Source organism: Carassius auratus, chromosome 9 (genome assembly GCF_003368295.1).
Source record: "Carassius auratus strain Wakin chromosome 9, ASM336829v1, whole genome shotgun sequence".
Classification (NCBI taxonomy): Eukaryota; Metazoa; Chordata; class Actinopteri; order Cypriniformes; family Cyprinidae; genus Carassius; species Carassius auratus.
Genome location: NC_039251.1, coordinates 15,742,869 through 15,887,047, shown reverse-complemented (window position 1 = coordinate 15,887,047; position 144,179 = coordinate 15,742,869). Strand labels below are relative to the sequence as shown.

At 37.7% G+C, this 144,179-nt stretch overlaps 7 protein-coding genes and 1 pseudogene across 10 annotated transcripts in view; 3 read left to right on the top strand and 5 right to left on the bottom strand.

Moving 5' to 3' along the window:
* LOC113108503 (sterol 26-hydroxylase, mitochondrial-like) overlaps positions 1-2,155 on the bottom strand; it is a 9,355-nt gene extending 7,200 nt beyond the window's left edge. Inside the window, exons 1-2 of the mRNA XM_026271677.1 lie at positions 1,694-2,155; positions 820-1,010 (exon numbers count right to left, since the gene is read on the bottom strand). Of these exons, the coding sequence (XP_026127462.1) occupies positions 820-1,010; positions 1,694-1,915 (413 nt within the window). The 5' untranslated portion in view covers positions 1,916-2,155. The remainder of the gene's footprint in view (positions 1-819; positions 1,011-1,693) is intronic.
* Positions 2,156-3,576: 1,421 nt separating this feature from the next.
* Positions 3,577-6,686, bottom strand: LOC113108502 (ELL-associated factor 2-like). Its single transcript, XM_026271676.1, has 6 exons — positions 6,530-6,686; positions 5,783-5,877; positions 5,540-5,676; positions 5,269-5,432; positions 4,601-4,816; positions 3,577-4,514 (listed from the first exon to the last, which is right to left on the bottom strand). Exons 1-6 carry the CDS (start codon positions 6,630-6,632, stop codon positions 4,465-4,467), a joined length of 765 nt encoding a protein of 254 aa, XP_026127461.1. The 5' UTR covers positions 6,633-6,686; the 3' UTR covers positions 3,577-4,464.
* A 19,074-nt stretch (positions 6,687-25,760) lies between these two features.
* Positions 25,761-41,491, top strand: LOC113108501 (uncharacterized; annotated as a pseudogene).
* A 2,035-nt stretch (positions 41,492-43,526) lies between these two features.
* Positions 43,527-46,634, bottom strand: LOC113108500 (translin-like). Its single transcript, XM_026271674.1, has 6 exons — positions 46,436-46,634; positions 46,056-46,149; positions 45,889-45,985; positions 45,663-45,778; positions 45,495-45,574; positions 43,527-44,203 (listed from the first exon to the last, which is right to left on the bottom strand). The coding sequence occupies exons 1-6, from the start codon at positions 46,499-46,501 to the stop codon at positions 43,973-43,975; spliced, it is 684 nt and encodes a 227-aa protein (XP_026127459.1). The 5' UTR covers positions 46,502-46,634; the 3' UTR covers positions 43,527-43,972.
* Positions 46,635-48,084: 1,450 nt separating this feature from the next.
* LOC113108499 (ADP-ribosylation factor-like protein 5A) lies at positions 48,085-55,109 on the top strand. Its single transcript, XM_026271673.1, has 6 exons — positions 48,085-48,436; positions 52,552-52,612; positions 53,017-53,164; positions 53,242-53,325; positions 53,451-53,602; positions 54,571-55,109. Exons 1-6 carry the CDS (start codon positions 48,391-48,393, stop codon positions 54,617-54,619), a joined length of 540 nt encoding a protein of 179 aa, XP_026127458.1. The 5' UTR covers positions 48,085-48,390; the 3' UTR covers positions 54,620-55,109.
* A 5,691-nt stretch (positions 55,110-60,800) lies between these two features.
* LOC113108497 (nebulin-like) lies at positions 60,801-118,332 on the top strand. Its single transcript, XM_026271672.1, is given in 135 exon segments — positions 60,801-60,957; positions 61,259-61,321; positions 63,910-63,972; positions 64,875-64,991; positions 66,570-66,677; positions 66,866-66,970; positions 67,078-67,182; positions 67,278-67,382; positions 67,489-67,593; positions 67,806-67,910; positions 68,075-68,182; positions 70,001-70,117; positions 70,611-70,712; positions 70,792-70,899; positions 71,030-71,134; positions 71,242-71,340; positions 71,820-71,924; positions 72,011-72,118; positions 72,220-72,333; positions 72,437-72,634; positions 73,265-73,372; positions 73,461-73,559; positions 73,653-73,757; positions 73,850-73,957; positions 74,061-74,372; positions 74,756-74,962; positions 75,075-75,179; positions 75,275-75,382; positions 75,472-75,783; positions 75,876-76,082; positions 76,417-76,521; positions 76,775-76,882; positions 77,021-77,332; positions 77,427-77,633; positions 77,722-77,826; positions 77,940-78,047; positions 78,151-78,462; positions 78,573-78,779; positions 78,929-79,033; positions 79,394-79,501; positions 79,591-79,902; positions 80,009-80,215; positions 80,382-80,486; positions 80,570-80,677; positions 80,763-81,062; positions 81,064-81,075; positions 81,177-81,380; positions 81,477-81,581; positions 81,775-81,882; positions 81,970-82,281; positions 82,496-82,699; positions 82,798-82,902; positions 83,024-83,131; positions 83,221-83,532; positions 83,665-83,868; positions 83,973-84,077; positions 84,168-84,275; positions 84,395-84,706; positions 84,794-84,997; positions 85,092-85,196; positions 85,292-85,399; positions 85,482-85,793; positions 85,902-86,105; positions 86,302-86,406; positions 86,562-86,669; positions 86,881-87,192; positions 87,295-87,498; positions 87,646-87,750; positions 87,844-87,951; positions 88,043-88,354; positions 88,454-88,657; positions 88,985-89,089; positions 89,202-89,309; positions 89,455-89,766; positions 89,866-89,970; positions 90,086-90,184; positions 92,547-92,648; positions 92,744-92,851; positions 92,940-93,251; positions 93,388-93,492; positions 93,584-93,688; positions 93,783-93,887; positions 93,983-94,090; positions 94,210-94,320; positions 94,419-94,616; positions 94,695-94,799; positions 94,893-94,997; positions 95,115-95,219; positions 95,306-95,413; positions 95,510-95,623; positions 95,707-95,904; positions 96,059-96,163; positions 96,254-96,358; positions 96,449-96,556; positions 96,643-96,750; positions 96,834-96,941; positions 97,032-97,136; positions 97,224-97,328; positions 97,449-97,547; positions 97,647-97,751; positions 97,852-97,956; positions 98,302-98,406; positions 98,487-98,591; positions 98,685-98,789; positions 98,871-98,975; positions 99,087-99,191; positions 99,294-99,398; positions 99,763-99,864; positions 101,409-101,510; positions 101,640-101,747; positions 101,838-101,942; positions 102,039-102,143; positions 102,233-102,337; positions 102,431-102,535; positions 102,618-102,728; positions 102,825-102,935; positions 103,020-103,121; positions 104,063-104,167; positions 104,608-104,697; positions 106,037-106,150; positions 106,256-106,360; positions 108,351-108,455; positions 108,865-108,975; positions 109,970-110,080; positions 110,504-110,617; positions 110,733-110,837; positions 111,214-111,318; positions 111,623-111,727; positions 114,378-114,470; positions 114,847-114,954; positions 115,145-115,331; positions 115,487-115,579; positions 116,333-116,476; positions 117,260-117,363; positions 117,498-118,332. Coding segments are annotated over 134 exon segments (18,519 nt in total). The 5' UTR covers positions 60,801-60,957; positions 61,259-61,279; the 3' UTR covers positions 117,672-118,332.
* Positions 118,333-119,538: 1,206 nt separating this feature from the next.
* On the bottom strand, positions 119,539-137,158 carry LOC113108495 (telomere-associated protein RIF1-like). Of its 4 annotated transcripts, none has more exons than XM_026271667.1 (36): positions 136,949-137,157; positions 135,869-135,993; positions 135,291-135,369; positions 134,486-134,582; positions 134,264-134,394; positions 134,077-134,168; positions 133,786-133,975; positions 133,610-133,702; positions 133,365-133,503; positions 133,044-133,195; positions 132,473-132,587; positions 131,923-132,099; positions 130,389-130,499; positions 130,144-130,206; positions 129,952-130,052; positions 129,431-129,517; positions 129,223-129,296; positions 128,892-129,072; positions 128,685-128,792; positions 128,450-128,599; positions 128,253-128,352; positions 127,903-128,170; positions 127,776-127,815; positions 127,180-127,379; positions 126,937-127,030; positions 126,667-126,798; positions 126,428-126,570; positions 126,141-126,230; positions 125,156-125,216; positions 122,101-125,070; positions 121,890-122,012; positions 121,716-121,802; positions 121,074-121,189; positions 120,300-120,453; positions 120,104-120,224; positions 119,539-120,019 (listed from the first exon to the last, which is right to left on the bottom strand). In XM_026271667.1, the coding sequence occupies exons 2-36, from the start codon at positions 135,979-135,981 to the stop codon at positions 119,784-119,786; spliced, it is 7,188 nt and encodes a 2,395-aa protein (XP_026127452.1). In that variant the 5' UTR covers positions 135,982-135,993; positions 136,949-137,157; the 3' UTR covers positions 119,539-119,783. The 4 variants fall into 4 exon arrangements, with proteins under 4 accessions (XP_026127452.1, XP_026127453.1, XP_026127454.1 ...); XM_026271668.1 differs by having other exon boundaries at positions 122,101-125,055; XM_026271669.1 differs by having other exon boundaries at positions 122,101-125,052.
* Positions 137,159-137,869: 711 nt separating this feature from the next.
* On the bottom strand, positions 137,870-143,961 carry LOC113108496 (tumor necrosis factor-inducible gene 6 protein-like). The gene is made up of 6 exons (XM_026271671.1): positions 143,777-143,961; positions 142,223-142,360; positions 141,448-141,609; positions 138,729-138,957; positions 138,562-138,602; positions 137,870-138,436 (listed from the first exon to the last, which is right to left on the bottom strand). Exons 1-6 carry the CDS (start codon positions 143,898-143,900, stop codon positions 138,315-138,317), a joined length of 816 nt encoding a protein of 271 aa, XP_026127456.1. The 5' UTR covers positions 143,901-143,961; the 3' UTR covers positions 137,870-138,314.
* Between the last annotated feature and the right edge of the window lie 218 nt (positions 143,962-144,179).

Genomic DNA, 144,179 nt, shown 5'->3' with positions numbered 1-144,179 from the left:
TCCTACTATGGTGTTGGGCCTATTTATCGCATACCAGGGATCATGGATCAGTTTGCATATGTTAAAATACTTGAAGAGGTCATGTTGCCCTATGCTGAAGAGGACATGCCCTTGAAATGGTTGTTTCAACAAGACAATGACCCAAAACACACTAGTAAACGGGCAAAGTCTTGGTTCCAAACCAACAAAATTAATGTTATGGAGTGGCCAGCCCAATCTCCAGACCTTAATCCAATTGAGAACTTGTGGGGTGATATCAAAAATGCTGTTTCTGAAGCAAAACCAAGAAATGTGAATGAATTGTGGAATGTTGTTAAAGAATCATGGAGTGGAATAACAGCTGAGAGGTGCCACAAGTTGGTTGACTCCATGCCACACAGATGTCAAGCAGTTTTAAAAAACTGTGGTCATACAACTAAATATTAGTTTAGTGATTCACAGGATTGCTAAATCCCAGAAAAAAAAAATGTTTGTACAAAATAGTTTTGAGTTTGTACAGTCAAAGGTAGACACTGCTATTTTTTTGAACACACCCCTTTCAACTAATTGCCCAATTGCACAGCCTTAAGAGCGTGCATATCATGAATGCTGGGTCTCATTTGTTTTCTGACAATCTACTGAACCTACTGGTAACTTGTTTGCCACGTAGCAATAAAAAATATACTAAAAACCTTGATTATTCTGGTTAGTCACATTGTACTGCTATTATTTTGAACAAGACTGTATACTTATGCAGCAGCGCAATATGAGTGCAATCAATGCATTTAAATAACAGAGGAATGGTTTGCCAATAATACTGGGGTCTCCAGTGTTACTCACTCTGTGAGGGGTCCATAAGCATGATTCCGGAGTTTTCGGTAGCCTCTCCAGTGGGGCATGTCAGTACGGATGGGATGGCGACCCTCTTGCCGTAGAACCTGTTCTATGAGGTCTGCATTGGCCACATTAACAACAACCAGTGGTCCATATTTGGACTTCCAAAGGGGGCCGTAGATTTTGCTGTGCTCTATCTGCATTAATTACACATTTGAGTATAAATAAAGATTAATGTTACATATCATCATAATTAACTGCCCTTTAGGGTGTTGTTTAATATAGAAAACACACACACACACACACACACACCACACACACACACACACACACACACACACACTATATCTATATGTATATCTATCTATCTATATATGAAGAGTTCAGACGCAAAAGCCTTTAAATGCCATCTAAAATTTTCATCTTAAATTTTGATTTTTATCAGGCTCCTATATTTATGTTCAGTTATTTCACTAATAGTCTGGCAAAGGACCTGCACATTGCCATTAAAGTAAAATGACTCAACCTAAGCAGGAGCTTGATAAAAATCCAAAGTTTAGATGCAAACTTCAGATTGCATTTAGAGGCTTTTGCATCTGAACTCTTCATATATATATATATATTTATATATATTTATATATATTTATAGATATATACATATATATATATATATATATATATATATATATACACATATATATATATATATATATACATATATACATATATATATATATATATATATATATATATATATATATATATATATATATATATAAATCAACGATATAAAAACCAAACATAACTTTCCCGGCAGGAATGTATACAATCATTTGGAGATTAAAAGTGTTCTTAACTGAACCTTCTTATGAATCTTTACCTGCATTTGATGTGTCGTTTGAAAATAACCTTTCCCAAAGAGCCAGTATAATGATGTCAGGAAGCTAGGACCATCCAAGTCGTCCATGGTTTGTTGTTTATCACCACCAGTTATTAATGTGCTGGTCGTCCGAGTGCAGAATACCGATGTCAGGCATTTTATTCCTCCGTACTCCTGCTTGCATAAAAATAACGCAGATCTCAGCATTGAATTGAAAAGCATGTCTATTCTCGCAGTGCACAGTTCAGTCTGTACAATAGTCCTGTTAGAGCAGTGTGCTTCCTTGTAATGGCAGGGCGACTCTTAGCTCCTCTGCATATGAACTTATATAGCCACACTGCAAATGAACTTGAGTGAACTCGCTTGTTATCGAGGGTAACTGTAGCCTGTTCCTGTTTAATGTCCACAACAAACATTTACTTTCACGACAACCATTGTTTCTTCCAAAATACAACTATTACTACTATAAAATCGTAATAATCAACAATTTAAGAATAAGCACATTACAGGCGTATTACAGTAATTTTAAGTGAATGCACACTACCGATCAAAAAAAGTATCTCATGCTCATCAAGGCTGCATTTATTTATTTGACGTCTTCAGTGTCACATGATCCTTTCGAGATCGTTCCAATATGCAGATTTAGAATAGAATGTTCAAAATAATAGTATTTGTTTGAAATAGAAATATATATTTTGCAACAATAGGCTAATATGTAAAAGACTTAACTATCACTTCTGATCAATTAAATGCGGCAAAGAATCTGTTGAAGGCATTGGCCTTTTTCGGTGTTGCTACAGAAAGACCTTTTGAAATAAGTTAAATTATCTGAAATGTGTAAAGATTTTACCTGTTTTTTTTTTTATTATTATTACTTTTTGTAATGGTGTTAAAGGGTTAGTTCACCCAAAAATCTAAATTATGACATTATTAACTCACCCTGATGTCATTCCAAACCCGTGAGACCTCCGTTTATCTTCGGAACACAGTTTAAGATATTTTAGATTTAGTCTGAAAGAGTATCCCGGAGTAATGCATTTACTCAAACAATAGTACACTGACTGAACTGCTGTGAAGAGAGAACTGAAGATGAACACCGAGCCGAGCCAGATAATGAACGAAAGATTTACTCGTTCACGAGTCAAGAACCAGTTTCATCGGTTTTCACTCAGAGGGAGTGTCAGCCATGTTAAAAAAAGTTAACAGCTTAAGTCATTTGCTATTTTTGGACCAAAATGTATTTTCGATGCTTCAAAAAATTCTAACTGACCCTCTGATGTCACATGGACTACTTTGATGATGTTTTTCTTACCTTTCTGGACATGGACAGTAGACGTACACACAGTTTCAATGGAGGGACCTAGAGCTCTCGGACTAAATCTAAAATATCTTAAACTGTGTTCTGAAGATAAACGGAGGTCTCACAGGTTTGGAACGACATGAGGGTGCGTTATTAATGACATCATTTAGATTTTTGGGTGAACTAACCCTTTAAAAATCAACAACTTCATGTCCCCATGCATTGCACAATAGAGATACTGTTACAGGCAAGTACACACACACACACACACACACACACACACAAAATTTGCATACACACTTGCTCAGGGCCATAGTAACTTTGCTTCAGAAACAACCTAATGCTTGTCAAACAGTTTCTTTAGTCTCGACAGAAAAGATGCATGTCTTATAAACCACTGCATAATGTTGAAAAAGATTTCAATATAATTAGAGCAATAATTCCTATCTCACAAATACTCAGTCAGACTTGAACAAGTTAATTCTGCCATAACTTGAAGGTCAATTAACATACTTACTTTGCAGCTCAGATGCTGCTATATGATGATGTGCTGCTATATTGAGACAATAAAATGATCAACAAATAAACACCACAAAACAAATCTTTATTAGTCTACACACAATTTTAATGATCAAACCTCTCACAGAACTACATTTAACCACATCAGTCAACCCTGCTATAATAATGGCACATCATATTTTGCAATTAGTGCTCAAGAAAGGTTGGCTAAGGACATCCTTTAAGAGTTTGAGTGTTGCTTTTGGGCCTTCCAGAGGCAGATAGTAAGACATACACAACACAGAGACTTCTACCTCTAAATAGAGATCATATTTTAGGGAACCCAAGCAGGAATAAAAAATAAATGGGTTTACTTCAATGTAAGAGAATGGGATGGATAGTCAAAATACACCTTATATACAAGGCACAGTTTGTCATGAACAAATGTCTCTGAATCAACAAAAGAGACAAATTCAAGTATTGCAGGTCGGCTAAATATCTGAGATTGAGCTTGGCATCTTAATGCACTAGGGCTCATTAAGACTCCTTATAAAATGCTGCTAAATCACTTGTGCTTGAGTATGTTAAGCCTCAAAAAATATAGAGATGAAAAGAAGACCATGGTGATCTTTCTAAACAGCTATTTCACAAACAGATATAATACTATAACCTCTGGATAAGTAATTATAGCACATTCCTATAAAACTAACATCTATGCAGTAGCATTCTCAACAAAATAAATACTTTTTCTTAATTTACTAATACAGCAAACCCCCCCAGCTATGTGTCCATTGGCACAGCTTGTGCTGATGCAAGTATTACTAAGAAACTGGGGGAAAGAAAAAAAAGAAGAAGTCGTAACTGAGAAGTTGACAGGGATTTGGTTTCAGGTATCACAAAGTTTTAACTAGTAAATGTACTTCCTGAGCACCTGACCCTCTTTCAGCATCAGGTGTCCCACACATCATTGCGGTTAGTCATCGTCACTTTCACTCCCAGACTCACTCAACTGGAGATCATTTTCTGAAATAAATCGAAACATTGGTATATTAGACACATAAAACAGAGTGGCAGACCATCCAAGATCACCCAGAAGCCCTGAAACTCACTGAGTGTGTTCATGAAATGCTCGCTGCTTTCCTCCACACGGCTTTGAGAGGTGCTCTGGTGGGGAGCTGGGGCCACATTATGCGGGGGGCGATCCTCATCCTCGGAGTCACTGCTGCTGGAGCTGTCCCCGCTACTGGAGGAGGAGGAACTGTGGGAATCTGAGGAGCTGTCTCCGCTGCTCATCTGATCCATGACACGCGCCTCGGCCATCAGCTCTACACAAACACACAAAACTGAATTATCAGCAGTCATAACTGCAGTCTTCGTGATCCATCAGAAATCATTCTAATATGCTGATTTGTTGCTCAATTGTTTAAAAAAACACCCACAATGTTAAAAAATAGTTGTGCTGCTTAATATTTTTGTAGAATCAACTTTTTTATGATTCTTTTATGAATTAATGTTTTTTTTTTTAAGTCTTTACTGTCATATTTGATCAATTTAATATATTCTTGCAAAATAAAAGTATTTATTTAAAAATAAAAATTATTTTTAAATATACTGACCCTAAACTTTTGAACAGTAATGTACTTTTGTCTGTTTTACCATTTCCACACATGCTTTTGGATTACGGCTCTGTAATCAAGCTGGTGTCTTGCTGATTATACTGACTGAACTGATTAAAACCCTAATTTCAGTGTTTCCAGATACTGTCAAGACATAGTACCTCGCTCAATATCATCCATGGGGGGTGATGGAGACATTTTCTCCTTGGGAGGAGAGCTCTTGGTGCTGGATGGAGGCTTGTTTCCACTGCCGGTCTTCATCTGCTGACTCAGCCTGCTGGTTTGTTGCTCCAGCCGTGACTGAATTTTACTGCTTCCTTCAGCCCTGTAAGGAAATGCAAATACGACAATTTGTTTACTTTAATGCTTTAACGGAGTATAAAATGAAATAAATGATAAATCAATATGATTTGGAACACAAAAGCAGTATACCTGGTCTTCTTGACTGCAATGTTGCTGCTGAGTTTCTCCAGACGATACTCTCCTGTGTCATGGTTAACGATGAGAACACATTCTTTCATATAAGGCCTTTTGGAACCTTTAAATACGGTGACAGGTGCCGTGGATCCCTGTAGAGATTGATGGGAAAGAAGATTCAGATTTATCATCAATGTTACTGTACATAGAAGGTTTTTTTTGTTGTTGTTTTTGTGGAAGTAAGGTTACTGAACCTACCTCTAAGTTTGGTAGTGTGACTGTAACTTGCTCTCCTTTGCCCACTTCCAGCTCGCCCTCACATGTTGTGTCTATGGAGGCTGGTTTGAAATCATCTATGATCAGGAAGAAAACATTCATATTTCATAATAACTATGTGTGCAATTGCTGACATCAGAAGTAGTGTAGTGCCAATGCAGAACCTACAGAGGGCGCGTGTTTCCTATTGTGAAGGAAAGTCAATACTTTCTCATGAATTAATTTTAAACCACAGCTTTTCAGAGTAAAGAAAATGGTTTTCGTTTGGGTAGGATTCCATTATAAGCGCAAATGCTTTTTTTATTATTGCCAAATAACATTAAAAAATGAGTTAACCAGATGCCATACAGCAAAAACTACTGGGCATGCGCACATCAATACGGCGTAATTTTTCCTCACACTGTACAACAATTACTATTTTTGCTGAATTATAAGAGGTAGGTTTAGGGTTGGGGTAGGTGTAGACGTTAATAAAACACAATTTAATATGTAGAAAAATAAATTTATTGTTAGCTTCTGGTTTTTGCTCTATCCCTTCTAACGTTATCCACAACCGCAAGGTGGAAAAGCACATAGCTGCCTTCTCATATGCCTGTGCACGTTGTTTGAAAACAACTTATGGTTTCAGTATCAACGTAAAAAAACAGACCCTTTTTTCAAAATATAATTTATTTTTATGTGTTTATATAAATATGCTAATAAAGAGATAATGTAAAAGATGACACTTACATCGTACCGTGTGGAATGCACTTTTAGGTTGTTTCTCAAAGGTTTCGCCTAGTTTGAGCACGTGTTCTTGATTGTCAAAGTTTGAATATGCTGTTCCATTCATTCTAGTCACAATTTTGTAATCATATGTTAACAGTTTTTAACTTTATGCTTGGTTCGATACCAACTACGGCAGAAATAGACACCTCACTTCTGGAGTATGGACCCGTTGCTTGCGCTTGCTACGCTGTGATTGGCTGTGTTTGCGGAGTTAGTCACGCTTCATTTGAGCATTTCTCCACTGTAATTGGCTAAGAACACTGTCAGTCAACGCTGACGCAACGTCAGACGGAAGTGTCCATTTTTTAACCCCAACCCACGGGGGCCCTCTAGTGCTCTTTAAGAAAATGGAACTTTTTAAATAACAAATTCTAGTCGCTTTTCAGTAGCACTAGCAGCAACACAAAAAATATTGCCCCGTAGTTTAAGTCCAGAAATATATATTTAAGGTATGTTCAAAGCTGGTAATTTAACATATAATAAATTAATAATAAAATTAATAATTATTTTACATCGTATTTAACAAATTATACTTCCATATCAGCGGAATAATTTCACATTTTGACTATAGAGTAGCACAAACGTGCAATTTTATGCCATTTACGTACTTTGAAAAAACAGTGTAGGCTACTCTGATTTCCATTCACACAGACAGATTACGGGGTAGTAGGCAGCTTTCTCGGGGGTCGTCGCCAGCCGGTTCATTCACAAACATCACGTGTGTCCCGCCTGTAACCGGCAGAATCGTGTTTGGATGAAACCGTCACGCCGTCCTCTCTAGGAAACCAGTGACTGTAAGTATGAGCATGTACCAAACAGTCATTGGACCTGTATCTAGATTTGAATGAGTCGGTTGTGATGAATGTGATTCACGGCGTTTAGTTCATTAACAGCGCAGACTAAATGAATGGACTGTCGAGTTTTCATTTATTATTTGTAAGTGAGGTTTTCCATCCTGCAAGCGTCTTTCAGTTTACTCCTAAGCTTCGGCTTTGATTTCTTCATAGGAGGATACCCTAATTAAAGCAACAGCTTTATTTGTGGATGTCATTCATAAGCAAATACAGAAGTGCAGGATCTCTGAATACTAAATTCTTATCTCTACATATTATCATTAAAAGTCAATAGAAACTGAGATGGGGGCAGCAGACGCATGTGATTGGAGGGAATTAGCAGGTTGCTGGGTGACTGTCTTCACTCTTAAGACCAATTATGGGGTGAAGATGACTGGAAATCTGCCATTATTTGTCCATTACAGATGGAGACCAGCTGACATTCTTAGATAGACGTTCTGCATTTGATCCCAATAACAAATCTAATCATATATATATATATATATATATATATATATATATATATATATATATATATATATATGTATGTATATTGAAAATGGACATTATACCTGTAACTGCACAACATATTCTTTTAAATATATATTTTAAAGATTAAAACCACATTGAAAATCTTTTTATCATGTAATCATCATAACATTGATCTTGCACCTTAGAGGTCATGCAATCTCAAGAAATTCCTAACTCGTAATGAAAGAAAACTATTAGAATAAAGTGGCATTGGCATATGTTGCACACAGGCACGGTGGACTCAGAAATGGTGGAGAGAGGATGATTGTTCTCCATTAAATGATTGGCTGAGATCAGGACTCCTGCGCACACAGACTGCATTATCTAAGTAATGGTCATCAGGGGAGGCATTACAGGATTGCTGTTCTTTCCTCAGTTGCTTACTGGACAAATAAAGTTGCAGTTAAATTTAATGAGAGCCGACAGCTGTTCTCGATCAGAACGATTTTGCCTCAAACTTTTGCAGGTTAGTAGTGATGCAAAAAAATCATAATTATTATTATTATTTTTTTCAGAAACACAATTTTTTTTTTTATTATAATTATTATTATTGTAATTTTTTTATATATATATTTCTGCCACAGACCTTGCTACAATTAAGCAAGGTTAAAAAGATGATTTGGTTGTGTGCATAATGCAACATGGCATTAAAAAAAAATGAAGGTAGTGAGATAAATAAGATCTAAAGTGAAAAGTAAATCTAGTGCCTATTTCAGTGTTGTGTAGACTACTATACATCAAAATTGTATTTAGCTATAGATTAGATAAACTAAAAACACAGTAAATGACATTGACATGCATCATGGTCACTAGCTGGAGACTTGACAGGAGAGCTGCAAGGACAGATGAGCTCAGAACTGCTCAGTATGAGTCACTCGCAGCACATTTGCTTATCTCCTGCAGATTACATGTAGTATGTCACCTACTTTAAATGTGTTTTATTTAAACAAACTCTTAATGTTCCATAATTGAACTTAGCCAAGATGCAAATGACGTTATATAGCTACTGTTTGTTTTGCCTAGTCAAGTGTGAATGTTCTTTGGAAGGTCTACCACAAGAACAACATCATATCAGTCTGGCCTTGCCCATGATACAAGGCATATGCCACATTTATTTTGAGAGAGAAAAATCCAAAACTAGAATAACACATTACATTATCATATTATGAAGTTGATTTTAGAATGAATAAATTACCACAGAATGATGACTAAAGAGGGCGAGATATGTGTATATATGTATATGCAGCAACATTTGACACAGTTCTTGTTCAGCCCATATAGCTCTGATATAACACGTCTCATGATGAATGTCCTCCCTGCTGTGTTTGTATTGTTTTGTTCTTAAATAAAGTCTAGGTCACCTTGTCAGTAGAAAGGACCAATATGTGTTGGGTTGTTAGAAATGTGCACAATGTCAGAAAGGTTGTAATAGGCGTTATTCACTGTTGAGTGTTTATTAAAATGCATTATCTTATTTAGGTGTCTGCAGAACCGCTGTGTGTAGAATGTTATTTTCTATAAAATGATGACATGAGCACTCAACGTTCAAAGGCCTCCTGTTTTTACTGTACATTGCTGATGCATAGCTTAAAGTTGCAATGAAACGGAAGTAGTGACAGAAAAAAATGTAGGGTGGGGACTTGGTTCAATGTTGTTACATTGTTGTTACATTCAGAAATGAAGACAGATGATTTTAATCTTGTAGTGTCAGGGTATAAGATGACTACATGATTGGAGAAATACTGCATACATTACATAAGATAATTCAGTTGTTTCACTGTAAGATTATTTTATATGAAAAAAATCCAAGTTCAGTTAAAAAAATAATTTAACAAAGACCGATGAACTGTTCAATATAATCAGTAATATGCATTTAGAAAACCGATAAGGTGAATTTTCATTTCATGCAGATTTTTCATTTATGCCCCCCCCCCCCCTTTATGCCCCCCCCTTTTTTTGACTACACCAAACCAGCAAGTAAATCTCATGATATTCAATTATGAGTGAACATATGAGAGCCCAAATGTAGCATATTCCCCTTCTGTAGTACAGTAGGAGTCATTTTCATTTGAACACTTTCATATAAACAGTCTAATGTTTAAGTAGGTATTGTAGTTCAGCTGAATCAGCAGATCTGTGCAGTCATGCTCCTTGATAAAAACAGGTTTGTTTCCAAAGCAAAAGGCCTGACTGAAATAATCATGTTCTCCCTCTCTAGCCAGAAAAACAAATTTAGGAAACAGCAGGGGCCCCGATTAAATGAACAGTTTTCATTTATATACTTATTTGTGTCTAAAATACAATATAATGAAGTCAGTCCCTTTCCCTATAGCTTTAGCAGTATCTACAATAGACCCTTTCATATTTTGTATCATGTATTATGAAGAGTTTACCGCTACTATATCAGCGGAGGCATCAATGCAGTAAACTTCATTTAGACATGCAGTGCTTTTTTGGCTCCTTGTTTTACATTCTCACTTGGATTTTTCTGAATGACTGGAGGACTGTTTTTTCATAGTTGTTTTGATGAACTACAGGCCATCAAGGGGTTACTGATTCATTCAGTGTGAAGCATAATATTCGGTCTACATCAAGGCTGGTGAAAAAAAACCTAAATTTTCAGAGATGAAATGGCCACATTGTTGGTCGCAAAATCATCCCTGGCTGTTACCGGGGCTCATCTGCATAGCGTTCAGCATCAAATGCATTGAATATTCTGCATCACAATAGTACCGTGCTTGATGTCTGCTAAAAGGGCTTGATAAGACCCCTTTTGTTGTGTAAATACTGATGCCATCAGGAGTTTAGCTCTTCCTTCTGTTTTACATAAAGTTGACTTAGAATCAGCACTCTATTCATTCAATTTAATCAATTAATATGTACCCTTTTGACCAAATATGGGCCATTTCCTGATACCACTCACTTCCTGAGGCTGGTTGAAACCATTTACAAACGGCAATTGTATACAGATGATTATAAGACATTAAATTGCTATTGAAGAACTTGACTCTCTTGCCCCAAGCAAGGCAATCATATAAAAGGTTTTAAAGGGACTTTGATATCAAGACTTAACATCTACAGATTTTAAACTATACAATCTAAATAAATATTAAAACAATTTTGTTCTGTGCAAACTGCAATGTGAATAACCTATGGTGCCCGGGAGAGGACATGTTCGGTTCACATAATTTTGTATTTGCCACGACATATTATGTGATATTATGTCGTGGCCACAAGATAATTTTGTCGAGGTAACGACATCCTACTGTTGTGGCCTCGAGATGTTATGTTGAGGGAATGACATCCATTTCTCGTGGTCATGAGTTTAATGCGTAAACAAACCTGCGTGACCATAGCAACCCGGGATTATCAGAGATGGATTCATCAATATTTTATTTTGAATTAAGAAATTATTATATTATACAATGTTACTTCCCTGGGCACCGTAATAAACAACACTGCAAATGAGTTTACCTCATTGTACACTGCCGTGGAGGACAAGCAACCACATATTAGAAGGACAAAACACTGTTTATGCTGTGCAAAATTAATGTGCAGTGATGTTTTGTATGGACTGAAAACAGGGATATTGTGTGTAGAGCATAAAAGGCTAATTCTAATTGATTGTTTAAGGTATACACTTAAAATGTAAAAAAGAAAAATATAGTAAATGAAATTTAGTGGAATGTGCAGATTACTTTTTATTTATTTATGTTTTGGTACTCTGTGGTTATTCTGCATCATTTAAATGATGAGGCCACATCAAACTTTCAAAATGAAAGTTCTTTGAGGGCTTGTTTAGACCTGCTAACCCTGAGTATGTGAAGCAAATGTAAGGTTACAAAGTTGTGTTTTGAAGGCAAACATTGTATGGTATGATCTTGTGGGCAAATATGAATTTATAGTGTCATTAGAAGACACCTAGACTGATAGATGTCCATCTTGGGAATTAAAGGGATAGTCCAAAAACAAAAATTCTGTCATTAATTACTCACCTTAATGGTGTTCCAAACCAGTAAGACCTTTGCTCATCTTCAGAACACAAATTGAGATTTTTTTGATGAAATCCAAGGGTTTTCCGACCCTCTATAGACAGCAAGGATACTACCACAGTCAAGCCCCAGAAACATAGTAAGGACATCGTTAAAATAGTCCATGTGACATCAGTGGTTCAACCGTAATTTTATGAAGCTATGAGAATAATTTTTGTGTGCCAAGAAAACAAAAATAACCTTTTTCAACAATTTCTCCAGGCTTCTTCTTCATTGTTGAATAAAGTAATTATTTTTGTTTTACGGTTTGGTGACTAGGGTTGCAAAGGGGTGAAAAGTTTCTGGTACATTTCCGGAAACTTTGCAGAAATCCCTGAAAGGTTCCAAAACAATCCTGGAAAGTTTCCAAAATTTCTGGAATGTTTCTGAAAATTTTCCACCTTTTTGCAACCCTACTTCTGACACTATTTAGGTCAGAAAGCTCAAAGATTTCCTCAAAAATATTCTAATTTGTGTTCTGAAGATGAACGAAGTCCTTACGGGTTTGGAACGACATGAGGGTGAGTAATTAATGACAGAATGAACATTTTTGGGTGAGCTATGCCTTTAATTATAATTTTTTCTTCTCATTGTGTAGGGCATTTAATAAGAGACCCATTAACCAACAGAGAGACCGATCATTCAGAACCTGCCTGTAAGAATTGACATGCCTTTAGATTGTCTGGCCCATTAATGGACTAAACTTTCCATTCACACACAGCACCCATATGTCATTGGTAAATAGCAGCTTCATTGAAAAGAGGAGTTGAGACAATACCTTGTAGTCTCACTGACATTGTCCTATGCACGAATGACAATGCATTCCTGCTGTACATGTTTGCATCCCCAGTCGTGACTCGTCTGAGGAATGTGGGACAGTTCCCATGCTGTTTCCTAGGCTCAGAGTAGCACAGGAAGTGATGCCAGCACCAGCCACCACTTCAGTACGGCACATTAAACATATGCATCTATATGAGCAATGTACCGCACGCACACTGACCCACATCTGGCACATTATATATGCATATCCCATCAGTTTCTTTGCTCCGCTTATAGAGTTGATAGAGATGCTCATGCACCATCAGTATGTGTGTCAGTGTGTTAAACCCAGCTGCCCTCTCCCTTTATTTGTGTCAGCGTGTATTGTGAGCCCTTTTCTCAGGGTACAATTGATCGTCTCTCATCCGTCCACCAATATTGTCTCCCATAATGGTGCCAAATATAGAATATAGCGCCCTAGAGCTAAACTAATACATTTTAATGACATCCTACGCGAATATTCAGTTCAGTTAGGCCTAGTTTTTAGCCACTAAATAGCATTATGTGTCAGTGCATTCTTAGTGAACTCATTGTGGTGTTTTTTTTTATTATCACAATAAAAGGATAACAAATAGTTACAGTTTTGTAGGTTTGACCAACCGTTTCATCAGTGAATCATTTTTTTTAACTTGGTTTTGAATCATAATGCATCAGAATTTTTGCAGTAACCCCTTATATATTAACAGCTGTTTGCTTAGTTTGACCGTTTTGTGAATGCCGTTTCAGCTTTTTGGTCTTGCTGCAATTTCTGTGTCAGAGTACCAGATATAGTCTCACTGCTGCCGAAATAAAGAATTTCATAATGGAGAGGCAAATCTTGTCGAAAGAGAATGGTGCTTATTTATTAATTCTTTTTCTTTGGTCCTGTGTGAAAGGCAGTCTGTGCTCCAGTGATCACTGTGTGGAGCTGGGTGTATGAATTATTGAGGCTTGGTAGAGCCCTCATAAATTAGGAATGGCGAGTCTTTGGGCAGAGTGACGGCCGCTGCTCTGTGGCCGCTCTGTTTTTTGAGTGTCATGGCCACCAGCTTGAGACTCTCTCTCTCTCTCTCTCTCAGCCCTGAGGCCCATCATTCACTTTAATGCTTCCCTTCTCCCAGACACACCAACTACCACTGTGTATTCAAGATCTGGATCCATTTTGTGCATTTGTCAGTTTTAAAATGCTTTAGTCACTGCACTCTGAATTGATGTTTCTTCAACTGAAGGCACTTTTGTGTTCAATGGCTCGATTTGTATTAAAACTGTGTGGTCACAGTAAAACTTTGAACCTTGGTAGGTCATGGGAAAGTTTAAACGATTTTCTTATAGATACACTTGTACCATTCATTCTTGCGATCAGTAATTATTGTTAAATAAATAAATATTTTTGTTTGTTACAAAATCTACTTCATACAATGTCCAACTCATTTGACTTGCTAAAGCTAATCTAGTGTTTAGAATTTACAGTAATCCATATTATATTTTAGATGGATTTGTTGTTGTTTTACTCTTGTTCCAGACAAAGAATTCCATCATAAAATATGAATTATTACGTATGTTTAACATATAATATATTACTTTTGAACAGAATATTTTTAATAATTTTTAATAAAACGTAAAAAAAATTAGGATGTTTTAAGATGTATATAATGCTAGCTGTGAGATTAGCTTTGGACAGTTTGTTCCCCAAAAATTTATAAATATAATTTCCATTATCATTTCCATTGAAGAATATTATTAAACAAGAAACAAAACTTGAATGGTGGTAGAAATAATGCCGTACTGAAATATTCATGATACTTCAGCAAAAGTGAAAAGAGTGTGAAAAGTGTGTATTAAGTGACTTTATTTTCTAAATGTCCAATGGGCCAGAATTGTCAATAGTTGAAGAAACGCTCAAATTTTAAAACTAAAATTCATGGATTTTAGATGGTACTTCATGGTACCTTTAACAATAGTGTAGACCTGCTGCTAAATACCCCCCCATAAAAAAAAAAAATTATGTCTGTGTATGTAATTGAAGCTATACAAAAAATTTTAGTGTTTCAATGTGAATCAGATGATATGTTTCACTGACCATATAGTGTCTGTTATTTCACTGTGTTACTGCTCATAAATAGACTATATACTGTAAATCCAGCCCTCTGGAGAAGCATTCAAGCTAATGGATGAAGCTTTACTGGCTGTAGTGTATTAAACCATCCCCAACTGAACCACAGGGACCTGGGATTTTATTTTGATCCCACCACAAGCGCGGTTAGCTATTAAAGTGCTGAACAGATACATATCATAAAAAAACTGTTAAAAGTGTCACTGCGGCTAATGAAAGGCTAGAAGCCATGAAACAAAAGCTAATAGTAAATTTGAGTGTCTCCAGGTTGCTCGATATTAAATGCTGATAATGCATTGATCGCCGACCTCCTGCTCTTGATCCCAATACATCACTGAGGTATGACAGAGGCAAAGAGGAAATCCCTTCCTTAACCCGCTGCAGCCCTGAGCCCCAGAGATCCAGTTTCAGGGTTACAGCAGACTGACGGGGCTTGACAGGCTCAGCTGATGTCTGAAGGCTGGAGGAGCTGAGAAGCATGTGCTAACACGGAGGATTAGTTCTCTCCATATGCCCCAGTCATGACAGCCCCACGCAACATACTGTAATTACACAGCACAGCCAATATGCTTTGAAAGCCCTCTCATGGGAATACAGAACAATCCTGCACTGCATTCCAGTAGAGATTACTCGAACTGAGTTATTTAGATTTTAAAATATTTACTTTATTTATTTAATAATTAAAACCCCAGATAAAGTAGCATATTTATTTAGATTTGTATAATTTATTTTTAAATAGGTATTTATTTATTTATTATTTCACATTAATGTATGTATTTATTTAAATTATTTAAATTCAGAACTTTTAAATTAAATATATATGTTATATTTTAATACAACTATTATTATAATTATATTATTATAATATTGCTAATTTAAATAAAACTTTTATTCATTTTTTGGATATTTGTTTTTCAGACTAGCTTTATAGATTTAGATTTGCATTTATTTATTTTCTAGATAAATATTTATAGACATTTGTATTATCAAAATAATACAAATCAAAAACTAGGTAGTTTTAAATGTATTTATTTAATATTTATTTAATATAATTATATATATATTATTTTTAAATGTGTCTTATCCAGTTTATTGTTATTTATTTTATTATTTTATTAAATATAAAGATTATAGATATATAATTTTTATACATCTATTTAACAATAGATAAACATAACATTAACACCTAAACAAACTTGTTAACCTTGCTAATTCACTAATTGGTTTTTGGACACTCCTTTTGTCAAATAAATTTTTCAATCAGTTTAAATTAAACTGAATTTAATTGTATCAAACTGAAGACAGAAGACAATGTCTGAGAAAATGATGTCAGAGCTACAGTTACGACTGCCTTATTTAGCTCCGTTAACTTCATGAGTGGATGTTTTACATCAGTTTATTCTCATCTGTAAAGCTTTGCTGTGGTTCACAGGGTTACAGACACAAATACAAGGAAAACCCCCTCAAGAGGACAGGTGGGAGAACGAGAGAGTGAATATCAGGGAGGTCCTTTTAAGTGAGGTCTGTGCTTGAGTGGTTCCCATGCCAACGGTGAGTGGATGGGTGTTTGGAGCATGCTCAGTGCGGAGCTGGCGGCTGTAACAATAGCTGAGAGAGCTAAAGCAGCTCACATGCTGCTATCACATCAGAGTGGAATAGACTGCTGCGTGCGCACTGCTGATTCTGCTGACACGCTCTGCCTTCTCGTCCCCTTCCTGATGTTTCTGCATGAGAAAGAGGTATGGAACTTTAGAAGGAGACTGGGCAGGATTTTCACTTGTAATATAATCATTTTGCCACTGGCTTATGCTTTAAAAAGCTCTTATTTTGTGCCTGTTGAATGGGATGATTTGTGGAGAAATTAATGAACATTTGTTTTCTGCCAGGATACAATTTAGATCCGTGGATACACTAGAGTGCATCTTTTTCTTATTAGTGTTTTAATAAAAACTAAAATATGCAGTTTATTTATTATGTATGGATTGGGTTTTGAGTGAAATCCCACCTGAGGAAATTTCCAGTTTGGAATATGCAGAGCAGCCATCGGTGAACAGTACAAGGGAACACTGTGAATATCATTTGCATAGTTCTGCTCCTGACATTGGACAGATCTGAAGCGGAGGATAGACCTCTGGAGGGAGGGAGGGAGGGAGAGAAGTGCTGAATACATTTATACTCGCTGCGCTGTCACACGATCCTTCTGTTGTGTGGTTGTCATGCCTCACTGACCTCTTGACGTGTCGTCGTGATGAAGGGAGTAAGGGGTCAGGCTGTTTGGTTGTGACAACACCGGCGTTCTAGCTTTCAGTCTGACCTGGTCCGCCGCTGTGCACCTTTACAATACACAGGGCACCGGCTCGCTGAAGATGTAGCCGTCTGCTCTAATGAAATGCTTCATTGATTTATTGTGTGTTGTTGTGGGGCCACAGAGCACTACAGAACTTGAGCCGGATGTTCAAGACGATCGCCTCAGTGTCTGGCGCACATGGGGTAAAATAGGGCCAGTTTGCTGCTCTGCAGAAAAAGCCCTCAATATTTCATCTAGTCGGACAGTAGAGAGATAGAAAGAGAGAGGGTATCTCAGCGGACAGGAAATTGGAAAATAAATTGATGTGACACCTGCAGGTTTGCAAAGTATTCATCAGAGGATAACATCATCTCTGTAGAGCAGAACGCTTGAGTGGGAATCTGATGATCTTTTTCCTGAAGTAGGCGTGTCATTTAAAGAAATAAAATAAAACTGTCCTCATTTACTCAAAATAAGTTGTTTATGGCAGTGACCTTAGCTGTCTGATTACCATCCACTGTCATTGTATGGAAAAGAGCAACTTGGGCATTCTGTGACATTTTCCTTTTTGTATTTTATGGAAGAAAGTCTACATTTGTGCAAAAAATGTTTTAGGTGTACAACAGTTCTTTTCAATAAGTAATTACCTCACAACTGTTCAGAAATGATGTTCTGTATAGTAGGATTGTGTGTAGTATAAAACTAATCCAGAAGTGCTACATTTGTTATGTTGGCACCAGTGTCGGTTGCTTCACTTCACTGCCAAACATAACTCATATCCCATGGCCTCATGGGATTGTAAAGTGACTATCAGATGGAGGTCAGTACCCCTAAAGGTTCATATTAGTACTTTAAGGGTGCACATAATACTACTCTAACATAATACTACTATAATACTACGGTAGCACTTTATTTTACAGTCCTGTTCCTCTTGTATATACTATGTACTTATTATAGTAATTACAATAACTATGTAATAACTTGGTACTAACCCTGAACCTACCCCTAAACCTAACCCTACCCCATGTACCTTTAATTACCTTGTATTACCAGATCTTTCTTATATAAATACACTGTAAGTACACTATAAGTACATGTGATGATACTGACTCAGTGACAAGCTGTTGGTCCTAAAGTTAAAATTTTAACTTTTTTCTGACAATGCAGATGAAGAATAAGCATGCGTTATTAATGACGGTGGAGAGAAATATCCAATAAAAATGAATCTGTTTCAATCATTGTCTTGTTCTATAGGACATAATTTGCCTCAGACTATCTAAACCTAAATAGTTTGAGGCAAGGTTCACATTTATGTCACTGCAGATCACTAAGCATCGGTCTGGTATGTGAGCTGCCAGAATATGGTTTTATTATCAGCAGGAGGAGACAGTTATGTTGCAAAGTATGTGGGGCATTGGCATTGAACTGCCGTTGTTCATGCGTGATGAATGTTTGGAATAATTATACTGAATAGCTCAAGGGAACGGCAGTAAAACAGGATTTCATTTGCAACGATCTCATTATAGGTTGAAAAATCTGATATGAGGTTTACATTGTGGTTTTGATTGAGAACTCATTAATGTCATCACTACATTTTATGTATTCCATGCTGGGTTTTCTTAATGGAGGATTTTGTTGAAAGTTCTTGTATCCTGTTGCTGGAACTGTGGGCTGCGGTCTCATTCAAATGGTTCCACTTTGAAATGGAGATGAATGTACCCAGTGTGCATCTTACCCAGATGGATCGGACATTTTCCTGTGAAAGGTATATCAGCGTACAGTAAGCGGAGATGTCACCTGATCAATTGCTGCCCCCCTTGTGTTCCTAATTCCTTATTCCCCTTTCTCCCCCCATCTGTCCTATCATACTCTCACCTCATCACCCCCCGATGAAATCCCATTACCGTCCAAGTGGTTCTGACGGAGGTAGGGGCACCTTCACGTAGAGATCCTCTGCTTTGATCCCTTCTTCATTCACAAAGAACTACAAAGGAGCTGATGTGTGTGTGTGTGTGTGTGTGTTTGTGTGGAAGGGAGCCTTAGGACAAGAGTTGTGTGGGTCTTATGATGTTCTCCAAATGGATGGTTATTAGGGTTTGTTTGGAGCTGTTGAAATATAACAGCCACAGGGATCTCTTGAGGACATCCAGCAGTCTTGCTCTACTGGAGGAGGAGCATGATGCTGTTAATATCTAACATCTATTTAATGCCACAGCCCATGATGTAGTTTAGATTGCTGTATTGACTGTGCAGTGCATGGTTGCGCTGTTGACAACCACGTTAATCTTATAAAAGATTTATATATTTTTTAAATGCTGTTCTTAGAGTCCATAAAAATATATGGCAGCACCACTGTTTTGAACACTGATAATAATGATAAATGTTTCTTGAACACCAAATCAGCATATAAGAATAATTTCTTGGATCTGAAGACTGAAGTAAAAATAAAAAATAAAAACCTATTGACCCCAAAATCTTTGAAAGGTAGGATACAAATGTAAATTTGTTAATAGCAAGAACTGAACCCGAAATAAAAATTAGCTTGTGTTTTACTAACCCTCAAAGCATCCTAGGTGTATGTGACTTTATTCTTTCAGACAAATCCAATTGGAGTTATATTAATTGTCCTGGTCCCTCCAAGCCTTTCAATGGGGGTAAGCGGGTGTTGGTTGTCAACAAATAAAGTGTGCACATACATAATAAAACATCCCTCACATTACTCCGGGGGGTGAATAAAGGCCTCCTGTAGTGAATCCATGGGTTTTGGTAAAGAAAAATGTGAGAAGATTTTGATATAGGCCAAGAGAAGACTGGTTTTCCTTTGCTAAAGTAAGGAAACTTTGTTCCCTTTGCTCCTGCATTTCTCAGAGGCGCACGCACAACGCATACGTCCTACATCATCTGCCTGAACATCTTCTGCGTGCAACAGTCAGTGGAAGTGAGAAAAAGGTATTTATTTCATTTGAAATATGGATATCGATCTTACAAAAATGAATGGATTTTATTCACCCCTCGGAGCAGTTTGAGGGATGTTTTATTACAGATGCGCACACTTTATTTCACGTCTTCTGATCTGTTGACAACCAACACCTGCCTACCCCCATCCATTGAAAGGCTTGGAGGGACCAGAACAGCTTTTATTTTAACTCCGATTAAATTTGTCTTAAAAAAATTAAGTCACAAACACCTAGGACGTTTTGAGTATGAGTAAAACACAGGCTTATTTTCATTTTTGGGCGAACTAACCCTTTAAAATAAAGTGTGACAAAATATTTCAATGCAGTTTAATGCTCTTGTAGTGTTGTGTTGCAAGTGTTGTTTTCTTTGCTTTTTATTTCTATTTTCTCAAGGTAAAATGAATAGGATAAAAGTTGTGATGTCCAGGACAGTGTAGTGCAGACAGCAGTGAGAGAAATGAGAGCTTTCAGTGATTCCATGATATTATCATTTTCTGTTTAGCCCATATCTCTGTCTCTCTCTGCTAAAGGGCCATCTGCTTCTTACAGCAGTATTCTCTGTCTCTCCACCTCTCTCTCATGTTTGCTCTCCTCCCTCTACCACTCATCTCTCATCGCTCGTGTCTCCTCTCCACACCTAAACCTTTTATCAGGCTTTCTGCTCTCACCTATCAATCACTCCTTCCTGTCCTGTCCTGTCCTGTCCGGTCCTATCCCATCCCTCTCTGTCCTTGGCACAGTTTTCTCTTGTTATCTTCACAGTATTTCACACTGGATCCATAGCACTCTCTCCTTCCCTCAGGAGGTTAATAAGTGTGAAGTCGGCAGGTTCGTAGGTTGGTTTTGTTATTGTTACTGTTGCCAGAGATTATGGTGGCATTATCCAATGAAAACACAAACAAGAGTCGCACTTAGGAGTAATGAAGATGAAGAGCCCTTGGCTGACTACATGACAACCAATAGTCTATCTGCTTTTAAAAACCATCTCTACACGTTTACTAAAATGTTTCTTGAGCTTCAAATCAGCATATTAGAAAGATTTTTTTGAAGTATTGTGACACTAAAGACTGGAGTAATGACTGCAGAAAATTCAGATTTGAAACCACATGATTAAATTACAATTTAAAATATATTTGAATAGAAAACAGTTATTTTATATTTCACAATATTAATGTTTTTTACTGTATTTTTATTCAAATGAAAAACTTTCATTTTTTGAGGACACATTTGATGTCAACTTTATACCTTTAACATCAGTTATAGTAATTGATAACCATATTCATGCATTATGTTATTTAAATTATACTAAATCCAGAATTCATTGTAATTTTTGTTACTGAAATAAAAACCTTTTTTTTGATGAAAAAGTTTTTCTTCATCAAAGGAGTTTATGTATCACACTGTGATATACAGTAAACCATGTTTCCAATACTCATCCAGTTTGCACGATTTCTCAGCAATAGATAATTATTTCTCCCTGACTGACACACACAGTTTCTAAAGGCAGTACCGACAACTGTTGACACTTTATCCATAACTACAGACTTTATCTTTCAGAGCTGCGGTATCATGTTCATGTGACTTATCTATATCAGGAAGAGGGGGGGGGGGATCCTTGTGAGGAGCTGCAGAGCATTGATTCATCAGTCTGAAAGACAGTTATCATCTTGCTTCATTTCCCTCTGCTTCTCAAGGCAAAAATCAACAAACAGCAGGGTTACATCACACAGAGCGTCAATGCATCATGGAAGAGGATCCTTATCCTGGTCTGTGGCTCACTATGAATTATGTAAGCAGTGGCCTTATCTTATTAGAATGGGGATATTTGTATGATAAACATATTTGCCCTCATATGAAGCATTTAAAGCTTAGGAAGCGAATTTACTGATGAATTGGGTTAAGTGGCACTTCAATTAATATGATTTCTATCATACTTCAATTTACAGGATGAAACCATGCACTAATGATATTGTATGTGGCAGCTTGGTCATTAATTAAACACATCCACCAACGAGATGACCGGCAGACATTGATCCATTGCCATATTGATGTGTGCTTCTCTTGGAAATGCAAGCTCTGTAAATGGCCTTTGTGTTGTTGCTGGCTAGAATGACATGATCTGTGCTAGTTATTTGAGACAATGTCTATAGTTGGCCAGATATATAATGATTTACAAGCAAGATCATGACATCTCTGTGCACCAATTACTGATAGCAATGACTTCAGTACAGCTTTATAATATGAACCAGTTACTAGCATGTCAAGCCTGCAATCATTATTACCAAAGAGCAGCTCATTTAAGAACAGTATGTACACTAATGTGTTTATGGAAAAACTAACAATCTACCGAATGCATTATTCATGAGCTCAGTTAACACTACGCAAGCATAAAATATTCACTAAACAATCTTGAGCTACAGGAAAAGACAAACCCTCTATAATATAACTGTCAAGGTTTTTCTTTTTCTTTTTTATCTGCATGATTTACGGTATTCACCTTGGGCACCCTGCATACATGTGATTACTGTATGTAACAAACTATTGCTTTTTATATAGCTCAGATATTGCAGATGTGGTAGACAGTATATTTTGTTTGAATGCAATGAAGTCATGGCAGAGTTGAAGCATAATTAACTGAGATATGCTGGTACTTGAGTCTTCACCTCTCCTGAGCCTCACTCTAACGTGTTTTGATGCCGTCTCTTCTTACTTTGAAGAGCCGTAACCCAGCTCTGTCTCGGCTGTTCTTGTCAGAATGAGTGCGGTGCTCTGCTGACAGGTAATAGAGAAGATCTTCGGTTCTGCTTCTGATTATACAGCACTCACTTCTACTGTAACTACATCACCTGCATGACTACTTCACCCGTCTCAGATACAGAAGACAGAACAATGCTATGAAGCATCATTCAGGCTTTAGAGTGACCAGAAAAGTGTTTGGGCTCAAAAGACACTTAAGTGTATTAATGCCATTCCACTAGCTAAATAAATTGACAAAGAATAGTATTCAAACATCCTGTGTTCAAAATAATAATAATAATAAAAAAATTAAACATTTAAAAGAATTATATAAAATTTAAGATTCTGTGTTCAAAAATGTATGTATAATGTGTGTCCCTCAACTCATGATATGATTCACTATACTGATTTCATGATACCTTTTTATTTTTTACCATACCACAATTATTATTATTATTTATTTTTTGACCATAATAAGATTTAAAATTATAGTATAAATGGAAAGGTGTCCGTTTATTATTGCTTGGACAAAATGATGCACAATTCTTTGTGAAATTATAATATAACAAACCACAAATCAATACAATAAATACATCATTTAAATTAAAGAAATATCTTTATATAAACAAAACTAAGAATTTGCCTTTGCTCTTTCATTTAAAATTAGAAGCAACCACTGTATTTCAATCACAATCCAAGCATGCAGCATGAACAGTTTTCTATCTAAATTAAACTATATTTTCAAAATTGACAGCAAAACCAGAATGAGAAATGAAATATCATTCTCTGACAGCAGGTGGCGCTTAAGGAACAGCAGCAATATAGTGTTTCCTTGGTTGCCACTGTAAACAAAGCAGTGCTGCTACATAAATATACATCATGGAAGCAAGATTAAAAGTCCAGATAGACTTTTCTAAAGACCCATTCAACTCACACCCCCAACTGTATCTCGATTCATTTAACAACCCAACGATTTGAATCATCACATATCTGTATCGATCATCACATCCCTATAAATCATACATTACAAGTTCATTCACATTTAGGATTTACAACATAAATCCTAATATGGATAATGTGACTGTAAATATAGCCTTTAGTCGACTTACTGCAAGATACTGGAGATAAGCAGCTAATGATCGATAGCTATTGGACCTTCCTGAGCTTTCCCGCATATCAGCTTTCCACAGGATCAGATGGATTAGGCAAAATCGCCAACAGGTACTAATCCGAGCACATCCCGTGGCGTAAACCATCTCCATTTCAACTAAAGCTTACTGTATATTCATCTCAAACATGCAGATTTAACCTGTGTACTTATATGACCCCCTCTTTCACTGAAATTTCTCCTGGAAGCAGCTTGGAAATCCTTTTCGTGGAAGCACAAATCCAGTGTTTAGAAATAGGTTGATATCTGCCACTGTGGCCATTGTGACCTCAGATGAAATAGATCAATCTCAACAGCCAATCATGAGGTCAGTCTTCTGCAAAATAATCATACTGTGAATCTCCATCTGAGCTCCATGTCTTTCTCCTCCCTAAACCTAGAAAAACCCCTGCTGTGCTATCACACAAACCTGCAGATATGATCAATATATGACCTTTTAGTCTTTGATTCCCTATGGAGCCGGCTTCATAGATCAATGTGCAGCCTTACTACAGCAGCGGCTCAGTGGAAAATAATACAAACTCCACATTTGCAGGTGTAGGAAGTGTAAGAAGCACCTGCAGTGAATAGATGTGGATACAGTTCTTTAGTTTTTTTCTTTATCAAGGGATTGAACTGGGTGGAACTGACAAAATGAGGTGATAATGAGGCATTGCCACTTCTTTATACAAAGGTGTTTAGTGTGTATTTGTGTGTTGGCTTTCATCTATCTATTAGCGAATTTATTCAGAGAAGAATTTGAACGATTCATTAAAAGAACCGCTCATAAGAGTCATTTAGTTATAAATCATACTAAAGTGACTGCGTGGAATGTTTGTGCATGCATAAGACAAGTACAACTCTAAAGGTGCCTCTTCTTATTTGGCTGTCCCGCTGTAATCCTCAGTGTTTTGTTACTCTGAGACGTGTTAGTGAGCAGCTGGACCACATACTGACAGACATTCGTCAAACACCAAGGGCTCTTGCGATTAGTATGATGGAGTAAAGGAGAAGAGAAACTGAACGTGTTTATTGACTGAAGCCTGACTCCGTCCTGGTGGAGGTCGAGCTGTGTCTTCCTCAGTAATGAGAAATCACTGAAACTGCATTCCCTGACATGCCACTATCACAACTGGAACTATTTCCAGAAGGTCTCCGGCTGATATTGAGGCGAGGGGAGATAAAACTGGAAAGCCAACAAGTCTTGAATCACAGGAGGTCGAAGTACATGCAATTTGGAATATTTTGAGTTTGTTGCGTTAATACTCGTTTATAAATATTATAAACTATCATTTTTATTGTTATTATAATTGATTTCTTCACGAAAATATTTAGACCTTTCTTAGAAAGCTAGAAAATTATTACGTTTTTATAATATTTATAATAATCTCTATATAATTTTTGTTTTTAATATTTTTGTTTGTGTGTGTGTGTGTATATAGAGGAAACCCCAATGATGACTGTTTTATTCAGTGTTTATCTTCTTAACAAAATTTCCTCAGTCAAAGCGAGTGCATTTTTTCTCAGAGAAAACAGAAAGACAAAATCCTTAGAAATACTACAGGATCCTTTGCTTGTTCCAGAAATTGATTTGTATTATTTTTGGACATCTGTATTGATGTTTTTCTCTTCTTTTGTAGCTGCCTGTGCTTGAGGTCTCAGCAGTCTGGCGTTGTGGATGGTTTGTCTACCTCTAATCCAAACCAAAAGAGATTCTGTTGGCTCAGAGCCTGTGAACGAGAGCCTAAAGCAAGCAGAGTAAAGGTGCACGCACAGAGTTGAATAAAATGGGGTAAGTTTTTATGACTAACACAACAAAAGACTATCATTGCACATACACAATTTCTAACAGGGACCTGCAGATATAAGTATAGCCATATAGTCCAGATATATAAAGTACATAATGTAAAATCAATCGGGGAACCTGATTAGTTTGCCATGAATCCTCAAGTTTGAGTGTCATTGAATCTCTAGTATTTTGGCTTGATATGAAGCTCTTGCCTCAGTGAAGGACTGTCTGCTCTTGCTTTCTTGAGTCTGTAATAATTGTGCTCAAGGAAACGGAGCATCTGCCTGTCTGTCACACACAGAGAGGACATAGTGGGCCCGGCGTGAGCTGATCCTGTGCCACATGCTCATTAAACAAGCTCCTTATGCTAATTGACTGTTTATTCACACGTCAGCAGTTTTCAAGCGCAAGCGAAAGAAAACACTGGCAGAGCTATTGAGACAGTGAGTCTAGTCGAGATAAATCCTCTCGAGCGCTCCACTGTACAATTCACCAAAAAACAAGGGGGCTTTCAATCTTCTTATCTCCTAAATGGAGCGTTGAAATTAGCTTGATAATACCAGAGGGGTTTCAATAGCTCCATTTTAATTAAATTGCTCCAAACGTTAATTGAACACCTGAACGTGCTGGGCTTCCCCCACCTAAAATCGCTGGTTTCCCGCCTTTTTCAATCTAATCGCAATGCCATTGTTGTTCTCTGACAGGCAATGTGAAGAAGATGAATATTCATCTAGATGGATTTGTCCTGACTCTGCTGCCCGGAATTATTGTGACATGTTCTTTTGTAACTCCTGGCTTGACCCTGATTTCTGTTGTAGATTATGGCTGGATATTAATACAGCCCAAAGCAAGGCAATTTGTACTAATTACTGAAAGAGAAGCGCTCTCCTTGCTAATCCACGGTTCTCATCTGATTAGTGGAATAAGAGCCCCGGGCGAGTGTTGTGGCTCTCTTCATTACTGTCCCTTCTGATTTTCCTCCCTCTCTGTTTAATGTATTTAATTCCCGACATAACCCCCCACCACCACACCATTTGATTTGTATAAAAGAACAAGCTATTTTTAGAATATGAATTTGATTATATAAGTCATAGGGACTATGCATGATGAGTATTACAATTACTGTAGTGGTTATCGAACTGTGATACTTAGTTTTAGCTTAGTTTTGTCTTTGGAAGGGTCATTTGATGTGATTTAGATAGTATGCAAAAGCAACATCAAGAGGAATATTGGTAGCTTTGTACAGTTTTTAAATATATGAGAAATGTACACTCTAAAAATTCTGGGTTAAATACAACACAGTGCTGGGTAAAATATGGACAAACTCAGCGATTGGGTTACTAGCCAGAAGGTTGTGTTTAATATTTAACCCAACCGTGGGCTGAAAACAACCTAAATGCTGGGTTTGTCCATATTTAACCCAGTATTTTTTTAAAGTGTAGTTGGTGAATTTCATTTTTGCACCATTTTAGTGCACTTTTATTGGGTTAGTGAAGTCTGTCTGTGGGGTTGCTGCTTATACAAGTGAGCAACTGAATCCCTTACATACAAGCCATTAGCATAACAAGCAAATGTTACATACGGTCAATGTTTCAAGGAAGTAATTTTGCATTCTCGGAATCATGTGCACTAATCCTCGGAAGCACATCCTCATGATTAATTTTGAGCCTGAGGTAATTTTAGATTTTATCTGGTATTTTAAAATCCTCAGTTGCTTACATATGCCCAAGGATTATCAGTGGAATATATTTCTTACATATTTTGATTATTTATTTATTTATTTATATATTTTTTGGCCAAAACATGAAGAAACAGTATGCCAGTTTAATTAGTTTTTTATATATTTTTTTTTATCACAGCAGTCAATTATAAACAATAAAGACCCATTTATGCTGTGTAAGAAAAGTTAAATAACATCTTTCAAAATGCTAAACTATAATTTTTAAATGCGATTGTACTAAAGCCAAAAAAATTTAAATGTTTAAAAGCCAAAAGAAATTAAAGAATTTAAAAGCCAAAAATGTTTACTTTACAGGTGTGACGAGACACTTATCCCACAAGACGAGATTTTAAAACTTTTTTAAAGAAATCCTCAATGATGAAATATATAAGGGAAAATTGTCTTTTATTCAACTGAAAAATGCCAAAAAATGTAGGTGCATTTTGAAATCAAATGCAAACATCTATTTTAATACATTTTATGCAGGTATAAACAACATATAAACACTGCAAAAGGTTTTGTCACAAACTCAACTGACAGACAAGTAATTGCACAAAATTATAAATAGTATAAATAAAAATTAACAACACAAATATCCTTTTAAAGTGGAAGTGAAGCAGTCAGTCAAGTTTATTATTTAGCAAACTGATTTCCACTTTAATAATAAAAATAATAATAAAAAAGAAAAAGAAAAAAATTATATATATAAACACAATTAATGTATTCATTTAAACAAATAAAGCAGTGGTTCCCAAACTGGGGGACGCGGCAAGGCTGAGGGCTACGAAATCTATTTTTTCCCCCTAAATTTCTTTTTTTTTCAAATTCCTTTCTTTTTTCGTTTAAATTTTTCTGGATTGTTTTTTTTTCTGTTTAAATTTTTCTCAACTCCTTTTTAGTAGTCAAGTCTAATTAATTAAAATGATGAAACTTATACATTTTCAAATCAATTTATTAAGCGTTTAACAAAAATCACGTTTAGGGCCCTGTGAAATTTTATTATATTATTCATATTCTTTATTGTTACTAAATTCTGTTTTAGCATGTCTAACTATTTTAATGCATAAAACAACTTAATTTATTAATTTTATGGTTTCTTAAAGTAGCCTTATGATTTTTTTTTTCCTCAGGAATTCTGTGTTGTGTATTTACATTTTTCTGGTTATTAAATGATGGCATAAAACATTCATTTCATCATTTATCTTGTACTTATTGAAAATTAAGCAAAAATTTTTTTTTTTGCCAAATAAATGGGGATTTACTACTACAATTAAACATGGAAGAAATCTTGTGTGATTAAAAAAAAGATTACGTTTGTTTAAATTTAGTAGTAGTTATAGTAGTATACATCACGCGTGCTTCAGTGTGTGCGTAGCAAATGAAACTGTTCGTCTGCGCCCTTCATTAACAGAGACCGGCTGAATATGCATGATTCATATTTTAATCAACTTTTGCAGCTTTATATTTACAGATACTAGTCCATATCTTTATTTGATGTAATGGCCTACTTTTGATTAATTAATTCAAAATGTGACAAATCCCGTGACATTCCGTGTTAAATTGTGAATTCTGTTTTTATGACTGGATAAAGACTACAGTGCGTAATTTTCCCACCTTTCATGCGGCCACTTTCCTAATGTGAACATAATATCTTATATAATACCACTGTTGAAAGGGCCAGTGTAATGTAAAATAGATCTAAAAGGTCTGCATGAGGATATCATCACCTTCTCGCCTCGTGAGACACATAGGATCACACCCCTAGTAATAATGTATATTTTTCTAATTAGAATGTTGGGTCACACTTTATTTAAGGTCTAAATCTAGCTATTAACCATTAACTATTAACCATTAAATATTAACCATTCTTTGCTATTTACCATTAACTATGACTTTTGCCTCAATAATCTCTTAATGTGCTGCTTACTAATAGGATTAGGGATGTAGAATATGGTCAAGCAGAATAAATACTTTGCAAGAATTAATGAAAAACCAATATGTTAATAGTAGGCATGTTAATAAGCAAATAGTTAATAGTGAGAATTGGTCCCTACTCCCTATACTAAAGTGTTACCAAATATTGTTAGAATTACTGATGTTCAAACATATAAAATTGTTCTGCCGACATTATTTCAAAGCCTTGTCTGTGCATTTCTGCAGGGCTGTGATCCCAATGCGCCTTTCTGGAATATGGCAGTGTTTTCTGTGGCCATGCCGGATGTGAAAGCCCCACAATGTGATTACTCCCCAGCAGGCTCTCCTGCAGGCTGCAGCATGGACCTGTCTGTTCTCAGCTCCCCGCTGTCTGCTTACCCTCATCATGGCGTGCCCCCCTTCCCAGCCCAGGATGTAGCTCCGGGCCACTGCAACAACAACAATGGCCTGCTCAGCAACCTGGGGGTCTACTGCTCCACCAGCAGTATGCATCCCCTTAAACAGCCTGATGGCCAGTCTGGCTACGGGCCGATGCGCTTTCCACAGGGCTGCATGAACACTGGTGGCACCCGGCTTTACCGCAGTCTGGAAAACCTGCACTGGGCTGCCGTGTCAGATCCCAGTGCGTATCCTTACAGAATTGTGGACAGTGAGTTAATACTTCACTGCACTTCAAGCAGCCACTGGTACGACGGACCTCCTCAGGAACCACAGGTTTACGGCTTAATGCCTTCCCATGACGGCATGGCAATCTATGGCCGCCGAGGAGTGGTGAGGAAGGATATACCGCTCTTCCCACAATGGCTTTTACCTGCGGTTGAGGACTGGAGCATGAACGGAAATGCTCGGAAGGGTCTTCGAGACAAGCTGCGGCTCCAGAGCACACGTGTGATGGAGCCTCACAAGCCCTTGCGTCCTGTGCTTGGTAATGCACCTTCTCCGCTGTATCCATGTGATCAGGATGTAGCGGTTCGGCCATCATTGCACAGGCATGGACAGCAGGAGTTAAGTGCCCGTCGCAATCACCAGTCCCGAGGAGATCAAACAGGAAGCACTCCGACGGCTGCAGCTCCGAAGGCAACGAAGCACCCCTAACTTGGCACTGAACTCTAGACAGGAGTCTAGTACCATGAGTAAAGCTCATACGGCAGATCCCATCTGCACTAACTCCGCCCAGTCAACCCCTGAAAGGAAAAGACCCCCGATAGGCCGCTTGCACATACCTACATTTGAGGAGTTTAAGAGAATGAGACAAAAGGAGGCCATTAAAAACCACAGGTCCTCTGAAATGGAGAGTAACGACAAGCATAGAGAGGAAAGAATACAGACAGAGGAAACGCAAAGTGCTGAAAGGAGAGACATTGACATCAACACAGCTCTGGATTCGAACCACTGCGAAGCGGATATGTCTGAGCCCAGTTCCACCGCAGAGGTCCCAGGAGGACCCATCTGCACAGGCCCAGTGGCTCGCTCTCCATTACACCCTCAAGCTGCTACAGGAAGAGGCAAGGAGACAAAGGGCCCAGCAGGCCCTGGGGCCACAGATGTAGCTGTTCTCCCCTTCCCGCCCCGCAGGGAGAGTGGTGATGGCCCATCCAGCTGCTGCCCGGCAATCCTTCTGGACGGAACAGACCTTTCCAGCTATGGAGCCAAAATCTACAAAATGAGGGATGGCTTACTGGGATCTGCCCTGGACCTTATTAAAAAAAGGTGAGTTGATGGGCATAGTACCTATGGAAGTAGTGAGAGAATAAGGTGAATTTAAATCCGGGTCTCCCATGATATTAAAATTGGGCTGACAACCGACGAATGTTGGACATCAAAATTCATTTGTATTTTTATAATTAATTATAAATAAAAGAAAAATGTAAATCAATATTTTTAAGTGGTTTAAGGTACCACAATATTAAAATGTAACAAACAAAATAAAAAAAGTAAATTAATATGCTAAAGATTTAACATTGCGGTGTTCTTAAAGTATTTGTGTTTTTAAAGATTAACTGAGTGTCAGTGGATAATGGAAAAGGGAATTTAAATGTAAAAATAGAAAAATATATTAAATATAAATCAGTATATATCCGATATTAACCATTACCAATTAATAAAAGAATCTCTATAAGCCAATATTTTGATACCACATTGTTATTGTGCATCCCAATCATTCAGCGGTTGAATGGGGAAAATGGACATCATCTGGATCAGTGTATCTCATGGTAATCAGGTTTGCTTGTTAACTGTGAAAATAAATCCCACAGCAGCTCAAGCATCGTTTGCATCAGTATTTGTGTTATTGATTTATTCCAGAATCTCTGCACAGCTTGTATACAGAGAAACAGAGTGAATGTACTATCATTGATGTGACTCTTAATGTCTTCATTTATGCCAAGTACACAGTAGCAGATGTGATATTTGCATATAGTGACATATTATATGGTGATTAGCAGTTTAGCTATATTAAGAATGGAAAACATGGTTCACACCTTTCCACCAACAGCAAGTTTTGAACACACAAATTTCACACAAGCCTAAAATATGCGAACTGGACAGGAATTTGAATAACATAACAGCACATAACTCTGGCCCTGACAGTCTTCTCAAATTTAGCATGGATGCATAAATCTGTATAGATTTTCCTTCAGGCGCTTTTGCTCCAGACATGGTAGAGAGCTTAACTGCTGGTGCGTCAGAAGCTTTTCGACATTACAGAGCCTTTCTCTACTGTTATGTTCCTCCAGGACAGGAGTTCAATCCAGGCTGTGAAGCATCTAAATATAACATCCAATATCCCAGCTGTCCCGTAGTGCCTCAAGTGAGGGTATTCCTTTACTACAGAGCAGCCCGAGGCTTCCAGGTCTTTTTTATGAAACTTATATGTAGTTATTTTCTTTTATTGTCTGCTTGATAGAAGAAAAAAGAACAAGTCACAAAGCAATGTTCTTATTTAAGCTTACAGTCACTTTATTGTATTGCCTTGAATGGATGAGCACATTTCAGGAGAGCTTATTGTCCTGATATGATTTTTTTTTTTTTGATGAGGAGTTGAGTTAGTATACACTGTAAAAAATTTCTTGTTGTTTTTACAAAAACTTTTTGGCAGCTGTGGTTGCCAGAATAATTTTGTAAAAATACAGAAAACTGTAAACACATTTACGTCAAAAACTGTTAATTTTACAATATAAAGCTGTAATTTACAAACAAGAAAATGTGAATATAAACCAGTAAATTCAACAACACACAAAATTAAATCTGTTTTGTACCTTGAAAATACTGACAACCACCATAATAATAAAGATGGTACTGTATAAGAGAAAGCCACATGAAGTATCAAAGCTCATCACAAGTAGCTTCACCACAAGCAGAAGTATATATTTACATATAGAAGGTGCACATTTATGGAAACACAAAACACCATCATGGTAACACATGTGATACTTAAATAATGCAAAAAACTTTCATTAAGCAACAGAAGATGTAACATAAAGCTCAAATGTACATAACTGATAACAAGAACTATTTAAAAACATGATTATTTAAACAAAATACTTTCAAACGTGGAGTGTCACGCAGGGAATTCTGGGAATATCAGTTTACAGTTTTAGACTGTAAATTATACATTGATTTGTTCTTTTTTTACTTCTAAAAGCTGTATAATTAACAGAATTTTACTGTAAATTTACATTAAATGCTTTGTTAGATCTTTTACAGTTTTTCCCTGTATATAGTACGGGAACTTACTGTTAACCTATTATCAGTTTTTTTTCGTAGCGTTTTTACAAAATTTTACAGTTAAAATTACACTTATTTTTTACAGTGTAGGTGGACAAGACCTTTAAATAAATAATAGAACATCATCCTAAAAGTGCTATTATAAAAACCTGTCAGTACATTGGAATACAAGTTTTTATACACCTTTATTTATCTTAATAAACCAAAAATCCAATTAATGGCCACAGACAGGACTCCTGAAATGACACATAATATATCTGCATTGCTTTAATGACAGTTTCTTTCACGTGTGAAAGACATTGGTTTTATTGCCACTTTAAGTGCGTTGTATTAATTACTGGCAGTTCACGGCTACAGGTTTGTGAATGAACTCTTGCACATTTTATTGTTGAAATGAAAAATGCTATTTGATGTGCACAAGCTATTGACATCAGCGTTTTGTGATTCTCCTTTTCCTAGTGAGATGTCATGGCTTCTTTGTCTTTGTGTTTTCTTTTGAATGCATCAGAGCTCATGGCTGTGCTGTCAGCAATATTCTCAGATGGCGTCTATGACAGTGATGAGCGAAGCTTTCAGATTCTGAGGAACTAAAGCATCAAAGGACATGGAAATGATGTGGAAGAGGCAATTAAGACCTTATAACAGATCATAAAAAAAAAAAAAACTTTTTTAGTCCCAGCATTTATTTGAAACTGCAATTTTCTGTAACATTATAAATGTCACTTTTATCAATTTAATGCATCCTTGCTAAATACAAGTAATAATTTCTTTCAAAACTAAAAATGTACTTACCCCAAACTGTTACATTTACCTTTAAAGCAAAATAATATAAGATTTTTTTTACCCCATTTGTTAATCTAGTAGCATATTGAGTGCACACTGAGAATGACAAGAAGAAGAAAAAAAACAATACAAAATATGTAAGCTTAAAACAACAAAAACTACACCAAAGTTTGCCTGTCTGTTATGTGCTGTTATTTACTCATCCATGGATACATAAGCTCCTTTTCTACTTGACACACACACAAAGAAATCTAAAAGATTGATTTAGCTTGTTTCCGATTCGGAGCCTTGCAGTGAAGAGTTCAGGTTTTAATGTGAATTGATGTGTCTAATTGCTGTCCTCCGTGAGCCCCTCTGGTCTGGGGGGCACCAGTCCTCTCTAGGGGGATGGGGGTTTACAGCACGGCACGTGAAGGAGCAGAGAATCAGGACTTGTAATTCCAATTTAACACTCCTAGTTTCCTCCCTTTGTGTTCTCTCTCCCTCGCTGCTCCAGCTGCAGTGCAGAGATTGCAGCCGAGACTTCCGTGCGATTGTCGCGTGAGCAGAATGACGTCACTGACATCACCGCTCCCCAGCCCAGCCATCAGTCTGCCCACGTTGCCATGACAACATCGGCCTGCGGAGAGGAGGCTTGCACCGAGCCCGTGGGACAACGGGGCAAAGCGGCAACAGAATGCGTAAGGAATGCTGCTGTCTCATGCACACCTCTGGTTATTATCACCTCTGAATGAGGACAGCGGCGGCTGTCGTGCATATACGGGAATGTGATCAGGGTGCATGGGAAGATGAGGTTGCAGAGGAATCTGCACGGTAGAGGCGACTGCAGACATGCAGCGGAGCGCACAGAGCTGCAGCTAAGAGCAACACGCAGGGAGGATTAGAGCCAGGTTTCATGTTGGTAACTGCTTTACATTTCTTATTTTCTCTATGTCAGGTTGTGTGTTGATGCTCTCTGCTGCTTGAGATGCCGGCCAGCTCTTCATTGCGCCACATTCATTCACGCCATACGACTGGCTGTATGTTTTTTAAGGTTAAGGGTGAAATCGAGGAATGCTGGCATTCATGCGTAATGTTCCTATGATTCATTGGTCAGCTGTTGTGCACAGATGCTTCTTCCGCTTCTGCATTTCTCTGTCTTTAATTAAGATAACAGCTGCCTTATTAATAATTCTGTACGTCACCTGAAGCCACCGTGTCTTGTTTCTTGTGCATCGCTAACACTTGAGAACCTAATGTTGTTGAGCGACCTTTTGAGAGTTTTAGGCCATAGATGTGTTTATAGCAGATGCATTTGAAACACAATATTACTGACTTAGAAATGCCGTTTTGGAATTGCAGATGTTTAAAAGGTGAAAGGTTATCAGTTGTGTCAGTTGAGGCAGATGTAGTCAGTCTGAGTGCCTTTAAAGTCAACACATTTGATATCGACAATGTGACGGAGTTAAGAGTGAAATAAATTGGATCACAAAAAAATCTTAGTTATTTGCAGGGATCATTCAAATAGATCTTGGTGATTTTAGCCAAAAATGACAGTTGTGTGAGGAGTGTAGCTATTTCTTTTTGTAGTTTCTCTCTGTAGTTAATAGTTGTTCCAAGGTTGTTGTTTTTTTGTTTGTTTTTTTTTTATGAAATATTATTTACAAAGACAAATTTTGGTCAGACTTTGATAAAGGGCCTTAACTACTATGTACTTACGTCAAAAATAACCACAATGTACTTATTGTGCTCATATTGTACTGCAAAACACTTCTGCTGCTATTGAGGTGGGATATGAGGGACAGATGATATGAGTGCATTTAAGGGTGTGTCAACAGCATAATTATAAATGTAATTACAGAAATTAATTACTGATTTAATTAAATGCAGGTGTGCAGGTGTTATTTTTGAAATATAAGTACAGTGTATGTACAGAATAAGTGCACTGTTCCAAATGATTAATTTAAATGTAAGTACATAGCACTTAAGGACACTTATTATAAAGTGGGACCCAATTTTTTTATTTGAAATAGCATCTGTAGGCATGTTATTAACAATAAGATTAGGAAGGGTTAGGAAAATGAGGTCTGACTTTGTTCTGCGTAACATGAAAGATATTTCGAGGAATGTTGGTAACTAAACTGTTTTGTTTACCATTGACTACCATTTTATGGACAAAAAACACTGAGACTTTTCTCAAAATGTCATATTTTATATTCCACAGAAAAGTAAGTCATACAGGTTTGGGAGCAACATGGGGTTGAGTGAATGATTACCAATTTCCAATTATGTATGAACCGTACTATTAATAGTGACTTTAAACCATCTGACAGGCCAGTTTTAAAAGAAAGCTGGGTTTCCGAATTATTTCTATTGAGAAAAGAGATGAATTTGATGTCTTTGGAGTCTGTCAGTAGACTTTTTAATAAACCGTAAATGGGCATGAAAAGCCACAGCGAAGAATTTTCCACTTACCACCACAATATATTAAAAGCTTTGGTAATGTTACACCCTCTGGATGTACGGTAATGCAGTGACTCTGATCGATGTCTGAAACAGTTAGTGGTTCCATATTCTCATATGTGCTTAGGGATCAAATCTGCCTTCATTGAGGTTTTACACAGTTAAACTCTCCCCTCACACACACACACACACACACACACATTTCAGACCAGTGCTCTGCCATGTGCACTGTTGATTGACAGATCTCCATCCTATCAGCAGGTTTCTGGGGCGGGCTGCAGACGCTCCAGCTCGGACGCGGCCTATGAGCTGGCTGAGTCAGTGAGGGCCCAGCGTGAGTGTCGTCTGAGGCCCCACTACAGCGACCCCATGCCTGCAGACGCCACCAAGCGTAAGCAGCTGGAGATGAAGATCGCTGCTGCGGCACGCTTGCACATTCACCGCAGAGACAGGGACAGTGGTAAGACTCTTTCAGCTGCACTAAGCTTTGCTCACAGTTCTTGCTGTAAGTAAACTTCACTCGTGTCCTAGATTTGAACTGACAATACTTCATTTAAAAAACCCTTTTTAGGCCTGCTTGTCTATAACCCAAGGGTATCACTTTAGTTGTTATTACTAGACTCTGCTTTTTTTTTTTTTTTTTACTAAAACCTGGCCTTACTGGTGGCTCTTACTGTAGGTTCGTCACATGCATGACCTCTACCCTGAGGACTGCTTTTATGTTTCTGCACCACAGCGGTTTTTAGATGTAAAGGCATGTACATCTCTAGTATCAAATAAGGGGTGCACAGTATACTGTATCAGCACCATATTGGATATTTTTCATTATTTGTTGTTTTTAAATGTATTGGTATTACAAAATATTACAATATTTAACTGTTTCTGTCTATTTTAGGATTTCGATAATCATGTAGAACTAAAGAAATAGTGATAGATTACAGTCCTTATTATTTTGAGCAGTTATATTATTCTATTTCAAACAAGATAATTTGTTATAGAAGTTTAAAAAGGAACTTTCTTACATTTTCATTCTTAAGTATAGATTTAAAAAAGTATTGATTTATCATCATATATGTAATTTTTGTTATTATAGCTTGATCATTTGGCAGTTTCTATTTACCATTTCTCAGGTGTTTTACCTGTTAGTGTAAACAAGAGGCTATTTACGCTACTCTTCAAATGTTTTGGGTCATTCTTTTTTTTTTAAGAAAGAAAGTAATATTTTTACTCTGCATGGATACATTAAATTAACGACAAAGCCAGTAAAGACATTTTTACTAAATAATTCAAAATAAATGCTGTTCACTTGAACAGCAACAAATGTATCTCGGTTTCCACAGAAATACTAAGCAGCACAAATGTTTTCAACAATGATGATAAAAATAAGAAATGTTTGAGCAGCAAAAAAACATATTAAAATGTTTTCTCAAGGTTCATGTGACACTGAAGACTGGAGTAAGGGCTGCTGAAAATGAATTTTTTTCATAGGAATAAATTAATTTTTTTAACAAAATGTATTAAAATAAAATAGCATTTTAAACTGTAATAATGTTTTACAGTTTTTTATCAAATAAACTGCTGTATCACTTCATTAAAAGATCTTACTGAACCCAAACTTTCGAATGGTAGTGTATACTAAGAGTATTTAAAAAAAAATTTTTACTCTGTGTAAATCTACCTCTGCCATGGTAAATTCATGGGAATGTTTTAAAGTTCAGAACACCTCAAATGTATTGTCTTAAATATTAAAATATTTAAGTAAATTTTTCTGGTCTCTTTTTGTTTTACCTCTACTCTCCCAATGCAAGTCATTTTAAAACTAACATTTAATTATTTTTTTTACAGTTTTATTAGACTTTTTGGATTATCTGTATGTTATTAATGTAACTAGTGTTGTTAAATTCTGCGAGCTGACCCTGTTTGTTGTTTGTCATCAGTGCCAGGCTCAGCCAGGGGCCGCTCAGAGCCCAGAGGTGAGGAGAGGAGCAGGGGCCTGGGTGTGAGGCGCTCAGCACAGCACCGCTGGAGTACCATCAGCAGCCTGAGCGCAGACAGTGGTGTCGTAGGCTTGAATGATGAGCGTGAAGATGAGGAAGAGCCCCGTCGCATCCGCCACAGTGCCGGAGCCGAGGTAGAACGTGTGGACAGCGGCATCGGCCCTGGATTGGCTCGGGGCTGGAGGAGACCCTTGCCGTCCCTCAGGGCCTGGGACGCTCAGCAGCCCTGTCCCGACTGTGGACACAAAGAGGGGGCCCGCGAGGAAGGCATGTGTGAACGCTGCTCCAAGCTACGCACAGAGCGCAAAGAGGCCATCCTAGAGTTTCTCAACACTGAGTCGAGTTATGGAGAGGACCTGCGCATCATCAAGGAAGAGTTTTACTGCCCCATGCAGAGTGCAGGTCTGCTCACTGCAGAGCAGCTGGCCGTGGTCTTCAGCAATGTTCAAGAGCTCATTGATGTCAACGACAAGTTCACAGAGCACCTGCAGGACAGCATCGATCAGGCTTTTGATCAGGTACTGAGCGCTAGTGATGGACTGACTTTTTGCCAGGCCAGTATGTGGCCATTTCAACATTAACATGACAAAAGTGTCAGTTCCAGAATCTACTGATTACTAAAATTCTGGGGAATTTTCGGAAATCATTAGACCTATGGTTCTCAACTGTTTTGGGCATGGGGCCCAATTTTCCCATTGTCATAATTTTTTTTAGGATATGTATATATATATATATATAAATGCGATGTTATTCATTTAATATTCCTGTAATCCTGAAAAAAAAAACTGTTTTCAACACTGATAATAAGAAATGATTCTTGAGCACCAGATCAGCATTTTAGAATGATTTCTGAGTGATTATGCATCACTGAAGACTGGAGTAATGCCTGCTCAAAAAACGTAATGGCAATGGTAAACCTAAACTGTGACTGTCTCCCCACAGGGCGATGAGGACCTGCAGAGTGTGTGCATTGGGGAAATCTTCTTGGAGTTTGTCAACATGCTTCCAGCGTTTCAGACCTACTGCCTGCAGCAGTCCACATCTGTGAACATGCTCAACACACTGGAGAAAGAAAAAGAGCTTCTTAGGTACACATAATATATCATAAACTGCTCATTCAGTGTTACAAATAAAGGTAGTTAAGCATCAGTTAGTAGGTCTTTTCAAATATAATCTTTCAGGATTGTACATGCACTATGCACTTAATATTTCACTAGCTTCACCATTAAGAACCATGGCTGGTTTTGTTCGTTGGTGATTGGTTCATGCGTTATATCCCGTCACTTGTTTCGTGTGCCTTCGCAAATCAGTTTGAATGAACAATATAATGGCAATAATGGGAAGGCTAATTTTTTAAAAGTTGCTGTTTGTTATGATCTGTGGGTTGTAATTAGTAAAGTGCTCTTTTTTTGTTGCCAAAATCAAGTTTTTATTTCGCAATAACTAGAAATTATTATTAAGCCATAATTTCATAAACTAGCTAGTTAACTTTATGACATACTTAAATCAGCACCAAAAATGTATACTCACAATGTTCAATACAATATGTGACTCAAGTTGAAAGTATATGAAAGTTTACTCCTTTACATCCCTCAGGATATTCCTCGACGTGTCCCAGAATGACAACACAGCACTCAGACGCATGAACCTGCGCTCTTTCCTCATGGCGCCACTTCAGCGTGTGACCAAGTACCCATTACTGTTAAGTCGCATTAGCAAGGTCACCAACGAATGTCACCCAGACTACTCCCGCTTAAAAGAGGCCAAGAGCCGCGTGGAGTCCCATCTAGAGCACATCAACATGAAGACCAAACAGGAGGGAACCGCCACATGGTCCTTGCGCTCTTTCCGACGCGACAGTCGCAAGAACCGAGAAGTCATTAACATTGAGATGAGAGAGCTATCGATGAAGACGGTGGGCTGGACACGAGAGAGCACACGCTTCATCATGGAGGGGCCACTTCAACTGGCGCAGCCCGCCGATGGACAGTGGCTTAAGAAGGGGAGCAAATCCCTCAAATTCCAGAACATTCAGAGTTTACTCATGGTACGCACCCTGCGCAATACAGACACGGTGACTGAAGGGAGTCTGGAGACCTTAGAGACGGTGCAGGACGGTGTACTGGTGCTCATCAAGGACAAGAGCAGCGGGAAGTTCACTGTGTTACGGGAGCCAATCCATCTGGCAAACTGTGTGGTATCCGCCGACACCGACTGTGAAGACACCTTCGAGGTGCTGGACATCCGACGCGAGGCCTTAGTTTTCCGTGCCTCCGACAAACCTCGCACTCAGCAATGGTTTCGTCAGATCAAGAGATACGCTTGTGATTTGGGATCCTGGAGAAAGAGACGCAACGCACTCCCTAATATCATGATTAACACGACCCAGAGCCGGTCTTGAGACTGAGCCCTCAGCGACACATCCCTTCCCAGTATAACTTTGATGTAAATAATAACTGGGAAAAAAAAATCAATATTTTGTTGAGCAAACAGTATTTGTGTGGAGGAACCGTATCTAAGTAGATACTTAGGTTCTCCACCAATGGACTTTTAAATTGCAAGGTTTTACTGTGATTTGACTGGAAATTAATATAGACTGCAGGAGGGCACTTTGTATGAGTGGAAAGCAAGTAAATGACATTTGGGAAGAGGAAAAACCCACTGTCAAGCAAAAAGTAATGCCCTTTGGCATACCAAAATGAGGGCCTTGTTAGGCGCCTCACTGCTGCACTTGTAAAACACTGATTGTACAACCAGTTTTCTACTGAGAAGAAAAGTGGTATTTGTGATAAGCACGAAGGAACATGTTTGTTATTGGATGGACTTTATGTGGACTTTTTAGTATGCACAACAGAAACCTATGGAAACCTGTGTTTAGTGTGAAGACTGAGGTAAAGCTGTTTTGTTTTCAGATCATTGTAATTCCCTTTTCCCCTCTCTCTCTCTTCCGTTAGCATCTATTCCCACTGCCAATCAGGAGCAGTTCTCATTTTTGTATCACTGTGCTGGTTTACAAAACAGCAATAATCTTTATTGTATTATGTAGCAGCAGTCAAGCTGTTTTTATTCACAGGTAGCCATATTCTTGTGATCAGTGATGTAAGCAAAATGTTTTGGTATGTTTTCTCCACAGTCTAATGAGGGTGTAGCACCATGTATTATCATTGCCACATTAAAGGTTGTGCTGAAACCATCTGTGGCAATACGTACTTTAAATTGAAAACTGTCAGTTGGATGTTTCCCCCCAAAATTCTGAAGCATATAATTAAAATTTTTGTTTTCTTTGTGATCTCTGAGGGGGAGGAAATATGTGCCTTTGTTTCTTTGATACTGAATGAGTCCTAAGTACTATTTTCTTCAAGTTTTTCCTCTACTTTTACCTACGAATCAGGCCTTCTGTCAAATTGAGAAACAGATGTATCATTTTTCAGTAGCTGCTATTATATTCTGGCTTCCCATTGATATACAGACTGTGCTTTATGAAAACTCATTAAATGTTAACTGTTTTTGTTTGATGCACTTTAACACGATAGTCCTAAAACTGGAGCGAGGACATTGTTCTGCAGTTTACAAAGCTTTACTGTACTTTGTTTTAAAGCTTGTTTTAGCTTTAAGAGAAAAAGAACCACAGTTGACTTCAGCAATAGCAATCAATCACATTCATTCTGGTCTCTCTGTATGTATAAACTCAATAGTGATGGGTACAAATTGTCACGGTCACTGGATTTAGGTGTTTAGGTTTCAACATGAATATTTACCATTTATTCCAATGGCACTGATACTGTTAAATATATCATACTGTAGCTTCCACATTACACAATGAAAAGAATTGAACCTGCCAGAGCTGAGACCAATCCAGAGACTGAGACCAATCCAGCTGTTAAATACTTTTTTCCATTCTTAAAAATCCTAATTTAATATTGTTTTTGTGTGTGTGTGTGTGTGTAAAATATTGTGAATTACAATTAAAAATGAAAGTATCCTTCTCTCTCAACTGATTCCATATTTTCTGAGAACATTATTCCCAGTGTGAATCTTTATTATATAACATTAGTGAACAAGCAAATGGTTTTCCAGTGGAAAGTTGAACCACCACATGAACATAGGCATTTCAACTTCAAATACTCAGAAAAGATAAGAAATCTCTCTCTGAGAAATCTGTCTTTGGGGAGAAACAAAGAATACAAAGCATTATTGCAGAGAATTTCTTTTTTACCATTTTAAGTAAAAGCCCCCAAAAAACACTGAAAGAGCAGATAAAACATGCACCCACAAAAAAGCCACAACAAGAAGAGCAATAAAAAACGTAAATGCACTAAGAATCCACAAACTAAATAGGGAGAAACATAAAGGTTGCCATAAACCTTTACAAAGGAATACAAATGCGTTGTCAGTTTGTCCTTTGAAAACATCTGTTCAGAAGGTTTTAGTGTTATCTTTCCATAGCTCTTCCCAAAACGACACAATCTGCAGATTTAGCATGCATAACAACATAAGAGCCAGAACAAAAGGAAAGAAACATATGAACCGAAAAGCAGAAGTGATAAACCAGTGGTCAAATTTGCACTAATAAATCACTTTGATCTCAAGTAATAATCAAACAATTAGCATTCTATCATTATTTACTCTTCCTCACGTAGTTCCAAACCTAAAGTTCTACTGTGCATCACATAAGAGATATTGAAGATGTTTACAGTCATTTTTTCCACATAACTAAAGTCAATGGGGTTGACTTTGTATGGACAAAAAAAATATTGTTCCCAAGAAGAAAATAAGTCGGACAGGTTTGGAGTGACATTGAGGTTGAGTAAATGATAATTACTGGATGAACTAAAATACATGAAAGTATAAATATGTACACACAGCAAACCAGTGGTTAAAGGAAACCACTAGATGATTTAAAGATTGAATATGTTTTTACGGCATTGAACTAAACAGTTTGACACATGTACACCTTGGCAAGATATGGTATGGTATAATGTGATTTGAACTGTTACATTCCAGAAAAGTGCTTGGTTATGAAACCCAATCTAACAAATCAATGAGCATAGGTGTGTGTCAAATGTAATACTTATAGTTTAACATCAAGAAAATGTCTTGATGTCTCAACTGGACAAAAAGCCACAAAACAGGCACAGAACTTTGTTTTTAACAGCATTTTTTAAGTATCTTCCACCCAAAAATGTTTTTATTCCTTCTTGTTTAACTGCACAATGATTCACAAGAGACATGGCCAAGACAAAAACATCAATAATAGTAAAAAGCATCCAACTCCCCCACCCCCCACACACAAAAAAAAAAACAGGCAAAAAATGCATCTGTACATAAGCATCTCTCAACAAAAGTGAGAAAGAGAAGATCTCCTCACTAAAACCTGAACTAATCTCGGTCTTTGAGGACAGGTGGCTTAAAAAAAAAAAAAAAAAAGATATCGCCCAAGGCTGCTGGGGCTTCAAGACCTCCATTCCCTCCGCTCTTCCTCAGATCACCTGCTCGCAGACAGGTTTAACCACTCTTCCAGTCGTGGAGAATCCCAGCAAGGGTAGTGCCCCGCAGCCGCTTGCATTCCCACACCTCCTCTACTTATCTCCTCCGGACTCCTGCTCCTTGGCAAGGCCTCGGATAGAGAGATCGTACACCACCTCCTCGATCTTCTTCACATCATACTTGAGGCCGTCATAGCGCTTGCGAAGAGGGTCGTTTTTTAAGTTAAGCAACCGAAATCCAGAGTCAAGTTCATTGATAAAGTTTGAGATCCTAAGCGGACGTCCATAGTCACCTGCGGTCACGCTGTTCACTGCCAGCCTCGACTAAATGGAAAAAAAAACAGGTACATTGTGCTTTTAATTGCATTCACATTCCTTCCGCTCTTGCCAAAGTTTATTTCACATCAAGAAGGCAAAAACCAAAATAATGCCCCGAAATATCATAAATGCACATCTGCATGCTCAAGTTAATAGAACTGCACCTCGAAAACTTAATTTTTCCATTCTGCTGCTCACATCTGAAGTTGCTTTTAACACATCATCAAATGTGAATGACCCTTAATTCTGGTTGCCACTTGTCATAAAATTCTACCTGAACCTGAAAAGTTTGTTCACCAGTGTTTAGATTCTGAAAAAAATTAGACACCCAGTCTGCATTATAAGCAGATCAACGGTATGCTCTATTGGATAACTTTATACAATTATAATTACATACTTGCTCAGTATGACTTCCTACACTTACATAAGTGTGATTTATTGCCCAAAAAAGTGAAAACAAAAAATATAGTTAAAGATGAATACCACTGATAGCGTTATTTTTTCACTAGTGTAAATGGGGCCTTGGGACAATTACTGTTTCTATAGCAACCTGAGATTTTAACGGCAGCTGCAGTGATGCAATGATTTCATGAATTGGCAAATGGCTCTTTTACAGAAAAGGCAGGACTATTCCACTATATTGTGTGTTGCACTTTCTCCAATTCGTAAATAATATGAGTGCACCATCTTTGGAAATACATTGTCACACCACAGGCCCCGCCCATCAGCAGTCATTCGCTTAATGGCTGACATTTGTCTACACTGAATGAGAGCGTGGTGTCAAAACCCATTATAATCATTGACCCTTTCTACACTGGACACAGTATAAAGGAACTTGTTCCATTTCTGATGTACTCGACACATTTGAGTCTGCTGACAACAGGACAAATGGAAGAGTAAAGCATGTTCATTGTCATGCATTTATGTCTCTGTACAGCCGTCAAAAGGATCCCAGCGTCAGAAACAAGTGGATGGTTTTATTTTAATGCCACCTACTTGCATACAATAGTGAGGGGACGGTGATATTGTTTCCTATGCAATGATGTTAGCCAATAAAAACAGTGGCTGTTTACTGAGAAGCCTTAAAGGACACAGCCCTTAAAAAAAACTTTTTATTTTATTTTAATGTAAATGAACTTAAAGGAACATATTTAAATAAATAAAAAATCCATGTCTTGATACCTTTAATGTAAAGTTAATGTAAGCATGTGTGTTTAAATATAGTAGCAGGTACATCAATGCTACTAAAGAGGATTCGTTTGGTAGTTTTAATGAATTTGAGGGAAAAAACACTTACCAGCTCACTGGCCAAAATAAGAACTCCTGCAAGATAGTCTTCCACATCCAAATGAAACCCTTTTTCTCTGTCGACTTCAACTGCGTAAGTGTAAATTACAATCAATCTACAACAGTCTCACAAGTATTTAAGATAGAGACAATATAAATAAACGTGAACATTACATACTTGCAAGTATTTTTGCCACTTCCTCACGTGTAACCAAGGACTCGCTTTCCAGGTATACCACAAAAGCAGCAAGGAAGGCAAGTCGTTGAAGAACAAATCTCCAGTGTTCATGATACCTACGGAAAGATGAGGATGTGCCAGTCTTTAATAAAATTATGAAGGCTAGAAGCATGATCAATTCAATCACTGAAGGAAAAAAAATAATTTAAGAGGCATCTACACTAACCGATAGTACTGTTCCACAGGGAACTTAGTTTTCAGCTCTCCAGTGTGGTTTCTTACAGTGCAGAACAGCTCTCTAGCCTTCAAACACTTGCTGGGAACTGGACGAGGGAGTGAAAATCTATTAGAAAAGACATTAGGTAAACAAAAATACCAAGTATTTTAACTTACTGTCTTTGAAACCGCTTGGTTGATGGACACTTTGAAGAACAGTAAGGATCTCTCTTGCTGTCTGCTCCAGAACTTGGACAACCTTTCTTATGTCCTACAGCAAGAGCACAGAAAGATAAGTCACCCGAGAGCACATATATGGATAATAAACAGTAAAATTCAAAAAGAGATCAGCAGAACTTTACGTCAAGATTTTGACATCCGTTGCAAATTACTATATCTAACTCAGAAGTCACAAATAGTTTTGCTGTGGATATTACTGAGAAATCAATAATTTACGCAGAGGTTCTGCGACACTTGCATAACATCCCAAACAAATTTCACGTTGCTTTTTTTTTCCTCCAAGGAAACCTTTTTTACGTGTAAGTGCAGTTGTGTACCTCTCGAATATCTTGATCGGCACTCAAAAATCCTTGGATGTAGCTAAACATCTCCGTTACAGACATCTTCAAATGTGCTGGCTTATGCGTCGCTCTTTACTGTGACCAGCTGCTCCAAAAATATACACTATTTTGATAGTGTATGGATGTAAACGGATAAAAAAAAAGTTTATTAATCGTCGTGATCGCGAATCAAACAGTCTGTAGTTATAACTGGACTCATCAGCATGCACGTTTACATCTGCCCCTCCTCAGTTCGTCGCATAATAATGACGCAATGATCTTCTCTATTCACGCATGTTGCTGGTAATCCAGACGCCCTCTGCTGTCTTTGCTCAAATTCAACTTTCTTTATGTGTGTGTATAGCTCTATCTATATCTATATCTATATATATATCTATATATCTATATATCTATATATATATATATATATATATATATATATATATATATATATGTGTATATCTATATCTATATATATAGATATATATATAGATATATATAGATATATATATGTGTGTATATATATATATATATCTATATATCTATATATATATATAGATATATATATATATATATATATATATATATAGATATATAGATATATAGATATATATATATATATAGATATTGACAAGAATATCTAAATAAAAATATAGAGTTTATTTTTTTTACACTTGTGATGTTTATAAGTGTCATATCTTTCATTATTTTCTCACACAACTTTCGAGGTGTTAAATCATTTGGAAAATTTTATAATAATAATAATAATAATAATAATAAAATTAGTTTGTACGATATAATCCCTATAGATACAATTATACAATAAATGTGAATAAGAAAGCTGCAAGATATGTTAAATAAAGTATAAACTGTGTGTATTGTACAATTTTTTTGTAGCTTACCAGAGGTTAAGCAAGCGGATGATAGAGACAGGGCCATCAGACAGAGTGGTAACGGGGGTAATATTATTAATATAATAATAATATTAATACATTATTATTATTATTATTATTATTATTATTATTATTATTATTATTATTATTTATGAGGTGTTGTGTGACTGGGGCCCAACATTTGGTGCTATGCCCCTGGATAGAAATAAAAGAAATGCTAATTTTTACTTCAAGATAAATTACTAATAAATTATAGTAGTTACTCAGAACTGTCAGAAGCAAAGCAACCAAAATCACAAGAATAAACAATGGTCGTAATTTAAAAAAGACTTTTGAAGGATCATATTTATTCATTCATTTTATAAAATGCAGGCCTAATGAATTGCACAACTGCTTTTATAATAAACTAATTTATGAAGAACATTTATAGACTTAGGACAAATGTTTTGCTATTTTATTCCTCGTTTTTATGCATTGAATTTGACTTTTTAAACAGATCACCTGTGTTCTAGACATGTCTGGTCGCATATTCATTATACATGTTCGTAGAAATACTATCTCTAGTATCATTCCACTATGTTGTCAGTGAGAGTGAGGCTGTAGCTAAAAACCTAGTGAGCCACCTAGCTAGATCGCATTTCATACAACATGCGGAACATTCCAAGCGCTTTTTAAGTGTCCTGCTTGTTGCCTAGGTAGGTAGAGGCTGCACAATAGATTTAGAGGCAGGCCGCGCGAGTCACTTCCGGTGAGTGTTGCGTGGCTGTTAGCAGTACTGATTGAGTTCGAGTTCAGACGCTCGTCTCGCTGCCGCAGAACCAAATGAACGCCCTCGTTTCCCTTACCTCCAGACGTGACAGCACTGAAATGATGCAGGATCTAGACATCCCTTCCTCACGAAACATGGACACCGTTAAGGGGAGAACATTAAAGGAGTGAATAACTGTTACCGACAGCATTATTTTTTACTGAACCGGATCGTTAGCTTAGCTGGCTAACAGATAGATTTTCAGTCTCTCTCTGCTTCTGGGTGGCGTTGCCCAAGGCCGGACACCAGCGATGGGAATCCTTTTCACAAAATTATGGAGGCTTTTTAACCACCAAGGTACGGGAAATAGTGTATTTATAAAAATAATTACATAACATTCAGTTTAAATATTGACTGGCTATATGGGGTTTAATAGCTAGCAAGTGTCTGCTAACCTGCTGCTTTCGTTTTAAAACAGCGATGCTTATTTACGACTGAAATATGTATAACCATGTTGTAAATACAAAAATATTCTGAGAACGTATCATTACATTAAAACAGTCGATAAGGCTTCAGTAAACCTGCCTAAGATGGTTCAGGACTGACTGCTGACAGGTTCAGGCTCTGTTTATGGAGGTTAGAGCCCTGATATTTTAATTTTTTACTTGCTGATAGGTCATTGTTGTGTAACATGTCAAACTCTGACGCGCTAATGTAATTTTCGTATAAGAATAAAATGTGGTTGAACATATTTATTGGCATTTTATATTTGAGTATTGTTATATTCCCCTATGCAATGACATGTTTGGTTTTATGTATTTCGTCTGCAAATACATACAACTTACCAACTGAGGTAAAATCAATATAAAGTGAATGTGAAAGTCAGTTGTCAGCACTGAGAATAGACTAACCTGCTTATTCACCAGCCTTTGAATCAAAAAGTGAAACACCCATTGCATTATTAAGCCTGAACTCTTGTGCCTCTTTCCTCTCTGTGATTGTGCATGCTGGGCATTTTGCAGCGCTGGTCAGCCTGTGTAATCCTCAAAGCACTGGGGTTTGTGTCAGCATTACTGGTTACACGAGTCCATGGGATAGCCAATGGTCTCTCATTTATTATACATGGTGTAGGATATCCATAAAGCATAATCTTGTTTGAAAGATTTGCACATCAGTTTATGGGGAATTGAGCATGTGCACATTGTAACATAACCCAGTGGAACGTTTCTCTCCAGGTCTCACCTTACTCATTAGCTGAACAGATCGTTGTGATACGGGAGAGCCTTGTAACGTGAGAGTTGGAGACTGTTGCCTACAGTCGGTGCAGCACCCTCAATAGTCTGTTTTATTTCTTTTTGTTTAGATGAAGTAGCCTTATAGTAAGTCATTAATGGTGACTTATTATTGTTCAGAATTTTGGGGTTGGTAAGATTTTTATGTTTTGAATGAGTCTCTTATGTTCAACAAGGCTGCATTCATTTGATCAGAAGTACAGGAAATATTGTGAAATATTACAATTTAAAAGAATGGCTCTCTATTTTAATATCTTTTAAAATGTCATTTAGTTTATTGATGGCAAAGTTGAATTTTCAGCATTATTACTTCAGTGTCACATGATCCTTCAGAAATCATTCGAATTAATGCTGTTTTACTGTTTGAGAATCATTTGTCTATATTAGACTGAAAACAGTTTTGCTGCTAAATATTTTTTTGGAAAATGAGGATACTTTTTTTTTTCCATGATTCTTGAATAGAAATCTCTATTTCAAATATAAATTTATTGTAACATTATAAATCTCTTTATGGTCACTTTTGATCAATTTGAAGTATCCTTGCTAAATAAAGGCAAGGTATTGATTTTACTTTTATTTTTTAAATAAATTTTACCGACCCCAAACATTTAAACTAAATCTTTTCATGCCTAAAACACAAATCCGTGTTTTGTTGTCTATGTTTTGCATCACACTGCAGAATTGCCTTACACAGTTGCTTCAATTCTTTCACAACATTTCATGCAATTGACAGAAGTGATGGGATGATATAATCAGAGCCTGGGAATGGATACATTCTAAGCCCTTCATGCGCACTTGGTACCACTTGGATTTTTCTTTGTTTATTCTTCAGTTTCATGTCTGTTCTTGTTCAGACTAGTATGAAACTTTACAGGAACAAACTTTGAGAATGTGAGTGTAAGGTTTCTTCGAGATGTTTCTCAGTCTTTAGGGAAGATGTTATGATAGTTGACACTGCAAATGAAATCCACCAGCACTGTGATAAACCGGCTAGTTCTGTCTTTTTGTTTTACTTGTCAACTTTGTGCATTACTATTGTATATTTATATTAATGTTAATGTTAATGCCTTGCAAATGAAACATTTTTCTGTCACATCCACAGATGATCTAACTGATGTCACAGACTAAAGTCGCCTGGCTGGTTACATAGATTATGATTTGTAGGAATTGCACAAATGACTCGTCATAGTCTTGGGATGGCTTGTCATAGTCTTGTATTTCACAGTTTTCAAGAAAATAAAAAGCAAAGTAAAAGCTTCTATTAAAGTTGGATCATTTACAGATATCATTAAACTTTTTTTTTTTTTTGAGACCTTGTCATGCCTGTTTATGAGCTCTGCTAGAAAGTGAGACCCAGAACCATGTAACTCCAGCCATCTTTATAAATCTAAATATTGTATATTTGAATGTGCCATTTAGCCATGATCTTTTCTGCTACGAACAAAAGGACTAGGTTTTAATCCATTTTGTATGTTCTTGTGAATACAAGGAATGAGAAAGCAGAACATTTGATTGAAGTGCTAAAGCTCATAAATTAAAATCCACCCTAACCTTTGAACCTTCTGTGACGTATGAATGCTTAGCTGGCATGATGAGATGTCATCAGTTTCACAGTGTCTTGGTAAAAGCATCTCATTGAAATGCTTTCATTTGAAAATTTCCTCTTTTGTTTGTTCATTTCAAATGAAATGACCCAGTCTAACAAGAGCAAGACTGAAGTCTTATCTACAGAATGATCTTTTGAGAGACCAAAGTTTCTGTGTCCCCAAAAAGGACAGTGATCTATCTAGTGTGCATACTTGTGACTCATTCTGTAACACGTCTGAATGGGTGTGTCTGAATGTCCTTGAATACCTTTTCAGGTCTGTAGTAGTGACGTGGAGTGCGGTGTTTTCTTCTGTTGTATGTCTATTCATGGTCCTTGTGTTAACTCAGATCAGATGTCTTTCTGGTTTCTTTCTCTTTATTCTCCAATTCATATTGTCTGTCAGTCATCTTCAGGTTCAGGGTGAGATGAGAATTATGATCCTTTGAAAACTGGTTCATTAAGTTGTTCTTAGACAATTGTGGTTTGATCTTTACTGAAATAATCATATTCGGCTATCATGCCTAAGAAGTTTATCAACCCTTTACCTTTTCTGTCACATCAGTTTCAGCAGATCTGAATCTCAGCAATTCTTCAAATGTTTCCCCACATCCTGTCTGTGGATGCTGATTTCATTTCCCTTTTCTATTTAATGGTTTTATCAAAATTATAATTGTGAGAGACCTCTATTTAATGTACAGCCAAATTAGTTTTCACAATCACTTTTATGTTAAAAAAAAAACACCCCAAAAAGGTGACTGATATGTGTATTATATAAAACCTGTTTCCTCTGTTGGGCATGTTTTGTGGACCCTGGCGCAGAAAAAAAGTGCTGGCTATTTAGCATGAGACAGTCAGTTAAATTAGATTAAGATATTTGCATTAGCTCTACATAAGCTTTTGCCATTGTCAGGCTTGATAAAGTGTGGTATGCAAAGTTCTGTTGCAAGTGCAGCTAAGCATTGTTTTCTCTTGTGGAAACTATTCAGTCACCTTTACACACACTCAAATGTGTTACCACGTCAGCTTGACTGTCATGCCTTTGACTCATTTACAGGTGCAAACAACTCTATCCAGAGTCTTTTAGTATTTGATATTTAATTGGTTGCAACATGGTTAATGGTGCTGCACAGCATAATAATCATAGTAATATTACACTTGAGAAATGTTACTAAGATGCTAGGCAGGCTTTTTAAAATCAGATAAGTTGACTGTATAAAGTGCACTGTATTATCTCATACACAACTGTTTGTGGTTAATATAGGTAATAAACAGTGCCTTTGAGGCTGGATCTTTTGGTCTCCAGGGCAGCTAAATCGTGTTTGAGACATGCGGCATATTTTACTCTGGGTTTGGCCATTATTCAGTTAGATTTGCTCAGTTCCTTTCTGTTGGAAGAAAAGACTTTGACACCACCCATTCTACTTTGAGTGTGTAGGATGACACACTGCTCAATAACACAGTCAAATACTGGTTTTACACATGATTGTATATTAAATATTCTAGCTAAAATCAAAGATGAATGGCTGCAATGCTGGGTATGATCTAAAGTGTATAAAACATGTATCCTAACTGTCTTCCTGTTTTTCCCCCAGAGCACAAAGTCATTATTGTTGGGCTGGACAATGCAGGAAAGACCACCATACTTTATCAGTTGTAAGTACTATTGCACTAGTTATAATCTAGTAGTCCATTCTTGATTTAAAATGTTATAATTTAAAAGTTCGGGGTCAGTAAAAACAATAAATTATGTTTTAAAAGCAGCTTAATATTTCTGCGGAAACTGATATTTTTTCAGGTTTTCTTGAATAGAAAGTTCAAAAGCGGCATTTAATATAAAAACCTTTATAACATTGTAAATGTCTATACTGTCACTTTTGATCAATTGAATGTGTTCTTGCTGAATAGAATAATTTATTTATTTTAAAAAAATCACAGGTTTATGCAGTTGTGTGATTTACAACATGCAAATTACAGCCTCGTTTTGTAGTGTTTTTGTATTTGTGGTATTGTCCTATGTGTTGTTCTTTTTGTGCTCATGTCATTTTTGTCATCTCCAGCTCTATGAATGAGGTGGTGCACACTTCACCCACCATAGGCAGCAATGTGGAAGAGATTGTGGTCAATAATACACATTTCCTTATGTGGGACATTGGAGGACAGGAATCGTTACGCTCGTCTTGGAACACGTACTACACTAACACAGAGGTAGACACACTGAGACCACTGTGAAATGATCTCGAATTATAAAGAGTATGTGTCATTAATGTGTCTCTCCTGTGCAGTTTGTGATCGTGGTCGTGGACAGCACAGACAGAGAGAGGATCTCAGTTACCAGAGAGGAGCTCTACAGGATGTTAGCCCATGAGGCGAGTATATGTATGGCACTATGAGAGCTGGTGTTCATGCTCACATATTTGCTGAAGGGATTATTCTGAGACTGTCTGGTTTTCATCATGCTGCTTGATTTCAATTCCTCTTTTCTCTTTATTAGGATCTGAAAAAAGCTGGTTTGTTGGTTTTCGCCAACAAGCAAGATGTGAAGGGTTGTTTGACTGTTGCTGAGATTTCCCAGAGTCTTCAGCTTACCTCTGTCAAAGACCATCAGTGGCACATCCAGGCCTGCTGTGCTCTCACTGGAGAAGGGTAAAGCCACAAAAACCTACAGAGCCACACAAAAAATATGTTTTACAGAGATCCAGTTAAATTATTTTATTTTTTCATCAGTAGAAAAGTGTAATGAATCACAGATTATGTGAAAGTCTACTGTTGTAGTAATTTTGGCTGAATATAGAACTAGCATCGATAGAAGAGATGAATCAGTATTAGATGTCTAAATGTTGCTTAGACAGCAATTGCTATCAGACAAATGCAGACATGTCCTTGTGTTTCTAGTCAGTGCTTGTTTTTATTAATAAATCAAACAGACAACTATGGAAGATGCCTATTTTCACCACATAAGGAAAAGAGAAGACACTTTGTAAATCATAATTATGATGTACAGAGTTGAAATTGACTGCTTTTTATCTTGTAATTTATACTTTTTGTCATAAGGACTTTTTGGTAATATTATGACAACATTTTAAGAACCTTAAAAAATGTTTAAATTGGTGTTAAAAGTAAAAATTATGACAAAAGGTGGAAACATAGCATGTCATAAATGTGACTTTTTATCTCAGCATTTAGATTTCAGTGTTATGACTGATTTACCAAAGCATGATGTTTGTTTTATAGTGGAATTAGCTTCCATGGATAACCCTGGCCAATGCAAAATTTCATGAAAAGTATCAAAGCAGATTCAATTGGCCTTTTTCTAACTCCATTCTGACTGCTTTTTGGATGCATACAGATCCCATAATGCACAGAAAATAATGTTTAAATACAATACAAGTTTCAAGTCATAATGTGATCCAGAAAGTCAGTGGATTTCGTAACAAAGTCTGGTTGGTCATTAATGTTTGCTGCACCTCATTTTATGGCCAGGGTCATTAGTTCAGAGGCTTTTCTCTGACTGACAGACAGAAAGCACAAATGTCTTTCTTTGTCCGATTTACAGACAGAAAGAAAGGAGCATTGTTAACTGGCCGAGCTGAATGTCTCTTTCCTGTCCGCAGGCTCTGTCAGGGTCTGGAATGGATGATGTCACGGCTGCGAGTAAGATGACCTCTGACCTCAGATAGCAGTGTGCTCTCTCTATCTTTCCCACTGGACGTGGAGGCCGGGTGTCGCTCACTGTGAAGGTGACCCAGCGACGTCACCAGAACTTGTTTGATTTATTTATTACAGATTATTGAAACCTGTGAACAAACAATCTGCAACTAACTAAGTAAAAAAAGTCAGGACTTGCAAGACAGCATAAACTCAGTGTTTTTCTGTGTGAATGGCCATTGAAAGAGTAACGGGTGTTGCACAGACCTTGGACTAACTGGTCTCTAGCTGAGCAGAACCCTACCTGGAGTGGCCTCACTGCTTTGCCCAGCTAGTTGACATGGTGTTGCCCAGTGTGTACAGTCCAGTATTTTCATTAACCTTGTGCCTGCACCTGACTCTCTGTCTCCTCTGCAGTTAGGAGGAGACCCATTACCATGCAAGAGGAGACTGCACTTATGTAAAATACAACTAAATAAAGTGTTTTTATCTGTCATGATAAAAATCTGTCTGTTTATTTGTTTTATCATTACACTTTAATTATCTACAGATTTTTTCCCTATGGAGCTTTAAGTACTGTACTGTCATAATAGATCATGTTGAGCTTGGTTATTTGTCTCGGTCCTTTGGTTACCTCTAGGGGGCGACACGTGGTTGAAAGAGAACTTCTCATGTTAATTGTTAAAAAGGAATTTAAAATGTTTAACTTGGAAGAAAAAAAGGTTTTGTTTAAGAATGATATTAGTGTAATCTTGGCAGAACATTTATACTAAAATTATAGTCATTTCAATACATACCACAGACCAAACATATAATATTATCACAGAATTCGGACTTTAAGAGCAGGTTAATATTGTAATTCTTTACTTTTTATTAAGAACAGAACATTTTAATACATTTAAAAACTCTTAAAAACAAGGCTCCCAAAAGTTTACTTTTGGTTCCTGAAGTAAACTTTTTTTGGTGTTAAGAAGATTTATAAAATGTAAAGAAGCTTTTGGTCAAAGGAAAGGATCTATGGATGTGAAATGTTCTTCATTGTACCTTCAATGCAAATTAAATACCTTTGATTTTAATAGTGTAGTTTTATTTAAATGTGAAGAGAAAGTGTTCAATTATTATTTTCAGATATTTTTAATGTGGATAGATTAATTTAGAAATTTTACTTGCTGTCACTGGTAACAAACACAATGCACTTTTAAACGGTATCTTAAAATATAATTAAATGGCCAAATTATTATTTTTTTAATTTATTTTTTAAGACAATTTTAGGGGAAAAATGTTTCTGTAACCTGGTTAAGTTTACCTTTAGCGTTAAGCTTTCTTTTTAACAGCCTTTAATTGTTGTTATTCTGGTCCTCTTCACACTGAAGAGTCCTTGACCCTCGACTGATCTCATGTGGAACATCAGTACATAATGACAGGCAAGACACCATTATCCTGATAGTCATTTTGTATCTATCTGAAGCAGGACAACACATCGATGTCGTGTACTTGATATACACTTATATTTCAAAAACACTGCACAATGACATTTCCACTATACTGTGACAATGCAATTCCTATACAAACTAAGCTACTTTCAGACATTTGATTTTGCAGATAATGTTCATGCAGACTTTAATTTATTTTTTAAGTTTAGTTGCTGGAGTCATGGTAAACAGGTTTCCTCTAGCACACTATCTGCATCTGTGTACCACAGTGTTTTGTTTTTCAGAGTGAGAGATGTGGTTTTATTTTAATGAAAAGTCATCCAAGGTGTTTTAATACTCATCCTGTGTGTTCAGACTCCTTTATTACCTATGCTATTTTTTTCAGTGGCTTAGCTTCAAAGCCTCATTCTACTGTACTGAAGAATTGTGCATAAGCACATCAGTACATGTTTTTACCTGTTCCTGGTATCGCTTTCCATCCTGTTAGTATTTACACTGTAAAAATTGGTAACCTGTAATTGTTATCTTAAAGAACTATAAGTCAGACTTTAGTTTGGGGACCAATTCTCGCTATTGACTAACTACCACAACTTTTGCCTCAATAAACTCCTGATTTGCTGCTTATTGATAGGGTAATAAGGTAGTTGTTATGATTAGGCATATGGTAGGATTAGGGTTAGGATGGGTTTAGGCATAAAGGATTAAAATACATGAATATGTGCTTTATAAGTACTAATAAACAGTTGATATGAGAATTGGTCCATAAACTAAAGTGTTACTGAGCTATTTTTATCTGCTTTAAAGGGATACTCCATCCTAAAATTAAAATGTTGTCATTAATCACGTACCCCCATGTCGTTCCAACCCCATAAAAGCTCTTTCCGTCTTTCCATTTCTTAAAATGTTTCACAGGATGAAAATGTCAGCCAGCTAGTTTAACTTGCAAGCAAACAATCTATAGAATTAACACATTAGCTGTATATTGGTTTTATTTTCAGTGTTAGTCTGTGACAGTATTATTTTATATATTATTATTATTATTATTATTGAAAGACTATTATAGCTTCTATGAGTTATTTACCAAGCTTTTATTACTTCCTATTTTCTGTTTTCATTTCACTTTTAGTTTGCTTTTTTTTGTGTGTCTCGTCATAGTTTTAGTTTTTCAAAACATTAATATATTTTATTAACTTTGCTTTCATTATTGTTTCTTATTTTAAAATAAATGAAAATTAGAAATGTTGCAAATACCTTAAATTATATATATATATATATATATATATATATATATATATATATATATATATATATATATATATATATTATTATTATTATTATTATTATTGGATTTCAGTTAACATTTATTTGATTTCAAGTGACTTTCTTTTTTCTTTTTTAATAACCCTGATGTGTGAAACCCTTGGCATGTGTTAATGCTGTTATGCCACATAAATAAAATACATTGTGGAAATTTTGCAAATTGGTTAAAACGTTTTTTTTTTTTTATCATTAGAATAAATTACATATATATATATATATATATATATATATATATATATATATAGTCCAAATGTAAGCTTTTTTTATAAAATATGTAAATGTTTTTTAATGTGAATTTGAATATGCTGTGTATATAAACGTACATTTGTCCTTTGATGTTAATAACCCTGATGTGTGAAACCCTTGGCATGTGTTAATGCTGTTATGCCACATAAATAAAATACATTGTGGAAATTTTGCAAATTGGTTAAAACGGTTTTTTTTTTTATCATTAGAATAAATTACATATATATATATATATATATATATATATATATATATATATATAGTCCAAATGTAAGCTTTTTTTATAAAATATGTAAATGTTTTTTAATGTGAATTTGAATATGCTGTGTATATAAACGTACATTTGTCCTTTGATGTGATCAGTGCTAGGTATTGCAGAGATGAGATATGAGCATGGATATGAGGACAGTCTGAAACGCTGAGCTGACACAGTCCCAGCTGCCTCTGTCATTCAGCTCAGTCACGACGCCCCACAGTGGAGATCTGCAGAACTGCAGGAGTAATGAGTGGGAATGGCTGGAGGACGTCACTATCAAATTAATATATTTCACGTCCTTAGAGGTGTATAAGAGCCGTGTATTGCTCAAATTGTTCATGAGACGCAATTATATAATGGGCTAAAGTAAATAGACCTACGGCCTCTGTGTTTGAACACATGATGATACCCCTTTACAGCCACAGGATGCTTTTAAAATAGTGTCGGCTGTATTTTTGAGCGTCCCTGAATAGTTTTAATACTGTAACATGCTCATCAGGAGACACCAAAGAAAGAGCACAGAATGGTGAGAGCTGCTGGCTGTCTGCAGAAGCACTTAGAGATGCATTGCAGACATCTGAGGCACTTGCTAAAAAAGCATTTTTTAACGAGTCCCTTAGATAATCTAATGAGTGTTACGAATTCTACAATGATTTTCAAGGGGGGTACGGCATTTAATTTTCGGGAGCAGGATAAAGTACTGCATAAACAGAATTTATGTTGCTAATCCTAATGGAAAGTACGAGAGAGCGGATTACTGTTGGCGCTTATTTTCTGTCATTTACGTTCGTTTTCTACTTACTAGGTGCGTTTGTAGTTTTAAACAGTAGTCAAACAAAATGTCTTCCCATATCTTAATATTATTATGGATATGTGCCATCATTAATGACCTTTCACTGCAGCAGAGTCAGAAACTGCATGCGCAATGAAGAGCTTTTTCATCGACGACAAACGATAACGTTAAGTGACCAATTTCTGCAGTGGACTGTACGTAAATATTCACCTTACCCATCTCTTTTTGTTTTCTATTTTATAAGTCATCCATAAATATGTACAAAATCCACTGCAAACGATTAAGCACGTTAGTCAAACTGATTCGTGAACTAATTAATACCTTAGGGTAAAAGTGATTCTTTCGATCTGGCATTCAGGGGTGCATTTCCCAAAAGCATAGTTGATAAATTAGCAACTTTGTTGGTTCCAATACAATTTCCCATTGCCAACCTACCAAGTTAGTTGCTAACAGGTTATGATTTTGGGAAAGGCACCCCAGAACAGTTAATTAAAATACACATTACATAATTAATGAAATATTGTCAAGGAAAACGATTCTATGGTCTGTCATCAGACAAGGATTTTGGAGTAACATTTGGGGATTGTGCTCTTACTAATTTGTAATCTAACTTTAAACCTTACTGAAATTTCTAAAAACCCCTATTGAAACATATATTTACTTAAAAAATAAAAATGAAATACTTTTGCCAGACTCAAACCCTTAAGTAGGGTGTTCAGACCCCCTATAATTCCCATCTGGTATTAACAAAAACAAAAGTCAACTGCGAGAAATTGTATGAGAATTCTTTCACAAATAGAACGTATTAAAGACATGTCTGGGCAAAAATACTGTCAAAGAACATTTAGGCAAAATCCAGAACAAAATATAAAGGGAATATGTGAAGTTTTATGTTGTACTGAGTTATGTAATGCATGTATGATGGAATGTGCACATGCATTGAGTATAGTGCCTATAGATATAATATTGACTGAGAATTAGATCATTCTTATTGTCAGTCACTCTAGTTGTTTGTAATTGGGTGAACAAGTCAACAGTTTATTTCCCTCTTGCCCCCAGCTTGATCTGATTTCAGCCTCTGGGCTCCATTCCTCAAGAAGTTTCTCTGGCCATCTTCACAGAGAAAAACCTCATTTTGCCCCAGGATCTCTATTACTCCTGATACATACCTCCACAGAACTCCATCTTGGTGCATGCAACATCCCTGCATTCATCATTCAAAGAAACCAGGTATTTTACAGTGTTTTCCTTTCTCTTCCTCATAGTTGCATTAATTATGATTTGCTGAACAGGTGCATTTTTCTGAAGGGTCGCTAATATATATTTAGCTTTCGAAACCTGAGAGTACTGCGCACTGATTGGTGGATAGCAGCACATGATAACTGGAGTCCCATTGCATCTGTGAGCTGTTGCCCAGCATTTCTCAGGAGGGAAGAGTTGGGGAGGCTCTTGCAGCTTGGGAAACGTTTTAACATTAAAGTCACCGGTAAGCAAAGAAAAAACCATGAAATCAAACATCACACCAGATTTCACTCTCCAGCACTCTTTGCATGGCCTGCTCAGTTGGACTGATCATCTTCTACAGCCTGTTGGTAGATGGAAGTGATGCTCAGGGCGATGCTGCTCCTTAAACCACAGCCTGATAAGAATCATCTGACTTTATTGGGCATCATTGCAGGAACAAGAAATTTACCAATTACTCAAAGCTGAAACTTATTCCTGGACTTTGATTTTACTGGAAGAATCTCTGAAGCAACTCATCTCATGGACAGGAGTTTGTTTAAGTCCAATCCACATTCCTCTCAATCTTTCTGATGAAAATGCGCAGAAAACCATAATTTGATGTCATTTTCTAGGAGTCAGGTCCTAAAAAAGAGTAGTTAGTGGTCAGACCTAAATTTAACCTCCAGCCTCAGAAGGTATTGGAGCTCCTCTTGCTAAACAAAGTCAGCCAATCAGGCTGCAGCATTAGCTTACACGACAAATAGATGGAGCGATTCAGAGCAGCTGTCGCAAGGCTTCAAGGAGGTGCAGCATTTTTGGGGGGGTCTTAGGTGTCAAACTCTCTCACCTGCCAAGGCCTACAGGAAGATTTCAGCACAAAATTTGAATTTTTGCATTTGTTGATCAACCAACACTAAAGCATCATCTCAGTCAGAGGAAAACTGACATGTTTTTTGTTTTTGTTTAGGTTTGCAGGAATACATAAAGTGGAATAGCAGATTGGGACACGAGTGGATGGAAAGCAAACACCTTTCTTTACTGTAGGGTTGCTGAAATTCTACTGTAACCTTCTATAGTAAAGGTACGTGAGCATCTACACTTTTTTAGTTCGGTTCTTCAAGTTTAACATTAAAATGGACAGATAATTTCTGGTGCATTGTGAAAGTTATGAGTGTGCTTCAAGTCCTGGTGAAACTGAAATCCTATAGGAAGGGTTACTCTATCTTCCTATGCTTTATTTGCATTCAAATGTATTCAAAAACAGCTGTTTATTTTTCACTGTCTGCAACAGAAGTTAGTTAAATGCTGTTAGTATTTAGTTACATATGTACTATATAGATTACCATTGCTAGTGTCTGACAGTTTTTCATTTGCTTGTGTAGACTCACTAAATCTGTTTGAAGATGGCATCAGAAGAAGAGTATGAAGAAGAGATTATGGAGGAGGTAAGATACAGATTTGATGCCTTGCAATCTATATTTTATCATCTGTTTAGAGGTTGTCCCCTCATTCATTGAAAGAATGACAATAATGCTGCTCTGAATGATTTTGTTTAGCCCTTTGAATAACTTATATGGGCTTTTTAACTTTACGCCCCATCGCTCTCAGTCCTATTGCTATAGTGGCTAACCCTATGAATAGTGATCTATGATATTTCCACCGTCAGCAGTTCAGCTGGAGCTCCCATGTCATATATGATTAGCATTGGATCCCATTTCAAGTGACCTCTTCCTTGGAGGCTCTAGTGCAGTAAATTCCATTCAATGAATGTTTTATTCCCAGTAATTAATGTATCAATGCAGTCTCTTCAATAGATGTAATTCTTTACATATATTAACAAGATATCAATTACATGGCAAACCATCATTCACATGACAGTTAAATAATGACCCCTGCAGCAGTTTGTCATAATCTGATAAGATCTTATTCTGAACATGCTAATGTAATGTTTTCCTGCAAGCCTGAATGGAAATAACCATTGTTAGATATAATACTCTCAACTTTTATACTAACAGTGGGATTATGTTCTGTTCAGAGCAACTAAATCCACTGCAAGCTTCATTACGAGCTGATGTAGACAAAGCAAATTGAATAGCAAGTGCTTAATGAGAGTAATTTTGCATATCGTTTTTTTGTAATTTTAAAGAAATATACCAAGATTTAACCACAGCTCCTCTTGAAGCTTCCAGAAGTTTGTTTGTGTCATGTTATTCATTGAAATACTGTCTGTATGAATTGTAAATGTGTCTGTCTGAGTGTTCAATGGAAGAGTGAAAACAGAAGGTTGATACTTTAATTCAGTATTTCCATGAGAAATAGAGTTAAAGTAGGCCTTGTATACTTTCATCTCTATTTCTGTTGTAACTATTCAAACTAATGCTTTTGGATTCCCCTTGAACATATCCATGAAATGGAAATTCGCCATCTTGCATTTTGAGAAGATGGGAATCTTAACAGAATCTTTTGGAATAGATAAGATCTGATTTCACTACTACTTTCATCTACACTTAGAAGAGGACTGTAACTGTTAATTAAGGTGGCTTCTTTCAGTGGATCCGTGGAAAGCAGAGATTCACATTTTGTACTTTAGTATTTAGCAGATTTTTCAATTACAGTTGTTGGGAAATAGTATAATTTATTATTATTATTATTATTATTATTTATAGGTTATAGTGTTTTATAGTTAATAAAAAAGTAGATTTCAAATTTAGGCAAGGTTTTATTTTTATATGATTTTCTCCCCATTAATGGAAAAGCAGCCTTCAGCATTTGCTGAGCTGTTCTTTCCAGAAATACAAATATAGAAGTGGACATCTACGGCAGACTTGCAGAGAGGCAAATGAGACGAGCCGTGTTGTAAATTACACTCCACTTGCTGTCGACGTCATGCTGTTAAAATGCATTTGGGGGGTTGGGGGAGGATGAGACCTGTGGAAAAAAACATCTGTAAGTTCTGGAGAGAGAGATTTTGATTTACACCATATTTGAATGAATATTCACCATTTTCCGTCTCCTGAATCCTGTCTGTCATAGGAAAAACCATATACAAATCACAGGATCTGAAAACCTAGGTGTGTGTATATGTATTTCTGCTGTCCACTGGTCCACAAAAAAAAAAAAAAGCATTCAGCTCCAGTAAATTCATAGATTTTGAGTGTTTTTTCCTGCTCTGGTTCCACAATATTTGAAGCCTTCTTTGAAGGCCTTTGTTATGTGGCATCCAAAAATGACAGTTTGAGAGAGTCTGTCATGATATCTGACTAAATACCAGTAGGAATATTTTACCATAACAATAACAATAGCTGCAAATAATAGTGGTGAGGTCATTAGGGTGCTTCTGCACCAGCTAGTCAATCAGCTCTGTCAGTTATAGTCAGAGGTCTGCTGGGAAAACAACCACATTATAAGATTTGTATTCCCTAAACAGTTACTGAGATATTCAATTAACATTTAAACACAATATACTAAGTGAGATTTTTAAGAGCAACAATGTATTTGTAGATCAATATAGGCTAATTTTGTTGAGGAAGATCAGTATCAGTCAAAAGCATCATTACAGGTTATTTTTAGATTTCATTCACCCAAAACTACTAAGCGGGGAAACTGCTGACATCTGAGGAAAAACACAAGATACCATTTCCACGAATTAAGATTAATATTAACATTTATTTATTAATAGAATAAAGTCTATGCAAAGTTGTTTTGCTTAAGCTTCAGAAGTCTTTAGTCCACAGGTGCAAATTTATTTTTGATATGTTAAGCTTAAAATGTTAGTTTGAGTATGCAAGTATTTCTGTTCACAGTGGGTGTTTTGGACAGTTTATGATAACCAGGGGTGCGTTTCCTAAAAGCATAGTTGCTAACCTGTTAGCAACTTAGTTGGTTGGCAATGGGAAATTGTATTTTAGATACAATTGTTAGCAACTATGTTTTTGGGAAACACTCCCCAGAGCAGGAAAAAGTCACACTGTAGTGTTTCCCTAAAGTGTGTGATCATCATTTTGAAAGGCCAGAGTTTTTCCTATATTTATAGTACTACTATGAGGAGGGTCCAACAGTCACCACCACGACCACCTCAATGTCTCATGGTGTTGAGGTAAATGATCTACCCTGGTAAAAAGGATCTGCGTCCCTTCACATGCCATGGGGGCTATTCCATATTCCTTTCACATAGCAGCTTAGCTTTTAATAGTAAGATCTGTTTTAATGATACCGACTTAAAGAGTGGATTATTAAACAAACTCCCTTGTTTAACAATTCATGAGTCAGTGAATAGAATATTCTAATAGAATAATATGTTCAAAGTAAGTTCTTAAAGCATATTTCCAAAAAAATAGCCCCCATGATTCAGAGCCATGCAAATGCCACAGCGCTTTAGTAATGACAGTGAGGGTTTGGTAATAGAGCTTTCTGTATGTGTGTTAATGTGATGTCTACTTTTAGTTTATGTCTGCCTATGCTGTAGTATTATGTGGGGAAATGAATGCTAAATGTGCTTGGTTTGACTGTCCCAAAAGTGCATTTTCTGTAGTCTTTCAGCATGTTTTTTTTTAATGAATGTTAATAAAATAACTGTCTACCCAATACAAACTAACCTAACCTGTCAGTGAAATATCAAGTTTAAAGAATTCTGTACAATCTTTTCACTCATTTGTCATATAAAAATTAAAATACTAATTTGCATGGTTTACAAATGCAGAGAATGTTGAAGGTAAGTGTTTGACAATTGGATAATCTTTGGAATCTTTATCTCATCCATTTTCTGTTTTGGTGTAAATCAATATAGGCTAAATAAAATTGTACAGAATCATGCTGCTTGATTGCTTATATATTAGAAAATTCTGTGTTTTGGTCCTCCAACTGTTCCCCATAAAGTGATATAATTTTCCTTAAAGCGCTTTGGCTTTCATTGCTGAAATTATGCACATCTGAAAGATGTTAGAGATGTTTCACTGAACCATGTGCATCTGTCTTAAATGTTGACTGCTGTTTTTTAAGCTTGGACCTGGTGGTCTTCCCAAACGCACAGTTAGGAAGAAGGTGAAGGTGGACACCTCCAAGTTCATGACTCCTTACCTGGCACACAGTCAGAAGATGCTTGACCAGTACAGCCATGTAAGCGAACAACAAAGAAAATATTTTATGCTATTACTGCTATTTTGTTCTTAGTTGATTTAAATTAATTACACCACTACTGTTAATGATCCTAAATGACGCTCATAACTGTGAATTGAATAATTAATAATTACAAAATTCCTCATAAAAATGCATTTTACCACACCATGTCTACAAGCCACAGTTTGAGAACCATTGGAATAAACACAGACATTAGGTAGAATTAGAGTCTGTTGGAGTTTGCTAGATTCAAATGATCATTCAGAAGATTGGATCCAGTAAGTTTTTAAAGGGGTCATCGGATGCGAAATGCACTTTTACATGTTGTTACATCCTATAATTATAAAAATCCACCAAGTGTTTTATATATATATATATATATATATATATATATATATATATAATTCTACTGAAATCATAACCCCTTTCTCAAATCAAGCCATTCTCAGCTTCTTATTTGTGTGACGTCACACAGACCTAGGCCCCTCCCACTATACTTTGACTGACACTAGTGTTTTACCTTAGACCGAGATGTGGTTATTATTGGCTTAGACCCACCATTGTTTCAACGCCGAAGCAGGGGTAGACAACAATGACTCCTAAGCAAATAAAGTGTTTTGGTATTGGATGTAATAATGAACACAGCAGTCATTTACTCCCAACATCTGAGCAGCTGAAGACGCAGTGGATTATTAGTTGTTAGTGTAGGGAGTGCACCCCCCCGATCTACCTAAACGCCTCTATGTTCGCGCACATCATTCGTGATTCAGCTTCACCTACAGAAGAAGTGAGTTTTCCGGACTATAAGTCGCACTTTTTTCATAGTTTGGCTGGTCTTGCAACTTATAGTCAGGTGCGACTTATTTATCAAAATCAATTTGAGATGAACCAAGAGAAAACATTACTGTCTACAGCAGCGAGAGGGCGCTCTATGCTGCTCAGTGCTCCTGTAGTCTACTGAAATCATAGTGCGCCCTCTCGCGGCTGTAGACGTTAATGTATTCTCTTGGTGCTTGGATCTAAATAAATGCGACTTATAGTCCAGTGCGAGTTATATATTTGTTTTTTCCCCCTCATGGCGGATTTTTGGACTTATATGCGACTTATACTTAGGTGCGACTTACAGTCCGAAAAATACGGTATAGGTTTTTTTAAAGAATCTTTGCAAATCGCCTTTCCTTATTACGTGCTAGTTAGCAAGTTTCACAATGAATGCGGCTGTAATTTACCATCTCTCAGACAGCGGCTCGGAAAGAGAGGGGCGTGGTGAGCAGAGCTCATTTGCATTTAAGGCGGCAAGCAAGAAAACAGCTTGCTCTGAAAAGAGCTTTTTTTTACAGGGTAAAAAGGGTGTTGTTTTACCATACCACTGAGAAATTTTAACCAAACTATGTTATAGACTTTTCATTTAGAGCCTAAATAATCATACCAACTTGTGGGCATCCGATAACCTCTGTAAAGAATTTAAAACTTTTATTCAGCTAAAATACATTAAATTAATCAAAAGTAACAGAACTGTCTTACTGGTCTTATCTTGCCTACTCTATAATGCAAACTGAATTTGTATGTTTTTTGTAGAATAAGTACAGGGAGGCATATGAAAAATCAAAGGGGCAGCCCTATGCCATTTCGGCTGACACACCTGAGATGATTCGCATCAAGAAGGCCCAGGAGCAGCTCAGCGAGGTATGTACCCTTGATGGATTTTTTTCAGTCTGTTAGAATATAGTTTGCAAGATCTTTGTCGCGTTTAAAAAAATAAAATAAAAATAAACTTCTTAGTTCAGATCTTCTAATAAACCACAACCAGATGCTTCTTAATTCTATTGGATATTGTAAATTTTTACAAACCATGAATATTTTTGGTAACCCAGGTGAAATACCGTATGGAAGGACTGAAGGCTAAAACCACCAGCCTTTATGATGGTGAGGCTCGTGAGATTGCTCATGTGAAGCACGTCTCTGAACTCATCAGCAAAGTAAGTGCTTGTGTCACAACAGTGACCACCCAACTAGGGTAATGCTGATTCCTTTCCTTGTGTTTTTTATAGTCATAACATAAGTTCTTTATATATGTCTTTTCTAGGTTCTGTACAGGCAAAAATGGGATGAGACTAAGGATAGGTACTTGCTTCCTCCTGATGCCCCTGAGTTGGTTCTTGCTGTGAAGAATGCAGCAAATTACAGCAAGGTATACCTCTGATTCCTGTCTAAATCACTAAAGTGATATGTATACTGTCATTACTGGCTGATTCACCCTCTACTATGATTGAATATCCCCATCAGAAACTGTACACAGAGGCATGGGATGAGGATAAAACCATGTACTATCCATACAGTGACAGTCCAGAGCTGCGCAGGGTGGCCAAGGCCCAACATGACCTCAGTGATGTGAGTAAACTTGTGATATTTTACTGCGTAACTTAAAGAAAATGTAAAACAATTATCATGAAATTGTGTTGTGTTGTCAAATATCTGTTGTGCACTGCCTTCACAGATTGTGTACAAGAAGGGCCATAATGAGCGCAAGGCAAAGTACACATGTCTGGCTGATCCCCCAGAGGTTGAACTGGCCAAGAAAAACTTCGCCAATCGTAGTAATGTAAGATTCCCATGAATTTCCATTTTCCTGAAGTGTTAATAAAGGGTCCTTTTTAGTCCTTTTAACTGACTTATAGCAGTTGACTGGTATATTCTACAGTATTATATTTAAATATCTTCTGTCCCTGCAAAATCGATTGTGTTCGCAAAGGTCTTTGAGAATGAAATGTAAGCTTTAGAAATAATGAAAAACATTTCTTTAATACATCACAGCTTAAATATCATGAGGATTACAACAAGAACGTCAAGGGCCAATGGTGTGAAACCCCTTACTTTGATGTCGCTGTTGCTAGAATGGCTATGGACAACATCAGCGATGTAAGTGCAAGAAATTCATCATGCTTTCCAAAACATATTCTGATATGTTAATATTTCAATTAAGTGCATTTCTCAAAGTAAAACATGCATTTTATTAAAATAAAAAAAAGTTCTTAATATTAAAATCGTATAAAACTAAGTGTCACACTTTGATTTCTCTCCAGAAAAAATATACGGCTGATTTTGAAGATATGAAAGACCAAATTTATTTTATGCAAACAGACACACCAACATACGCTTCCAATAAAAAGGCTCGTGAAGCTGCAAGTACGGTAAGTTTTGGGAATTTATTTTCATTCCTTACCTTTTTCTTTCTTGTCCTTCACACACATAGTGGAGTCTGTAAATCTGATACTACTCGAAAATCCGTTTTTTTTTTTGTTTTTGTTTTTTCATTTAAACTTGGACATAAGCAGAATGTTTTTTCTTTTTTAGGAAATGTAAGAAATGTAAAAATTAAATTAGTAATAAAACATTCTGTCATTTGTGCATTGCCTCCAAATTAAAAATAAAAGTGAGGTAGCACTTGCCGATAGTCATATTTTCTCAATGTATGAAACAACCTTTCCGTGGATCAATCTTTAAACAGATCATGAGTCAGTCCAGAGATTCAGATGTCTGATCTGGTTATCGCTGTTGATCATTGCATACTGATTCCCATTGCCTGCATCACAAATGAGGACATAAAAAAACAGGATTTGACCCGGGGGGGGCAGGGTTTCATATTTTATGGAAGCAGCCCTGGGCGTCGCCATTGGCTAGTGGACCCCCATCTGCTGTTACCATTCCATTGAATCCCATTCATTTTGGCGTCACTTTGACAGCGAATAACTTTACATCTGAGGCGTTTAAAGACTCCATTTGTCCATATTTCTAAAGAAACACGAAAATGTATAAAAGGCTCCATTACCTTGTATCTTACGTTATGGCCGCGTAGAAGCAGTTTTTGTAAAAATAGGCTAACGATTGCATCATAACCTGCGACTCTGTCGCACAGTAGAGAAATTACCGTATGGACAGGAGGAGAAGCTCGCAGGCAATCTTTTACTGTGTATGTGGCTATCTGAGGTATGTGGAGGCATAAAGTCAAGGGAGATAATTTATCAAAATACTTACCAAAATCTGCTCCTGTTCACGCTCGCCTTCTCTGCAAGATTCGGTGGGTGATTCAGATTTCTCTTGGCACAGCGATTAGAAGACTTACAATTGTCAGACAGGTTGCTCACGTGACATCTACGTCATCAAGCTCAGTTTGAGTCTGCGCAGTACGCCCGACCCCCAGGAAGTGCGTGCTTCTTATTGACTTCACTTGTCTCCGTTGAATCCAATGGGGTCGCTGTGTCCATTTCTTTTACTGTCTATGATTAGACCGAACGCCAACCTCGCGCTCTCTCTCGTGAAGCCAATAAGGAAGTGACTAAACCTGTAATTCATCGACCGGCCGCTTGAGGCAGGCTGCAAAAGGGAGTCAGTCCAAAAGACTCCCAATGTTAAAATGCCCAACTTTACAGCAGAAAAAAAAACATGTTTTTACAGGCTGGTGCAAAAAATGATTTTGGTCTATATTGCTAATTTTGCCCTTCATGACAACTGTGAGGGGAGGTGAATTTTTTTATAACTCATCCGTTTAAATTATATTAAGCCTTAAAGTTATGCATAATTAACGGCGTGGCCACTTGAGTGACAGGTGGATTGCCGCTGCTGTCAATGCTGTCGCGCTAGGTGTGCGTAGCTTCAGCAACCAACTCCCGTCTTTTGCCCATTTGTGATTGTCTTGGAGAGTCGCGCGGTGACGCGCTGCTGCCAAGATGGCGATGGCCCGTTCTGCACACTTTAGGCTTCAAAAACACTCTTCAGAAGTCTACGGGTGACGTCACGGACACTACGTCCATGTTTTTATATACAGTCTATTGATTAGACCCAGAGTATATTGATGCACAGTAGCTATACAAGAAAACAGAGACCAATTTTGATTACTGGACTTGATGTGAACACTTTGTGTTGACTGAAAAAAAGTGACAAGAACTCATGTCTCATATCAGTCTCACAACTATTTGTCATTTATTAAATTAATTTTTCCACTTCAACAGGTCAAATATAAGAAGGACTATGAGAAGACAAAAGCAACGTCCGATTACAACGTTCTCCCTGCTACAGAGAACCCCCTTCTCAGACAGCTGAGATATGCAGGCACCATCTTGAGTGATGTATGTTAATCCAGATCTTAATCATTAAAGTGTTTTTTCTGCTATGACAGGAAATGATTAGTGTCTAAGAGCTTTTTACTAAAGTTGTGCATGATAAATTTAGCCTTAGGCAGCTGAAATACATTATTTAAGGAAATACAAATACTGACAACATTGACAAAACCAAAGGTGTTACAGTTGTGTTCTTGTCTAAAATCTTAAGCAGAGCTTGGTGTCAATGATGTGGATTATAGCTTTATTACTCAGTTAGTGTAACTACTGTATGTAGCTCATTTAAATTGACCTGATAATTGGATGTAATTCTATCTGTGTGGCCACTGTTTGGGACATACATTAAACCAAAATGATCCTAAAATGAGTATTATAAAGCATTTCCTCTCATCATTTTCTCATGATGTTACTTTAGAGAATTTAAACAACCCTGTCTTGAAATACATCATTCATCTCAACTTGTTGACTTATTGCTGACGTGCCTTTGTTTTGCCTTTTCTAGAAAGTATATAAAGCTAATTATGAGAAGTCCCGGGGATTCAGCATCAATTACTGCGACACTCCCAAATTCAAGATGGACAGTGTATTGAAGAAGTTCAATGATGTAAGAGATGAAATAAAAATTTGCTACAAACATTTGATATTTCTGCATATCTGAAGTTTATATTGGTCTCTTTCCTCAGATCCGATATAAAGAAAAGTATGAAAATGAGGTGAAGGGTCATTATGTTGGTAGCTATGAAGATGTGTTTACAGTTCACTGCCAGAAGATGGAAGAACTGAAGAATAATGTAAGTTACATTGGCTCTCCAGGGCAAGATTTGAGGAACCCATGACCTAATGTATACATGTGTATATTACCATATTCTTACTTAAAAAAATATTTGTGTATTTACACTTGCTTTCTCTGTCTTTTAAAAGCAAATCTACAAAGCTGATTATGAGGATACGAAGACAAGGTGTTTCTTCCCTCAAACGGTTACACCTGAATATGAGGCCAGTAAGAAGCTTCAGCAATGTCAAGATGTAAGAACACACACAAACACACACACACACACACATATATATATTTTAATGGGGTGGGTAGAGAACCTGACATTAGGTGATTTGTGTGTGTGTGTTTCTTTTTGCAGAAAGTTTATCGTCAACATCCAGACAAGGTGAAGTTCACACAGGTGACAGACTCACCTGTTCAAGTGCAAGCTGCCATCAACGCCAAACAGCTGAGTGATGTACGTAAACAGCTTTAATTATTATGACTAAATACAACCAAAGAAACCAAGTTTACCAGGTGGTTCACGGACATTGTCAAATGTTGCACTAGAAAAATCCAAGCATTCATTAGAATGCAGTTGTCATCCCAGTCCTGCTGACAATAGAGTAAATCCCTGGACATATTATTAAAGCTGTTGTGTGTGCTTTTTCAAGTGGTAAGTCACAAACAATCAAAGCCTAATAAACAACTAAAGCCAATCCTTTTGAGACTGAGGAACCGTCTAGTGGTGTTCATCAAGCTTGTCCTGCTTCACTGAACACCACAATCATGCAGCACTAGGAAAAAACTGGGACATTTTCTAGGGCAGTGTGACTTTATGTAATGTATACATAATTTGATATGAACTTGATATGCAAGATATATTTTTACTAGCCATCATAGTAATATGTTTGATGTAGAATATATTATCATTGACACTTTTTCTCGTTTTTACAGCTCAACTACAAGGAAAAATACGAGAAGGAGAAGTTTAAGTGTTACCTTCCTGCGGATTACCCTTTCTTCATTCAGTCTAGAGTTAATGCGTATAACCTTAGTGATGTAAGTTCATTCCATCTTCATTCATAGCAGTGAATTTGACTGAAACCTGATCATAATGCATTACTTTCTCTATTTCATGTTCACAGACCTGTTACAAGTATGAATGGGAAAAAGCAAAAGCGAAGAAATTTGAGGTGAAAGGGGATGCAATATCTATCCTTGCAGCCCGTGCTCACACTAACATCGCCAGCGATGTAAGTAAATGGGATATTTGAGTCATTTGAATGACAGTGTGTAACAAAACAATAAAAAATATTTCAGGTAATTGTGACACTGATATGGTCTTTAATTTTAGGTGAAATACAAGAAGGAATATGAGAAGAACAGAGGGCAGATGATCGGGGCCCTCAGCATCAAAGATGACCCTAAGATGATGCATTCAGTGCATGTTGCTAAGATCCAAAGCGAGGTACGTTTCAGCTAGTGCATTACTAATAGCTTGTATACCCAAACCTGAAGTTTTGTATGTACTGACAGTCCATTTTTTGATCTTCCGAAATATTCCTGAACAGCGCGAGTACAAGAAAGACTATGAGAAGATGAAGACCAAGTACCATACTACACTGGACATGATGCTTGTGACACTTGCTAAGAAATCTCAGGCCATTGCCAGCATGACTGGCTATAAGAACATCCCAAACCGTTACCTCCTCCCTTATGACAGCATACCACTGGACCATGCAAAGAAGGCCAATGCTCTTCAGAGTGATGTAAGGATCCCTGCTGCTCTAGACACATTGGAATGAGCACAGATTCACAAGATCAGTGTTGACAAAGTGCAGTTGTCATTCCTGTACTGACATATTTCCTATTTAAACTTGAAGTCGGGTTAGAAATCCTCATTGAAAAAGATTTTATTTTTTTTAAATAGCCGTTAGCATAACATCACAGCAGTGAACCATGCAAACCAGTCTTACTTTTCATTTAGATTTATGCATTTAGCTGTCTTTTCCCTTGGTTGACTGCCTGATGTTCTTTTATATCGTAATACATAAATAAATTCTAATCAAAAGTGGGTTGTATCATTAATATTTTTATTTATTTTATTTAGAATGCAGGATTAGTCATCAGTATTTTGGTCCTGAAAGAAAAAAAAATTTAGGAGTACCCCAGAATATAGATGATTTCTTTATTCAAAAAGACATGGAATAAAGCCAGAAATACCAATTTAATTTGATAAGGTCTTTATTTACACTACTTTAATGTGCAGCCTATTTACATTTTAAACTAAGTAAGTATTTTTCATGTTTATGAACATGACCAGGGCCATATAGCAAAAGGTGATCAATCATACCTTAAATTTTTTGTGTTACTGATTTTTCTGTCATTTGTAATCACAGAATGAATACAAGTCCGACTTCAATAACTACGTCAAAGGAACGCCTTGGGTGCCTTACGGCTCTATAGAAGCTGAGAAATCCAAGAAAGCAGGGGAGATCTTAAGTGAGGTATGCCACTTCCTGTTTTTACCCATTTAAAGAATTGATTTCTATTTTCATCAACAACGTAACTTTAAAATGTCTTTCTCTTACTTAGAGAAAATACAGGCAGCATCCAGACACCGTACCTTTTACTTCTATAGATGACCACCCCCTCCAGCTGCAGGCTAAAGTCAACCAGATGATAAGAAGTGATGTAAGCAAAAACAGTTAACATGGTTAAATGTTGCTCTGAATAAATGCTAAACCAGCACGTTTGTGTGATCTGTGAATATTTTCCCCACTATAGCTGCACTATAAGAAAGGTCTGGATAAAATCCTTCAGAAAAACTCCCTGCCTCCTGATGTCCCAGAGTTCCTTCAGGCCAGGTGTAATGCCTACAACATAAGCGATGTACGTGAAAATGCCCTTATGTTTCATGGTATTTGGCATTAATTTTTGCAAAGTTGGTGACTCTGAATATCTATTGCATCTCTGTTTTTCAGAAATGCTATAAGCTTGAATGGCTGAAGACCATTGCAAAGGGCTACGATTTGAAGCCTGACGCCATCTCTGTAAAAGCTGCAAAGGCAGCAAGACATGCTGCTAGTGATGTAAGAGATCCTTTCATAAGTCCATAAATGAGACAGAAGGATAGAAAACTGCAGTGTGGAACAGAATAATATTAATAAACTGTTGATTTACCATACCTTTCAGGTTCAGTATAAGAAGAAGTATATGAAGGAAAGAGGCCATCATGTTGGCTTCCGTAGCCTCCAGGACGACCCCTTGCTGGTGCACTACATGGAAGTGGCTAAGATTCAGAGTGATAAACTCTACAAGAAGGATTACCACAAGTCTAAGCTGAAGTACCATACCCCTGTGGACATGTTGAGTGTTGCGCAGGCCAAACATGCCTCAAAGGTTCAGACATATGCAGGATACAAGCAGCATTTCAATCATTACACCCTACTGCCTGATGCCATGAACCTGGCGTTAGCTCGCTCCATGAACGTCAGCTCCAGTGATGTAAGAAACATTTAATCATCTTAAACTCTTTATGCGACTCTCAAATCTAGATGTACACATTCTGAAGTATCATACTTTGTTCTTAACAATGATTATACAGACCATATACAATACAATTCAAATATGTGGGGTTATTAAGTTAGAAAATTAAAAGAAAGAAAGAAAGAAAATACTTTTATTTAGCAAGGATACATTATGTTGATCAAAAAATGACAATAAAGACATTTTGTTTTTACATAAATTATCACACTTTCCACAAGCTTATTACCTGTATTATGATTTCTGATAGCTAGAAGTTATATAAATAATATAGTATAAACGATGTGTTAAAGTTTGTATTTGTGTAAATATGTTAACTAATATGCCCTGTTTAATTCAATTAGGTCCAGTATAAACAGGACTATGATAACTACGTAAAGGGGACAGGCTGGATCCCCATCGGTTCTCTGGATGTGGAAAGGGCAAAGACTGCTGCTGCAGCTCTCAATGAGAAGAAGTACAGGCAGCACCCAGACACTATCAAGTTCACCAGCGTTCTGGAAACCCCAGTCATGGAACAAGCCAAACTGAATGCACAGCAGCTAAGCGATGTGAGGGACCATCGCATGCTGTTGTTTGGTGTCCATGATGAATGTCCATAATGAAGGTTAAATATATTTCATTTATGTTTACTTTCTGAATCATGTCAATTGTGTTTTCCAGAGGCTGTACAAAGCCAGTGGTGAGAAGTTCATGCACACTTACCATCTCCCTGCTGATGCACCAGAGCTTCTGCAAGCCAAATACAACGCTGTCAATATCAGCAATGTAAGAATGCTGCATATATTATACTGTATATGACAATGAGATGGTTAACAGTATCAAGTTCAACTGGAAGCTTGTGTTTTCTTTTGCCTTTGTAGAAATACTATACCTACGCACACAAGAAGGATCTTCTGAAAGGGCATCACATGAAGCATGATGCCATTCCTATTGTTGCTGCGAAATCCTCTAGGGATATTGCAAGTGATGTAAGCAAGCTTACATTTAATTTATTTCCAATTTAATTGTTGGAGTGCATTGTTGACTTATATGCAACTGTGCTGTGTTTTTTTTATAGTACAAGTATAAGCTTGCTTATCAGAAGGCAAGAGGTCACCATGTTGGCTTCCGTAGCCTCCAGGACGACCCCTTGCTGGTGCACTACATGGAAGTGGCTAAGATGCAAAGCGAAAAGAACTACAAAAAGGATTATCACAAGTCTAAGCTGAAGTACCATACCCCTGTGGACATGTTGAGTGTTGTGCAGGCCAAACATGCCTCAAAGGTTCAGACAAATGCAGGATACAAGCAGCATTTCCATCATTACACCCTGCTGCCTGATGCCATGAACGTGGAACTGACTCGCAACATGATGGAGATCCAGAGTGATGTGAGCAAAACTAAATAAGGCTATGACTATACTTAAACCTAGGATGATTGCTGTTTTGACAAAATGATTAACAGATCCCATTTTATCCATAGAATTTGTACAAATCAGATTTCAACAACGTCTTCAGAGGAGCAGGCTGGGTTCCCATCGGTTCTATAGATGTTCAGAAGGTCAAGGCTGCCAATAAAGCCCTTGATGAGAGGTCCTACAGAATTCACCCTGGTACGCTCAAATTTACCAGTCTGACAGATCAGATGAACATGGTTTTGGCCATGAACAACACAAAACTACAAAATAAAGTAAGTATAATTCAATAATTGATTGTGAATGATTGTGAACCATAATCAATCAATCAATCAATCACCTTTATTTATATAGTGCTTTAAACAAAATACATTTCGTCAAAGCACTGAACAACATTCATTTGGAAAACAGTGTCTCAATAATGCAAAATGATAGTTAAGGCAGTTCATCATTGAATTCAGTGATGTCGTCTCTGTTCAGTTAAATAGTGTCTGTGCATTTATTTGCAATCAAGTCAATGATATCGCTGTAGATGAAGTGACCCCAACTAAGCATAATGATGATCTAAAACTGATTTATGGGTCTTGTTTGCTTTTCATTTCATTTTAGGCTGCCTATAAAGCCTCTGGAGAGAAATTTATGCACACGTACAATCTACCAGCTGATGCCCCAGAGTTCCTGCAGGCCAAATATAATGCCCAGACAGTGAGTGAGGTGAGTACAAAAGAATATCCAATCTAAATTAAATAAATGAGAAACACGTTGCAATATGATCCTGTGTTAATATTGGTTCATTTATTAGCTCAGGTTAGCTATTGCATTAACAGTCCTCAGCGTATTCACTATTCGCTATAAACTTATCAGGCAATTGCATTTTATTTATAAAACTGTATTTATTATTGTTAATATTATTATTACCAATGAAACACTAAAATAATGTATATGTTAAAAACCTCTTATTTTATAGTCACGCTACAAGGCACAGTGGCTTGTGGACATTGCTAAAGGCTATGACATGAAAGCTGATGCTATTTCCATTGTTGCTGCTAAACAAGGAAGACACATTGCCAGCAACGTAAGTGTAAAATGTATCTTGCATTAAAATGCTAAAGGTCCTGTTCAGCAGTATCAAAAAATAAAAATAAAAATAAAAATTGCATTTTCTCAATGAATGTAATGGGCTGATTAGAATCCACTGTTTTTTTTACCACAGTACCAATACAAAAAAGCATATGAGAAAGCAAAAGGCCACCATGTTGGCTTCCGTAGCCTCCAGGATGACCCCTTGCTGGTGCACTACATGGAGGTGGCTAAGATGCAAAGCGAAAAGAACTACAAAAAGGATTACCACAAGATCAAGCTGAAGTACCATACACCTGTGGACATGTTGAGTGTTGTGCAAGCCAAAAATGCCTCAAAGGTTCAGACAAATGCAGGATACAAGCAGCATTTCAATAATTACACCCTGCTGCCTGATGCCATGAACCTGGCGTTAGCTCGCTCCATGAACATCAGCTCCAGTGACGTAAGTCCATCCTCTTTTAGATCTTCACATCCCATTTGGAGGGGGTACCATGGGTTTAACAAAGGTATTAAACGTTATCTTTGTTGTCTCCCAGGTTGAGTACAAGAGTGAGTACAACGACACCATTAAGGGTATGGGTTGGGTGCCCATTGGTTCACTGGCTGTAGAGACTGCAAAGGTTGGAGGAAGGATCCTGAGTGAACACAGCTACCGCACTCACCCCTCCAACTACAAGTTCCACAAACTTATGGATTCTATGGACCTCGCATTGGCTAGTGCCAATAATAAGATCATGGACAAGGCAAGTATGGATTGAGGGTGTTTTCATTGGTGTGACTGGTTTAAAATTAAATGTCAATATATGAAAATTGAAATGCTTTTGGTTGCAGAAATCCTATCATGCTGCCTGGGAAAATGACAAGCTCAAGATTCATGTGATGCCTGACAGTCCTGATATTGTCCTGGCCAAGGCCAATGCATTGAACATGAGCCAGGTAAGACTAATTATTGCATTCATTCAAAAGATCCTAATTAACAATCAAAGCAAAAAAAAAAAAAAAAAAAGTCCAGTGTGCTATATTCCATTGCCTTTTCTGTGTATTTCCAGAAACTCTACAAAGCTGGCCTTGAGGAAATGAATAAGAAAGGCTATGACCTCAAACCAGATGCTATCTCAATTGTGGCTGCCAAAGCAGGCAGGAATATTGCTAGCAATGTAAATATCCTATTATCCTATCCATTTTCTTCTTAGTACCTTCTAATATATGTTTGCAAAATCATTAATCTTTTCTGATAAATCCATGTTTCTGCCATAACAGTACAAGTATAAACTGGCATATGAGAAAGCGAAAGGCCACCATGTTGGCTTCCGTAGCCTCCAGGACGACCCCTTGCTGGTGCACTACATGGAAGTGGCTAAGATACAGAGCGAGAGGAACTACAAGAAGGATTATCACAAGTCTAAGCTGAAGTACCATACCCCTGTGGACATGTTGAGTGTTGTACAAGCCAAAACTGCCTCAAAGGTTCAGACAAATGCAGGATACAAGCAACATTTTCATCATTACACCCTGCTGCCTGATGCCATGAACCTGGCGTTAGCTCGCTCCATGAACGTCAGCTCCAGTGATGTAAGTCCATCCTCTTTTAGATCAACACATCCTATATGGAAGGGGTAGCTCATAACCTGTTGGAGTGAAGTATTAAAGTAGGATTTAACAGTATAATTTTTGTCTCCTAGGTTGAGTACAAGAGTGAGTACAACGACACCATTAAGGGTATGGGTTGGGTGCCCATTGGTTCACTGGCTGTAGAGACTGCAAAGGTTGGAGGAAGGATCCTGAGTGAACACAGCTACCGCACTCACCCCTCCAACTACAAGTTCCACAAACTTATGGATTCTATGGACCTCGCATTGGCTAGTGCCAATAATAAGATCATGGACAAGGTAGATTACACTTTTTAATAAACCATAATAGTAATGATCCAAAATTTCTGAGATGTACTGTATGTGCATCTGTAATTGATGACATTTTTAATGGATAATTTGGCTAGCCTGATCAATAAATAATATTTTGAATATGTTTTTTATTTTAGCAAGCATACACAAACGCTTGGAACAAGGACAAGATAAATATCCATATTATGCCTGACAGTCCAGAAATCGTTCTTGCAAAGGCTAATGCAATCAACATCAGTGAGGTAGGTGTATTTATGTATTTGCAGAATATTAAGTTTTTTTACAAGAATATTTTAACAAGTAGTACATATTGAGTAACATAGATTGTAGACAAAATATTCACAGCTTTTTATCCACCAGTGAGCATGGTTCTCAGAGCAGAATCAGAACTTGTTGCATGTGTCTGAACAGTAGAGATTCTGAATCATTCAGTCTGTTTGAATTTACCAGTTGAGTGAATTTATCAGTGATTTATTTAATAAAACAAAAAACTCAAATATTTTGTCACCTACCAATGAAGCAGTGTAGCTTTTGTAAAGAGTCACTAAAAATCCCCTTAAAAGCATTAATACCATGTATAACTTGTGCTGTTTTGAATACAGAAAGCCTACAAAGCAGGACTGGAAGCCCTGAAGAAGAAAGGTCATGACCTCAAGGCAGATGCTGTATCAGTGGTTGCAGCTAGGGCCTCCACAAACATTGCTAGTGATGTGAGTTACTCAAATAGATTATCAAATGTTTCTGTCACTAGTGCCATCCAAACATTACCATTTCTGACTTCTACAAATTCTCATTACAGTACAAATACAAAAAGGAGTACAACAAAGCAAGAGGACATCATGTTGGCTTCCGTAGTCTCCAGGACGACCCCTTGCTGGTTCACTACATGGAGGTCGCTAGGATCCAGAGTGATAAACTCTACAAGAAGGATTATCACAAGTCCAAGCTGAAGTACCATGCCCCTGTGGACATGTTGAGTGTTGTTCATGCTAAGCAGGCTACGGCTGCTCAAACTTTTGCTGGATATCGGCATATCATTACACATTATAAAGTTCTTCCTGATGCCATGAACCTAGAGCTGGCCCGTAACATGCAGGCGATCGCAAGTGATGTGAGTCCAGATTGTGACGTTGTATTTTAAATGTTTTGATTTTTATAAAATTCTATTATTTTTCAGTTAGATTATTAATGTATATTGATAATCTCCAATTTTGCAGAATGTCTACAAATCTGAATATAACAGTTACATCAGAGGAATTGGATGGGTTCCCATTGGATCTCTGGATGTGGAGAAAGCGAAGACTGCTAGCCGGATAGGCAGCGAGAAACTGTACCGCACACATGCCAGTAACTTCAAGTTCACTAAAGGCATGGATTCCATGGATCTGGTCCTAGCCTCGGCCAACAATGAAATTAAAAACAAGGTGAAAGTTAAAACCATTTTTTTACTTGACCGTGAGCTTTGCTTTTTATTATCTTGATTATTAGATTTGGTCAAATGACTTTCTTTTTAGAGACACATAATTAATAGTTTCATTAGACTAAATGTTTCAGAATAATAAAAAATGGACCCATTCATTCTTCCTTCAGCAAAAGTATACTGCAGCCTGGGAACAGGACAAAACCAAGATTCACATTATGCCTGATTCAATGGAAGTGGCTCTTGCTCGACAAAATAAACTTAACTACAGTGAGGTTAGTGATGCTGCCAGATTCCTGCAAACAGTGATTGTCATTAAGTCACAGCATTTAAATCATCTTTTCATATTCTTCTTTAGAAACTATACAAACTTGCCAATGAACTGTCAAAGAAAAAGGGTTACGATCTACGTGCTGACGCCATCCCAATTCAAGCTGCAAAAGCATCATGTGCCATTGCTAGTAATGTAAGTTTTTTTTCTTATTGGACCCAGTTTTTAATTACTGTGTACTTATCAAAATGTAATGGATATTTTAATGGACTTTAAACAGTACAAGTACAAGGCTGGTTATCGTAAGCAAGTCGGACATCACATTGGAGCCCTAAGCATCCAGGATGATCCTCTGCTCATGCTGGCCTTGAACTCAGCTAGGATTGCTAGTGATGCTCTCTACAAGAAAGACTTCAACAAGTCCAAGACCAAGTTCCACCTTCCAGTGGACATGATAGCTTTTGAGTTGGCCAAGAAGAACCAGATCCAGGTCAATGATGCCAACTACAGAACCTACCTGCACAACTGGACCTGCCTGCCTGACTCCAATGACGTCGTCCAGGCCAAACAAGTCTATGAACCTCCAGAGTGACGTAAGTCTGATTTCACTGCAGCTTTGTAAATATATACATAAGGTTGATTACCCATCCTTATCAAGCTTGCAAGCACTCTTTCCATACATGTCTGTTCTCAGGCGGTGTATAAGGCCGATCTGAAGTGGCTTCAAGGAATGGGATGGGTTCCCATTGGTTCGATTGATGTTGAGAAAGTGAAAAAGGCTGGAGAAATCCTAAGTGAAAAGAAGTATCGTCAGCACCCAAGCAACTTTAAGTTTACTTGTTCAACTGAAGACATGCCACTGGTATTGGCCAAAGCCAATAATGAAATAATGAACAAGGTATATTTACATTTGATATCTAGACCAATATGAAACTATCTAAAATATTATTTGTGACATCAGTTTTGATGCTTAATTCTCTCTTCATTCTGACAGTCAAAATATGCTGAAGCCTGGAACAATGATAAAACTAAAGTTCATATCATGCCAGATGCAATGGATGTGGTTCTTGCAAAGCAAAACAAAGTCATCTATAGTGAGGTCAGTATTTCAAATTTAGATTTGAGTATTCAGTTGTATTTAAGAGTATTCTTTTTTTACTTTTAAGCAAATATTCTCGATATTAACCCTGTGTCACACTGTTTATAGATTAAGAGTTATGAGCATTTGTTTGAATTGAGATTCTGCTGTTGCCAAGGTTTGTTCAAATTTTTTTTTCTGATTTACTCTGCAGAAACAATATAAACTTGCCAATGAACTGGCCAAGAAGAAGGGTTATGATTTGCGCAATGATGCCATATCTATAATTGCAGCCAAGGCCTCCAGGGACATTGCTAGTGACGTAAGCACAACAAACTGAATAAGCAGTTTATGTCTCATTGAGGATATTCTGTCATTTGCTAAACTGAGAATATTATATTTTTTGTAGTATAAGTACAAGACTGGTTATCGTAAGCAAGTCGGTCATCACATTGGAGCACTGAGCATCCAAGATGATCCTCTGCTCATGTTGGCCTTGAACTCAGCTAAGATTGCTAGTGATGCTCTCTACAAGAAAGACTTCAACAAGTCCAAAACCAAGTTTCACCTCCCAGTGGACCTGCTGTCTCTTGAGCTGGCCAAGAAGTGCCAGATCCAAGTCAATGATGCCAACTACAGAACTCACCTGCACAACTGGACCTGCCTGCCTGACTCCAATGATGTTGTCCAGGCCAAACAAGTCTATGACCTCCAGAGTGATGTACGTGTTATCAAGCTTCTGGAGAGCATTATTAATCGATCAATTTCTGTATCTTAATTGAATTGACTTTCTGTTATTTTATAGCTAGTATATTATAAAAAAGATGAATTGCTTGGGTCTCTGTTGTCTTCTTGATGTTGAAAAAGCAAGATACTGATGAATAAACTATGGAGTCGCTAACAGGCATTATTTCCATATATGTGTATGCTTTTAGGCTGTTTACAAGGCTGATCTGAAATGGCTTCAAGGTCTCGGATGGGTCCCCATTGGTTCAGTGGATGTTGAGAAAGTGAAAAAGGCTGGAGAAATCCTAAGTGAAAAGAAGTACCGTCAGCACCCAAGCAACTTTAAATACACCATGTCAACTCAAGACATGCCAATAGCCTTGGCTAAAGCCAATAACGATGTCATGAACAAGGTAACTTCTGAACTGATAAAACATATGCATAGTTTTCTAATTACATTTTATTACATCTATTTAAAAAATTTTTTTAATGTCATAATTTTACTTGACAGCAACTATATGTTGATGCATGGAACAAAGACAAGACAAAGATCCATATTATGCCTGATGCTATGGACATTCTACTCGCAAAACAAAACAAGGCCAACTACAGTGTGGTAAGTATGACACAACATTGGCCTCTTAGTGGTGCATAATAGATGTTCTTGGTTAATAATTAATACATTATTTTCTTTCTTTTATGTTTTAAATAAAATAACTGCTCTTTTTTCTTTAAAGAAATTATACAAGCTTGCAAATGAGGAAGCTAAAAAGAAGGGATATGACATGCGAAATGATGCCATCCCGATCAAAGCAGCCAAGGCCTCCAGGGACATTGCTAGTGATGTGAGTATTTTGAGTTATTGCATAAAAAAATGTAACAAAATATACCATTGAACTAACTTATGTCTTAAACTGTTCTTTCTTTTAAACAGTACAAGTACAAGGCTGGTTATCGTAAGCAAGTCGGTCATCACATTGGAGCTCTGAGCGTCCAAGATGATCCTCTGCTCATGCTAGCCTTGAACTCAGCTAAGATTGCTAGTGATGCTCTCTACAAGAAGGACTTTAACAAGTCCAAGACCAAGTTCCACCTCCCAGTGGACCTGCTGTCTCTCGAGTTGGCCAAGAAGTGCCAGATCCAAGTCAATGATGCCAACTACAGAACTCACCTGCACAACTGGACCTGCCTGCCTGACTCCAATGACGTTGTCCAGGCCAGACAAGTCTATGACCTCCAGAGTGATGTAAGTATGCTACATGTAGACATGCTTTATTCAATATTTGAGAAGTAAGATCTCCATGTTTCAAATACCCAGTTTATAGAGACATATCGGTTCACTACTTAATGCTAATTTTTATGATATTTTTGTTCTCAGGCTGTGTACAGAGCTGATTTAAAATGGCTTCAAGGTCTCGGATGGGTTCCCATTGGTTCGGTTGATGTTGAAAAAGTGAAAAAGGCTGGAGAAATCCTAAGTGAAAGGAAGTATCGCCAGCACCCAAGCAACTTCAAGTTCACTTGCACAACTGAAGACATGCCACTGGCCTTGGCCAAAGCCAATGCAAACATCATGAACAAGGTAGCCTGCTTTGATCAATAGCATCATTTTCTTCTCTTTCCCAATGTAATTTGTAAAGATAATTAGCATATATACGTTTATTTTTATTTTTCCTTACATTATAGAAAAGCTATGTTGATGCTTGGGAAAAGGATAAAACCAAGGTCCACGTCATGCCAGATACAATGGAGATTGTGCTAGCTAAACAGAACAAAGCTAACTACAGTGTGGTGGGTCATTCATTTAAAGTCTCAATTTGAACATGGAAAGTTATATTTGTTTTTCCCTCACATTTGTTTTTCTACTTAATCTTACTCCAGAAACAATACAAGCTTGCCAATGAGGAGGCCAAGAAGAAAGGCTATGACATGCGTGGTGATGCCATTTCTATTAAAGCAGCTAAAGCCTCTCGGGATATTATCAGTGATGTGAGTGCTCTCTTCTTTTGTTTTTCATTCATAGTCTTATAGTTCATGGTCCAGAATGTGACAAAATGCTTATTTTGAATTTTATCCATCCATACTTTTCTTTAATCCTTCAACTGTAGTACAAGTACAAGACTGGTTATCGTAAGCAAGTCGGTCATCACATTGGAGCCCTGAGCGTCCAGGATGATCCTCTGATCATGCTGGCCTTGAACTCAGCTAAGATTGCTAGTGATGCTCTCTACAAGAAAGACTTCAACAAGTCCAAGACCAAGTTCCACCTCCCAGTGGACCTGCTGACTATTGAGTTGGCCAAGAAGTGCCAGATCCAGGTCAATGATGCCAACTACAGAACCTACCTGCACAACTGGACCTGCCTGCCCGACTCCAATGATGTCGTCCAGGCCAAACAAGTCTATGACCTCCAGAGTGACGTAAGTCTGATGAAAGTCTTTTTGACTTTTATTGTTTCTTTTTATAGTTATTTAGAATTTTTCATTATTCTTTGCATGACCATTTAGGCGGTGTACAAGGCTGATCTGAAATGGCTTCAAGGAATCGGATGGGTTCCCATTGGTTCAGTGGATGTTGAGAAAGTGAAAAAGGCTGGAGAAATCCTGAGTGAAAGGAAGTACCGCCAACACCCAAGCAACTTCAAGTTCACACTTACAACTGAAGACATGCCAATAGTTTTATCTAAAAATAATGCTTCTAATATTAACAAGGTAAATCTGCTCAGTAGGTTTTTCAACACAAGAACTGTCACAAATAGCTTAAAGGTTTGAACATTTGACATCTAATTTTATTCAACTATTATAGAAACTTTACACTGAAGCCTGGGACAAGGATAAAACCAAAATCCATGTTATGCCTGACTGCATGGAAGTTCTGTTGGCAAAGCAGAACAATATAAACTACAGTGAGGTATGTATATGTCTGAAAATGTTTCTTTTTTTCCCACTAAAAACTCTTTAAATCTGTAGTAACAACACTCTTTGTGAAATATTTTCTATTTTTAGAAAAGATATAAACTTGCCAACGAAGAATCTAAGAAGAAGGGCTATGATTTGCGTGGTGATGCTATTGCTATCAAAGCAGCTAAGGCTTCCAGGGATATCATCAGTGATGTGAGTACTTATTAGAACATAGTTTGTGTCATACATACTTTACTGTGCACAATTACCTTCTGAAAATCTTTACATTTTTTAGTACAAGTACAAGGCTGGTTATCGTAAGCAAGTCGGTCATCACATTGGAGCCCTGAGCGTCCAGGATGATCCTCTGCTCATGTTGGCCTTGAACTCAGCTAAGATTGCTAGTGATGCTCTCTACAAGAAAGACTTCAACAAGTCCAAGACCAAGTTCCACCTCCCAGTGGACCTGCTGTCTCTTGAGCTGGCCAAGAAGTGCCAGATCCAAGTCAATGATGCCAACTACAGAACCTACCTGCACAACTGGACCTGCCTGCCTGACTCCAATGATGTCGTCCAGGCCAGAAAAGTGTATGATCTGCGTAGCGATGTAAGTTTGTAAAAATAAAATGTCATTTAAATATTTGTACTGATTCAGAATTTTTAATTGTATATGAACTGTATAGTTCTGAAAAGTTAAATTTCTTCTCCACCTCAGGCTGTGTACAAGGCAGACATGGAGTTTATGACCGGTGTAGGATGGGTCCCAATTGGCTCGATTGATGTCCTGAAAGCAAAGAAAGCAGCTGAGATCCTTAGTGATCGACTCTACCGGCAGAAACCAGACACATTTAAATATACACAAGACATGCAGTCCATGCCTTTGGTGCTTGCTAAGACAAATGCCCAAATTATGGATCAGGTTAGTAGGATAAAAAAAAGTTACATGACGAGAGTCCAATTTATAGTAACTGTCAACAAAATTCTCTGTAGAAAAATTTTGTGACAAGTTTAAATATATATTACTTTGTATAAATTATTATTTTCATGTTCATTTTGATTCATTGCAGGATGTTTTACCAGTATTGAAATTGTCACTAAAACCTTTTTTTTTTTAGCGTCAATACCATGCAGCATGGGAGAGCGACAAGGTCAAAATCCATATCCCTGCTGATACCCCAGAGATTGTGCTCTCAAGTGCTAATGCAATGAACAATAGTAGGGTAAGTATCACTTCTGAATGATTGTTCTTTCTTCGTTATATATTTGTTTAATTGATAAACTAAAATCTCAAATTCATGCATTCTGTTTGATTTCCAAGATTATTCCTATTTAATATTTAACTTAAAAATTATAATAATAAAAATGTTGTTTTCAGAAACTGTACAGACAAGCAGTTGAAGAAATCTTCAGGAAAGGCTATGACCTCAAATCTGACGCTGTTGCCATCAAAGCTGCTAAAGCATCCAGAGACATTATTAGTGATGTGAGTATACACCACCTTAACATTTGCTTATAATACAAGCTCACTAGTGCATTTTATATTTGATTGCATAAATAGAAATAGGAGCCATCTTTAACACTAAAGCATAATGTGCCATTGTTAGTAATGTAACTTTTCCTTCCTTACTGGACCCAGCATGTGATTACTGTTTACTGATCAGAATGTAATGAATGTTTAAATTGATTTTTCACAGTACAAGTACAAGACTGGTTATCGTAAGCAAGTCGGTCATCACATTGGGGCCCTCAGTGTCCATGATGATCCCTTGATCATGCTGGCCTTGAACTCAGCTAAGATTGCTAGTGATGCTCTCTACAAGAAAGACTTCAACAAGTCCAAGACCAAGTTCCACCTCCCTGTGGACCTGCTGTCTCTTGAGCTGGCCAAGAAGTGCCAGATCCAGGTCAATGATGCCAACTACAGAACCTACCTGCACAACTGGACCTGCCTGCCTGACTCCAATGACGTCGTCCAGGCCAGGAAGGTCTACGATCTTCAGAGTGATGTGAGTTTCTGTGGATTTCAAATTTTTAGCCATAAGAAATAGACCTACCCTATACTACTACCAGCATTGTTTTACCGTTTCTCATGTATTTTCTGCCATCAGGCTGTGTATAAGGCTGATATGGAATGGATCAGAGGTACAGGATGGGTACCCATAGGCTCAGTTGATGTAGAGAAGGCTAAAAAGGCTGCTGAGATTCTGAATGAAAGGAAGTACCGACAGCATCCAAGCAACTTCAAGTATACAAGCAAGACAGATGCCGTACCTTTTGCTCTTGCCCAAGCTAATGCCAAGATCATGGACAAGGTATTATTTTCCTAGAAAATGTTACTAATCTTTGTAAAAGGTAAAAATAAATTGCTGTTTGAAATCACTGTTTTCATACGGACTGAGATTTTGTAGACCAGAGGTGAATGTGTCTAACTTTTTGTCTTCATTGCTATTGCATTGCAGAGTGCATATGTTGATGCCTGGAATAAGGAGAAGATTCATATCCACGTCATGCCAGACACACCTGAGATTGTTCTTGGCAAACAAAACAGACTCAACACAAGCATCGTAAGTACAGCTTTATAGTGACCAACAAATCAGAAATAAACGCACACTATTTTAGTTTTCAATCCTGTTAAATCGGTATGTGTTGCTTTTCAGAAATATTACCGTCAAGACTATGAGGACAGCCTTAGTAAGGGCTACTTCCTCCCTAAGGATGCTGTCGCAGTGAAATCTGCCAAGGCCTCCAGAGACATCATTAGTGACGTAAGCCTCAGTGTGGATCTTATCTAATAAATTAAGCACACACTGTTAAGCGATAATGCTCAAATTTCTTTTATGTAATAAAACCTTACAGTACAAGTACAAAGCTGGATACAGGAAGCAGCAAGGGCACCACATTGGAGCCCTCAGCATCCATGATGATCCCTTGATCATGCTGGCCTTGAACTCAGGCAAGATTGCTAGTGATCTTCTCTACAAGAAAGACTTCAACAAATCCAAGACTAAGTTCAACCTCCCAGCGGACCTGCTGTCTCTTGAGCTGGCCAAGAAGTGCCAGATCCAGGTCAATGATGCCAACTACAGAACCTACCTTCACAACTGGACCTGCCTGCCTGACTCCAATGATGTTGTCCAAGCCAGGAAGGTCTACGATCTTCAGAGTGATGTATGTATACTGTATGCCTTGTTTGACACACTGTGCTGTTTACAAAGGCTTTTTAATGTAACTACATAAATACCTTTTTTTTGCAAATTTTCAAACTAGGCTGTGTACAGAGCTGATCTTGAATGGATCCGTGGATGTGGCTGGATGCCGCAAGGATCCATTGACGTCATCAAAGCCAAGAATGCTCAGGCTATCCTTAATGAGAATCTGTACCGCCAGCATCCCAGCACAGTCAAGTTCACCAGTGCTGTGGACCTGCCTGTTATTGTCCTAGCCAAGCAAAATGCTGACATCCTCAGCGATGTAAGATTATTGCCTTTCTTTATCGTTGGTACTCAAATGTTGTTTAAATTTACCTTGCGAGGTTGAAGACAGTTGCTCTAACAAGCATAGAAACTAATAGTACAAACATCGGGTGAAACTATTTTTATTTTAATTGCAGTGAATTCCTAGTCAAAATTTCTGTTTTTGAAAGAAACATAATTATTATTACTGTTATTATAATAATTATAATTATATTTACAGTTAATTAGAAATGTAAAAAATTGTGCAAAATGAATGTTATAGCTGTCTTTATTTTTGCAACAATGTGTTCCTAATCTTATTTTTTTTTTTTTTTTTGAATTATAGAAAAAATACAGAGAAGCATGGGACAAAGATAAGACATCTGTCCACATCATGCCAAATACACCTGCCATCGAGTTGTCCAGAGCCAATGCCATTGCTATCAGCAATGTAAGAAAAGTTACATTGCTGAGTATTACTAAAATCATTTCTGTTTTGTGAGCTTGTTATGACATTAAATTGTTATGTTTTAAATTTCCATCTTTTTTTTGTCCTGTTGCAGAAAATGTACACCAAAGACTGGGATGTTACAAAGGCGAAGGCATACCAAATCAAAGAGGATGCTGTGTCCGTGATCAAGGCTAAGGCATCCAGAGATATAGCCAGTGACGTAAGCTATTACAAAGTCATGTTTTATCTGTCTGTTTTCTGAATCTCTTTTATATTGTGAAAGATCTTACATTTGGGCTTTTTAATCCCCTTTCTGCTATTTAAGAGTAATGCTTACAACCCATTTGATCATCTTTTAAATGCAGTACAAGTACAAGGCTGGTTATCGTAAGCAAGTCGGTCATCACATTGGGGCTCTCAGTGTCCATGATGATCCCTTGATCATGCTGGCCTTGAACTCAGCTAAGATTGCTAGTGATGCTCTCTACAAGAAGGACTTCAACAAGTCCAAGACCAAGTTTAACCTCCCAGCGGACCTGCTGTCTCTTGAGCTGGCCAAGAAGTGCCAGATCCAAGTCAATGATGCCAACTACAGAACCTACCTGCACAACTGGACCTGCCTGCCTGACTCCAATGATGTCGTCCAGGCCAGGAAGGTCTATGATCTGCGTAGTGATGTAAGTTGAGGTTTGATTTTTTTTTTTTTTTTTTTTTTTTTTTTTTTTTACAAAATAGAGTGCAAGACATTGTTTCATTTGATAATTTGTGATGTTTAGGCTGTGTACAAGGCTGACTTGGAGTGGATCAGGGGATGTGGATGGATTCCCCATGAGTCTGTTGAAGTTATCAAAGTGAGGAATGCCCAAAAGGTTCTGGCTGATGTAAGTCATTTGGCACTGTATATTTTAATTGCTTCTACCAGTAGAGGTACTTAATAAATTATTTCTACCAATTATACAGATATGTAATGATTTTACATTTTGTTCTGATTCACAGAGAGGCTACCGTGTGAAACTGGATGAGCAGAAATATACAACACCAATTGAAAGAATTGACTTTGTGCGCTCTAAAAATGCTGCTGATGTGCTCAATGAGGTAAGCAAGAAGACATATATTACACAATCATCCAGTCATACAAAACTGTAATTACATGAAAAGAGATTATCAGACATTATTATAAGGTTATTTTTAAGCAGTTTCCATACATGTTAAAATTATAAAATACAATTTTGGTTTACAAGCTATTATTTAATTTCCTTAGTAATAGTGAATGTAAAGTAGTAGGATTTCAAGGCACACTTAAAACATGTGATTAAATGCAACCTTAAACCAAGGCATTTGTTACCTAATCTAGCTTTTAACAAACCTGAAGTTGTAAGTTGCTTTGGATCAGGGACGGATCTAGAAGAATATTGATGGGGTGGCGAGAAGGGGGCAGGAATTTTTGAGGGGTGGCAACATATGGCAGACGTATATATACTGAATTTAGTCACAGTTATCACAGTTTGATGATAAATATATGTGCACACTACAAAAGGGCACAGGCTATAATTTACAAACTTAATCTCATGCAATCAATGTCTTGCATTTGAAACAGTTTATATAAGGAATAAGTGACCATACTCCATAAGCACCCCCACACTCACTAATGCATACAGTATGCATCGACATGTAATTAAGAGCATTATAAAAGGTTCAGCTTTATCAATATGTCGATTTATTATAAGAAACACAAGATTTTAACAGCCAACGACATTTACAGATTGGGAGACTCAACTGATTTTCTACAGTTTAGTGTTAACCACAATCTAACTCAACCAGTCAAGAGCTACATTTAGCTTTAGATGTTATATGAATATGGTCCCTGAAGCATATTCCATTTCCGCGATTCAAATCCTGTCGCTTTTCAAACACAAACGGGGAGAATTTATGAAAGAAAGTGTGAAAGTTAGTTCTGACACAAAACGTTGTTACGCATCCTCGCGCTTTTTAAAAGTGGGTAACGTATCACGTAGTAGACTAGACCACGTTAGTTATTTATCATCTCAAAGTCTGTGCTTTCATTAAAGCTTCATTTATAGATAGATAGATAGATAGATAGATAGATAGATAGATAGATAGATAGATAGATAGATAGATAGATAGATAGATAGATAGATAGATAGATAGATAGATAGATAGATAGATAGATAGATAGATAGATAGATAGATAGATAGATAATACATTTTTACCCAACTTTTCCTCCTGAGTCTCAGGCCGGTGACACACTGGCTGCGTGTTGTGAGCGTGGCGGTTCTGCTACGTGGCGGCTGCTTCGCGTTTTCTGTGTCTTTACACACCAGAATCGTGCTTGACTGCTACTGTAGGTGACATATAGAGGGAGGCCGCCGACAGACCAGGATCTTGTCTTCATGACAACAATATCTATACTTCATGTTGAGCTTAAATATAAAGCCTACTGATAAAGGACACCGTCAACAGTATTGCCGGCAAAATAGACTATGTTTGACAGGTGCAATATTTGAAAATCGAAAATTATTAATTATTTTTTACAGTTCGGGAGTTCGTAGCGGGTCGCGAATCAGTTGAGTCAGTTTGGGGATCGAGAATCATTTGAATCAGTTTGGGAGTTCGGAGCGGGATCGCGAATCATTTGACTCAGTTATGGGGATCGCGAATCATTTGAGTCAGTTTGGGAGTTCGGAGCGGGATAGCGAATCATTTGAGTCAGTTTGGGGATCGCGAATCATTTGAATCAGTTCGGGAGTTCGGAGCGGGATCACGAATCACAAAAGATTCGCGCTCGTACATTTTCAAATTGGCCATAACCTTTAATTCGTTGCTGCCAACTGGGGTGGCAAGGCTTTCTTTTAGGGTGGCATTTGCCACCCTATGCCATCCCGGTAGATCCGCCCCTGCTTTGGATAAAAGCACAGTCTACCCTGTCTAATCATTTCTACATATGATAATATATAAATATTTTAGTTTTAATTAGTAGTATGCGTCATTACAGTAATTCAAAGTGCATTGCATATACAAAAATAAAATCATTTTAAAAGTATTAAAAAACAAAACAAAAAAAGAAAGAAATTAAATGAAATAAAAGTTTATTTTAAAAGTAGAAGTATAAATGTTTACAAGCACTTCCTGTGTCTGTTGGCTTCTTTAAGAAGAATCGCTTTTTGTATCCCCCAATTGTAAGTCGCTTTGGATAAAAGCATCTGCAAAATGACTAAATGTAAATGTGAGTATAATAAGCCTTGTGCTTCTCAAAGTTACTATTACCATTGCTATTGCTCTTACTATTACTATTAAACAACATACCTATTACAGAATATTTAGTTGACAAAATCATGTTCTCTCCATTGAAATGTTGTCACCCCTACGACAAAAGTTTCATGTGTGGTTTTCATATATGACTGTTCTCTAAATATCCCTTTCATTTTTTCTTCTCAGGCTAAGTACCGTGAAGCCTGGCACCAGGACAAGATTAAATACACACTGACAGACTCTCCAGTTTTGGCTACAGCCAGGGAAGTTTCCAAAATGTACCACCCGGTAATGCTATTTTCTTTTTGAGAAATAAATGTTTTCTGTAATGATTGTTTAAAGGTGTGTACTAACAGAAAGGCCATTTTAAACACCAATTGTAGCACTTCTACACTAAAAACTGGAACAAGACCAAGGCCACATCATACTTCATGCCCGGAGATGCAGTTCCAATTAAACAATGCATCCAGACCAGTAAAGTACAGAGTGATGTAAGTTAATATATAAAACTATACCCATTTAACTTTAAATATATACTGTATATATATTTTAAAATATAAATTATCCTCTTTTTTGCAGTACAAGTACAAGGCTGGTTACCGTAAACAAGTTGGTCATCACATTGGAGCCTTGAGCGTCCAGGATGATCCTTTGCTCATGCTGGCCTTGAACTCAGCTAGGATTGCTAGTGATGCTCTCTACAAGAAAGACTTCAACAAGTCCAAGACCAAGTTCAACCTTCCAGTGGACATGCTGGCATTTGAACATGCAAAGAAGTGCCAAATCCAAGTCAATGATGATAACTACAGAACTCGCCTGCACCAGTGGACATGCTTGCCTGATCAGAATGATGTCATTCAGGCCCGTAAAACATATGACTTAGCCAGTGACGTAAGTATTGGTTAAAGAGGTGTTTAAATCAAAACTCTTCCTGTTTATTCAAAAATGAGAATGAACAAAAGTTTTGTTTGTTTTATAAGACAGCTGATTTTAATGCTTTGAATTTAATATAATACTCTTCCTCCAGAACATCTACAAAGCAGATCTGGAATGGTTACGTGGTTGTGGATGGGTGGCTGCTGATTCTGTGGATCATGTCAAAGTCCGAAAAGCCCAGGAAATTATGAATGAGGTGAATTTGACTGTTTTTTCCCCACAAATTCTCACTTATAATACAAATCTCTATTGTCTTACAATGATGCCTGTTTCTTTTCCCCATGCAGAGACTCTACAAGAAGGATGCCAAGGAAAACTTTGCCAAATTTACCCACGTTGTGGATCGCCCTGAGGTTCTTCTTGCAAAGGTTAACGCCTTTAACCTCAGTGATGTAAGTGTGTCACAGATTTGGGCATTTTCGTAGGGCAAAACTGGTGTGAAGAGGTTAACTTATCTATTACCTCAATACTTCTGTTGTTAATCAGCTGAAGTACAAAGAATCATTTAACCTGGAGAAGGGCCACTACATCGGATCGGAGGATACACCACAGCTGGCTCACTCTAGAGATTTCGCAAAGATGATCAGTGAGGTAACAATGCCCATTCCAGACTTTTTTGTTTGTATTTGTGTTTTATTTAAGGGATACATTCCACTTAGAATGTTTTTTTGCTGTTGTTATTCTAGAAATTGTACAAAGCCAACTGGGATAAGAGCAAAGCCACTAGCTACCAGCTGAATCATGAATATATACCAGTACAACAAGCCAAGAGGACCAGAGACATTGTCAGTAATGTAAGTATCAAAAATGATACCCATTTTTTTTCTTTTTCTTTTTTTGTTGCTTCAAACACTGTTAAAAACTGTTTTTTTAAGTGATGTCAACAATTGTTTCATGTGTTAAAATACTGCAGTGTAAGTACCTTGATGCTCATGAGAAAGCCAAAGGACACTACATGGCTTCAACAATGGTTGACTTCCCTGAGGTGGCTCGCTCTGGCCAAATGGAGAAAATGAAGAATCTGGTGAGTTGTTTTTATTATTACTATGCCTTAGTTCTAAGGTTGCTGTTCGTTTATATTTTAATTCATCATTAACCAGACTTTTTGGATCTGTCCTACAGAGAGACTACCACAAAGCATACAATGAAACCAAAACTAAGCTCCACATTCCTGCTGATATGATCAGCCACGTGGTTGCCAAGAAATGCCAGGAAATCCTGAGCGATGTTCTATACCGTACACGCCTGCACCAGTGGACATGCCACCCTGATCAGAGCGATTCCATCCGTGCACGCAAGGCCAATGAGATCTTGAGTGATGTAGGTTATGATTACAGTGATATTTAAACTGGGTTGGGTTTGTTGGATGGCTTCGTTTGACTAATATCTTCCTGGCAGGTGTTCTACAAAGAGGACCTGAACTGGATGAAGGGCGTTGGCTGTTACGCCTGGGATACTCCTGAGATTGTGCGTGCCAAGAAGTCATACGAGCTTCAGAGTGATGTGAGTAACGTTTTTGCGACTCATCTAGCCATTGACGATGAAGAGACATTATGTTTCCACCCGTTTGAAGGTTTAATGTTTGTTTCCACACAGATTAAATATAAGGCAGAAGGCAAGAAGGAATGGAACAACTACTCCATTGTGACAGACACACCTGTATATGTGACTGCTGTTCTGGGCCACACTTGGGCAAGCGAGGTTAGAACTCCCATAATCTCCCATGAATTGCTCACTGGAATACTTAAGTATTATTAAGAGCACAGTACTTTTGAGTTCACTTGGTAATATGCTGCGTATGTTGTGTTTTATCCACAGTTGACCTACAGAGAGGCGTATCATAAGGAGAAACACATTTACACCACTGTTCTGGACACCTGTGACTACGCAAGATGCTTTAACCTGAAGGAGATCTACAGCACTGTAAGCCTGCATGAAAACCTCTAAAATGCTGAGTTACTTGTTTAATTTGTTGTCCCAGTTTCTGAAATCTCTTTGTGTACATATAGAAAGCCTATTCTGCAGCTTGGGACAAGATCAAGGCCAAGAGCTACAGCATCCCTCACGATTCCCATGCCTTAGTCCATGCCAAACAACAGAAGGTTGTCCTGAGCAATGTGAGTCTCTTCTCCAGTCTCTTCTCTAATTCTTGCTTCCATTGAATCTGATTGTCCTAACCATACTGGACATTACACCTTCGTTGGTTCCTTTAGGTTAAATACAAGGCAGATTATGAGAAGTTCAAGACCCTGTACAGCCTGCCTAAGTGTCTTGAGGATGACCCTGCTACTGCAAGATGTATCAAAGCTGGAAAACTGGTTCTGGATGTGAGTAAAGCATCAGCTGAGGTCCGGTTTTGTGACTTGCTAAAGGTCAAAATAATTGAAATTTCTTTATCTTTTTCCATTAGCGCTTGTACAAAGACAAATATGAGAAGACTAAGGCAAAAATCCACGTGCCTCACGACATGCTCGACATCATATCCGCACGCAATACTCAGAAGACTGTCAGCGGAGTCAACTACCGTAAATATCTGCACCAGTGGATCTGCCTGCCTGACATGCAGGTGTACGTGCAAGCCCGCAAGGTCAACGAGCAACTGAGCGACGTGAGTTATACCTGCACCTCCAAACACGCTTCAAATTGTTGTGTACTGTCATTTGCAAATGCCAAGCAAGTTAGGTTACACTGTTTTAAGTCAGATTGCTCACTGGTTTTAGGTCTCTTGGTAGCTGTAGCCTTCACGTTGCATCTCATTTCAGATCTTCTACAAAGATGACCTCAACTGGTTGAAGGGTATTGGCTGCTATGCTTGGGACACTCCTGAGATTCTTCGTTGTAAGCAATCTATGAAGCTGCAGAGCGAAGTAAGCCTCATTTCATTTTCTGTCAGTTTACTCCTCCTTCTCCATCCTCTCTCATGTTGTCGTCTTTTCCTGTGTGCTGTTCTCTTTCAGAATCTTTACAGAGCTAAGGGAATCGAGCATTTCAAGAACTACACTGTGGTCACGGATACCCCCGTCTATGAAACCTGCAAGCTGAGCGCTAAGAACTTGAGCGAGGTATCTCATGAAAAACGGCTTATATTAAAGGGCTTTTACTGCAATTTGTTTGAAGCAGAACCTTCTAATTAATAAAGTTTCTATCAACAGCTTAACTACCGTCATGACTACGTCACAAACGTCATGGGTAAAAACACCGCTCCTGCTGTGACCGTCGACACTGAAAGGGCCCGTCAAGCTAACTACATCCAGAGCGACGTATGATGCCTCTTACCAATACATAAGAGTGTATACTGATCTCTCCGTTGATATATGCTTCACATCACTTCCATTATTTCTTTCAGAACTTCTACAAAGAGGCCAATAAGATGTTTATGCCCACTGGTTATTCTCTGCCCTACGACACTCCCCTAAACAAACAGGCCAAGGCCAACAACATCATCACCAGCAATGTATGAGAACACCTCAGTTTACAAAATAAAAAAAGTGATTATAAGTTATGAATGCATCTCATCTGATGTCCCAATGTCTGTAGATGAAGTACAAGGAAGCCTATGAGCTGATGAAAGCCAGAGGCTACAAACTAGGTCCTGAAGATATTAACTTTGCCTCTGTAAGAAAGACTAACAAGGTCACCAACCAAGTAAGTCCAAGATAAATATAACGCGTTCCACTTTTGAAATGTAAACTTTATCACAAACAGGGATATTAGCTAGGTTTCTTTTTATCATAGCGACTGTATCGTGAGAAATATGAGAAGGAAAAGGACAAGATCCACTCTGAGTATGACACACCTGAGATCCGGCAGGTTAAGGCCACTCAACAAGCCATCAGTGATGTATGTATTTATTATAAAACATGCATTCTGTCTCACATGCTACACCCACAGAATTATTTGATGTAATAATGGTTTATTTCCCTACAGCTGTGCTATAAGGAGAAGTACTATAACAGCAGAGGAACTCTCCTGCCCATGCCCATCACCCCAGAGCTGATGCACTGCTTCCATGTCAACGAGCTCAACAGCGATGTAGGTGTCACCCGTACTACATGCACCCAAATTTACTGTGGCACACTGCAAGAGATGCATGCATAGCATTTCCCGCATTGACATTTGCAGGTATGTTAACTGTGTTTATATCTTCTGCAGCTAAAATATAAAGAGGATTTGCATTGGCTGAGAGGCATTGGCTGCTTTATGGCGGACTCTCCTGAGATGGTCCGAATCCGCGAGATCACCAAGTTCAAGGTAATTATTCATTCACTTGTTATGCAGATCATATTTCACTCATAATGGTTCATTTTGATGATTTCTGGTACTAATCAGGATTTTCTAATTTTTTTCTAGAAATCATATGAGGTTGATGCTAAGAAGAACTTCTCCAACTTCAGTGTAGTCCTGGACACACCAGAGTACAAGCGTGTGACTGAACTTAAGACCCACATGAGTAATGTGAGTGATTTTATATCAGCCTCAGGCCTGACATCGCACTCCTGTTTTAAAGCCTATATACGTTCTTAAATTTCTCTTTATCTGTTTTTCCCTTCCACAGATTGTGTACCGAGCTGAGGGCAATAAAGAAAAGACAAAATGTGCCACTACTGTGGATGCCCTGGAAATTAAGAGAGCCAAGTGGGCACAGAGTCTGACTAACCATGTAAGTCACTTTCAGCCCTTATCGCAATTAAGCTAAATAATGACTTGTTATAATGTGTAGAATTAATAAATAATGGTTTCATGGTAAATTTTACAAATGACAGTCTGGCCCTTCCAACATAACTGACAAAAACAATTCCCAAGCACAGAAAAATAGCTACTGTAAATTATCTTATTGTCATGGGCACAGAAATATTTATTTTATATATTTTTCTTTCAACAAATATAATGCAAAACAGCATTCCATTACTTGTAAGAAATATTAAAATTTCTTACCTGGTAGATTTTCTCAATTCACTGGAGAAAAGTAGATATTCACCATACAAAATATTATGACTCTGCACAGTTCAAGTACATTGATCTGGCATCCAAGGAGAGGGCCTTCTTCACCCCAGAATCACACACTCCCATCTTGGATCATGCCCGTTCCATGAAAGTGGTGTACAGTGAGGTAAGTTGAGCTATTTTAAGTATTAAATAGCATGTATGTATGCAGACAAGCCTGTAATTCTTCTATTGTATCATCTTTAGAAAAAGTACAAGGAACAGTATGAGAAGATGAAGCACAAGTATACTCCCATCCATGACACACCGATCCTGGTTCGTTCCAAGAAAGCCTACCTCAATGCCAGTGATGTAAGTCAACCATATGCCTTATTGCTTGCTTTATTGGACTGTTTGATATCAGTAATAGAGCCCCTCTAAAAAATCAACATCATTCCTCTTTAGTTGCGCTACAAGGAGACCTTTGAGCTGTCTAAGGGTCACTACCACGCTGACAAGGACGCCCTGGATATTCTCTGTGCCAAGAGGGTCAGAGATGACATCAGTGAGGTCAGTAAACTTAAAGACTTAAAGACATGAATATGATTTTTTCAAGAAATCCTGTCACTCACTCGCTCATTCCTTTTACAGGTCAAATACAGGGAGAAGTACATCAGCACTTTGGGCACCTGGAAGTCTATCCCTGACCGCCCTGAGTTCTTCCACAGCAGGATTGTGAGGGACTGCATCAGTGACGTGAGTAAAACAAAACGTCCTTCTTGTTTCTGTGATTTGACAGCTTACGGCATCATTGAAAGAAACTCATGTTGCTGTTTAAATACTCTCACATGTTCTTATCCATTTTAGATCAAATACAAAGAGGATCTGGACTGGATCAAGGGCATCGGTTGCTACGTGTGGGACACACCTGAGATGGTGCAGGCTGAACACAACAAAGCCCTCTACAGCGAAGTAAAGAAAAAACACAATTCTACTCATTTCTACTCATTGAATCAGTAATATGGTATATAACAAAGCCTCCACTTACTCTGTTCTGCTGGTTTTTGTTAACAGAGACTCTACAAAGCATCTTATGAGAAGAACAGAGCCAACTTCAGATACACATGTGACACACCATTCTTTGAGGCTGTCAAGAATGCTTCACTCTTGATCAATGATGTAAGTCAATGAACGCATGACTACATTTCATAATACAATGGTATATTAATAGCAATGAGAATAATGGAAAAGCAAGTAAAATACAAAGTGAATGCTTACATAACATAATCTGTTTCTCTTCCACTGCCTCTGTAATGGGTATAGCTTTAAAGGTAAACTATTACAACATGTACGTATATTACCCTCTCAGTTTGATGTCTGTTATGTTCATACTGTATGTATTTCTTTTCCCTTTAAGTCATATATTAACTAAGATTTCACTTTGAGTTGACCTGTTATGATGTATTTTCTCCTCTGAATGAGTGCTCATCTTTACTGCTCTCGAGGCGGTTGTCTTTAACTACTGTTTTGAAATCCTGAGCAGAGGTCCTACCGTGCCAGCTATGAGAAGTCTAAGGATAAGTACACCGTAGTTGTAGATGATCCTAGAAACATCTTGGCTAAGGAGGTCAGCAAGATGAGTCAGGTAAAGCCACCTGCTCCAGCCGCCCACTACGGGTCCATCGCCTGCCACAGGGGCCCGAGCATGAGGTCGTCTCCGATCCACTGGATGGCTCTGTCGCATGGCTTCCGTGTCTCTCGATTGTGTCTCTTTCTCTCCCTTGATTTAGGTGTCTGCTTCTGGACCAAATTTGTGTGCTCCAGATACTGCTTCGTCTGAACAGTTTGGGTGTTGGGTCATGAGTAATGGCTACTCTTTTGAAATCCCTTATCTGGAGTACACAGTTTGGAACTGAGCAACTCTACCTGGACTTCAGGAGCCAATTTCCGTCTCTGTCTTCACTCGTGGCATGATATGTGCATCTGTGTGTTTTCTCAATGGACAGGGAAAATATAAATTCAAGGCCAAGGAGTTACTTAAGAGTGGCTGCAATGAGCTGCTCCGTCCTGACATTCTTGTTGCGATGTACAACTCTGGCATGTGGAGTAAGGTAACCGTCTGCCTATTGGTACTGAGTCTCCATTCCCCATTTAAAATCTCATCTTTTCATCAATGCACCCCTAACTTCACTTTTGATAGTCACATGCAGCCTTTAACTATAACTAGTTTGGATTTTCTACCATACCCTGCTTTTAAAACACATCCACTGTTCACTTTCCATAACTTCATTCATTTTGCTCGGAAAAAACAGGTAAAACAGTTGTTCAGTATACAGAGTGAATGTAGAAGAGACTGGCACTATGACAGTATTCCCAAGCTGGCATTCATGCAAAGTCAGCTATATAGAAGAGGTAGATTTTAACCGAAAGTTAAGCTATTTTAAGATAAGGATGTTTTCATAAATGTGAGGTCAGGGCAACCATCACATTTTGTGGGTGCAAGATGTCACACGTTTTACCTTAAACTGTATTCAGTGAGTAAAAAGTGTGACAATTAGCCTTGTCTCCCCTACTTTAAGGTATAATGGTGGTGCTTTCCTCTAGTTTCTTTGAATGAGGTTTTGAGTCATTATTTTACAATGAAAAAGAAACGATGCATCAGTTAAATTAATTAATTAATTCAAATATTAAAATAAATAGTTTTGCCTTAAAACACATTTAGTCAAAATGCCAATGTTTAATGTGATTTGTCATATAAACAAAAGTATCAATAAAAGAAAAAATACATTCAGAGAAGATATGCCATGTTCAAAAGTTTTGCAGAAGAATGACCATAGAGATGAAGACATTATACGGTAGCATGAACTCAGTGTCTTTGTGTATACTGTTGCCTGAGGCTGCTTTTCACTTCCATCTTTTGTCTCACTGCATATTGCATGTAAGTTTGTGTGCATCTTTATGGACTGCTGTATATCCTAGTATCCATAAGTCATTTTTGCATGCTTTCCACTGGATGAATTTTGTGGAAGGCAAGTTTCAGCTTAAAATAAGTCTGTCATGATAAACCCTTCCATTTTAATGCATGATATTGGCAGTTATTATACAACTTTCTGTAACTTTTAATAACTTAATAAAGATTTGGAAATGCACTTTCTCTGACTATCATTTCTTGTCCATCACTTCCTGTAGTGGAAGTACAGAGAGCAGTATGAACGTGCCAAGACGAAGTTCACCGCAGTGCTGGATACCCCTGATTACCAAGTTGCCAAGCGCAGCAAGCAGATCAGCGATGTGAGTATCATCACCATCTGCCTTCCATAATGTGGAAAGCATTTGTACATGCATGTAGATGTTCCTAATTCCACTTGAGAATTACTCCAGTCATTGTATGTGAATGCATTCATCTGTTCTCTTCTTTAGATCATTTATAAGATGGAACACAACAAGACCAAAGCGACAAGTTACACTCTTGGACATGACACCCCCTCGAGCCAGCACATGAAGAAGGTCAAGGAGATCACCAGCAATGTAGGTTAACCTTTCATTACGTTTGCAGAAAGGAACCAAGTTTTTAATGTCAGTATATAATTAGTTTCAACCTTTTGTGTTTTTTTACAGCTGAAATACAAGGAAGTGTATGAAAGAAACAAGGCTCACATCAACATGGCCCCTGACGCTCATGACATTCGTGCAGCCAAGGAAGCCTACAAGAACATCAGCAATGTGAGTCTGCATTGATCTGCACTGAGCATCTGTGAAGCTGAATTGCAAGTCGGCGTCTCATTATGCATATCATTATTTGTGTTTTCCTCCTTGTAGCTTGACTACAAGAAGAAGTATGAGGCCACCAAGAACAAATGGATCTGGACTGTGGACAGACCTGATTTCATCCATGCTGCGAAGAACAGCTTCCAGCAGAGTGATGTTCGTGCCATTCTACTTTCTACCATGGTTTCAGTTATAGAGAGAAAAAAAACGATTATTTAATTCATTGATTTGTTTGTAATTCACAGGTTGAGTACAAGTACGATAAGGAAATGATGAAGGGCTGTGTAATCTCTATTCCTGATGATAAATGCACCATTCTGGCCAAGCAGAACACTGACCTTGCTAGCGATGTGAGTGCCATTTTTCATAGACATTTTCCATTTTTGAGAATCAACATACAAAATGTGGTTAGTTAAACTAATAAAAATGTCACTGTTCTTCAGGTGAAATACAAAGAGAAGTATGAGAAAGCCAAAGGCCAGTACATTGCTGTCCATGACACTCCTCAAATCCTTCATGCTAAATCAGTGGCTAAACTTGTGTCTGAGGTAAGGCACAATGTAATGTTGTAATGCATGTAGATTCATTTAAACGCCGTAAAATATTCATGTTTTGCAACTTTTTCTGCAGACCAAATACAAGGAGGCCAGCAAAAAGGATCACCAGTCAGGTGTCTTCACAACTCTTGCTGAAACCCGCGACACTGCCCACAGCAAAGAGATGGCCAAAATGACAAGTGCTGTAAGTCTAAATACTCAGTTTTCACCCCTTTATTACAATAAATCTCATTGTAGCAATTGAGATCACCAATCATAATCTCACATAATCTTTTCACAGAAATTGTACAAGGAGAAGTTTGAGAAGGAGAAAGGCAAGTCTAATTACAACCAAATGATTGCTCCTCCCGAGGTGCAACATGCCATGGAAGTGGCCAAGAACCAAAGCAATGTAAGGAGCTAGTATCGAAGTATCGACCTCAAACAATAGTCTCAGACAGAGAACGTTGTAAATCCCACATCTCTTTTTGTATAGTTTGCCTATAAGCAGGAGGCTAAAGCCAAGCTGACGTACACTTCGGTTGCTGACCGCCCAGACATCAGGAAAGCCACTCAAGCTGCTAAACTCGTCAGTGAGGTGAGGGTCACTTTAAAGGGACAGTTTAAATTCGGTTCACTTACTCAGCCTTATGTCCTTCCAAACACATGAAACTTTCATTCATCTATATTTAAAACATCTATATATGGTCAACAGCAGCTCAGCTGTGCTTGCTTGACACCCAAGGAACAAACCTTATTGGTTCTTACACACAAAGTGACATGATTAATGTTTACGTCATGTTTATATGTGATTAGAAACATACGCTAAATCTGTTATTATATAAAATGATTGTCTTTTCTACAGACTTGAATTAAAAGCTCAATTCATATGAATTCTTTTTACGCACTTACGATTCTCTTTATTAGTCAAGGGGTGATATGTGCAAAATTTGAGATGATATGTTCACTTTTTCATAAAAGCATGAAACTTGGTACAATTACACAGTTGAGGGCCCTGAACATTTTCAGAAATGGAACCATGGCAAAAACACCTTGTTGTTGCCATGGCGACCATTTTACTTTCCGCCATAACCAAGAAAAGGTGATGTCTACCTCTATGTTTGGATGGTCAAGGATTACAGTGATACAATATACAGCAACATAAACTTTTCAGTTGAAGAGTTAATGGTGAAATCAGCAATATGAGAAGGAAATCACAGTATCTGAGCATTCATGCCTTTATAAAAAAGTTTACATTATTTTCACATATCACCTGGACTATATGTACTTTTTAAAGGGTAATGGACTTTTTAAATGGAGGGTAAGAAACCTCTCAGGTTACCCTAAAATATTTGTGTTTCAAATAAGAACTGAAGTCTTATGTTTTTAATCACATTGGAGTAAATAAATCATGATAAGAGTTTTTATTTTTGAGTGAACTGTGGCTTTTTCTATGCAATCCTCCTTAGTAAAGTCTTGACAAAAAGCATGTATTGGTGTACTAGTAGGTAGTTATGGTTGCAAAAACTGTTCTTGTAGGTCGGATACCGTGATAAGGCTCGCCAGGAGGCCAGCCGTGGTGGAACGCTACTCGGACGTCCTGATATCACCCTGGCCACTGAGGTGTCCAAACTGACCAGTCAGGTAATACCGTTCACACTAGACGCGATGCAATCCGCAGACTTTAATTGTATTTATCCCCAAGGAGCACAGGGCTTTTGTTTGAAGCTGCTGGATATGTATTTTGACAGTGATTTCCTTCACCTTCACCATCATGGAAGCTGCATGTCTTTATTATGTGGTAGTACTCAAAAATAACTGTAGTATTTTCCAATGCCTCAGCAGTGCTTCTGATGCCCATCAGCATTAATGCTATCATTGTCTATGTGAGCTCTGAGTGTCTCTTGTAATCTGTGCCATCCTCATCTGCTCACTGTTCTCTCTCTGCGCTCCATTTATTCATGTATTTCCACCTGATTACTTTCCTTTCTCTATAATCCATCCATCTGTTCATTCATAAATTCATTTTCACTCTTCTGTCCCATCTCATTGTTGTTACCCTGCCATTTCACTGCACTTTTTAGGTGGAGGAAAAGCCATCCCTCCATGGTGCTGCCTCATTTGACACTCCTCAGATGCGTCACATTAAGAAAATGAGTGCCGTGACTAGTGATGTAAGAAGGGTCCCTGGCCCCTGGGGGCGACATTTGCACTTCTCTGTCTGTCTGATGTCTATGTTCTCTTTCCCTCTGACTCACCTAGTTGTTGAACTCCAGTGGCACTCAATTTGATAAGATTTTTGGGTCCTGTGGACATCCTGTAGACACGTTTTTTGTTGTTGTTGGTTTTCAGTGGTTCTGCCCATTCAGTTTTACATTTCCACCCATGTCATTGTCTTTTTGTTGCTCATTTTGTCTCATTTTGTGTTTGTCATGCATTGCCTTGTTGCCAAGCATAGGCTTATAGGCCAGCACTCACAGTTTTGTCAGACTTGTTTCTGTTGCATTCTTTTGACATGCTGTCATATTGAGGAGTGTGCAGATTTAGTATACTATACTCTATTATTCATTTGTTATATTATGTACAGAATTAAATGAATGCTAAATCATTCATGTGATTGCTATGTTTAAGAGACTAGAAACGCACTTACCATAATTGAAGACTGATTTTATTTTGTAGTATTGAAAATGATCATTTGGTCTACACACTCCTCATGTTACTCTCTTTGCTTGATGTCACAAATTTGATTCCTCCACAGATCTGGAGTTTTTCAGAATCTCTGGGATAAGATTCAACCTTTTTACTACCTTTCCTTTAGTTAAAGCTGAATTGTGTCGTTTTTCTTTAAGTAGGCAATTTTTTTTAGGGATGGTTTAACCACAAAATGTAATTCTTTCATTTACCCACCTTCATTTTCATAAAACTTCCATCCATAAGACTTTTGTTTATCTTCGAAAACAATATATATATATATATATATATATATATATATATATATATATATATATATATATATATTGTGTTAGTTTGGAGCAGGATTTTCTGTTGTGCACCCAGCCACTCACACATAGGACCACAAGTACACAATCTTTGCTTCAAATTCATGTGTTTTTTTTTTTAATTCCTATTGGAAAGCAAGGCTGCTTATGAAAATGGAAGGGCACTATTGCACTCTGTTGGTTCAGTGATGCTAGTGACAGAAACCCCACACTTCAGCTTTAATACCACAAATAGTATATGTTGATGTGATGCTTTTGAATGCTCTGAACTTTATGTTGGTCTTCCCATTTAGGGCTAGTACAGTGTGAACATGATCTGAATCATACTGTATTAGAACCAAATGAAACCCTATTGCAACGAGACTCTTTTTAGTGTCACTTCCTTTCCACTGATGACTGCATGGAACGATTAATTTAATATTCATGTCTGTGCCTTTTGCAAGCATTTTGGCTCAGAGATGGAGATAATACAACACTACCAGCAACTAACAATGTCACTGTCCTCTCTCAAAAGCTGAAGTACAAGGAGAAGTTTGACAAGGAGATGAAAGGAAAGAGACCACAGTATGATTTGAAGAACAGCAAGATTTATCAGACTCTGAAGGATGCCAATGATCTTGCAAGCGAGGTGCTTCAATCTTTAAAATAATTTGAAAGAACAGTTTTTTTACCAGTCCCATGTTAAGAGAGTGTTTCATATTATGGTGCATTTTTGCATATATCTATCATGCAGGTGAAGTACAAAGGGGACCTGAAGAAGATTCACAAACCAGTTACGGACATGGCAGAGTCTCTGTCCATGCAGCACGGCCTGAGCACGAGCAAGCTGGCCAGTGATGTAAGAGCTCTACAGCCGGCTTCATTTCCCTCTCATCAAAACTGCTTTATCTCACACTTTGTAACAGTCAAATAGCACATCTTCATGTAATATCACAAGATCCATCTTTCATCCTTATAGAAAGCTCCCATTTTAAACTATTTACTCATTCCAGGCTATCATTTGGTAGTGACCCTCGTCATCCGTTTTTAAACATACTACTACTAGCATTCGATTTGAACTTATCTCCACTTTTGCTCGCACGTGACCCTAGAGCTATTCTTTCTTCTTCTTCTTCTTCTTCTTTTTTTTTATTAACATGCCTAGTGCTTATAAGCGCTCTAACATCTCATTTTTCCCATTTTTCCCTTAACAACATTCCCTGCTACATTTTTCTCTGGATGCCTTTTTTTTCTATCTACATTTTTGATTTCCATTATAATGTGTCCATATAAACTAGAAAAGGAAAACTTACCAAAGCAGACCTTGAATGTTTGCTTGACACATTTATCTGAACATTTAAAAATGATTTGAAAAGGTTATTGTTATGGATAACCTTAAAATCGGGTTATTTAGGCCATATGTATTTTAAAACCTTGGGCTGTTTGAAGTTTTGAGTTACAAGTCTTAGACTGAATACCCCAGTTTACTTACAGTTTGAAAAAAAATATTTAAGGGTTTGATTGAAAAGGTTTTAAGGATATTAAGACTGAATACTTGGACGTGTCAAAGTGAGATTTGAAGTTTGGATGAAAATATGTTTTATAGGCTTCCATAGCTAATGTGTTCTGCTTGAGCATTATGGGTGCTTGGTAGGCAGTTACTAGACAGTTGTTAGGTCATTCTGGTTGGTTGTTAGAGCATTGTCAGGTGGTTACAAAGCCTAATGAGTCAAAACAGGATGAAGGACAGTGTCAAGTTTGGTGAAAACAGCTTAAAAAACTCTAGAAGGAATTACTTCATGCATTATCAAAAGAAGTCTAAGGGATATTTTGGGAACTGTATGCCCCGCTAAAGATAAAACATACTGTTCATCTGATGAATTAGAAAATATATAATGCCCTAAATAAGACCAGTCTGTTGATCTGTGCTGGTGTATGTAGTTTGAATGCTCTAGAAGTAAGTTAAGTTAGCAATTTTGATATTAGAACATTTCGTTTTTTGCTCATTACATTATCAGTGTCATTATGTCCATATACAGGTACGGCCTCCTTCATGTTTTGTGAACATGACAGCCGTTCTTTTCTTTTTCTTTTTTTTGTCCCCACTTTTACTTCTTTTGGTCATTTTTGGCCTTCTTAACATGGGAGAGATGAAGCACTGGATTTCCATTTTGTTTTATTGAGCTGCTTTTGGCCGTTCCTCTTTAGTACCAGTACAAGAAGAAGTTTGAGGAAAGTAGGGGTCACTACCTTATGATATCCGACACACCTGAGCAGCTTCACCACAAAGAGGCCTCAGAGCTGCAGAGTCAAGTAAGTCACATAGAGTTCTAGAGCTTTCTGCAGCTGACGTCACCTGCTTCTCTGTGTGTGAAACCAAGACTGATTCGACACATACTGGACCTGTTTATTTCATTTCATCAGGCTAGTCAGTGTAGATCTTGTTATCATTTACATTTCATTTGTTTGGGTTAGTTTGTCCTGTAAAACTGCTTTACAAGGACTCATTTGTACATTATGTAATAACAAAGCTTCAAAAACACATTACTTCGTCATTAAAAACCCAGACATTTTATACTGTAAAAACACCATAAACATCCATTGTATTTTAATGAATTTTCCACACTCTTAATCCTACAGCAAACTCTATTCTCAGTCTTAGTGCTTAAAAACATAATAAGCCAGATTGAGTGACATCCAATAAACAATATAAAAATACAGCACAGACTGAACAAAAAGATTCAATATGCAAACAAAGCTTTGGTGTTTGCTTTATAAGCATTATTTGCTTAACCAATAACTTTTTTCTATTTGCATGTTCCTCACCTTTGGGCTTTTGTTGAATACAGGTGAAATATAAGGAGAAATATGAGAGAGAAAGAGGCAAAGCCATGCTGGATTTCGAGACTCCTACTTACGTAACTGCTAAGGAGGCTCAACATATGCAGAGTCAGGTAAATACTGCTGCCCAAGCTTATTGTATTCAGTGCAAAACAAATAACAGCATACATTGCTCAAGTATTCTTTGCAACCCAGTGTGAATAAATGAGAAATGCTAAGTGGAATTCAAATACTGTGCTTTTGTGTGGATACAAAATATTGCAATGCTGGTAAGTAATTGAGACACCACAATTTCCAACCAGGACCCATGGATATATGGTAAGCATTTAGGTGTGTCATGTGTTTATATCGGTTTCACTGTACATACAACACACTGAAATGGGAGAAAGCAGTTTAAGTGAATGTCAAGATACTCAAAAGATAAACTGTAAAAATGTCACTGACTGAGGAACCCGTGTGACCATGGACACGTATTCCAGAAGCTTCATGTATCTCTCACTCTTCTATCTTTGCGGTGGATAGAAAGAGTATAAGAAGGACTTTGAGATGACAATGAAAGGAAAGAACCTCTCTGGGTTGGAGGTCACCCCTGCCATGATGCATGTCAGACACGCTACGAAAATTGTTAGCGAGGTAACATAAAGCCCTTATATATTCTTTCTTCCATCCTGGTAATAATACTAAGACCACATACACGTTATAATCCTTCCATGAGTGTCTTTGAAGTTTCCATTACACATGAGTAGGTTATAGTTAGTATGCATGAAGCATCCTTCCACTGTAATACACTCTCAGTAATTCCCTTCCCCTTCCAACATCTATATGTGTGTGTGTGTGTGTGTATGTGTGTGTGTGCGTGCGTGTGCGCGCATGTGTGTGTTTTCTTTTGATGTTTGTTTTCACAAGGTTCCCACAGTAATGGAAGACCTGGAGATGTTAGGACATTTAATTGAAGGGCAGGATTTCCAGGTTTTTGGAAATTGTGATTCAAGGCAAGGAAATGAACAAAGTTCCAAAAAATCACGAACGTGTCAAGACATAGACATGAAAAGTCAAGTTATGCTCGGATTCGGCTCGTAATGCATAACTGTGCAATCTCTTTTAAATATTTGTTTATGATTTCTCATGACTGACTAGAAATGTCATTAAAATTCATTGATCAAAAGTTGTGGGGACCCTGTTATCAAGGTTTGTCAAATTTTTTGTGGTGATTTTTTTTAAAACTTACATTAAATCTATTTTTAATTTATTTTATTTGAACGGTGTTAGATCTTAGTTTGGCTTCAAAATCATTTGAATGCTGCTTCGAAAAGAATGTACATGTTAAGGAGTCTCAGAATGTTTTTGCCAATATTCTTGCCTGTGAAATTTCTGTTAAGCATTGTTTATGTCTATATCAGGTTGCTTTTCAAACTCAGCAATGCATTTGCTCGGTGTAGACTGTACTCAGTTACTTTAATGGTGTCTGGACAACATGCACCTTGATTCTATTCCGGATGTGAAGCTTTATCTCAAACCTTGAGCAAATGCTTGGTGACGTTGAAAAAAATGTCTGTGAGCACAGTACTGTGTCTATGTCTGTGTGTGCTATGTGTCTGCAGTCTTTCAGTTCTTCTCCGCCTTGTAGAAAGAGTACAAGAGGGATCTAGAGGAAGGAGTGAAGGGTAAAGGTCTTACAGTGCTGGAGGAAACTCCTGAGTTACTGAGAGCAAAGAATGCTACTCAGATTCTGTGTGAGGTAGGATGGCTAAAGCTCAGCTGAATTATCTTACCTGCAGCCCTCTGCCACAACACCATTTCCTCCTCAACACACTAATCAGACAGAAAATAGTCCATTTGCCTCTTGCTATAGAGAAAACTAACCAAGCTAATGGAGTTTCCCTTTGGTTTGCCATCTAACCAAGTTTGGTAAAGCACAAAGAACTCCCACTAAATGTCAAGTTGTCTTTCAGTTCTAAATGACCTCCCTTATTTTTATTTTATTTTTTTGTTTACACCTTTGATGTTAATATCCTCTTATTCTTTGCCGTTTTTATGCAGCTTTATTATAGTGATTGTAGCCCACAGGAATGATTTTTGGTGTGAATGCAAATATCACTGATAAACACAAACATATGCACTTGGTCACATGAGTATGATCATGTCTGCCCATTTCCTGCAGAGAGAGTACAAGAAATCATTGGAGCAGGATATCAAAGGAAGGGGCATGTTGGCTTTGGCTAATGACACTCCAGACTTCTTGAGGGCAAAGAATGCCACAGATATCCTCAGTCAGGTACACAAATGATCTTCAACCCATCATTTAAATGTTTCCCTGAGTTGTGAGGTGATTCCTTCACCTATCAGCATCAACCTTTCAACATGAATTGATACATGGATTTGTTTCCCAGGCCAAGTACAAGCAGAGTGCTGAGCATGACAGAGCCACATACACCACAGTCATTGACACCCCTGACATCCTCCACGCTCAGCAGATCAGGAACATCGTGAGCCAGGTATGAGGCTTTTGATGTTTATTGCACATGTGTTGGCAGAAAATTACAAATTCACACAAATCAGGGATTCACATAGTAGACACCATTTGATAACGGTATATATATTTTTTCAGCTTGACGTCTTTTGTCCACGAACAGTTTCTGAAGGTTATCACCATTATTTTCACTAACTATTGGTAAAAAAAAAAAAAAAAAAAAAAAAAAAACCTTTTTGGCCGTTTTTTACCTTATGTGTGGAAAGTGAAAAGTCCTAAAGCTATTACCCAGTGCCTCTGATTTATAACAGATATTGATTGTTTAAGTGTATATCATGAACAGTTCAACTTTAACAAATTCTGTCAATGCAGTATTGCCATTTTTGTGTTTCATCCTACAGAAAAAGTACAAGGAGGAGGCTGAAAAGACCATGTCACACTATGTGCCTGTGTTGGACACTCCTGAGATGCAAAGAGTGCGTGAGAACCAGAAGAACTTCAGCACTGTAAGTGTTTCTTCAAGGGTTTGAGCCGGTCCATATTCTTTTCCTGTTTTATTCATCTTCGCTTATATGTAATATTTGTATCCTTTGTTGTCTTTGGTCCCTGTGTTTCCTGTTTGTCTATGAGAAATATAAATGAGAGGCAGATATGAAAAGAGTAGCCTCACATTTCTAATGATGGCTTAGTTACAGTAGTTGTCTACATCACAAATCTCTCTAGATGAATCTGAACATTTTTGGTTGCACTGTGTTGTCTTGCTACATTTTTGTGTCATTTTTGACTGCCTTTGTGCTCTTTTCTTTTTAGCTTCAGTACAAGATTGACCTTAAAAAGAGTAAGGGCAAAGTTTCAGCATTAAAGGACACCCCTGAAATGCTTCGTGTTAAAGAAAATACAAAGAATTTCAGCTCGGTACTTACTGCCCAATGAGTATCATTTTCTTCCTACATTCTAACCACAAACTTTTTCCATTTCTTGCTTTACAACACCTTTTTCTTTTTTTCTGTTCTGCAACCACAAGTTAACACATTTCTTTAACACTTTTTATATCATGTAAATATAGATATCCTAAACAGACCTAAGTCTAATATAGTCATTAACTAAACTAGCAAAGCCACTAACGGTAATCAACAAATTTGATGCTGTTGACCTTTCTTCATCCTAAACAATATCTCTAACCATTTTACAACCTTACTTTTTACATATTTTACATCTTACTTCAGTTTCTGGTTTGTATTTGTCTTCGGTGATGTGTGTTTGAAATCTTTCTGTTTCTTTGTTTGTCCTTTTCTCCCATGTTTAGTCTGTTTTTATGTTGCAAGGGCAATTTCTGAAGTGTGCGCAGACAAAACAAATGAAAACTACCTATCCCAAGGGATAACAAAAAACAAATGTTAATGCCTCCTTATGCTTGTACAATACCAAAGATCCAATACAAGGAGGAACTTGGTCAAGGAACAGCTTATATCTGAAACCCCTGAGATGAAGAGGGTTAAACACAATCATGAGGCTGTTAGCACGGTACACTGCGGTGTGACTCCATCATTCACCCTGCTTCCTGTTGGAGGGCCCCATAAATGCCTCCTGATTTTAGTCAAAATTACGTCAGTATCCTAAGCAAAGTAATATCAAACACAAACATTCATTCTAATATATTCCATCTAATATCAGGCTATAATTTTAATGTTTCACTGAGTTGAAATGAATAGGCACTTCCTCTCTTCATTTTAAATAACATTAAATAACACGGCCCATACATTTACCCATCTTCATTTTTCTCAAGACTTGACTAGTGTTACATTGTTTAAAACTGTTCAGTTCTTAATGGACTGAAGTGTGTATTAGATGAAATACAGGAAGTCAAGGCATATCTGTAGCCGACCTTCCTGAGGTGAAGCGTGTACAGGAAACTCAGAAGAACATCAGCTCGGTAGCGTTTCCTCTTTGAAGTATGAAATATTTTGTAGCATTATAAATGTCTTGGCTGAACAATTTAATGCCTTCTTGCTGAATGAAATTATAAAAAATTTACCAGACTCTAAACTTTTGCACAGTAGTGTTCATATCTCATACCATATATAATTGCTCTATCACATTTTATTTTTTTATTTTGCTAGAGATCAATGTTCTTTTTCTATACTTTTATTTTCATGTGTTTTGTGTTTTATTTCAACAGTTTTGCATTTCTTTTTACACATTAATATTTGAAGACTATTGACATTTTTACCTTTTTTTGCCCCATTGCCTGTACAAGCTTAAAGATCCAATACAAGCAAGATTTGGGAGTAGGACCAGCTATTTCAGAAACCCCAGAGATGGAGAGAGTTTAATGCAATCAGCAATATATTAGCACGGTACACTGCGGTGTGACCCTCTATCCCAGCCGTAAAACATTCCCTGTTCCTCGTCTCTCCGTCATCTAAGAAAACCTTTTAGCCTCCGTCTGTTTATACTAGTCCCTCTACTGACCCTAAAAATAAATCACTGCATCGAATCCATCATTTGTAACAATATGTATAACTCTCATGTGACAAAATCCTGTCCCACATTATCCTCTTAAAGACATCAGTAATACTTAGTTTTCAATTTAGATGTAGGTTAATAATTAGCAACTTTTTCATGTAATAATTAGGTACCAACCCATACATTTCAACTGAAGTTTTTTAATTTATAAATTTTACAAAGCCTTGCAGTTTATCAACAACATTATCGATACCTTAAACACAATTGCTTTGCTCCCAAACCTAACAAGCTGCCTATTCTAGAAAGTATTTTAAAGCATCATAAGCACGCTTCTGACCTGAAAACTGTTTTGGCACCTTTATGGAATTTTATGCTATTTGTGTAGAGCTGTCTATGTGAAAATTTACAAATACTCCACTTTTGGGCACTTATGATACAATTTTAGAAGGCAGCTAAACTAAGGGTTTGGAAAAGGGCTTATATTGTCGTGTATGTCATCTTTGTGTGTGTTCATTCTCTAGCTGTTTTGGTTCACTCTTGTGTTGTTTATTTAATATGTCGAAATTAATTCTTGGGTAGATAAAATACAAGAAAGTCAAGGTACAGCCATACCGGACCTCCCCGAGATGAAGCGGGTCAAAGAGAATCAGAAGCACATCAGCTCGGCAGTGGAAGCTCCACAAGGGTTTACTTGAGAGTGGCTCTGATCCCATTAACGCTTCCAGTTTACTTCATCATTTCCAATTTATACAATCCCATCATTGATGCGAAACAATTGAAGCATATGAAATGTATTGCTTAAACCCCATTTTCATCTAATGTAACTGACCACATCATATTCCACCCTAGTTAGGTCCCCTTTCTGCTGTGAGCTCAAATATATGGACTTATTCAACTCCAGACATTGTTGCTAATCCAATACCAGATGAGCTCTTGTATCCCACATTTGTCGTTTTCCCTTCCCTTTTTAAATCTGGGATATAAGCTCATTGTGCGTTGTGTGTGATGTTTGATGTGACTGCTCTCCAAAACTCTTGCGTCTGTCATGGTGTTTAGTGTCTGACTGTCCTCTGGGGGGCGCTGTTCTTTTCTACTCTAGGTTTTATATAAGGACCTGTCTGCGAAGGGAACGCCTGTGGTGTTCACTCCAGAGATGGAGCGGGTCAAACGGAACCAATTGCAGATTAGCGCGGTACTCACAGCCACAGGACATGAGTGTGTGTTTGTGTGTCATGTGTACACGTAACCGCTCTAATACCTTCATTTCATGTAGGAGGCTAATACAATTAACTGTACTCTTCCATATTCTGAATGTAATGCTGTAACCGATCATCATCACTACATCTTCATCTTCAACTTCATCTCGGGACCCATCTTCTTTTAATCCAGCCCTCTGAAGACCCTTCTAATTCATCTGTCTGAAATCACAATAACACCCAGGGGGGGTTCATGTCATTTGTCTGTCTAATGATTTCCTGGTGTGTCTTCCACAGGGTCTTGATACAAAAACTAATTCCAGAATGATTTGGTTTCTAATATATGTATGTGCGGTGTTGTCTCGTGTCCAGGTTCTGTACTCGGACAGCTTCCGCAAGCAGGTGCAGGGCAAGGCCGCCTTTGTGCTGGACACCCCTGAGATGAGACGTGTTAAAGAAACCCAGCGTATCATTTCTGGAGTAAGATTATTTTTAAAATCCATACCTTTATCAATAGGTTGCTATATGTATCCACTGATTTTTCTATAGTATATGAAGGGCAACCTGTTGCATCTCAACTTTATTTTAAGGTCCAATTTAAAACTAATGTTTGCTTTCAAGTTCCTTTGCATCTCCTGCCTCATGTATTGCTGTCTGTGGGTCTTCTCAGGTCAGATACCACCAGGACTTTGAGAAGAGTAAGGGCAGCTTCACCCCCACCATCTCTGACCCCGTCACTGAGCGCGTGAAGAGAAACACCCAGGACTTCAGTGACATCAGCTACCGCGGCATCCAGAGACGTGTGGTGGAGATGGAGAGGAGACGTGCAGAGGAGCACGATCAGGAGACCACCACTGGTCAGCTGACACATGCTGTGTTCTGTGCACACTTACCACACTTGAGTTTAGAAACAGAATTCTCTTCCCATAAATATAGAAAAACATGCCTCTTGCAATATGTAAAGAATTATATACAGAGACATTCACTAAACTAGGTTTCCTTTTTCTCAAAGATCTGCGTGTGTGGCGCACAAACCCCGGCTCTGTCTTTGACTATGACCCTGCCGAGGACAACATCCAGTCTAGAAGTCTTCACATGATGTCAGGTAGGACACTACTCTTCTGTCACTGGACTTAAGGCCCCGATACACTTCAAGTGAAACCGAAGAACGAACTGATATAATTTCGAACAAAATCTGGCCAAAACGAAGTTTGTTTAGTTTCTGGAGAAGTTCATACCGACTGCAAAACACCTTTGTACTACCATTGGTCCATGACAATTACATCATAGGAGGTGTGCACTGAGGCTCCACCTTCTTTCCCACTTAACTTTTCTCTAGGTTCACTTCGTCCTTGGAGGTGAGATGTCTCTTTATTCAATATATCGAATAAAGTGCAATTTAAATACATGTGACGTGACATCATGGGAGTGCTAATTTGCAGAGCTTGTGCAAACATACCCATGTTTCTGTGATCAAATGCTTTTTATAAAAAATGCTCTCTGTTGAGGAAAGCGCAAAGCACATATTTATATTAATTTAAATGCTGCTTTCATCAGAGTGGGTGGTGTCGGGATGTTCGCTAACACTATATACCGCTGCACAAGTATATCAAACTTCGTTTTACCCCTAAATGAAGAAAGAACTTTAGAACCTTTAGGCCTTATTTGAACAGCTCTCGGGAATACTTGATTGTGATTGGGCAGTTGTTGCATCCTTGACTCACCTGCACTTGTATAATGACCTGTTGGGCAGTTGTACACCCTATACTGTGGATGTATATTAATTTGCCACCTTCCTTGCTTGATGACAGTCTGTCAAAGAGGAGGTAATGCTGACATGTTTGTCCCATTGTTTCAGTCCAAGCCCAGCGTCGCAGTAAGGAGCACTCCCGCTCCACCAGCGCAATGAGTGGTGTGGGCGATGAGAAGTCAGAGGTGTCTGAGACCGTGGACCACCACGCATCCCTCTACAGCAATGGCTTTGGTGTCTCCGCTCTACACGGTACGTTAAAAAGGCTTGAATTGTCTTGACCCTGGGTTTAGCATGATAGTCTGCCATTAAAAATGATCTTTTTGTTAATGATTCATCCATGTTTCATTTTTAAAGCTTTTTTTTTTTAACCAAAATGACTATCTTTTAGTGAAATGCTAGACGTCTCTCTCTGGTGATGTATCCCAGACTTCTCCAAACATTAGGTCCACTTATACTCCATCCCTTTCTTGCAATCGACTGCAAGCTTGCATGTATATGTATATGTATATATATATATATATATATATATATGTATATGTATATATATATATATATATATATATATATATATATATATATATATATATATATATGGCCAGCGGCCAATTAATGTTGAAAAGCAAGAGAAAAAAAGGGCACATGCAAATCTAACTGACATCACAAATTTGACATGAAGTTGATTTATATTAAACATATTGGCCTACATATACATTAAACCAATTTCAGAGTAGGATTAACTTCCTGTTTTCACCCAATTAATGGAAGAAATTTAAAAATAATGTTACACCAACTTCTTAATATCACCTCCATAACAGCTTGTGCCCCAAATGCTGTTATGCACACCTCAAACTATCAAATGTAAGCTACAGCCTTTCATTCTTTAGTAACTGCTGAGGCTTTAAAATGCATCGTAAAACTATTGATCTTTCCTACCATCTCCCTAATACTAATAATGATTCAAATCTAATTGTAGAAAGTAAAAACAAGTGATATAGAAATATATACATTTAGATCTGTGCTGTTGTCGTGTAGGTTACACACAGACCAAGACAACTGAGGTTCAGCAGAGATCCTCCTCTGTGGCAACACAACAGACCACCGTTTCTTCTGTCCCCTCACATCCCTCAACCACTGGAGTAAGTACTGAGAGATCACTGCCATTATAGTAATATAATGCTAATATCGTATGTGTTTGCATATACCCTACATATTCAATGTGTATTTGATAGTGAAGTCGGTTGTTTAATATTGTCCATTTTCCCTTCAACAGAAAACCGTCCGTGCCATGTATGACTACCCTGCTGCAGACAAGGATGAAGTGTCCTTCAAGGACGGTGATGTAATTGTGAACGTGCAGTCTATCGATGAGGGTTGGATGTATGGCACTGTGCAGCGTACCGGAAAGACTGGTATGCTCCCTGCCAACTATGTGGAAGCCATCTAAATACAACTACTGCCTTCTCAAACTCCCTGTGGATGACGGAGTTTGATATCTACTCAGTACATGCTATTTTATGTTTACTTATGTTAGTCCAAGTACGGTAGTTATGCTATTGTTTGTCCTCATTAATGTTAGGAAATTTCGTTTGTGCCCATATCACAATGTCTTTTGTGGCATGAGAAAAACTGACAAACTATACATCCCTATTTAAGTCACAGACAATTGTATTTATCTTTGTTGTTCTATTCTAACAGTTAAGTAACTGGAGCCCATTGTTTTTGTATATTGCAATCACACTACATTCAAAGAAGGCCATCCTGAAAGTTTTAACGTTGAAACACTTGCACAACGAGAGATGGGCTCACGGTTCACTTTATATGTGAAAAAGGAATATCCGAAATTCAGTGTTTTATAAAAACCGAACAGCGGCACTAAGGTTGCCATATGAAAATGAAAAGAAAAAAAAACCATGACATTGAGGACAGGCCATCAGTTCCTCTAAAGTGAAAATGCATTGATGTTAAAAACAAGCCTCCTCCCTCCCTTGCTGAAGGCTGGCCACTATTTGTGTGTGTTTTGTTTCTGATTCTGTAAGTGTGGGGTCAGAGGAAGATGTAAACCTTGAATCAGTAGCTAATAAAGCACACCACGCTTCTGCAGTCAATCCGTTTTCCTTTCATGGATTTTGTTCCTTTTTTTATTATTATTATTGATCAACAACAAAAGGTTGAAGTTTCTTTTAACTTAAAAAAAAATCTTAAAGGGACGGTTCACTTAAAAATAAAAATTATGGTTATAAAATAAAAAATAAATTATATATAAAGTATCTTTATGTTTGAAGATGATTAACAAAAGTACACAATTTTCAGTGAAATATTCTTTTTATAGTATATAACGCAGTAGAACACTTGATATTAAGATGATTCAACGTTACTTTAAAAATGTACTTAGTTACTTTTTGGAACAAGTAGTGAGTAACTATAACTGAATTACTCTATAATAAAAGCAACTCATCACCAGGGAATGTAACTATTTCCGTTACTGTAAAAAAAAAAAAAAAAGTTGCTATACGTCAGAGAATTTGTATTATTTTTTTTTGCAGTTTTCACAAGTCAGTTGAGATTAGTAGAACAGACCTTGCCTTTGACCACAATGAATTTGAAGTAGTGCTTATATCTCCACCTTGAAAATGGCAACTTTTCATCGGATTGCTCTCGACTCGCCATCTCTGCTGCTGCTGCAAATCTCTGTGTAGCTGTTGCATGTGTGTGTGTTTGGCAACGGTGGCGCATAATTACTGTATTTGTAGTACTGTAAGGGTATGATTAGGGTTGTGGTAGGTGTAGACATTAATAAATCATAACTTTACAGTAGCATTTTTCGTTGTACCCACTGTTTTAGTGGGAGGTAGGAAAATCTGATAGCTTAGGACAAATCGTCAGAACACCGGTCTCTACTAATGTCCCCATTTGTTAACTTTACTTGATAATTTTTTTTTAACCTTTTAAGTGCTTAGTTAAAAAAAAATGCATATTTTATTTTTATTCATTTCCAGTCAGTTTTAACATGTATTAGTATGTCTAAGTAATCAAGATAAAATACGTAGAAGAATTATCTATTGTTAGTTCATGTTAACGAATTTAATGCTAATGAAACCTTAAAACCTTGTAAAAAGGGCTTCACAGCAATAAGTCAACTTTGTATCAGTAGCTAAAAAAGTAACACTATGCTTCTTGCAGTCAATCTATGTCCTGTCATGGATATGTACTTTGTGGTTTGTAAAAAGCAATTAATAAAAATAAAAATAAAAATCCTTCAAGCATTTAATGAGAAAAAAAGTCAAATAAATTGTATTAATTGTATAACTTTATTTTTTTTTTTAAGTTTTCTTGGCATCTCAGCACAATTTTAGTCGTAAAAAAAATTACTCCATAAAATACATCCAACACTTAAGTAGCAATTGAAATGGTTTTCGGCCATTAAAGTCTATTCTCTGAAAGATCATAATTAAAAAGTCATCTACTCTAAAATTCAAGCTAAAACTTGAGAAATGAGCAGTCCACTGTTAATCTTAAAGTTAAAAGTGAATCTTATGTCAGGAAAAAGTCTATATCTTCATTGCAAGCCATCATCAAGATTACTCTGCAAGCGGGACTTCATGTGGGTCACAATGCTTCTCATCATTCCGCTCAGATGTTCGTGCATCAGGCCCAGCTGGTCAGGTGAGCAGTGACCAAGCTCCCCTGAAGTTAGGCGTCCACTAAGGGCTTCAACATCTGAGAGCAAATCACAAGATTTGTTCTTCTCAGCCACTGGTTCTGAATCTGCTTCCACTTCTGATGGTCTGTCATCTGCAAAAAGTTGGGAGTCATTAAGTCATTGTCATGCTGAAAGTGTTGCCAATGACAGTTGACAGAAGAAATTAAATGGCTAACCTTGAGCCTCTCCTGGTGTTTGCTCGTCCTCTTGGTTTTGAGGAAGCTCCATCTCTTCAGGCTCAGACGTCATTTTCTCCATTTCCTCAAAACTCTTTAGGTCATCAAAATGCCCTTTTCTCTGTACAGCCAAATGTGAGATTTAAGAAATGATCTCCCATAATAAAGAAGATACTAATGCAACATACACAATTACCTGCTGTTCATGATAGGTTTTAAGTGCTTTCCTCACATTGGAAAGCTTAGGCGAGCGAACAGGAAGAGACTTAATTTCACTTGGGGTAAGGGCACTCAGGTCTCCAACCGTTTTGATGTTTCTTGCTCTAACAAGCTGACCAAAGCCACGAGACCTTAACAAAAAATAAACAATTATGTCAATTACCTACATTCTTTACATTAATACCTCAGAAAACAACCTTCACATTGGTGATAAAAGTCGTGGCCTAATGGTTAGAGGGTTGGACTCCCAATCGAAGGTTGTGGGTTCTAGTCTCCGGCCGGACGGAATTGTGGGTGGGGATAGTGCATGTACAGTTCTCTCTCCACCTTCAATACCACGACTTAGGTGCCCTTGAGCAAGGCATCGAACCCCCAACTGCTCCCCGGGCGCCGCAGCATAAATGGCTGCCCACTGCTCCGGGTGTGTGCTCACAGTGTGTGTATGTTCACTGCTCTGTGTGTGTGCATTTCGGATGGGTTAAATGCAGAGCACAAATTCTGAGTATGGGTCACCATACTTGGCTGAATGTCACTTCACTTCACTTCACTTCAAAAGCTACTGATGAGAAAAAACCGTTTGGGTGAATAAATGGTATACGTGTACAACCACTTTGACGCCTTTCAGCTAAACCACTTAAATCTATACTTTGATGTATTTGTACTACACTAGGATATAAAATTAAAACTGAGGAATGAACTTAATGAACTGAAGCCAAGATGTACGATAGGGGAAATGGGTAATCTGGCTTACCACATGTTGGAGGATATCTGTGGTAAAACAGCCTCTATAGGGGCAGAGCAGCCCACAAGTGCTGGATAAACACAATCTTTAGCAATAGGACGTGGCTCCTGGCTCATTTCTGAAATCTATGACAAAGAAAGAAAGATGAACATTTTAAACTCAAGAAAAAAAAATTATGAATAGGCAGACTAATATATATATATATATATATATATATATATATATATATATATATATATATATATATATATATATATATATATATATATATATATATATATATATATATATATATATATATATATATATCTCACTTCAAGCCAGTCTAGGCAGATTTCTAAAGCACACTTAAAACAGCAAGTGCTGACCAAAGTGCTGTAGAGTAAAAGCTTCGCAAAACAGATTTAAAATGTTATAAGAATTAAACATTTAAAAATGTGATAAAAACGTCCACAACAATCCAATAAAATAAAACAATAGCTACAGAAAAAAAATCCAAGTCTTAAGATGATATTTAAAACTTCTAATATCAGGAGGCAGCCTAATATATGCTGGTAAATCATTACATAATCAAGGAGCAGCAATGATAAAGTCTGGCTTTTTTCCTAAGAGGATTTCGCAATTTAAGTACAAGGCTAGAAAAAAAATTACCAGGCATTTTTTAGAGCTTTTGGATCCAGGGCTACGGAGGTTACGTGGACTTAGACTTGTATATCCTTTTGTGGGTGTAGTGATATACTGTAATCAAATTTTAGAAATTAAACAATAGGCCATGAAGTTAAATCTATTCAGTTTTATTATCCTACGATTTCAAAACTCACACACCTTCGATTGTCCACTCAAGACTTTTGACCTAGGTGAGCTTGTGTGAATAACTGGACTACGTCGATCAATATCATCAGCCAGTTCTTGATGATAAATTGGAGTTGCAAAAGACACTCGACGAGACTGCAAAATAATGTTTTAGAAATAGAGGAAATTATTAAAGATTACATGCATTTCAGTTTCCTAAATAGTATAGTATGCAGTCAAATACCTTATCAAGAGGGGAGGGTGTATCCTCTTCACATGTTCTCTTCTGCCCCTTCTTCAGAATACTGGTGGATGGAGATGCAGATGGAGTCCAGCCACAAGATCGGTTTTTGCTCGGACTCTGGCCAGGCTCCAGTGCACCACTCAGAGCGTCCAAAGGTTTAGGCTTGGGTGGTGAACCTAAGCACGCTCCAGAGGTACTACTTTCAGGGGGTACAGACGTCTCCTCCTGTGGGTCCACAGGAAGATCCTGTTTGTCTATCTGAGCGTCTTCATCCTTCTCAACAAGAGCAACATCCTTGTCAAACAGTTCTTTGCCATTTGACACTCCTGGCAGCATAAACTTTTCTCCACTGGGCTCGGAAACAGCAAGGTCTTCACTTTCCTTCATTGCTGGGTGAACTTCATCCTCCTGCTGGACATGGGAAGACTCTAGCTGTTCTTGGCATATAGGTGCATCTTCCACTGGGCGACCTTGACTTGGAGATGTGTCTTGAGGTGTCGAACTCTGCAGAGGTTCTTGACTTACTGAAGCATTTTCCAATCCCTCTGCTTTGTGATTTTGACTACCTGTGCACCCAGAATTCTCCAACTGCTTTGTTTCTGCCTCTGGGAGCTCTAGATGGTCCTTGTTTGATTCACCTGTTGGTTTGGATGATTCATGTGTTCCTTCTGCTTCAGAGAGCTGAGAAACAATTACACCAAGCTTTGCAATGGGACTTTCAGAAGGGAATACCTCAGATGGGAGTTGCGAGGGCAAGGCTGAAAATGGCTGAACATCAGCATCTGAGACTTCTGCAATTTCTGAGCTCTCACTTTTCTTTGCTACAGATGTAGAGCTTGACTGCTCAGATTGAGAGTTCGGGGCATCAGTTAAAAGTGGAACCTGTTCACTTTTCAGATCCTGTGATTTTTGGAAGTCACTGTCCTGTGAGAACACATCACGGTTGTTTGAAAAGCAGTTGCAACTTCTAGATCGTCTACGCCCACGGCCCCTTCCCCTGGTATGTGGGCATTTATGCGGCATGTTATTCTTCTTGTTTAAATCTTCCAATCCAATCTGTGAACATGAATTCAATTCTTCATCTTCCGGTTTCTCACTAATGACCTCCTCATCTGTATCAGTCTTCAGTTCAGATCTGATCTTAATTTTGACATCTTTTTCCGAGGTAATCTGTTCATGGGGTACAACATCAGGGGCAGGGACCTCTTTGTACTTTTGCTCAAGTTCTTTGGTCTCAATGACTAAAATATTTAAACTAGTTTCAATATCTGCCTCATCCTCTGACATCTCCATTGAAACATCAACACCCTCCTTATCTGGCACCATCTCGGTAACTATGTGCTCTGTGGCACCTGGCAGCACCTCTGTGGATAATGGTTTCCGTGGTCTCTTTTTAGGCCTTGGTCCATCTTGTTGGCTATCAGAGTTTTCAGACTCTGGGTTGTCGGTAGGAGGCAACAAACCTTTAGAGCGTCGAGTTCTGTATCTACCAAGACCTTCTGAGGAATCTTGGCTTGCACTTAACTCCTCAGGATTTACGGTTGATGTGGCATCTCTAGTACTATGGTCTCTCTTTTCTTCTGCAGTTCTCCTTCGCATCACTCTACCCTTCATAATTTTCGGTGTTTGAGAGTCTGTCGGACTTAAGTCGTCTTTGGTCTGCGAACCAGCCAACTCCAGTAATTGAGATTCAGATCTCCTTGTTCTTCGCGTTTGGGCAGTTTGCTGGCTATCAGCCTCAGAATCGGAAACGGGTGTATGTGAAGATTTCTTTTTCAAAGTGGACGCAGCATTATGAGGATCGTTTTGCGAGTTTTCATCTGCCTCCTTGTCTATTGATTCCTCAAGGTGCACTCTAGTCTTCCTCGTAGGTCTACCTGGTGACAGACTTCCAGACTCACTGAGAGCAGACAATCTCTCTTTGCTTTGGCTATCCGACCGAGTTACAGGAGAACTATCAGAAGAGGACAGAATCTCACTTGGCTCTTTATTACCAAGCATAAACATTGGAACCTGTGGAAGTGCCTGTGAAGATCCTGCAGAGGAAATCTGTGAATTACTTTTGCTAAGCTCTTGTTTTATTCCTTTATTGTTCAACTGGTCTTCAACTTTACCATCCTCAATAACCTTACTTCTCCTTCTTCCAGTCAAAGTGCTAATTGTTGGAGACAGTATGGGATTCTGTGTATGTGTCACCATCGAATCTGCAACTTGTTCTTGACATTGGTTTTTCATCTCCTCTGGATCTTCCCCTGGGCGTACAGGTTTACTTCGCCGTCTGCCTGACCTTCTTGGTTCTTGACTAGCTTGAGAATCAGCAAGACTCTGTGAATCTTTTTCAGGGGAATCTTGTTCCTCTACACTGGCTTTGGACACAGGACTTTTCTCATCACCTGACGTGTCACCAGATAACTGGGTCTGGGTATCTGGGACCACATCCTCTTCTTCATCTGTACCTTCACCTCGTTGACCTCCTGTTAACATCTTCTCTGTTACTTCCTCATTTTGAGCAGATGGGTCAGTGCTGCTCCTCTTTCGAGAGTTCACTTTTGTATTCTGAAGTTGCGAGTCATTTGGAGTAGCCTCCAATGCCTTTGAAGAACTCAGTCTACTCGATTTGCGAATGTGCAGACCAGTAAATGCAACACTTGCAGGACTTTGTGATTTCCCATCAACATATTTCTCTAAGGTTATGAAAGACTGACGCCTCCTATTGGGTTTAGGTGGTGTACCTGATATCATATCAGATGAACCTGAAACATTAGGGCTGGTCCCCTCAAGTCCACTTTTCTCATGCCCACTCACATCAACTGAGATGTCACTGGATGGTGATTGATTCTTCTCATTATTTTGATCTTTATTTTGTGAAGTTTTCTCTGGTGTTTCTACAACTGACCCGGTGCCTTCTTGGGTTAGTTTAACATCTGTGGTTGGTTCCTCAGTTGTGGCAACCTCCTTGGGGGAAGGAAACTACATTAGAACCAATTAATACCCTTATCAAAAATCATGAACGCATGTTCTCCACATAATCAAAAATGTAAAAACGCTGTTTTACCTTTAGCTGTATGTCAGCCTCTTCCTCTGGTTGATCCATTTCATCTTTTGTCAAATTGCCCCTAAAGAAAACGTGTTTACAGTGAGTAAAAAAAAAAAAATAATAATAAAAAAAAAAAGGCATGCATACACACACACACACACACACACACACATATACACAAATTTAAGATATAATATAATTTCAGTAAGGGGGAAGAAAAGCTTTTGGTTTGTCTGAGGCATTTGGCAAAATATTTTATTTCACGTTTATTCAAAGCATAAGAAAACATGACTGAAAAAAAGTGCATAATATTAAAAAATGATGTTTATAAACCAATTATTATTAAGTTGCTTAAAGAATTATAAACAAAACAGCATCATGCATAGCTTAATGCAAAGGGCGGAAAGCCAATCACACGGAGTACATTTTTCATTTAAACATGAGATACTGTGGGTTTGGGAAAAATCTTGAGATGTGTTTTTAAAAAGTTGAACTCATCTTAATTTTACATGGCTTTCTAAACATGCGAGTGCATCGGTGATGTCCCTCTAGAATATGCCTTCTGTGTGAATGGCTTGGTTTTAGTTTGGATGTAAACAAGATTTTATCTACATTGATGTTCTCTTTTTCCACAATATTTTGAATGAACATCGCAGGAGCTGCATCTAGTTGCTTCAACTGGATAGGCTCACAAAAACAATGCAATGACACTTATATTATCATCGCATTTTGTGCACCACTGATAAAGACCAAAGTATAATTTGTGCACCGTCCGCATTATGCAATTTATCATTATCAAGAGGGCTCACGGACAGCCACACAATCCGTTCACGCAGCCTCAAAAACTACCTGCACGCGGTTAGGGTTTGTGGATTTTATTAAAAATTTGACAAATATTCAAAATTCTAATTTTTTTTTACAGCCCTTATATACACACACACCTACAGGTATACACACACACAAACAAAAATGTAGAACAAAAACAAAGAATTTCAATACATACATGGACTCTTCCTGACTCTGAGTAAACTGTGTAAAGGCTGTAGTGTCCAGGGAGGCATCCAGATTATTATACAGTGCAGGAATGTCAACCCTTATGCAAGAAAAAATATCAAGGCAGAATTTAGAGTCAAGAGAGGAAAAACAAATCTAGACAATTTCTTATTTTCAAAAAGCTTAATGATGACATGACCACAGTTACATCAGTAGGATTCACAAGAAATTTAATCAAATGCTGCCTTCACAATTTTAGAGATCTGCTATAACAAAAGCAATTGTGAACAAACCTACCGTTTAGTTCTTTTAATCTCTTTTTGGTGCTCAGTTAGTACTCTCTCCTTTGTCTCTGGGGGAATAAAAACAAAATCCACTGATGCCTCCTCCTCAATAGCTTTTCGCTTCAAGGGCTTGGGTGATCCAAAATCCAGCTTTACCTAAAGAGGCAATGGGTGAATTGAAGGACCTGGCTTGTACTTAAGAGCCACCATTGATATTTAAAAGTTTTGATGCATTTTCAACTGATTACTTACAGACACCGGCTTTGCTGCATTTGCAGAGCCTCTTCCTTTATGCTCTTCTGCCCTCGCCAGAAGAGAGTCCCTCTTTCCCACAGAGGTCATCTTGACCCCGCTGATCTGTGGGTCCAGCTGAGAACTCTCACCCTGATTAGAGAACACAACATGTTTAGAACTCAATTAGGATAAAAGAAAAACCAAGATGTTTGACTGAGCTAAATTCTCTGTGTTTACAGTTCTGTGTTCTTCACATATTACATCAGCTGACTAAATCACTGAATGTACCGTATACTGTCCGCTGCAATCTTCTGATGCATCAACAGCTTCAAAACCAGGTAAAATCAGTGGAGTCTTTTGCTTAGCCTGACTTAAAACAGACCTGGGGGTGGGGTGCATATAAAAAAAAAAAAAAAACACAAAAATTAAGAATTATTTTTAAGACAAGCATACTTGCCGAATTAAAGATCTGAAAAATATGCCCATACAACATTTTACACTCAAATTCCCAACAATGGTATGAAAACGAACCTGAGAGGCTCAGAGTAAGTCAAGGTGAGTGCATTTCCAAAGGTGGCATTCCAGAACTGCATGACCACAGAACGAATTTGCTTGCTCTTGTGCGGAAAAAGCACACAAAGCAAGGGCGACAACATAGCAAGCATCTCATCATCATGCAGAGTTGATTGTGTCTGAAGGCAGCCAAGCAGGTCTGTGGCCAGTTTCTCCAACTACGAAACAGACAGCAAATAAATAGAAGCCTACCTAACTCTACGTATGTGATACTGGACCACAAAACCAGTCAATTTGGATATTAATAAAGATGATGTTCCATGAAGATATTTTGTAAATGTCCTACTGTACATATCAAAACTTAACTTAATTGGTAATATGCATTACTAAGGACTTAATTTGGACAACTTTAAAGGCAATTTTCTCAATATTTTGAGAGTTGTATCTCAAATATTGTCCTATCCTGACAAACCATACTTTAAAGGAAAGCTTATTTATTCAGCTTTCAGCTATATACACATCTCCATTTCAAAAATGTGACCCTTATGGCTGGATTTGTGGTGCAGTTTCACAAATAAAAAGACAATTTCAAATTCACAGATGGTAATTCTTACCTTGGGTCCTAGTGTCGCACTGAGCTTTGATGGTTCATGACTTTCATAAAAGAAAGAAAAAACAAACAGTGTTCGGTAATGACAAAAAGAAAGTTGAAAGTATAAAGGATAAGAAAATGCATCACACCTGGAGAACGGTTGAAAAAGGTGTGCGAGGGGTTTGGTGAGGATGGACAGCACCTCTTGAATGAACGTGGGTAGAGTGATATTAGTGAAAAGGGTTGACAAGTTAGAAACCAGCATCAAGCCAATTCCACTGGTGGACTCCACAGATGCTTTGGAGAGGTCCATAGTCAGGAAAGCATCTAGAGTCTGTATCAGGAGATTGTGGAAGGTCGAGAGATTCCCCAGAGCTTTGCTCTTCTTGCGTACCCATCTCAAAGGTGTACGGGGAACTATGAATGTGAACATGGTAAAAAAAAGTGACAGTGCCATTTACGCAACTTTGGCAACTTGAAACTGAAGCAAAAGCCTTACATTTCATCTTCTGCTGGAACTGTGGGGTGTAAGGTGAGAAGTCTATGCTCTCTGAGAGGATCAGCAAGATATTTGCCACTGCATCCAACATCGGCAGATTCTAAAATAACAAATATTATACATAAAAAATTAACACTCCAATTGGGTGCACAACTGAATAAATCTTCCACTTTACTACATAGTTGGAAAGGCCATACTTTCAGAGCGTCGGTGTCGAGACAGGCAGAGATCTTGGCACACAGCTCTTCACAGCATATGTTCTCCTCTGCTGTGGCTACCAAAGCTGAGCAGCGAGCAAACGCCTTGTAAAGCCTGGACCACGTACAGATCATGGCCTTCTGAGAGGTCTATTTTACAAAAAGACAATGTCATATGAAGCATTTGCATAATACTGGAGAAAGCATCAGCAATGTAGCAAAAATGGTCTCTTACTTGGGGCAGGGGTGAACCAGTCAGCAGGTGAATAACTGGGAACATCAAGGCACTGTAAATGGCACTGAAGTTATGCTCCAGAGCATCTCCTTGATTCACTTCATTGGTCTGTGTTGGGATGATTTATCATTTAGTAGTGAAATACTGGGTTTGACTGGCACTGGAATGCACATTCATTCTACAGCACTGATGATCTGAGTTTAATACCTGACTGATGGTGTCCGTCAGATGGTTTACCACCGTGCTCCACATCCTCCAGAGCTGTTTCTTGTTCTTCACAGCCTCCACACTCCCACTAATCGCTCCTAAAACAGCCTCTCCAAATGCCAGGGGCGATGTAGGTCCACAAAACCCACAGCTCACAAGGGTTTCCAGGCATGAAAAAAACCTGCAAGCAGCAAAGAATTGTTGCCCCAGTTAAGCAAACACACTCATTGGAAACTGGATTAAGAGTGTTTCTGCTCTTTTAGAAGGTTTATGGCAAAAAAAACAAAAAAAAAATTAAACAAAAGACTTATTTTGAAGGATTTACGCTTACCTCTCATCTTCAAGAAAGGATGAGAGCTGGCTACTCTTGGAGAACAGCAGTATCAGGAAAAGTGCAGGCGTACCCTGGAAAAGATGGAGAGAGTCTCTTTTTACACATTCATGATATACAGGCATGCGTCAATTCAAAGGGTGAAAATTGTATAAAAATACTGATAAATTTAGCAAGGCTTTACAATAAGGTCTAAAAAGCCACTTACATTTAACACATCCATGTTTGCCACTTGATAAGCTGCGGAACCGAGCACCTTCTGAGGTATTCCCTTAACAGTGGCTTCCAGCAAAAGCTGCGGTAAATAATGAAAATATGTTCAAACAGTAGGACTGAATCAACAACCTAGAGAACCTTTTGAGATGATTACAAAAAAATAAATAAATAAATAAACACACCCCACACATTTGAACTTTAAAGCTTTTAAAGTGTCATGGTCACCAAGGCTACATTTAGGATTAAAAATGCAATAAAACGTTATTAGTAAAACCTTTTATAATTTAAAAATATTTTTAATTTAAATATTTTATAATGTAAATCAGCATTCATTTACTCCAGTCTTATTTGATTCTTCAAAAAGCATTCTAATATCAGGATTTTTTTTTTTTTTGATGGATAGAAATTTCTTATCTTTGAGTCCAAACTTTTAAAAGGTAATATATTTTAAAATGGCATCTTTGTTGGGTAACCCTTTCAACAGGTCATTTCCACCATAAAGTGCCATCTTACCAGGGCACGTTCAGCAGGCAGAGCATCAGAGGACACGATGGACTGCAAAGCCTGTAGAAGCATTGTGAGAACCTCTGACCCCTGTCTTTCCTTCTTATTACCTGTTGACGGGAAAAGTTTCTAGATTACTATGAGCCAGTATCCACAACACAAATGATCTCTGACTTTCTGAGAGAGCAAATGTTAACACACCGGCTTCTATAGCTGTGCTGACAGAGCAGATCAGGTTGCTCCAAATGAGACTAAGCAGTGCTTCTGTGGAAAAGAAACACTCATATTAGATGATGAACATGGACAGCTTCAGCATTTCTTTCATTTCCAAATGATCTAAATAATAAGAATTTTGTTTCCAAGCAGGCCAATAAGAGAAACAGCTAAGGCAAAATTTAAGCTGGCCTCTTAAATCCAGGCTACATTGTGCAGAATATGATGAATACCTGGAGCATGTTCTCCCACAGTAATGAAGCCTTCTTTGACGGCTGATATGAGGGTGGAGGCATGTCTACTGAAGGAGGAAGGGCTGGTAAAGAGCGGGTGCGTCAGGGGCTCTGGAAACAAATGGTACACTGACACTTAGCATATAATTACAATAATAAGCTTCAATATATAAGGCTGTATTAACAGTGTCCATATACATTTTTACCAAAAAATGTCCATGATTTGAGGCAAATATCTATGATCTAGCTTCATGGTAAAAAAAAAAAAAATGATTAAATGGGAGCAGATCAAATGTTTAACAAATATTATCATTTATTTAAACCACAAATAATCATTTAAAATTTGATACAAAAATAAGCTCTAGACAATACTATATGTATGCTTACCTAGGCCTGTCACGATAGTCGATAAATCAATTAATCGCATGAAAAAAAAAAAGAGCTAGATCATTTTTTCGCCCGCAATAATTTATTTTTTTTACATTTTTATCTAAAAAAAATTTAACATGTGATGATGTGGGGTTAGTCTGGAGCACAGCCTGTAGACAGCCCGCAGTAGGCACAGTCCCAGGAATAAAGAGATAACGTCTCGCTAGAGTGACCAGCTCTCGGAAGCGCCTTTCATTTGCTTGTGGATGTTTGCGTCTCAAGTGATATTGCATTGTACTTGTACAACTGCTTTATTTTAATACCACGTAGCATACTTCGTTACTTCCTCTCAAAATGGGCCTACTTTTCGCTCGTTTCATTTGGCTTGCTCAGCTAAATATGTCTGTAGGCGTGTGGTTGCCTGTGTAAAAGCGCTCAGTGAGTTCCCACACGTTTCATTTTCTCCTTCTTTCCAAAGTGCTCGGGCAGTTGCGCTCCTGAGGTATCTGTCGTTGCTAAGCAGCCATCAGCTGCGATCTCCTTTACAACAAGCTAATTTCAGTAATGGATTTCCACCACCGAAAAACCCTTGCTGTAACTCTGCTACAAGATTGATCTACGAAGTAAAAAAAACTCTGCAGTGTTTGGGTGCACCCCATTTAAAAAAAAATTAAAAATTCGGGGAATTTCACCCCGAAGGAAGCTGATTGAGATGGTTCTTGTCACATGGCCTGGTGCGCTCGCATCATTCTGAAAAGCTGAGAAAAAAAGTCGCACCGCGTCTCTTCCATTATGAGCGTGCATACCGCATTTGAAATAAGCTTGAGCACAAAAAAAAAAAACGCAATGTGAACGGCCCCTTCATTGGTCAAAATGTTTACTTTCAGTTAACCGTTGGTCAATATGAGCATCCCTAACTGGCATATAAACTTAATATAACATACAAAATTAATTAATTTTGTCAACATGTTGGTATTTCTTGCTCTGAATCTGCCATAAAATAAAAGTTTATTGATCTTTGAAAAGGTGTACCTGCGTTATTATGCCATTATCATTATATCAGCTGAAACTGGTCTTAGAATGACAATATTATCGTTTATCGTGATAATTTCTTTGACAATTTATCGTCCATCAAAATTTGTTATCGTGACAGCCCTATGCTTACCCAGACTGAGCTGCAGATTTTCTCTAGCTGCTGTGACTGTAACCTCCGGACCCTCAAGCCAGTGCAGGAGCATCTCTAGACCGAGGAGCTGAATGGAGCGGTAGGACTGAGCCGCCTGCACACTGCTGTTTAGATTCATGCGAGGAGTAGTGCTTGGTGTGCTGCAGGAGGGAATGCCTGGAGAACAGAAAGATGAAGCATTAAGTTAAAAAAAATTAAATATGCAGGGTGGGGTTTTGATTCAATCCATCAGCCATTGAATGGATTGAGGCAGATCTGAGCTTGCAGTTGATTGTGGAGAGGAAAGATTTAAGCAAAATAATTGACTGAAAAAGTCCAGTAAACGTCGCCACAGAGAAGGCTGTCAGTGCGTAAGATTGACTTTGATAAATTGGGTCAGGGTAAAAAAATTAACCATATGCATGGACAAATTGATCACACAGTAAGATTTATCAACGAATTTAGAAATTGCCCCTTCATGCTGACTTTAAAGGATGTAATCTCATATCACCTTTATCAAATGAAAACAATGAGAGGAAGTGAGTTGTACCTGATTTAGGGGTGTTAGGGGTGCCATTGCTTGGGTTAGAGGTTCGAGCAGGTGTAGTCGGGCTCAGCAGAGGAGAATCAGAAGGAAGTGTGTTGTGCAGTAGCGGTACACCAACCTTTAAGACAGAGTGATGGAAAGAATGGATAGATATATATTTCTCTCTGTAATCATGGGAAGTTGTCGCCATATGGTTAGAGAGTCGGATTTATAATCCCAAAGGTTGCAACTTCGAGTCTCCTGCCAGCACGAATTGTAGGTGGGGGGAGTGAATGTACAGTGCTCTCTCCACCTTCAATACCACGACTGAGGTGCCCTTGAGCAAGGCACCAAACCCCAAACAGCTCCCCGAGCACCGCAGCATAAATGTCTGCCCACTGCTACAGTGGGTGTTCAATGCTCAATGCTGACTTTGGATGGGTTAAATGCAGAGCAAGAAATCCGAGTATGGGTTATCATACATGGCTCACATCACACTTACACTTAATTAGTAAGACCATGGCCATACAGCGGTTACAAATATCTGAAAGCACCAAAAAACATAATTCATCAATGCAAACGCAGGCAAATTTACCTGCTCAAAGTTAGCGGACAAGTTGGCTCCGAGCTTGACTACAAGGTACCACCACACCTCCAGCTTGGTGAACAGAAGGGCTTCAGTCCTGACTTGGATGGAACTGAGGGGCTGCATGAGGAGCTTTAGACGCTTGCTGCTGCACAGGATATCTGCTCAAGAGAAGCCATTGGAAAGCCAACTTAGAAAAAGCAAAAAATTTTACAAAAGAAAGAAAGAAAAAAACTTCCCACAAAGCAAACTATGTAATTCTCTGATGTTCCTACATTTTCAGTTACTGTGACTATTACTCCTAAATACAAAGGAAAAAAATAAACTTACCTTGATTAAGGGCGAAATTATCAATGAGGCTCTTCCAAGCTATGAAGGCAATCTTCTTAATATTAGGAGAAGAGTTGCGGAAACCCAACTCCTCTAAATACAGCAAGGAATTAATGAAAGCACCGCCTTTGTGGAGCAACTAAAAGGAGACACATACGATAGAAACCCATACTTGTCCAAAATGACAATCTCAAGATTCTGAACTGAAATAGTGATGAACATTATTTGGTTACTAAATATCTTACCTTCCCCAGAAGTCTCACAAACAGGGGCCAGAGCTTCAGCATATTCATCTCATTTTTAGATGTAAACAGCTTCTGCATTTCAGGGATAAGCATCTAAAGGCAGCAAAGCATTACAGTTATTTATATTTATGCATTCATATCTGCACAACAAAATAAACTAACATATATACACTTACAGAAGACATCATCGGCTCTACAATGGCTGCCACCTCTTGTTGCTTCTCCAGAAGAAGAGGCAAGCCCAGCTCCAGGGCTGCTGCGGCACGCAAGCGCACTTTATTGGCCGAGTGAACCACCAGAGGAATAACCAGCTTGGCCCAACACACGGCTCCAGCAGTCATCTGAGACGGGGCCTGCTCCAGCAACCTGACATTCACCACAAAAAAAATAATTATCTAACCTTATTTACAGAGCACCTACCTATGAAGAGCAAGGCAAGAATGCACTACCAAGAAATGTCAACAAACCTTATGATGACATTGAGTGATTCATGTTCAATGAGGATCGACTGAACCTCTCTGGTCTGCATGGCCTCCAGACTCTTCAGAATCTCTGGGGTCTGAAATAGAAAAAGCAACATTTTTAGCAAAAAATAAAATAAATTATGATAAAAAATAGGGTTTATTTCAGGCACAACATGCATGATAAACAAACCTTTTTGGATGACACTTCTGATGGGAAATTCTGTTTTGAAATCACCCATAACGCTCGAGTGCACGTAAACTTCTCTTTTGATTTTACCACAACATTACAGAGCGTTGACAGTATATCTTCTGAAATATTTGCTGTAGCAAAAAAAAAAATATAGATTATGGATGCTATTTCTCATGGAAAGCAATAAGTATATCATACTAAAGAATTCTACTTTTTCTCTACCTGGTATGACTGAAACAATGTGTGAGTGGAAAACACAGAATCCCAAAGCTTGTAATGCGGCTTGACACAGCTCCTCGTTCTCACTGGAGATATGAACCTGAAAGAAAAAAAAATTATCTGCAGGGTTGATGACATAGCAGAGACATAGGTTTCTGAAAGAATAACTTTTGGCTATTCATAATAATAATAATTTAAAAAAAATACATATACATTCGCACACACACAACGGCTGCACGATGTGTCGTTAAAGCATCGATATTGCGATGTTCGAATCCCAATAGTCACATCGCAGATGTGCGATGTAGGCTGTCGTAGTTGATCCGTTATTCATTAACTGTATGGTCCAGCTACTCCCCGGCCCTTGACGAATGTGATTCGCGGATTAACTGCGCAGCCTAACCATCATAGAGTAAAAGTTTATCATTTGCATGTGTTTTTAAGTCCTGTCAATTAAACAGGACAGAGAGAGAGAGAGAGAGAGAGATAGAGAGAGACCGTCTTCAAACAACACGAGCGCTGTCTTGCTCTCTCCCTCGCGCATATTAATCAATTGACACGATGGTGTCAATGTTTAAATCATTTAAAATGAGAATGTAAGTGTGCTCACCCCATTTTTGTTCGTAAGATTTTTTTTATTAGATTTCATATCGCAATATATAAATCGCAGAAAAATAAAATTTCGTAAAGTCATTTTTTCCGAATATCGTGCAGCCCTTACACACATACATATATAGAGTCACCTATTAGTTACATTCAAAAAGATCCAATGAATGAGTCTGATAATTCTTAAAGAACAAAAACTTACCAAAAGGACTTTACTAAGACGTGCAAAATGTTTTACAGCTACAGGCAGAAACTGACGCCCTTCCTCTCCATTCAGGCGGCTGGGAGAAAGAAAATGAACAACAAAAGTTAAGTTATTAACCTATAAATACCTTTAAACATTACCACCAATTGTATGCTCACTAGACACACGAGAACCAATGAGGTTGGTTCTAAAACATTAAGAAAGAATAACGGAGCTTCTGTTTAACATATTCAATGCACTCTATATGTACATTGATCAACACATACATGTGACTAAATTAAATGTGTTCATTTAAACCTATTGTGTGTGAGACTTTGATGAAACTAATCAATTCACATGAATTGCTTTTATGACCTCTTTAAGAACTTTATGAAGCGTAAACATTAAAAATTTTCAAATTTCAATTTTACCATAAAATAGCTCCTGAATGCCATTTTCATATAATAGTGTGGACGATAACTGCTGACAATACTATCACTACAACACTAAAAGAGCTTATATCATGAAGGAGACATCCTTGCTTTTGACTAAAACCTACTAAAAGATGAACACTAGAACCGTAGGTTAACCCTTACTTTGCGATGGTGATGTAGGCATCTGTCTTCTCTGACAGCCCGGCTGCTTCATCTTCCAGACACTCCAGAAGAGGAAGGAGGCTGGCACTAGACAGAGGCACTGCTGCCATCATCCTCCTCACAGCCTGAAAGACAGGAAAGCATATTAAACTGATGCACACAGCTTTGACTACCACAAGCCAGAATATAATGAAAGAAAATGTGAAAAATCTTAATGGTTCAGTTGTTTAATTAGAAAAGGCCTTTAAATGACTTTTTTAAATGCATTTCAAAACTCTTCTGCCCCTTGGACCTTTGGCACCCTAGAATAACTCCCACTTTTCACCCTTAACATAGCCCTGGCTGAGTTTTGTTTAATAGTCTGCAATTAACAGTCTATTTTTAAATGCTATGCATTCATGTGAACGTAAGAAAAACATATTTCAACTATTATAATGTTATACTCGTGCTACCAGGAGTCGATGCATGCGTGCAGGACAACGTGTCCTCTCGATGCACATGAGATCTCTGGTGAATAAATGGCAATAATGTCTTCAAATCAAGACCAAGAGATGTATATTCAGTCGACTATTTCACCTTAATGACACATTTGGAAAGAATAAAACCTCACACGCATCTTATATATGATGTTTAATGTTAGCTAGCCGGATGCACGAGAGGCTAATAACAATGCGCCATCTATATCATCAAACTCTGACAATTATCATAATGCGTTTGCTTTAAAATACTAGTTCTTTTTAGTGGTAACTTTAGGTGTGCCATCATATCCTGAGCTGTCCAAGATGCAAATATTAGACCTTAATGTCGTCTGTATCTTTAAGCTATTGTGTAATCATGTGCGTTGAGCGTTCAACTTGTAGACACAGAGATCAAACAGAGAGATCAAAATGTGCCGTTTATTGAAACCTTTAAACCGTCGTGTATGCTTTTACTGAAATCAATATAATCTAACAGGAACTTTCCCTACAAAGACTGCTGAGTTAGCGAGCTAGTTACCCTCATGATCATGTTACCCACCCAACCCCCTGAGTACACGGACCAACGTACACGGACCAACAGACACAACTCAAGACGTCTCACCTCGCGCCTGAGGACACGCTATCGCCCACTGAAGGCGAGATCATCGACACACGAGCTGTATCGGAGGAATTGGGAGAGTTTATACAACAGTGTTTGTAAATGATCAAGGCTACGCTGCGTCTGTCCACTCCTCACTCCCCGCGAAAATGCTGGCGCCAAACATGACGCGTTGAAACCGTCACCTTCAACCCCACGTCAGCTCCGCCCTGTCATAAATTATTTATTGGTTAAATTAAGATTCTTCGCCTAAACTTGAATAAAAATTCGAAAAAATAATTAGTATACCCTGGTCGTTTGTTTGTTTGTTTTTAGTGAGATTTCACAAATATGTATCGTTTGTTAAACACATTAGTTAACATGAAATAACAAAATATAGCAGTATTTCTTCATATTTTGTTAACATTAGCTAATATTAATTTCAGCACTTATTCCAAAACATTTTAAATTCAAAGTTATATCTGTCAACATTTGTTAATGGATTTTGAACAAACATACAAACAGTAAGCAACTGCATTGTTATTGACATTTACAAACAAACACAGTCGTGGCCAAAATAAAATAAAAACACAGTATTTTCTTTTTACAATTAATGTGATTGATCATTACAATTAATGGCAAAAGTATGTTTGAAAATGTAAACTTACATTTCCTACTGTCACACTACAGCAAAAGAAGGAAACTGACTTATTTAACCCATTTTTAGCTGCAGAAAATACTATTCTAATCATTTTGGGCACCACATTTAAGGGCTTATGCCCTTAAAGACCCGGGCTTAAGACCCGAGGCCCACTAAGGAACCACAGATCCTTAATCATTAAAAGGCTTAACCTGATAGAAATGCATAGACGTAAGAAGCAGAATTACTTACTCTGAATAACTGTACATGTACTGTTAAAATCTCTTTGATTCAGAATTATTGTCTTTTTTCATTGCAGGCAAAAACTTTCCATTCATTAATGCTGCCTTTTTTCTTTTTCTTTTTTTTTTTTTGGTTAGTATTAGTATCATGTTATGTTTCATATGAGTTCTAAATTTTTAAGAATGCAAACAACTTTTGTAAGACAGAGTATACTTGTGTTTCTACAATTTCAAGCACTTTTAGATCCCAGGGGTTAAGATCTATTAAAAAAAGATCTCAGCTTATTTCTTGTGGTTACAATAAAACAATAAAACACGTCAATGCATTAAATGAACTTTGTTTTATGAGTGTTCATTTTTTAAATGTTCACAGGCCTATGCACTTACAATAGTGATTATTAATAGCTTTATCATTGCACCCTTGGTAAAGAAATAAAAACATTAAAAAAATGACACAGTTGTGGGTTTGGGTGTATTAAAGAAGTGGGTTTGGTGCTTTAAATATTGGTCAAGACAAGGCATCAGTGTGATTGTCAAAGAGCTGAGAGGAGTTGACAGCGATGTACTGCAGCTGAAAACCTCCACCCGTCACCGAGGAATCAGAAAGGAACTTCAGAGTCATGACATTTCCTGTGCAAGAGATAATGTAGAATCATAGAGAGATATCTAATAAAATCTATTTAAGAGATACATTCCAATTGACATATTGTCCAAGAGAAAAAACTTTTAAAGTTTAAATTAATGCAACAACATACCTGTACTTATGAAGTCCTCTGGAAGTTCATCCCCACAGTATCTATCCAGAGCAGACAGATACATGTTATTATTTTGAAGAAAACTGAAACAGTGTCAGAACTCTAAACTCTCAGCAGCAATTAAAAAATGTTCAATGGTGAAAAAAAACAAATTGTCTGTTATTTACCTTCCAACAAAGCCTAATACATCATCATAGCTGTCATAGATCTCCAGGGAATCACTGAGGCAATCTGTGTCTTCCTCAATGTCAAAGTCTAGGAAGTGCAGGCGGATTCTTTGGCCGTAACGCACACGAATGTGCCAGTAGCAAATCTGCTTATCCTGGTAGTCTTCTGGATATCCAGGAGAACTGAAAACCTTCTCCTGATCTGTGTGAACGCCTCCACACTCCTTTGCTGGAAAGACAAAGATGTACAAATTAATGCATGCATAAAAGTCAATAAACTCAAGTTGCCAGTCCTACTACAACAAAAAGTTTATTTTGTTTGAATCATGTTTCATTTCTTCATCTCTCCATGTGGAAATAAGTATCAGAAGTATAAAAGGAGTCGAAGGAATATGAGCACTATGCTTATGGAGTCAATGACAAATCCAAACTCTGTGGTTTGAGTGGGTGCTCAGTGACACACACATCTGGTGCCCAGCCCTCAATGAGATTGTTACTGGATACTATATAGAAAACTAAATTTACACTATAGTCTTTTTATTATTATTATTAAATATGACCCACCCTCTTTGCACTGTATTGCACTGAACATCTGTCTTTTGCAATATCAGAATTAAACTTTGAGGCAATGCTTGAAACTAATATTCAAACTTTTCCATGTGTGTTTATCTATTAAAGTGCCTCTTTTCTGGATTTTTGAAAAGTACCTTTCATGCAGTGTGTAACAGCTGAATGAAAACATCTTGCAAAGTTTTACATCTGAAAGTGCACCGTGTATAAATCTGTTGTTTCCTAAAAGTAAAAGTCGACTCTGAATCATTGAAACAAGTCGTTTTTAGAACGAATCCCAAGCTGTTTCATGTTGACATCAACATGAAATATTAGCATATTTCCCGCCCAGTTGTTGGTGTTTCCACATTAGTCTGAATGAAAATGCAAATTCATTCTTTGCCACTAGGTGCCGCTTTTGGAGCAGCAAAAATAGCCGTTTCCCCGCTGTACACAAAGCAGCAATGTGTTCACAAACGCTGCTTTATCTGGGCTGCGTTCAGCCCTGACAAAACGGTTCAAAACTTTTTTTAAACAGATACAGTGGTGCATTGAACACCCTGTTCTGATGACACAAGAGCTGCAACTATGGCAGCTGAGTAGTCCATTCCGTGTGTTATTTTAAGAATTTTTTGGAGGCTGATGAAATCTGTATAAATACATGTTAAATACAGCAAAACATGCTCAACGTTACAGTCACTTCCCTTGCTCTCCAGAACAAAAGAGAAAATCCCAATCTTTTGAAGGGATTTGTGGAAACTGTGGTTTCTTATTATTGTGATTCAACATTTGCCTAGCTTTTCAGGATGAAAAGACAAACATTTCAGGTGAAGGATAATCCACTTCTTACCTAGAGACTGTGTAATGATCTACATGACCTTATTATTTTTATTGTGAGTATTGTGAGGAAACGATATGTACCAGAAGACATTGCAATTAATAAATTATATTTAGACAGATTTAAAAGAAGTTCCAGATCTATACTTGTGCTCTTATTATTTTGGTTATTTTGCCTTTAATGTAAAAAAAACATGTGTAAACCATATACTTGCTCTTGTGAATTTATTTTGATGTTAATTACACTGTGCGAGTTACATTTTTGACACACCCACCAAACAAGAGAAAACATAAACCCCATAGCACATGGTCTTCTCTTGTTTGGTGGGTGTGTCAAAAATGTCAGCCCAATCAACAGCAACATGCATAAAAACTTTCCAGAAAACGTGTCTTTTAAACTGGAAACTGGTTTGAGCTTGAACTAGCCCAGGCATTACAGCCATGATGTAATGAAAACGAGACCAATTGGACAATAACCACAGATTACCGTCAATCAAAGTAGGGGTTTGGAAAAATTAATCGTTAAACAAATCTTTTGGGAGTTATTGAGCAAATAAGGTCAAAATAATATATATATTTTTTGACCTTGCATGCATGTCAACCTGTTGTTGGGGACTCACAAAACCAAAATATAAGCCTTTCATTACCCATAATACATAATACTTTAATACATATCTATTGAAAGTACGACACAAAAACCACATCAACATTTCTCACAGGACATCTCAACCTGAAAGTCTGAGTTCACTATTTTTTGAGAACACTATTGAGTCAGGTTCTCCATATGGAGTACTTCTTTCACTAGCTCATTACAAATCAGGGGAAAAACATCAGCTGGGTCTCTGGTAATGCATTACCACATCTTGTAAAACTTTCATGGGGCTTCATTTAGATTATTCATGGTCTGAAACATTTTTCATTATAGACTACCATATTCATACAAGAGAAAAGAGACAGAGAACACAAACATTTTCCAAGAAATGTATAAGGTAGGATATTTGTTCTCTTTCTGTTTGTTTTGACTGCCCCACATCTAAGACATTTTTCCTACAATTAACTTATAACAATTACAATAACTTATTAACAATATGAATATGGTCCTGTGCTGTGGTCCACTGTCCTCTATTTCTATCTGTCACTGTGTGTAATTAAACATACAACACTTTTTTTCTCCAACATTTAGTCATGGTTGTCTTTGTCCAGACGACACGTTATCCAACCCTTACAGTTTTGAGACCAATGAGTGCCTGAATTATGATATCCAGAAATTGTTTTTAACCTATAAAGATTTAAAACTTAACAAGACTGCCAAACGGTCATTGCTCAGACTCACCCCCGGGGTTATAGCAGTAGACATCCCACTTCTCACTTTTATTGAGCCGATATCCATAATCAATTATTCCAACCTTTCCGAAACCACAGTTGGCACCAGCTTTCACAATCGGATAGCCCACACGTCCTTTGTCAAACCATCCAGCTGCACACACATGGAACCCTTTGGGAGAATGACAAATGTTGTAATACTGTGCAATGTCCGTTATTATGAAGCAACATTTGACATAAATATTATTTGATCTAAAATGCAATTAATTACAAATTATTAAACACTGTTAACACTGTTTTAACTTAATAACCCAAACATTTCTTTTTTCACTGCTCATTTTTAGTGAATATACATTTTTTTTTTTTAAAGGGGTAATGAATAAAGGGCTCTTGTCCTCTGAGGAGCCATGGGCACCATTTGAAGGATGCAAACAGAGATGATAAAAAGAAAGCCAAGCAGACCTCCAACATAGAGTGCCACAAGCCTGAAGTAACCACAGAGCTCATGACTGGAACAAATGTACTCTTACTACAAGCAAACAGGTGTTCCTGCTCAGGCAACACATGACAATGACATTTACAGCAGCATAAGTGCCGAAAGCCAAACAAGTCAACTTGGATCCTTCTAAATTGCCTTTATTATAACAATAAACAATTAGCAAGCAGAATTATAATCAGCATTCTCGCAGATATATTAAATATTTGCACATATTGTATAAACTGTGTTATAAACCATCCCCAGTGTTATGTTTGATCTAAGTGAGATTTGTAAGTGTGATACAAACCAATTTGGCGAGCAGCCTCCAGTTGATCATATGTCGCAAGAGTCCCCCCCTCAAATTTGCACACAGCCATGGCTTCCTTGTACGTCAGCTGATATCTTCCTTTGCGAGATTCGCGGTGGTAAACTCCGGCTGCTTGCTCTGTAAGGAGAGAGAGCATGTATCTCATTTGGCAACACTATCAGCTTTGAGGACTTGTTTGGAGTTATCTGGGTCTGTTCAGTGTCTCAGAACAATGATTCTACTTGTCTACTCAAATTACATCAGACCTGGGACACAGGAAATTTATTTCAGTTTTACACAATGTTTTACTGTGCAGGACATCCTGAATACATATGGGACAAATACTAAGTGCATCCAGTTGTTGTTGTTAAGATCACTGGCCTGTTTTGATCTCTATCAAAGAACATCTTGCTGCTTTGCAGTTGTTTTTAAGCAAGCATGCTTAACCTTGAAGAAGTTGGATCCTGTCTCAAATGAGTAATAAGCCAATGTTTTTACTGTATTGGCTTCGAACATCAGGAGACTGCAACCATTAGTGAGCTCCAAACATGTCTCTGAGAAAGGCTCTAAATGGGAGACTCATTTGAAGCATGAATGTAGCTAAACACCAGCTTATTTAAGTGTTTTCAGATGTGTAGTGGTGGTCAAGCCGCTTTGCAACTTTAAGTAAATAAATAAAGTTGCTTACAGTATGGGAAATATACAGTGACTTTCAGTGGGGTTTCAATATGCTTTGCTATGAGGGCCTAAATTAAAGGATAATTTTCAACATTTTTTTTAAGATAAACTACATTTGTTGTGTATACATTTCTAATAAAGTTAAATTAAATTAGAATAGCCTACTTGTTTTGCTTTGTTGCCATACACTGACTGGTGAACATGTATTTCAAAAAACTCTTTCCAACTAGCATAAATTCTATCATTACTGAAATGTTTGAAGACTTTGCTGAAAACTAAAAATGCTTAGACATATTGTTCAGACTTTGTTTGTGGTGTTCAACCCACATGATCTTGCCCAATAATTTACACACACTGATTCATTTATTTAAAAGTTTTAAACCAAACCACAGTAGGCTACAACTAAAAGTTTGGTAAACAGTGTTTTTTTTTACAGTGGAAAATGATTAAACTTTTATATATCTAATGCACTAAGAACAAGCCAAATCTACAGAGAAATGTCCGTGGGTTTTCGTGGGTGCCGTGGGGTAAGCTGCAGTACACCATGACAGAATGAAGTCATTTCCCTGTGTTTACAAGGTCCCTTCAGACTGGCTGCACTGAGCCATAAATATGCCCCTCTTGTCTGTGCATGGGGCCAAAGCAAAATGCACACAACAACACACATATTCAATCATATCAATATATTCAACATGTAAGTCCTGTTGAACTGTAAATTAACTACTGTGTTTTTTACATACATTATATGAGGGGAAAATCCAAAAGAAACAACAAAAACACAAATTAGTCCATTTAAAATGTTCTAGTCATGAAATGGTTATTTGTCCCTTAAGTAGTTTGGATAAACACATCAGTAAGATCAAATGGAATAATTACCCAGCCAGATAGAGTTGTGCAGTATTCCATTCTTGTAACCCCAAGCTTCAGCCTCCTTCAGCACACATATAACGGCGAGTACGACAGTTAACACGCGCATTTCTCTCATTCCGCAGTGGATCATGCAGATGTTAGCGCGCAGCTGTCACGCAATGAACTGGGCACATCCTGCACGAGCCAAGTTTAAATGGGTTTCCTGGCGACTACAGTACGCGTGGTCTGACGTGTGATTTCAGTAAATGATGACGATTGTGCAAAGGGCTGGATCGGGAAGACCCGCTAGAGTAATCATACAAGTTTGGAACGACTTAAGTGTGAGTAAATGATGACAGAGAGTTCCTTTTGGATGAATTATCCCTTTAAATTTACAAACGGAGTTATTTTCCTACTGAATAGGCTTAAT

Excerpts from the sequence above, each read along its gene's own strand:
- LOC113108502 (XM_026271676.1), bottom strand. The coding sequence starts at position 6,632 with ATGAATGGAACAGCATATTCAAACTTTGACAATCAAGAACACGTGCTC. Across the intron at positions 5,677-5,782 it reads TCACACTACCAAACTTAGAG|GGATCCACGGCACCTGTCAC; the intron begins GTAGGTTCAGTA and ends CAATCTCTACAG. Across the intron at positions 4,515-4,600 it reads GCATTTCATGAACACACTCA|AAAATGATCTCCAGTTGAGT; the intron begins GTGAGTTTCAGG and ends GATTTATTTCAG.
- LOC113108500 (XM_026271674.1), bottom strand. The coding sequence starts at position 46,501 with ATGTCTGTAACGGAGATGTTTAGCTACATCCAAGGATTTTTGAGTGCC. Across the intron at positions 45,779-45,888 it reads CCTGTGGAACAGTACTATCG|GTATCATGAACACTGGAGAT; the intron begins GTTAGTGTAGAT and ends ATCTTTCCGTAG. Across the intron at positions 44,204-45,494 it reads TTATTTTGGCCAGTGAGCTG|TCGAGGCTGGCAGTGAACAG; the intron begins GTAAGTGTTTTT and ends TTTTCCATTTAG.
- LOC113108499 (XM_026271673.1), top strand. The coding sequence starts at position 48,391 with ATGGGAATCCTTTTCACAAAATTATGGAGGCTTTTTAACCACCAAG. Across the intron at positions 48,437-52,551 it reads GAGGCTTTTTAACCACCAAG|AGCACAAAGTCATTATTGTT; the intron begins GTACGGGAAATA and ends TTTTTCCCCCAG. Across the intron at positions 53,165-53,241 it reads CGTACTACACTAACACAGAG|TTTGTGATCGTGGTCGTGGA; the intron begins GTAGACACACTG and ends TCTCCTGTGCAG.
- LOC113108495 (XM_026271667.1), bottom strand. The coding sequence starts at position 135,981 with ATGATGGCAGCAGTGCCTCTGTCTAGTGCCAGCCTCCTTCCTCTTCTG. Across the intron at positions 134,583-135,290 it reads GTCTTAGTAAAGTCCTTTTG|GTTCATATCTCCAGTGAGAA; the intron begins GTAAGTTTTTGT and ends TTTTTCTTTCAG. Across the intron at positions 128,171-128,252 it reads GTTCCAGCAGAAGATGAAAT|TTCCCCGTACACCTTTGAGA; the intron begins GTAAGGCTTTTG and ends TCACATTCATAG.
- LOC113108496 (XM_026271671.1), bottom strand. The coding sequence starts at position 143,900 with ATGATCCACTGCGGAATGAGAGAAATGCGCGTGTTAACTGTCGTACTC. Across the intron at positions 138,958-141,447 it reads CTACTGCTATAACCCCGGGG|CAAAGGAGTGTGGAGGCGTT; the intron begins GTGAGTCTGAGC and ends TTGTCTTTCCAG. Across the intron at positions 138,437-138,561 it reads AGAGGACTTCATAAGTACAG|GAAATGTCATGACTCTGAAG; the intron begins GTATGTTGTTGC and ends TCTCTTGCACAG.